The sequence below is a fragment of the Melopsittacus undulatus genome, chromosome 8 (genome assembly GCF_012275295.1).
Source record: "Melopsittacus undulatus isolate bMelUnd1 chromosome 8, bMelUnd1.mat.Z, whole genome shotgun sequence".
In the NCBI taxonomy this organism is placed as follows: Eukaryota; Metazoa; Chordata; class Aves; order Psittaciformes; family Psittaculidae; genus Melopsittacus; species Melopsittacus undulatus.
In genome coordinates, this window is record NC_047534.1 from 20,724,819 (window position 1) to 20,847,333 (window position 122,515).

Consider the following 122,515-nt stretch of genomic DNA (forward strand, 5'->3'; position numbering starts at 1 on the left):
ATGTGGGCCCCATGGTGCATGAGTAGGTCTGCAGGTCCCATAGTGCAAACGTACACAAAGCAGAAGAGTGTGTGCTGGTGCTGCCACTTTCTCTCTCTGTCTAATGCTCCTGTTACAGTCCCTTTCCTAGGGCAGGACTGAACTAAGACAAGCTTCCCAGGGTCTGAGCTTTCCCAGGGCTTGGAGCAACCTGTCCAGGTGTCCCTGTCTGTGGCAGCGGATTGGAACTGGATGAGCTTTAAGGCCTCTTCCAACCAAAACCAGACTGGGATTCTATGATTCCCCAACCACTTCAGAGGATCTGAACTGCCCACCTGTAATATGAATGCTGCAAGCAGAAAACTGTGGGGCATTTCAGTAGAGTTGCTAAAGCTTTGTCCTTCACTTTGTTGGACCTCTCTGGTTTAGGTCAGGCCACAGATTACTTCAGGTACCCAGATGTTATGTTCAGAGCTGCTGCCCTTGTTCTTTTTGTGGCTAGAGACCAAATGTGGTTCTGGGGTTAGTTTTGTTTCTTTGTTTTCTCCCTACAGATCTGTTTACCCATGAATAGTTACCTCCAATGGACCACAGAGGAACTGACCTTGGTTTTAGGGAGGAAGTCCAAATGGATCGAGCAATGTGTTTTGGCTCTATGACAGGAATTCAGGGTCTCAACAGCTGGTTGAGAGCCTAAACTAGGCTAAAACACCCACTGAAGCTGGGGGAAGCAGGGTTGGGATCCTGCCTGAGATTACATGCATGCTCTGCTCCTAGTGTTCCTAGAGTTGCCAAGCATTTAATCCTCTGTGGGCTGAGACTTGAAAAGACTGTGTTTGACTTCCTCTGAATGGGAAATGCTCCTGACAAGGTACAGAAACAAAACCAAGTTCAAAGGAATACAGGAATGTGGCTTGCTGGACTTGGGATTAGGCTGCATTGATTTATAAGGACGTATCCCACCCTGCTGTTTGATCATTACCACGTTGCAGTGAGTGGTGAAAAGCTCCTGGCTGTGGTTACCTATTCCTTCTGCAGTGCTGGTGGGTTCCCAGCAGTGTGTTGGAGGCTCTACAGACCATAGCAGAAGAGATTTCAGCCTTTTCAGCCTGGACCCACCAGGGCTTAAATGCAAATATTGCTGCTTTAAACCTTTACATTCCTTACACTTTGGGAAAGTCCAAATTCAAATGTTATTCTTCAGGTGCCTGATGGTGCTCCAGTGGTCTGAGTGAGCTTAAACAAAAGAAAAGGTTAAGGTTTGAAAGGGCAGTGGTACTGAGCACACCTGGTTGGTACACAGTGGGTGTCTTAGCCTTTTCTGTACAGACAAATGTCAGAACTGCAGGTAAAAATATTTATCTCTGTACAGTACATGAAAAGGCCATGAGGAGTCATGGATTCTCTATTTAGCAGCTCTGGGAAGGATAAGTTCCCTCCATGTGCAGATGCTCCAGCCCAGGCCATTGAGATAGAGTCAACCCTCAGAGTATTATCTCCCTGCTGCAAAATTGCATTGTTAACTAATACCAGCTGAGATCTTTCCATAGGGAAGTAAACAGACAAGGGCCTCCCCAACTCCTGACTTACTGCAGAAAACCCACCCATGATGTGAGAGGAAAAGAAAGAAACAAGCTCCCTGATGTGTGAATCCAAAGGAACTGAGAATTATGAATTTCTCCCTGCTGAGGTTTACTGCAAACAAGGGCTTTGTCTTCCAGCTTTAGAAAAGGCAGTGTCTTGCTTCAGAACCGGTATGGCTCCCAAGCAGAGGGGTTACAGCAAGGAACAACGGGTGAAAGTGAAGCAGCCTGGGGCAGGAAGTCCCCAAGCCCATTCTCCCCTGTGGGAGGGGAGGGGAGAGGAGAGGAATGCTGCTGTGGTTCAGGTGTGGTTGGGGGCTGCCAGCATACCCATGGGGTGCTGTGCCCAGGAGGGCAAGGGAGAACATCTGTGGCCACCACGACTCTCTCAGTCACGCACAGTCTTCAGTCTTGTCCTTTTGCTAATGTGCTGAGAGCAGCCCTGCAGAGAAGGACCTGGGGTGTTGATCGAGGAGAAGCTCACCATGACCCATGTCCTGGGCTGCATCACCAGCAGGTTGAGGGAGAGGATTCTCCCCCTCTACTCCTCTCTGCTGAGCCTATTCTGTAACTATGATTCTACGAGAATTCATGGTGTGAACCAGCTCCAAAGCCCTATTTCACATTTGAGCAGCCAGGTCCTGAGTGGCATCTGTGGGAAGCCCTGGAAAGACCACGCCAGCAGATGGCTCCTGTCCCCAAGAGCCATGCAGCAAAGAGGTGGATCACCCCAGAGGAGGCAAAAAAACCCCAAATCCTCTGTATTTCTAAGGATTCTCCCTGTATTTCTAAGTGGGGAAACTGATGCACAAAACAGAAGCCACTGCAAAAAAAAGTCAGAAATAAATCCTCTTCCTCTGCTGGCAAGGAGAAGGGGAGCACAGCAGGGTCAGGCTATGGGGGAGAAGCAGCACCATCACCCTATGCCTGGGTGTTGCTGCAGTTGGTTTGGATAGGCAGCAGCCAAGAGAATTTGGGTTTAGTCCTCATGCCTCAGGCCTAGATGTGTCCCAGTGGATCCCCACCATGTGTAGGGAGGTGGCAAGGGAGCCTAGACCTGATGCTAGAGCTTCGAGAGCCCACACCACATATGAATATTAGAGGACATGCTTCTCCATGTTACTCCCCACCATTGTGCTGGCATTCTCTCCGTCAGTCTTGCCAGCAAAACCTGAGAAAAGAGCAAGGCAGAAAGTACAGCTGAGCACTTATCCCCTCCAATAAGAAAACCCCAAACAATCCTTTGGACCCATCCAGGCCTGAATAAACATGTCATGTGAGGTGTTCTGATGCATCCTGATGGATCTTCAGTGAAGGCAGGAAAAGCAGCAAGGCTTTTCCTGGCAAGGAGAGCCATCTGCCTTCTTGACTGAAAGCAGGGAATCACAGACTGGTTTGGGCTGGAACGGAACTTAAAGCTCAACTAGTTCCACCCCCCTGACACAGCAGGAACACCTTTCATTAGACATAAAGGGACGCCTTCCACTGAACACAAAGTGAAGTAATAAATGCTGCTGTTCCTGCTGAGGGAGGTATGGAAATGCAGGGGTGCTAAAAGCATCTGGAAGAGCAGTGAGGTGGAACTGGCAGTGTCAGGCTGTACCAGCATTCAGAGGGTGCTGCTCTGACTGATATCAGCTGCCTCTGGTACAGTAGGTCTCTTTCCATTTCTAAAGTTGGAGTCATTAGTCACCAAACCTGAGGGTGTCTCATCGCTGACACAGATTTCCTACCCTGGCTGCTGATCCAGGCCATGATAACTTGGGTTTTTTTCCAGGCAAGAAGTAGACTGGAAATGAGTCGAGAGCTGGGGTCAAATGAGGAAGAAGCATGTTTCCCCAAGGAAAAACATTTCTCAGTTAATGAAGTGCAAACACAAATGTCAGGGAGGGGGTAAGGACCAGCAAGCCACCGACCAGTACTCATTAAACCTCTCAGTACTCTGAAATATAATGAGGGCCACAGCCATGCTGTCCAGGAGCATCAGGGTAATGCGTCTGCCCATTTCTTGTGTTCCTGTGACCCTGCTAATTTCTCCCCCACTATAAGAAGAGGTGAGTCAGGAGAGGAGGTGGCACAGATGCCTTTACCTGTGCCACTTTAGTTTGTGATAGGGTCAAGGGGGTTGAAATCCCAAAGCCATAAATCCCACTGGTGGGCAGCTTAGGAGGGGAGCTGGCAGGCAGCTCCTGCCCACTGTCTTCGTCTTTTTGGAGATGGAGCAAACCGTAAGATTAATTTCCTTCTTTTTTTTTTTTTGGATACCCTTGTCAGCAAAAAAAAGTCTATTAAATACACTGCAAGCAGAAGGCTTCACTCATGCTGCCCAAGAAAATATATTAATTTGGAGCCGCTCATGCTAGCAGATTTCAGCATCTGTGTTTACCTCTGGCTGGTTCTTCATAGGCGTAGACAGGTCACGGCCACTGGCAAATCATTTGAGATCCATGGAAAAGCTCTTTTCACATGTGAACTGCATTTTCAGGTAATTGAAGTCAGCGGGAAATTACCATCCTCCCTGAAATATGGGTATCAAGCGAGGGGCACCACTGAGGCCCCAGCAGAGCTGTTTAACTGGGGTATGGTTTTCAAATGTGACTCAACCACTGGGTACCAACCCCTAACAGGTACTTTTTGCTGTGTCCTGAGAAAGAGGCAGTGAGTCTTTCTGAATCTCAAGGGTGGACTTGGATGATGATTTTGCAGTTGCCATAAGTGTCACCTAGGGTTAGACCCATGCCTGCATTTGGACTTCCCCACTAACATGTTCAATCCAGTGAAATACCATCCTGCTTCTATCTCCTATCTAGCCTCTCTACTGCTCCAATGGCTTTTCCAGCTGTTCTGGGAGAGTAGGGTTCACCGTGTCGTGGAGTAATACTGTGAAATTCTTCTGTTCCTTGGGCGGGAGAGCCATGGTGATGCCCACAGCTTAAGGAGACTAGTAAGACAGTGATTCACCCCCTCTACTTGGCTCTGGTAAGACCCCCTGCTGGAGTCCTGCGTTCAGCTCTGGGGACAACAACACAAGAAGGATGTGGAGCTGTTGCTCCAAGGGCTGGAGCAGCTCTGCTCTGGAGACAGGCTGAGAGAGCTGGGCTTGTTCAGCCTGGAGAAGGCTCTGGGAGACCTTAGAGCAGCTTCCAGTGCCTAAAAGGGTTACAAGAAATCTGGAGAGGGGCTTTTGACAAGGTCCTGCAGTGACAGGACAAGGGGGAATGGCTTTAACCTGACAGAGGGGAGATTGAGGTATTAGGCAGCAGTTCTTCCCTGTGAGGGTGCTGAGGCACTGCCACAGGTTGCCCAGAGAAGCTGTGGCTGCCCCATCCCTGGCAGTGTTCAAGGCCAGGTTGGATGGGGCTTGGAGCAACTTGGTCTAGTAGAAGGTGTCTCTGCCCGTGGCAGAGGGTTGGAACTGTATAAGCTTTAAGGTCCTTTCCAACCCAAGCCATCCTAGGAATATGGATACAACAAGATGGAAAAATATCCATCCAGGTTCACAAACTGAAAGCCAATCTAATTTAATTCACCCTCTTCTGTCTCCTTTATTTACGCTGTGCTGCAGCAGTAGTAGTGGTATGGATCTAATACAATCACACAGCCCTCTTGCCAGAAATACCCCTTGCTGTAGGGGAGCTGCAGCAATGCTGAGCTGAACAAGGTTCACAACTCTCACAGCTGAATTCCAAAAATGGACTATTTTGACTATTTATTCCCCATAAGACAGCAGGGATACAGTCTGCTCCAGATTTCTGATCACACCACACACCTGAAGGACAAAAGGATCAGAGCAACGGAGCCTTAAGCTATATTAATGACAACTAATTTTCAGGCCTGATTAAAAATAGAAGGCAGAGGGTTTAATTAAAAGTTTGACAATGACACAGGTAGAAGTGGAGAGATTTATGACCTGCTTTCTGTTTTCCAGGGGAAGCGAGCATCTGAAGCACTTGCTAAAGCTAGCGGGATTCATGGGTGCCCAGCACCTGTGAAAACTAGGCAGATTTGTCTTGTCTGCTCAGCAGATAGGCAAGAAGCCATGGAAATATACTTTTTACACAGGAATTCATTTATTGTCTTTTTCTTTTTGTGGGATATGTCAGTTTCCTGATGTATTACTTCTCCCTCTGCTCTTATCCGTACAGGATCCAGAACTGACAGGCATGGGAAACATTTACTCTGTGTCCTTTAGGGTTGCCAATGTCTTTTGCCCTCCCCCAAACGACAGGTTGTACTGCACAGTCCTTCTGCCTGCAGGAGGCAGGGTTTAGCTTGGCAGGAGCCTCTGCTTCACTCCTGCCCAGCAAGGGTATGGTTTTTGCTGTATATATGCCTTGATAGCTCTTTGGTATCCTCCAAATTCTCCATTGCTTACTCTGGTCTTGCAGAACCACATAATCATAGAATCACAGAATGGTTTGGGTTGAAGTAACCAGACCAGCTGGTTCCATCCCCCTTGCCATGGACAAGGACACCTTGTCTTCAGCACGGCTTCATATTTCTCTCTTTTTCTTTCTCTTCTTCCTCTCGCTCTTTCTATATACGTATGTATGCAATCAACAGCTCCTTCTGCACTGCTTGGCTCCTTCATTTTTTTCTTTGCCTGTCAACACGTCCCAGACTAAAGACTCTCCCCTGACTTCTTTCCCTCCACTGCTAAGTAACCATGAGTAAAACTCTGGCCATGACTTGCTCTGTTCCCTAAGCTGTGTGTGGTCTATTTTGTATGTACCCTTTATAGTCCCCTGCATTTGCTCTAAAGCAGTTGCTGAGCAAAGAGCACAACAGCACACCCGGGACCACTGTGGCTGCACCTCAGTTTCCTGCCTGCTTTTTTGTGTATCATGGCAGGATTTCTTATTTGCATGTTCTCTGCTTCCAGGCACCCTATATATGTGTGCACAGACACACATATTCAAATGAAAGACAGTCCTGTTTAATGCATTTTCTGTGTCTTCATCCGAATCCCAGCAAAAAGAAGAATCTCAAGAGTAAATGCTCCCTTGGGATATAATGTGGCTTTTCCAGATACAGCTTTTCTTCGCCAGCTATTCCCTGTTGCTTTGTGTTGCCATTTTATATCACTGCTGTGCTTCTGTGTGCCCTTACAAATGGCACCGCATTAGGGATGGAGATACTGTTATTCATTAACATCTACTCTTTTTTTGACATTGGTAATATCTGCAGCATGGCAGGGGAAAATACATCCGATACACCCGACTTCAGCATGGAAAGGACAAAAACAATTTCCCTATAAATTTCCTGGACTCCTTCACTGTCTGTGAAACAATTAAAAAATAAATAGGCAAGGCTTCTTCTTCAGAGTCAGGCTCTGAGCCACACAAATGCTGGATGGCACAGATTACCAGAGAACACCTTCCAGGGTCAAGCCCACATGTCACACTAAATGATATGGACTAGTGCATGACAGTCCAATGTGCATAAGGCCAGGTTGATTGGGGCTTTGAGCAACCTGGTCTACTGGAAAGTGTTTAAGCATTTAAATAGTGTCTCACTGTTGAAGTGAGAGATTCGAGTGAGGTTGAATGTGATTATGTGTTGTTCAAAGGCGTCAGCTTGTCACAGTTCACGCCTTCATCCTGCATAGTGAAGTGTCAACCCATGCACAGCTGGAATTCCTGCCAACAGAAGGGCAAGAGTTGGAAGGTGAAATCCACACAGTGCTTCTTTGGGTCCTTGAAATCAGATTCTTGCAGGGCTCCAGTGTTGTGTGACCTTTTGCTATGTTGTGAGACAGAGGTGATTTTTAATTTTGTAAGAAAACAACCAAACAAAAAATCATCTGACTTTAGAGGATTCATTGTCAAAATGCCTTCCATCTGTGTAGTATTCCACTTGTTATTTGCTTTTGTCTTCTGCTCATGAAGGGTTAAGGTATGTATTCTTCCTGGGCTATTGCTTTACTATGGAGAGACTGAAAAGCCAGATTCATTTTTATCTATGACAACGTAGTCATATGTCCTGAATCGCCACTGGCAGAGCTGAAAGCAGCTTAAGAAAGCAGCCAATACCTTCTTCCTGATGCAGAGCTCTTCCCTGAAGGGCAGTCCCTGTGTTTTAATAAATATGATATATAGGAGCTTTGATTGCTTCCTTTGCCACTGCCCATTTCTCTCTTGATCACAAATACTGGAGTTATTTGGAAATCCTGGAGCTTTTGACTTTTTTATAGTTTTGGCAGTCCAAGAAGGTCTAATTATAGTGGCAATTAATGCTTACTAAGACATACAAACATACAGATTTGTTTCACAGTTTGTTTTCAGACTCTGGAAAGGCTGAGTTGTTCTGCCACAGAATGGCTGCTGATGAATGGAGGATTATATCCTGTGAGTTTTATCTCAGACAGTGAAGTTCAGCATTTCCTGATTCCATAGAAGCCAATATGCTATCTTGCAGCTTATGGAGATGCTAGGTGAGCATCTAAATATCCCTGCCTCAAGGCCCTGGTTAGAGCAAGGGCTTGTGCAATGTGTTGTATTCACTTATAGCCTCTCTCTTTAAAGAAATAAAAGTAAGAACAACAAAAACAGAAGCAAGGGGGAGGAAAAAGGGAGCAATGGAACATCTCCAGAAAGACCTGTGGGTCAGGAAAAATATAGATGGGTGAACTTACAGGCCTGATCCAGAAGACTTGAAAATTCAGTGGGTTTTGGCTCAATCACTACATGTAAAGCAAGCTGCATGGCTTATACTCCAGTGAGGAAATCAAAGCTTTTGCCTCCAGGCTAATTGGGCTGCCATAATTTGCAATACATGTACAGATTTTGTGACAGAAACACCATACTACGAGGATCCTCCAGGTGATGCCACATACAAGACCACAGAAGAGACCAGAGCCATATCCTCTGCCAGCCAGCTCCAAGTCTGGAGATCTTCCAGCAGGGTGCCATGGGTGGCAAGTTGATACAGTGCTACTTGCTTATGGCCTCTTCCTTGTGGCCCACGAGGGATTTCTCATTTTAAAAGGAGGGGCTGTACCAGGGCTAGATGTGGGCATAATTCCTTAAAAAGAGCGAAGGCGGGCTGTCATCAAGAGAGCCCAGTCCACATCGAAGTCTTAAAAAGAGACAGAGAAAAGACAATGTCACTGTAAGGATTTCTGCAGCTCCATATCCGGCCTATAAAGACCACAGGCCCTACTTTCTGGCTCAATGAGCAACATGGAAGATAAGGACATTTTATCTCCATTGAAAAGATTAATGTCAAGCGTGAGGATTAGTTCTCTGCAGCACAAGAGATTAAGTTTGGATTTTGCAAGCTTTCCCATTATCAGCTTTCTCCCCACAGGCTAGTACCACCCTCCCTGGCCAACACTGAATCTCAGTGAGTGTCTCTCATCCAGCTGTATTTCCTTGTGGTCTGACTCCACATGAAAGAAACCACTGTACTGAGACTGTGCTTCACTATGCAGATTTACTGTGCCTTTCCCATACACCTCCAGGGATAAAACTTGCTTTCTGTACTACAAAAGGAAAAGCAGTGAGTTTTCTGCTGCTGGGCAGAGGGTCGTACCACAGGTGCCAGCCAAAGGTGGTACCTCCTTCTCCAGCTATAGCCATCGCTGTTCGTCAGCTCTCCTGGCAAACTGGTTCATATGAGCACTTCTATGTGGCAAAACCAACCAGAATAACTTACAGTATTTACTTACATTGCTTAAACTCTTCCAGGTCATTTTGCCTGAAGTGGATTAAGGGGTGCTATGACTTGGAAGTCATCATAGAATCACAGACTGATTTGAGTTGGAAAGGACCTTAAAGCTCATTTAGTTCCAAACCCCTGGTATTGGAACAGGGAGACACCTTGAGCAACGAGACCAGGTTTCTCCAAGTCCTGTCCAACCTGGTCCTGAACACTGCCAGGGATGGGGCAGCCACAGCTTCTCTGGGCAACCTGTGCCAGTGCCTCACCACCCTCACAGGGAAGAACTTCTTCCTAATGTCTAATCTCAATCTCCCCTCTGTCAGTTCAAAGCCATTCCCCCTTGTCCTGTCACTACAGGCCCTTGTCAAAAGCCCCTCTCCAGATTTCTTGTTGGCCCCTTTAGGCACTGGAAGCTGCCCTAAGGTCTCCCCAGAGCCTTCTCTTCTCCAGGCTGAACAAGCCCAGCTCTCTCCACCTGTCTTCATCCTCTCTGAAACCGTTGAAGGAAAGACTTTTTCTGTATTCAGGCATCTGCACTGCCAAGAGCCAGGAGCAAGACACAGGTGTATGCCAGATGGAGAGCTAAGGGGATGTGACAGCGAAGGATGTGCTGACAGCCTTGAAATGCAAAGTGCCTATGGCCTGACTTCACCCAGGACCGTATGCTTCATCAGCTGTGTCTGTTTCAAATAACCCTGGGCTCAGGAGGTTCCTCAAGGCTGCTGCTCTTAAGATAATTTCTGACATTATTTTTTGCCTCACCAGTTTAACAGTTCCCAACTTGGGCAAGGCTGACATCAATACTGCCACTTGCAAGCCAGGCAGTAGCGGGCAGAGAGCACATTGCAGGTATCTCCCAGCACACAATCATAGAATCCTAGAATAGTTTGTGTTGTAAAGGGCCTTCAAAGGTCATTCTAGTTCTAACCCCCTGCAATGATCAGGGACATCCTCAACTAGATCAGGTTGGTCAGAACCACATCCAGCCTGGCTTTGGATGTCTCCAGGGATGGCACACATTGACACCCTACTTAGCTTGGCTCTGTCCTTTCTTCTTGACCTGTATCCCACCAGCTGTGCAAAGTCCATAGAGGAATACTTCTTACTATTTGTGTTAAATGCTTTCATTTCATGAGGCAGAGACCCTAAACTGGGTCCGCGGGCAAAGATGCAATTTAAGTAAAATCAGGACTTTGTTTCAGGAATCTTGGAGTAGCTTTGAGTTTGCCCAGTAAGGCTTCATATCATGATAGGATCAAATATGCTTTACAGGCAGTAAAACTGAGTCACAAAAGAGAAACAGATGTCTAACTTTACAGAGGAACACACACCAAGCTAGAGAACATGAATCATAGAACGGTTTGGGTTGTAACCTGAGTCTAGTCAAAGGTGTCCCCACCTGTGGCAAGGGATTGGAACTGGATGAGCTTTAAGGTCCCTTCCAATCCCAACCATTCTGTGATTTAGGCTGATGCCAGCCAGCCAGGGATATTAGCATATGCTGACCTGTACCTCTTTTCAAACGCCAGCACTCTCTCTGCATACTGAGTCTGTAGGACCCCACAGACTTGTAACCTGCCCTGGACTGTCCAGTTTATGCTCTGTCCCCATGGAACTTGTAATGAAGCAATGAAATCTGAGAGCTGTGAAAAATGCATTTCAAATTGAATAATGAAGAAAGTGTTGCAGGAAAGGTCCTGTTTAATTATGATCGATAAAATTCTAGGAAAAGGCCCCATTCATTTTCCCAAGTTTTATTAATTACTTAATTGGCTGCTGCTGAGGTAAATGTGTGTGTGTATAAGGAGAGTTTAAAAATTATTGTGGCCATACTAATGGCTCCTCACAATATTAAAAACCAGAGTGTGTGAAAATGCAAATACCTCTATATCTTTCTTGTCAGTTTTTATTCTGCACCTTGTGGGAGCCCTATTTAACCTCTGGCAATAACTAATTTCCCCTGGGTTCTTAGCATTGTCCTTCCTGTCTCTAATACCAGATTGGCAAACCCAGTCACAATTAGTTAAAAGTAATATTGTCGGGTAAATATAATCATGGCCAGTAACTGGGCAATTGCCTGCTTCATCTGATTATCAGCCTGTGACGCACTGTAACCTGTTAACCTTGATGTGACCAGCTTCCTGACACTTGTGGCACAAGTGAAGTGTGACATGATTAAATGAGACTGATCAGTTTTGCTCACAAGGACAATATGTGGCAGCTGCTGTGCTTGGAATGTACAATGCAGTGAGAGCAATGGATCCCATAATTTAGCTGTCCTGATTGCTTCCCTCTGGCTGGAGAGATGATAGTTCTCTCTAAACATGTGTAGATCTGTGTGGATGCAATGACTTTCTTGTGATGGTTCCCTGTAGAACAGGATGGGACTTTGAGCAACCTGGTCTAGTGGAAGGTGTCTGCCCATGGCAAGGGGTTGGAACAGATGAGCTTTAAGGTCCCTTCCAACCCAAACTGTTCTGTGATATGATTCTGTGATACAATTGTCCTGATCTTCTGCATAAAATCTGGAGCCTTTCCCCGGGGTGCTGGGTTGCCTGCTGTTGGTGCTGTTAACATGGTGCTCTGAGCAGCTGCAGACATGTACATGTCTGGTAAGTTAATCTGTTGATGTGCTCCTCATAAAGTGAAAACAAAAATCGCTGCTAACCTTGCAAGCACTCTATTGTTTACTGGAAAGGGCTAATAGGAAAAGGGAAGGAGATACAAAGAAACAAGGGCATTAAGATGAAAAGAAAATAATTACCTTGGATGAGATATAAAATCAAGGGCAGTATTTTTCCTCCCTGCTATGGACATTTATTTTTACTAGTAGAGTACTGAGATAAGGAGACATTGTTCTCCAAATGTAGTCAAAACAAATGTAAAATCCTCAGTCTGACACTGAAAATGACTGATGCTTGTGCAGGAGGCTGGGCTCAGACAATCCAGATCACTATCGCCATGTCTTCTCATGTACAACTTTGAATGTTTCAGTCCACATAAACAGACCCTAAATTCTTACTCAAGGATGAGGCCTTTCAATTAAACATATATCTGTGAATCAAAGCAAAATGCACACAGAATAAAAATGCCTGAAATTAGTGGTTTCATAGAACCATAGAATCATAGAGTGGTTTGGATAGGAAAGGACCTTAAAGATTCAACACCCTACCATAGAATCATAGAGTGGTTTGGATAGGAAAGGACCTTAAAGATTCAACACCCTACTATAGGCAGGGCACCTTCCTAAATTAGGTTTTTCAAAGCTGGCTGTAAATCCTTTGTGCTGCTCTTCAGGTGATCCTTTGCTGACCTGTGATCCCTCTCCAGCTCTTCTCATTGACTGGATTAATTAGTAGAGCTTTACAAGCTACACAAAAGGCTGCAGGATGGCATGGAAGAGAATCGAGACACCAGCCTCGGCGGTGGCAGGTTGAGGAAGATGCTCTCCTGCAACAATATCTCAGTCTTCAGCTTCTGGTAATTTTGAGAATGATTTAATGGCCAAACATTTGCATGTTAAGGATTACCTAGCAGAATATTATATGACTGTCAGCAAACCGAATCGTTTTGAATGAAGATGAACAAGCCACATAAGCCCAGCTAGAGAACTACAGTTAGCTAATCATTTGTCTGACCTTAACTGCTCTCTAATTACAGTGTCTAGTCCTGGGTGCCTTAGATAAATGCTTATAATAATATAATGCCTGTTATAGGAGAACTGGCAGTGCTTTGTGTGTAGACATGTCAAGCTGAGAAGGGCATTAAGTCCTGTGAGACAAAGTGCAGGCAGGACTGGTCCCTGCTGCCAGCTTCTCCTCCCTTCCCCCTGCCAGGGACGATGTTGCCATAGGGCGCAGCAAGACATGCGGGTCACCCCAGTCCCTGCTTCCCCCCATTTGCTCTTCCCCTCTCCCCAGGGTATGCCTCCTGAGAAGATGAATCCTCAGATGGACCAGGTGCAGATGAGAGCTCTCCATTTCTCCAGTGACAGGTTATTAGGCAGTGTCAGCATTGCTGTGGGCAGGCAGTGGGCCATGAGACTGTTCTGCTTGGAAGTAGCCACCCCATGTTAATGGCATGTTTAATGTATAAGGGCAGTATTACATCCAGCCAACATGTGCCAGGATGCTCAGCACGGCCAACCATAGCATGGATGGGGCAACCTGAGGGATTGGGATGGAGTTTGTAACCTGTGAAATCCAAGTCAAAGCAGGATAAATACAATCTGATGCCCCCTCCCCCAGTGTGACACGAAGTTCTGGCAAACTACCACCAGGCATCAACCCAGGTTTTTCTGCTGGAAACCCCTTTGATTGTCCAGCTTTAGGGGATGAAGCCCTAAACACATACTAAAAGCAAGTACTTAGGCTGGGCTAGCAAAACTAGAGCCGGGGGTCTTCCCAAGGCTTGTGTCTGTTAGTATTTCTTTTTCCGTAGGGAGCAACAAGTCTCTGCCATGTTTGTAGGCTTTGGCCATCTGAGACCTCACACTGAACATCACTTGGCTGCAGCAGGAAGGCAGATGTCTGCCTCCCCCAAAGCAGAGAGGTCATCTCATCACCTAAGGCAAATAACCACTGCACCACACTTGCAAGAGTATTGGTGATAGGAGCCTTGTGTAGAGGTCACAGTTGTGGGTGAGGTCTTTGGGCTGAGGACAGGGCTAGAATATTGGGAATTATCACCCAAACAGGTGTAGAATAGAGGGGAAATGATCGCAAATAAATGCTAGGATTAGTTGTTGGCTCACAAAAGGGAAGATGAATGGAAGAGGGTATCCTCTTGGTCAACTAATGTAATTCACACTGGTAATGAATGCCAGCACACCAGTACTCTGCCAAGCCAAAGACATTCTGGGCTAGTCCTACAGTGTGAAATTATTTTCCCATTCCTGTGTAAGTCCACACTATTTCTTCTGGATGTAGGTTAAACTCAAGGATGTATTGTCTATTTTTAATAGTTACTTTTTTTTTTCAGGTGCCTGCTTTTGCATTTCTCTGATATTTCCTGTAGGAGTAGTTCTCAGTGACTCCCTACAATGACATTCATGAAGACAGAATGTTAAATATGAATTACAGATGCCACAAAGAATTCCTCAATATTGCTACCAAAAGGGAGATGGAGGAGGTAAGAGTTAAGGGTGAAAAGCAGTATTCCAAATAATTTCTTGGAAGCCCTTAAGTGCCTTTGGTAAGTCTTCGCATTAAGGCCATTCATCACTGGTACAGATGTATTTAAAACTAGCTTTATACAAAGGCACCAGTTTCAGACAGCAGCCTCCAAGCACTGATTTAACTCCTTATCTTTTATTTGGGACAGATTGATGCAAGGTAACAGTCTGTAATAACATACCGGACACAAGCTGTCTTGACCTGGTGATTTTAGATTGTCTGATGCTAATAGCTGCCTCTTAACATTCTTGTTGCCTGGCTTCCTGTTTACTTACCATTTGTATCTTAACAGCCCTGATGTGGTATCAATTCATTAATTCCTTCTTCCTCTGTACGGAACAGATAAAAATTGTGTCCTCCTGCCTTATTGATGAAGACAGGAAATTTATTGTGATGGACTAATGCCATTGCTAAGATCCCTCTCATTCCCGAAAAAAATACTTGTACAACTTGTTTTGTTTTTATAATCTCCAACTCTGCTTGCCATAGGATCTTCCCCATTTTATTGTTTTTTACTCATCCATTTTCTGTGCTTTAGTCTTAACTGACTGTATAGGACAGAAATTTAGATTTAAATGTGGTCCTAAGATGGAGCTTTTGTTTCATGAAGAAATTAAGAGTATTGGCAGACGTCTTTTAATTGACACCTCTCAGCTGGACAAAGGCTAGCTTAATCTTACTTGCTACATCTCAGTGCTAGTCACAAATTAGTTATTAATAATGTCAAACTTGGAAAGAACTGACTGACTAAAAACAAAGCTTTGAAAAGAGGATTAATAAAGATAAATCTCATTTCCATGCCCTCCCAGGAAGTTCAGCCACCAGCATTTCAAACACCTCTGCTAGGGCCTGACTTCTAATGTCTGCAAGATCAGGGGAGTGCTCGCAATTTATATCACTAAATTTTTAAAGCTAACCCAAAGGAATGCTTATACAGTGCTCTAGTCAAACTCAAGAGGTTTCTAACAACACATCAAACAAATAAGCACTCAGCTGTTACCAAATAACCCAAATCAATCAAGCCAGTGGCCATGTAAGTGCAGAACAAGATCATGCCATTCATTTGTGCAACATATGGAGAGACCTGGGGCCTGTGCAACATGTTGGGGTCTCTGTGGTCCTGAATCCAGCTCTGGGAACAACAGCAGAAGAGGGACCTGGAGCTGTTGGAGCAAGCCCAGAGGAGGCCATGAAGATGCCCTGAGGGATGGAGCACCTCTCCTATGCAGACAGGCTGAGAGAGCTGGGCTTGTTCAGTCTGGAGAAGAGAATGCTCTGGGGAGACCTTAGAGCAGCTTCCAGTACCTAAAGGGGCTGACAAGATACTTGGAGAGGGGCTTTTGACAAGAGCAGGTAGGGATAGGGCAAAGGGAAATTTAGATTAGACATGAGGAGGAAGTTCTTCCCTGTGAGGGTGGTGAGGCACTGCCACAGGTTGCACAGAGAAGCTGTGGCTGCCCCATCCCTGGCGGTGTTCAAGGCCAGGTTGGATGGGGCTTGGAGCAACCTAGGCTAGTGGAAGGTGTTCCTGCCTGTGGCAGGGGTTGAAACTGAATAAGCTTTAAGGTCCCTTCCAACCCATACCAGTCTGGGAAGGTGGCTGATAGAATACCGTTATGGAGCTTGTAATGGCTTATATAGCTTTCTAACCTGCCTGTATTAACAAAAGTGTGGTAGAAGAGATGCAAGATTCTGGCTACAATCTGGAGTGTGGTAGGGAAGGGCAGGCATGCATGCAGAGGTGGAGAAGGGCTCTCTGACATCATATGTGTAATCTAATCTAGGCCATAATAATTTCCTACTGGCTCAGCATCAGTCATATCGTTAGCCTAACATTGAAATTAGATCTTGCCTGTCAGTGACATTTGCCTTCCTATCTGGACCATCTCTGTACTGCAGTACTTCCTGGCTCAATTCCTGAGGGACCAAAAATCCCAGTTATGTCGACCCAGACATAGCAGAAAGCTTTTACTGAGCACTCCCCACAGACCAGGCAAGCCATCAAAGTGAGTGTTTCAATATGGCATTGCTCTCTTGTGTAAAATAAGAATATCTCTCTGTTACTATTTGGGGTCTTATTCCCTTCCAACTCCCTGCACTGATCAGAAACAAGCAAAACGCCATATACTAAAGAGACGTGAAGTATATCCCTTATTGTGCTGCTGTCGGCTCGGGCAGAGTAACTTTTTTTCATAGTAGCTGGTATGGGGCTGTGTTTTGGATTTGTGCTGGAAACAGGGATGGTTTTGTTACTGCTGAGCAGTGCCTACACAAAGCCAAGGCCTTTTCTGTGCCGTTACACCACCTCATCAATGAGCAGGATTGGGGCCCACAAGGAGCTGGGAGGGGGCACAGCCAGGACAACTGATCCCAACTGACCTAAGGGATGCTCCATACCACAGGATGTCACGCATAGCACATAAAGCTGGGGAAAGAAGAGAGAAGGGGAGAACACTCAGGGTGATTGCATTTGTCTTCCCAAGTCACAGTTACATGTGATGGGGCCCTGCTGTCCTGGAGGTGACTGAACAAACACCTGCCTGTCCATGAGAAGTGGTGAATGAATTCCTTGTTTTGCTTTGCTTCAGTGTACATGGCTTTTGCTTTACCTGTCAAACTGTCTTTAACTCAAGCCACAAGTTTTCTCACTTTTACTCTTCCCATTCTCTCCACCATCCCCGTGAAGGGCAGTGAGCAATAATAATGAACTGTGTGGGGCTGAGTTGCCAGCTGGAGTTAAACCATGACAATACATCAGGCTGTTCTGGCTATCAGAGATACCAGTACAAAGCGCCTCCCAAACCCATTCATTCTAGGCAGGTCTTCATTTGCCAGTAGGTAAGAGATTGCTCATCATTCCTTGTAACATGAATTTCTGGGGATTTGGCTCATCCTGAAGCAGACATTTAAAAAGTCAGATCAACCCTAGAAGTACTTTTCAGAAGTACTTTATCCTGGAACAGCTTGAAGGCTATTAGTCATTGAAAAGACTGAATCTTGGACAAACTTCACATTCCAGATTACCATGTAAAAATATAACATTTTAAACATTTTAATGTAAGCAAACATTCAATTCACCCTTGTTAGCAAGCACAAAATGACTTAATTTCTATTTTTTTCAAAACCAGCTGCGTTCTAAGTTAGGATCAGCAAACATGATACAGATTATCTTCTGACATCTCGTTGCCTTGAATTTCAGGAGGACTTAGAAGAGATAGTTCAGCTCTTACCTAATCACAAAGTCATTTTGTGATCAAGATAATTTTTAAGTGTCTGATTAAGGACCTCAGGGTTCAGTCACAAAAGAATTAATTTAAGATCTGTCACTCAGAAAATTCAGTTTTAGCTTAGGTCTTATTTTCCTATAAAGGTTTTAGTATCCAGGCTACTCCTTTCCACCTTGTATTTTTAATGACTTGTCTGCTTCTTGTTACATTTCCTTTACCATGTATACAAGGCATATACCTTTACCATGTATACAAGGTGAGATAACACCAAATGTTTTGTGAAAATATATTAAAAATAAATTCCCACATATTCCCATAAAAGAGGGTTTCCATTATGTGTTTTTGTCATGACCTCAAGCAAAAGAGGGGCACCCTACTTTTAAAATAGGTGTTAAACCAGAGACATGAGTCAAACTCAGACCTTCAGGTGACATGGACACCAGAGGTTGTGGAACATTTTACTTTAGCTGCTTATTTACATGCATAATGTAGTTTTATGGCATTTTATTGAATTACAGCAGATTTTCATCATCAACACATATAATTTTCACTTTTGTTATTTATTTGTTAGATCATCTCTAAGGCATGTCTTTTAGCAGGTTCTAAACTGCTGTGGTGCTGCTTGGGGATATGTATTGATCTGGGAATTCATTTATTGACTGTCTACTATTTTACTGCCAAATAATCTGTTTGCTTGTCCTCATCTACTTTAGATTCTGGAAGCAGTGTGGAAATCTCACACGCTGCCCATTACACTGATGGAAAATACCAATATGCTAATTGTCCAGGAGGTGATCAGAAGAGCAGAGAACAGCATAACCGTCTTGCTGCTCTGCATGCTGCCTAGGATTACTTATTTCGAAATCTTTGGCTGAAAATGTTGACATGTTAGGTAATGAATAAAAGTCACTTCATAGAATCATAGAATGGTTTGGGTTAGAAGGGACCCTTAAAGATCATCATCAAAGAAACAATTTTTTTAAAAAAACTTTATGAATTAAAAAAAAAACAAAACAAAACCACAAAACCACCTGCAAATGCAGTAAATCCAGTAAGTCCCTCCAGAAAACAAAAGTATTCAGAAGGTTAAGTATAATAAACCTGTGACCTGAATGGTGAGGGGTGTGGGGTAAGGGAGCTTGCAAGTAAGAATGCTATTTGGCTTTGTAGCAAGAGAACTGTAACTACAGAACTGCCTAATTTATAGGTATATTTATGAATACATAAAATGGAAAGTATGCAATTTTTTTTGCAGGTGTTCCTACTTTGCAGTTGAATGTGCTTGTGTATCTTCCTGCTGCCCCATGGAGTAGGATGAAAAGGTAAAACAGGAGTCAGGACTTTCTACGGGCATTTCTGATTTTTGAACTTCGTCCTTTGTAACAGAGTAGCTGTAATTGGAAATTTGCTTGGCTTGAGCAAGGAATCTGGGGATCCAGTCCCTAAGTGGGTCTGACAATAAACCTGGAGAGGAACGTTTACCAAGGGCAGGTAGTGATAGGACAATGGGAAAAAAGATCATAGGCAGAAGTTCATCCCCTGTGAGGGTGGTGAGGCGCTGGCACAGGTTGCCCAGAGGAGCTGTGGCTGCCCCATCCCTGGCAGTGTTCAAGGCCAGATTGGATGGGGCTTGGAGCAACCTGGTCTAGCAGGTGCCCCTGCCCATGGCAGGGGCTTGGAACTGCATGAGTTTGAAAGTGCCTTCCAACTCAAACTGTTTTGTGATTCCGTGATTCCTGAAGCTGCAGCCTGTCTGCAGGCGTGCAGCCCCGACCCTAACTCTTCCGTGGGCCACTCAAGGCCTCCTGCCTGCTACTACACATCAAGCTCGTTGTGTGACATGCTGATGCCACCACAACCCACCACCATCCTCAAAACTGGCTGTCGGTGTCTGACGGGCAAAAGATGCAACAAAGAGGAGGCAGCTCTCCGTGGCTTTTCCCGGTGCGTGTGCGGTCAGCGAGGCCTGCAGCCCCCACAGGTTCTCCGTGCCGGCTCCCGAGGCCTGCCCCCACGCCGAACACGCAGCGGGGTCCAGGCCCAGCCTCGGGGGGAGCCCATCCGGCGCTGGGCCGGGGCGGTGGCAGCAGGCGTCCACAGCCGTGCTGCGGGGCGGGGCGGGGCGGCGGCGGGCACCGCCCTCGGTCCCTCCCCCTGCCTCCCACAGCCCACCGGCCTCAAGCTCCGTCGGGAACGAACGGGCGAAACGGAGGAGTTCCGAAGTTTGTAGAGCAGCCGGCGCGGGGGCCATGTGGCTGCTGTGGCTGTTGTTGGGCTCGGCGGGTGAGTGCGGGAGGTGGTGGCAGCCCGGGAGCAGCGGCGGGGGCGTGCTCCGCTCGGCGGAGGAGGGCTCCGGGCCTCCCTCCCTCCCTTCTCCCGCCTCCCCTCGGCGGCTCGCTGCGAGCAGGGCCGGGGGCGCCGCCGACCTCCCCTCCCCTTCCCATGGCTGCTCTCCCCTCCCATGGCGGGCTGGACGCGGGGCTCGCTGGGTGGGCCGGGCCTGGCCGTGGCGGACGGAGACCCTCTCCTCCCTCAGGGCGGTTTCGGGGCCCCCGCTATGGGGGGCAAGCGTAAGGCGAGGTACCCGGCGGGAAGGTTCTGGTGCGTCTGGGCCACGCTTGGGCATCAAAGCAGCCGAGGGGCTGCGGCCCCACTGGAACGGCCCGGGCCGGACGATGCGGGCCCCCTTGTCTTTGCCGAGGCCTTTCCGGGGTGGAGGAGGCCGGGGCGGGCTCGGACAGACGCACCGCTGGGGTCTGTGCACCGAAGGGAAGCGCTCGGGTCCTGCTTGGCTTTACTTGGCATCTTCACGGGGCATTTCCTACTTTTTATTAATACTCATCTTGTAGAAACTATTCTCCCCTCCGGACGGCATATGTCTGTCAAAGCCGTCGAGTTGATGATGTTTTGTGCAGCTTTGCTGCAGGTGTGAATTATTTCTGCAACATGATCTTAGCGGGCGCCTTTCCAGGCAGTGTAAGTAGCCTGGCTGCATGCTGCTGGGTCTGCTTCCGAATCGCGCCGTGGCGATGGAGTGTTGACATGCAGTGGGTACAGCTGATTATCAAGTTCCATTTCTTTCTTCTTTTCCGAAGAGTATTTGTTCTCATGAGGAGCTGACAAGTTTCATGGCTTCAGTGGTAAAAGTTTGTTTCGAGTGTGTAGATGGATAGGAAGGAAGAGAAGCAAAATAGAACTTGTGCTGTTTTGAAATTAACTAACTGCAAACCAAAGCAGCAACTTCGTAAGTCTTGTGTAGGTTTGTCTCTTTGCAACACTACTTCAGCAGTTCCTTCTTTCGGAAAGCTTCAGGGCCACCTCAGGTTTGTTTATCTGGATTGTATTGCCTTCTTCCTTATTAATTTGCATTTACTACTGCCAAAACTTTACCTAATTAGTCATAGCAAGGTGTAGTTTCTATGTGTTGCATATATTTGCTTGTAATATCACCCGTAGATTCACATGGAGGGTTCCATGCTGCAAGATAATGATCTTCACATGGGAAGATTTCCCAGCCACCCACACTGGTGTTCCTGCTCCACCTTGGCCTGGGGGCAGTGACCAAGAAGACCTGTTTCTCATCTGGAAGTTAGTACTTCAGTTTTTTTACTGCAAGCTGCCCTTCTTGCACAAGTTATCCTGCAGTTATTTAACAAGAGGCTCTGGCTTATTTTGGGGCAGATTCAAAGAGCTTTTCAAGCCTGTTTTTGGTTTTTTTTAATTCTGTTTTGAAGAATAAAGTATGGGATCTCTGGGGATTTCTTTTTTAAATGTTGCTTCCTTTGTGTATTTTGGCGGCCCTGCAAGCTTCCCATAGGGCAAATTAGCTTGTTTTTGCCTGGCCTGCACTCTGGTTTGAATTTTAATTCTGATAACTCCTGAAAATATTTCTGTTCCTGTTAAATCTTTTTTTGGGTACAGATGGGAAACCTTGAAACCCTAGGGATTGATTTCAGCTAAGAGAAAATAACCACTGTGTAGTGCCTCTGTGTCTAAACAGTTCTGCTGTGTGCGGAAGTCTTGTGTTGGTGAAGATTTGGAAGGCAAAGTATTGATCTTTTGTTTCCATCTTTATTCCTAGTATTATTACTGGATCAGTTAGTGATTTTGATTCGGAAATACTTTATCTGCATGGGAAAGGTTTTATCTTGTGATATATAGTGTGAAATTATAGTTCAAGGCCAGGTTGGATGGGAGATGAGCCATAATGGGGATAAATTCTAATGGATACTGAGAATGGCTTTAAGCTGACAGAGGAGAGATTTAGATTAGATACACAGAAAAAGTTCTTCCCTGTGAGGGTGATGAGGCGCTGGCACAGGGTGCCCAGAGAAGCTGTGGCTGCCCCATCCCTGGCAGTGTTCAAGGCCAGGTTGGACTGGGCTTTGAGCAACCTGATCTAGTAGAAGATGTCCCTGCCTCTGACAGGGTTGGAACAGGATGAGCTTTAAGATCCTTTCCAAACCAGAACAGTCTTTGGTTTTATAATTCTGGTTTGATTTCAGTTTGTAATTGCAACTGATAATCAGTCAGAAAGAGACTATTGATCTGAAGCTGTATCTTGAGCTCCCTGATACGTTGGCTTTCCTTTTCCAGTTCCCGCCTCATTTCAGGTCTCCTCAAGCTCTTGGGTATGTGCACACCCAGTCTCTTTCACCATCAAGTGCCCAGGCAGATGAAAACAGGTTGTGGCCATGCTGATCCACGCCTGCTGCCCTGCCTGTGCCATCTTCTGACCCAGCTCCCGGGTGGTTCCCAGTTTGTTTGGCTCAGTGTCAGCCCAGGAGTTCCTGGAGGTAGGTTAGGTCCCATGAGGATTCCAGTTACTAGCTTAGGCTGTAACAACATTATTGAGTAAGTTAATGTGGAAGAAGGTTTGTAAGTTAAAAACCAGACATCTATGTTTATCATCTTCCACAGTTTGCATTACTTCAATAATAAAAGCTGTTCTGCACACAGTTATAGTGAGTCTAGAGAAGGATTGCTTCAGAGAGCTTCAAGTACATTATAGCTGAATAAACCAATGAAATGTAAACAGTCCCTAAAAGAAAAATGGATTCTCTGTAATTCTGATTATCACTGTGCTTTATCTTCTATTCAAGGAAATCTGAATCTACTGAATATATATGAATGCAGATTTATGGTTTTTTTTTTCTTCAACCTGTATAACCTCCATTCAGGAGTGAAATGATGGCAGGAGTCACAAATATTTAGCTAAGTGAACTGCTTTTTAAAAGTATGATTGCAAAGTGAGTGGAAGAGGAAGACTACTTTCTTACAAGAAGTATAAAACTTCCTGTTTGAATTGTGGAATAGGGCTTAAAAATGGCAGCTTTCAGCTGACTGGAGAGTCAAAGTGCGTTCAGTGCAGCACTGGAGAGTGTGGTCCCCAGGATGTCACAGCTCAGTGGAAGGACCTTTCTGAGCCAAATGTGCAGTGTATCTATTATGCCTTTTAACTTGCTCTGTGTTCAGGGAAGACTTTTGTGTCTTGTTCTCTAGCCTTTTGGTCTAATAATGTTGGACTTGGGACCCTCTTCCAAAGGCAGCATAAACATGCAGGGCCACACATGCGATTTTGTCACAATTTGTCAGTGCATCTCAAATACTGTCAAAAAGAAGCATCCCCAAAATCGAGCTGGAGTAGGAGCTGCTTGAAGAGTAACATTGCCATGTTTATCTGCATTGTGTAATGTCTGCTAGCTGAAAACTTCCACATGCTACTAATGAAGTAGTATTTCCTTGCATGGGACTTCATTTGTACTAACATTCAGAGATACTACTTTTAGTGGAGGTTTTCAAGCGAAGACATTCCACATACTGCATGGAAGAGCACTGCTGAGCATTGCCCTGCTCTACTGTGCAAGCAGAGAACAAGAAAACCACTCACTACTTGGAGAACTGTGTCTGTCCTGTTTATACTCTAGGTCTATTTTGTATTTTTGGTGCAATCTTCTGAAAAACTTAAACTGGTTCTAGTGCTCTATAACCGGTGTTTATCCCTCTCGGCACACAAGCCAGCAGTGGGCTTGTGTAGTACATCAGTGTGTTGGCAACAGACAAGGATTCTTGTAGTTCCTTTGGCAAGTCAAGAAACTTCCAATGAGGCAAAGTAGTGGGAAAAATAGGTGATACACAACCAGCCGACTCTGACCTAGGCTGCATCACCAGCAGGTCAAGGGAGAAGATTCTCCCCCTCTGCTCTGGTGAGAACCCCCTTCAGTCATGCATCCAGCTCTGGGGCCCCCAACACAAGAGGGATGTGGAGCTTTTGGAGCAAGTCCAGAGGAGGCCACAAAGATGCTTCAAGGACTGGAGCACCTCTGCTATGAGAACAGTCTGAGAGAGCTGGGCTTGTTCAGCCTGGAGAAAAGAAGGCTCCAGGGAGACCTTAGGGCAGCTTCCAGTGCCTGAAGGGCCGACAGGACGTTTGGAGAGGGTCTTTTGACAAGGGTCTGTAGGGACAGGAAAAAGAGGGAATTTAAACTGACTTAAAACTGATCTAGATATTAGGAAGAGTTTCTTCCCTGTGAGGGTGCTGAGGCACTGCCACAGGTTGCACAGAGAAGCTGTGGCTGCCCCATCCCTGGCAGTGTTCAAGGCCAGGTTGGATGGGGCTTGGAGCAACCTAGGCTAGTAGAAGGTGTCCCTTCCCATGACAGGGGGTTGAAACTGAATGAGTTTTAACGTCCCTTCCACCCCAAACCAGTCTTTGGTTCTGTGGTTTGCTGAAGATGTACGTCTGCCAGCAGTCAGAATGAGAACAAATGGGAAGTACTAACCTTAGTGCAAAGCTCAACATCCATGCTGGAGGGAATGTTTGGGATTTCTCACAGGAGCCAGCACCTGCGAACAGGTTCTCTCAGGATGAATTTCTGGTTATCTGGTTTGATGTTTGATGCTGTTGTCAGACTACTCTTGCAGGGTCCTTTTTGATGCAGACTGAAATAAGCATACGGTGATTTTGTGGGTATCATGTAAACTTCAGGGATTTTGAGTAGTGTCACGGAAAGCGATGTCTCCTTGGCTAGGCTTCTATAGGTTTCTGTTGCTCCTTGGGTGTGGGAAGTTGCAGGGATTAGGAGCTTCCAGTTGTCCATCCCACTTAGGATAACTCTACCACAACAGTAATCTGCAGTTGTTGGCTGGGAGGGTGAAAAAGTGATGGCAGTGTTGCTGTCACATGTTGTGATAGGAGGTGAAGATGGCTAGCTATGAAACATGTTGTAAAAATACACCTTTTGTTCAAATGTGAAATAAAGTGTTACAAACTTACAGTCAGTCGGCATTGTCTGATGCAGTGGGAGACTAGCAAGCTCCATACATCTTTGGATGCAAAAGTGTCCTAGTGATAATATGTTTATTCTAGTCCCATTTGTATGCCGATTGTCTACCAGGTGAGGAACAAAATGGCTCCCTTTGCTGTAAAGCTGATGGACTGTAGTGTGAAATGTGCTGTGATGATTGTAGTGCTCTCTCTTTTGCTATCTTGTCCATTGGGGCAGCTAATGGTAAGATTTAGGAAGCCTTGTAGACTGTTACTGTTCAGTTGTCCCACCTGCTGCAAACTGCAGCTGTGTATGCCCTACCTTTGGTAGAAGGCACACTGTGATAATTATTTAAACTGGCATTTTCAGGGCTCGAACTTGAAAACTGTTGTGAGCAGGTGGATTTTGGAGGTGAGGTGGGAAAAAGATCTTGTTTCAATAGTTGGTTTTGGGTTTGCACATTTTTGGCTTTTCAAGTATTAAAGCAGAAGACGTCTTGCAGTCTTCTGCTCTGCGAGATCTCGTAATAGGATATGCCAAGATGCAGAATGGAGTATTTCAAGTAAAACCAGTTTTAATGATATATTTTAAGCTATCTCTAAAGTGAAATATTTAATGACAGGCTGCCTTTTGCCTGAAATGTAAGTAGATTGTGGCTGGAGGTAATTGTAGAGTCAGCCTTTAGTATAATGAGTTTATCATTAATTTACTGACTGCTGGAGAATTTTTGAGGGGGAGCTCATATGTGTTTAAAAAAAACACAACAACCCAAAACACAAACCAACAACAAAGATAAAAATTTAAATGAACAGCCTAAGAAAAACCAAATCAATAAACTTTGCCAACACCCCTGTAGAAAGCGTTTATCTAAATTAGTCTGTCTCATAATGAAATTGTTAATTTATATCATCGGCAGAAATTTACATTTGCTGTGGACTGAGTGTGTATCCAGATACTTGTTTCTCTGACACGTACAGACTTGTTAAGCTGCAGGAACTTGATTGTGTGTTTGTCTTTTTTTTATGCAGCCTCTTGTACTAGTAAAACTGCCAGAGCATAAGGCAGTTTAAGCCAACTTTACGTTGCATGCAGGGTTGTCTAGTGGGACAGAAAAGCCTTATTAAGGGAGGAGATGGTGTAATGCTAATTGGTTTTCATGTGAGTTTTAATTTGCATGTGGGAAATGTGGAGGCAGTGAGGAGGTTTCTAAATGGAGCCACTTGTCACTCTGCTCGTTCTTGTCCTTGGCTGCTTGTGCAGGTATCCCCATTTGATTGCAAAGGAGCTTGTGGAATTGGATACCTAATTTAGTTGCACTTGTAGAAATAAGTCCTCTTAGAAAAGTTGAGAGAAAAAATAAGTAGTTTCTGTTAGTGTTGAAGGGCTGGAGAATCTTGTGGCTGGGTAATCAAAGGGGCCCAGATGAAAAAAATCCAAGTGGAAGCAGTTTGTGGGAGGGTGGCTGGTGAGAACTTTCTCCTCTGTGATCATCAGGCCTTCTTCCTGCCATAGCCTGGGCAGCTGTGAACTTGGGCACAATTAAAACATATCAAGCAAAGCTGGTTTTTGGATATGACCAAATGGTTGTGTAAGTTGCTGTGCCACGGAGTATGACATGTCACAGTGAACAGAGAACTAAGGCAATGAGGGGAAGGTGATGTTGCCATGAAACTTGTATAAAATGATCTCTGTACCATGAGTCTTTATCATGTTGTGTGATCCTTTATTTGGGGGTTACAGTCATCATTTTGGGGGTTGGAACCAGCTGATCTTTAAGGTCCTGTCCAACCCAGACCATTCTGTGATTTAGCATTAGCAGCTAATGAACTTGTACCAGATCTGGGGAGTTTTGATATTGTGTCCTTTTAGCCAGGAGGTTTCAGTTATTTAAAAACTGATTTAATATCTCTCAGACAGGCTGTAAGCCTTAATTTATTAAAGGTCAGGAAGTGTGTAAGTGGAATATGGTTGAAGTGTGCTATTCTGTTATGAAATAGTTTTTTTTAATAGGACCAACAATATATTTTTTCAGTTTTCAGTGCTGTATTTTGTGGACTTGTCTCTTAGCACTGATTTATCACTTCACTTGTGAAGGAGCCAGATGACACAGCTCCAGACAGGGCACATCTGCCAGACACATCTGTGTCAACTCAGTGCTTATACTCTGATGGGCAAAGCTGCTCGGGGTCTTCGTATGCTGCAGGATATATTCCAGGATATGTTACCGATCAGCAGCGTGACTTTGGACAAGATCTCTTTCTTTCCTCGCTCTAGACATTTCCCTTTTACCTGTTTAATCAGGGTTTTTTGGACATCAACGTTCTTCCCATCTTTCTTTCACACTATTAGCACTACCCTAATTTTAGTCAAGAGCTGTATGTTACAAATAACAGGCATATCTTTCTACAATTTAAAATAGCTCTTTACTTTGAAGAAATGTTTGTGATATATTTTTTTTCCCAAGCATTCCTGTTTTTTCTTGGTTTTGTTGGTATTGCAGTAAAGTCATTAAGATTCTTCAAACAGAGGAGTTGCAGGTTTAGAAAAATGTGAAATGTGATATAGACACACCAATGGATATAATTCTGACAAGCTATGTGAACGTTACTTCCCCCCCTTTTGTAAGGCAGGGCAAGTTTTGGCACCTCGTAGTTGTCTTACCTGTGCAGGGTGCTTTTCACAGGTAACACATGCTGTATTGAACCTGCTACCTAGTGGTTGCTTCACAGGGGATGTGGCTGTTGTCCACACATGGCCTTAGAAGGTGATACTTCGCAGGTGTTTTTGAGTTTGAAGGCTGTAAAGACAGTCTTTGGCTTTGTATTCTGCTACTGTTTTCCTGATGCAAGAGTAAGTTATGTCAAGGGCTATTAAATGTTTCTGTTGGGCTTTCTATTAGTTTAGCTAAAATTCTGTGCTAAAAATAGCACTATTTCTCAGATTGTGAATCCCTTTCTTGTCACATTCAGATGTCTTTCCCTTCATTTCTCTCCCTGTATCCTTGTTCTTTTGTTCAGAAGCTGAATGCTTATGACTTGGGCTTCACGAAATTGGTCAGCATGAAGAAGAGGAGGCTCTGGGGAGCCCTTAGAGCAGCTTCAAGAGCCTAAAGGGGTTGACAAGAAAGCTGGAGAGGGACTTTTGGCAAGGACATGTAGTGGCAGGACAAGGGGGAATGGCTTTAATCTGACAGAGGGGAGATTTAGATATTAGAACTAAGTGGAATTTGTGCTAGTTTTGGAAGGTGATGTTTGGGTACAGGAGACTGCTAGGGGCTTGGTCTCCTTAGATTCTTGGTAGTTTCACAAGTGAATTGTGCATCATGAGCAAGTTACTCAGTTTCTGGGGGATCAGGTATGATGTATAGTCAATATTTTTGCTTGACACAAAATTGAAGGTGAGCATGTATGTCTAAATAATTTGTGAATGTGGGCATTGTTAGGGAATGCTATAAAATATGCTAGAGCAGTTCCTTGTGTTGTTTAATATGCAGACTAGCCCTGCTTTGCTTTGTCTGCCAAAACATGTCAGCTCTTCATGAACAGATAAATTGATAGAGTCAGTACTTAAGACCTCCAAATGAAGCACATTTAAGTCAAAGAACTCCAAAGGCAAAATAACTCTTGCTAATCAGTGTCATGTCAATGGCATAAGGTGCTCTTGTGGCTGGGGCCAAAACTGTAGTTGTAAGAGCTGGGTAGAGCTGCACACTACTAAAACACTGGGTTGCACCAGCAGGTTGAGCGAGGTGATCCTTCCCCTCTACTCTGCTCTGGTGAGAGCCCCCCTGCAGTGCTGCATCCAGCTCTGGGAACAACAGCAGAAGAGGGATGTGGACCTGTTGGAGTGAGTCCATAGGAAGCCATGAAGATGTTCCAAGGGGTGTAACATCTCTGCTGTGGAGACAGGCTTAGAGAGTTGGGCTTGTTCAGCCTGGAGAAGAGGAGGCGCTGGGGAAAACTTGGAGCATGTCTAAGGGAAGGTGTTTGGAACTAGATGAGCCTTAAGGTCCCTTTCAACCCAAACCATTCTAGCCATATAGTCTTAACTGGAACCTGAAGTGCATGTATTTTGCTTTGAGGAGAACTGTGATTCTCCAGAAGAGTTAGGGGCTCTCATGTTGATCTTTTGGATGGGAGGACTAAATCTTCCATGATCTGAACATGCCTTATCAAGGACTTGGCACATGTAAAGCAGTCTTCTGCTTTGCATGTTAGAGTCAGTGGAAAGACAGTACCGATGCTGCGATCAAGATCTGCTCTGGCTGGCAAGAATGCAGACTGCCATGGTAAAATTCTGGAGTCTGGAATAAGTGTAGTTGCTGCCCAATCAGTTTTTAAAAGACTAAGTCATTAAACTAATTACGCATAATTGAGAACTGGCTAGGGAGCAGTAGCAGTGTGTTTGTGGGGACTGTTGTCTATTCCAACTCAAAATAGACTTTTTTCTTTTTTTTTTTTTTTTTTCTTTTAACTAAGCTTTTGAAAGGTAGAAAGAATGAAGCTGGAGAGGGAAAAAATGATCCATGTGGTTGGTGCTAGTCCCATCTCTTAATAAAGTGCTGGATGAGTTTCACATACCTGATTGTGAGGGAAATAAAAGCCTACATTGAGTTAATTAGAATAATAAAAAAAAAATCAGAACAAACCAAACAAACCAAACAGCAACAAAAAAACCAAATCCCCAAACACAAAAAAACCCCAACCTATCGTGAACTTTTAAATTAACAGATCATTCACTTTGCCATGTAATCAAGGTTCTGCATGTTAAACTTGCCCTTCATTAAATGGAGTACTGTTGAATTCTAATTTACAGTTCTAGACATTTCTGTTTGCTAGCCCTTTCTTAAAAGGTGAGGCATTTTTGATCTTGTGAATGTGTTGGCTTTGAGTATCAGAAAACGTGAAGGTAAGAAAAAAGTGAAGCTGTGTAATACTTCAGCTTAAGAGCACTCAATCTACAAGCATTTGTTCTTGTACAGTTGGATGGAGGGCTTCCCCCTAAATCTGCACCCAGTATGACTTTTGGGAACCATTTTTTTTTTGCTCTCCTCCAAAAAAGGAGCCACCATGTGCAGTGAACAAATCAGGTGTGTACTTCTGACCAGAGATCAGAGTTATTGGACTAGAACTCCAACAGAGTACCTGAATGATAAAAAGGGTGTTGATAGAGTTCCTAAGAACACTAGGAAGACATTGAGGTGCTGGAAGCGAGTCTAGAGAAGGGCATTGGAGCCAGTGAAGGGTCTGGAGCACAAGTCTAATGAGGAATGGCTGAAGGAACTGGGGTGCTTAGTCTGGGGAAGATAAGGCTCAGGGGGGACCTTGTCACTCTGCAACTCCCTGAAAGGAGGATGGTGTGACATGGGGGTTGGTCTCTTCTCCCAGGTAACAAGTAATAGGACAAGAGTAAATGGCCTCAAGCTATTCCAGGGAAGGCTTAGACTGGATATTAGGAAAAATTTCTTCTCCAAAAGGGTTGTCGGGTATTGGAACAGGCTGCCCAGGGAATATGGTAGAATCACTGTCCCTGGAAGCATTCAAAGCTTGTGTAAACAAGGCCCTTAGGGACATGGCTTAGTGTGGTGGACTGGGTAGTCCTGGCATGTTGGTACGACATGATCATCCTGAAGGCCTTTTTCAACGTAGCTGATTCTGTGATTCTGCATTAGTTACAGCAGAAATGCCCAGTGTCTCTTTCTGCAGCATCTTTAGTAACTCTCAGGTTCTCAAATTTAAAGGCTCTCTACTTATTACTGACTTCTATGTGAGTTAGACTTTGGTGTGTAATCAGATTAGGTATCCTTAAAATTTCTAATGGGATCCTTGAAAATCTGCCAATGGAGTATTTAGGTTTTCTGATTAATTGTTTTAATGGAGCTCTGCCTTGCTATTTAAGTCTTCAGGGTAGCCTCAGGCTGCTTACTTTCAAATTTCCTTGTGTTATCTATAGATAAATGCCTGCCTTAGTGGAGCTTAATGGCCAGTCAGCTGAGTCATATGAAATCTGAAAATACAAAAAAACCAGTTCTTGTTGCTGGCAGGATCTTCTTGTCCTAACTAAGGCTGAATTCAGAGCTGCTGGTCTGCTGACTGCCTTGTATGTAGTCCCATGGGGACACTGTGTTTGGCTTTTAAAGCCTAGTTTAGCTAATTTTCCCTGCAGTGTTGGTGCTTCATTTGTTTGTTCATCAGTAGCTGCAAAATTAGGCAGCCCACTCTTGTGAACAGGTTATTCCATTTAAGGAGTGATAAATGTAACTTCCTTTGGGCCTGTATCAGGGAGACATTTATAAGGCCTGTTGGAGCCTGTTAAAATTAAATCAACACAACTTAGGCTTCAAAAATACCTAGTGGTTATCTCTCTTGAACAGGAAACGTCTGATATGGGGTATCTCAAAGAGTCAGTTGCTTTTGGGAAATGAGGAACTCTTTCTACTTTCACCAGTTTGGCCCTTGAAGGTGGCATGAGTTAGGTATTTACATACATAAGCCTTCCAAGCTGCTCTGCACATCTCTGTAAGAAGACACACTTGGCAAAGACTTAGTAAATATTCCAGTGTTTACTTCAGTTTGGGAGTTGTTGGCCTATTGAATAGTGTTGGCCTGTTGTTTTGGAAAAAAGTGTATTATTGAAATGCTGTAGTAAATGTTTTGGTTTGAGAACAGTTTGAGTGAGCTCAACTGTCGAAACTAAACCCTGAGAATAAGCAGCTGTACCAAGAGCTTGTAATTGCATGATTCCAGGGCACAATTGTTTCAGATACCTTGAAATCTAGAGATTCATAATTGTTTTTTAAACAAGCTTCCCAAGTTGTTTCCTGGTCCTCCCGCAGTGCTGCTCCTCCAGCCTTAAACAGAGTAAGAGATAGGTATGTATGCATACAAGAGTAGAAGAAAAGTTGACACCATAACAGGGGTTCATATTGAGACCCTGTTAGTGTAAAGAAGAGAGCAGTTAATCACTGTGTCTAAAATACCTTTCATTTTTTAGTTCCAGGTGATCACTTAACTCTATATAGAGTCACTGTGTGGTAGTTGAGCAGGCAGGAGTTTGGGAAGGTGGAGTTTCATCAGCTAGAGGGAGGGCCTAGCTGTATTTTAATTAGAATCTCTGGATTGGGTATTAGCTGCAATATATATATGGGTATTAGACGCCCCATTCCTGGCAGTGCTCGAGACCAGGTTGGACAGGCCTTAGAGCAGCCTGGTCCAGTGGAAGATGTCCATGCCTGTGGCAGGGCGTTGGAAGTGGATGAACTTTAAGGTCCCTTCCAATCCAAACCATTCTGTGATTCTATGATACCTGCTCAAAAACTTTTTATTACTCTCCATGCTTACTACTGAGGAATAAATTATTCAAAATACACCTGTGGGCTTTAATATTAATACTTTGATTTTTTTTTATTAGGCATCTTAAAAAGCAGTTTATATATTTGGAAAACTATTGGTATGTATCTTCAGGTACCCATTTTCGTGGCATCCGGGAAGCAGGGAAATATAAATTATGTATGCTTACAACATTCCCATGGGATAGGAGAGCATTAGTAATCATTAACAGATTAGGAAGACTGAAGTCAAGGAAAGCAGAGTAATATAATCATATAAGACATCTGTGGCAGGGCTGAACCCTTGTCTCTGCTCTTCTCAAATTCCACCCAGGAAGCTGCCCTTTCCTGACAGGGATCCTGTCTGCAAGGCTGGACTGTGTCATAAGTACTGACATTAATCTTCCTCCTCCTGAAGCTTGTATTGCCAGCATTCCTGTTGGGAGCAGACTAGGAGTCGGCACACTAGCATTGAACCATTGGAGTATTTAACATGTCATTGTGGTGTTTCAACAGCAGCTGGGTGATATACAGCTGCCAGTTGGTAAAGCCTCAACTCTGGCAACTGCTGTTGAGGGTGGAAGCTCCAAGAGTGTGGAGACTTTCGTTTATGTGCATGTGGGCAGCACGTAGAGCTATTTGGTAAGCCTAATGAAGAGCTAGGAAGGGGCAGGATAGGGAGCACAACGTGCAATATATGGTCATGTCCTCCTATGTCTGTTTCGTTTTTAGTAGTACAAATAGGTAGTGGCATCAGTGGAAAGCTGAGGTGGGAAGTACAATAGGAGTAGACCCTGTTCTTTTTCCTAAATTACTTTTATGTGTTGGTGGTAGGAATGTGTCTCTGTGGTACCACTCACAGCCTTCAGTGGCTGACAGGAGCGTTTTAAATCCAAGACTGAGTTCTGTGTCTTTCTGCTGAGCTTCTAGTTGAATTTATTTGCCTTGGCAAAAAAGTTGACTGACTTGAAGATTAGCTATGCACAGGCTTAAAATGTCTTGAAATAGTAGGGTTTCAATACCACCTTTGCTTTCTCAGGAGCAAATACTGCCACTGAACATGCAGATCACATTTGAAAGTGTTTTTTCCCTAGCTGCGCTTTACTTTGAGCACAGCCTTGTATTTATTTATCCCCCCCCGACAAGGTAGTAAGATGTAGTTGCTGAAATTATTTGATTTTGTGCATGAAGCACTCACTGTGCCTCTGAAGTGGGAGTATTTCACACATGGGTAGAGTGGGACACAAATCAAGGTGATGTGTGATGATGTACAAGTAGAATCAAGATAACATCCTAGAGATAATGTTGCTCCATAACACCAGGCCTATTTGCTGTCTACCTCACTTTGTGCCTTACTTGAAATGGAGATACCACTTACCTATCTCAGGTTCTTGAGTTTTGTAAAGGCTGGTAAGTGCTCAGTATGTCAGAGGGAGTCTCTTCAATAATTCATTGTCATTTAATTGCTGGAGCTGACTTCTGATTGATTTGGTAAGTAGAACACTAGGAAATGGCATGTTTCCCCAGTCAGTTCTGCTTCCCTGCTTTTGCCAGCCTCTCATGGGGGAGTTGTCCACATGCCTTTTCACTCTGCCGTGGATGCTTTGCCCTAGGGCCACAATAAAACTACAGGAGCTTGCAAAAAGAACGGGGTAGGCAGCATCAGGTGGGGTTTTGGATTTCTTTTTGCATCAGTAACGTGTCCAAGAAAGGCTGGGCCACAGAGACTGGAGTTGGAGGGTTCAGCTCTGCACGTGTGACATGCCATTGCTGTGTGTTGGTGCATCTTTTGCTTGCTCAGATCGAGAGGTTTCTCCTGGATGGCTTTCATTCCTGTTGCTTCTCAAAGTGCTTAAGGTTCTGCTTGTTCTGTCTGCTGTTGCCTGTAAGCTAGTCTGAGAAGACTGTTTCACTTGTCCCTCTTAGCTCACACGTAAAACAGATGAACACCATGTAGGACACTTGTAGCCTGCGTTGTTTACCAAGAACAAGTTTGGTGCTAGAGTCCTGGGCAAGCTTTAGCATTGCATTTTATTCTCTGTATCTTAGTTTTCCCTTGATACTTTCAGTTAGTTCACAACTATCGGTCAATGTTCGTGGTCAAATGTAATTATTATGTTTGTGTTAACTCCCTGAATCAGAAATATCCATCTACATAACTTGCAGCAAAACAGTGAGCCTGTAAATCTTTTTTCTGTGTTGTATATTGTGTTTAATTAAAAAATTAATTGCATAGGAGATTAGGAAAATTGGAAATCCATTACATTCAGGCTTTGAGTGACTGAAAAATTGAAGTTAAATGAATTGTATTTATTAATTGAGCTTCACACCTTTTTCCTTTTTAAAAGGGACTAACCACTGACTAAGGGGAACCCTGTTGCTTAAGTAGAGGACCAAGACAATCAAAGTGCTTTCAGTATAACAGGCAACTATATAGTTAATTTCTCCTGCAACTGTTCCAGTTACATGGCCATTAACAGTTAAATTATTAATAAAGTCCTGCTGAAGGAAGCTGATGTCGATTATCCTCTTTCCTCTGTGCTAGTCACCAGGGGCACAGGGGTCTCATTCCTCAAGCAGTGTGAGATACAGACAGGCTTTCTTCCAGACTTGAACGTGGCCAAGTTGTCAGTGTTCTTCACAAGGAATTTACTTTATGTTACAAGGAATGATGAGCAATCTCTTACCTACTGGCAAATGAAGGCCTGCCTAGAATGAAGGGGTTTGGGAGGCACTTGCACTGGTGTCTCTGATAGCCAGAACAGCCTGATGTATTGTCATGGTTTAACTCTAGCTGGCAACTCAGCCCCACACAGTTTGTTGTTATTGCTCACTGCACTCCATTGGGGTGGGGGGAGAATGGGAAGAGTAAAAGTGAGAAAACTTGTGGCTTGAGATAAAGACAGTTTGACAGGTAAAGCAAAAGCCATGTGCACTGAAGCAAAGCAAAACAAGGAATTCATTCACTGTCCTGGCTGTGCCCCCTCCCAGCAATTTGTGGGCCCCCATCCTGTTCACTGGTGGGATGGAGTACAGAGCAGAAAAGGCCTTGGCTCTGTGTAAGCACTGCTCAGCTATAACAAAAACACCCTGTGTGATCAACACTGTTTCCAGCACAAATCCAAAACATAGCCCCATACCAGCTACTATGAAGAAAATCAACTCTGCCTCAGCCAAAGCCAGGCCAGTTGTGTAATGTGAGTCACATGTTATCCAGTGACTTCACCTGTGTCTCATGATGGTGCTTGTCCTGTGTCCCAGGCAACATGGCTTCTTGTGTTCTGCTGATGTGGCATGTCTCCTGCTAACAGGAAAGTGGAGCTGTCCTGTGAAATTGCTGTGACAGATTGTCACTAAGCATTACAGTGCCCGTTTTTGGAAGCATCTTGAAGGGTAGTTGCTTTTTTATTTTGTTTGTTGTAAACCCATGATTTTAAAAGGTCCTGATTTCATGGTCTATGTGATCTAAATGCAGGATTCATTGTCTTTGCCAAGTATATTTGTCTTTGTAACAGTGATTTTTTTTTATTTTTATTTTTTTTTGTACTAATGTGCTGATCTCCATATACTGCAGTAATTTCTCACTATTTGGTAATATAATGGCAGGAAAAGTTTAGGGAAGATAATTGTGTTAAATTAAAACCCACTTCCACTTTTGTAGGAGGAAAGTCTTTGCTCTTTTTCATCATTTTTTTCCATTTGCTTTGCGTCTTCTCTGAAGTATATGATCTGTTTCTGAACTATTTAACTAATTTTCTAAGGCTATAGCAGGGTCCATTAACTCAAGGAGCTTTATACCTTACCTGTGAAGGCCTGTTCCTCTGATCCCAATGAAGTGGATTGAGAGAAGAGAGAAAACCTCAGTGTACGGATGACTGCAGTTAACTGGACTTTCTGACTGGGAAGGTGGGAGCTGTGACTCTGCAAGTCTATGACAGAAAATCTGAGCAGAATGTGTCATCTTGTCTTTTAAGAAAAGTAGAAGTTATTTTAGTGGCTTGGGATCAAACTTTAAGAAATGTGTCTAAGAAGAACCTTAGGTGCCTTTTTAAAGAAATAATTGCTTCCAAGTGTTTTCACTTCAGGCTTCCCCAAGAGAAAAATGACTATTGGATGTTAAGCACCTTTCCTATGAAGATGGGCTGAGAGGGCTGGGCTTGTTCAGCCTGGAGAAGAGAAGGCTCCAGGGAGCCATTAGAGCAGCTCCCAGTGCCTAAAGGGACTGACAAGAAATGTGGAGAGGGGCTTTTGTCGTGGTTTAAACCAACCAGCACAGAGCTCATGCACGCCCCCTTCCCCCCCCCCCCCCCCCCCCCCCCCTTGCTTCCCCAACTCTCGGAGAGCTGGGAAGGAGAATCCAAAGAATGTAGCCCCCACAGTTTGAGATAAGAACAGTTTAATAACTAAGGTATAACACAAATCACTACTGCTACCACTAATAATAGTAATAATGATAAAGCCAATAACAAGTGAAGAGAATACAACACCTCACCAGCCACCAGCCCATAACTCACCCCACCCTGCCGGACCGAGCACCGACCGATACCTACTCCATCCCCCCCAGAGTCCTCCAGCCCTTCCGGGTAACTCCCGGTTACATCCTGGGTGTGACGTGCTATGGTATGGAATACCTCTTTGGCTAGCCTGGGTCAGGTGTCCTGTCTCTGCTTCCTCCCAGCCTCCCCTCCTCCCTAGCAGAGCATGAGCTCAGAAAAAGCCTTGGACAAACCAAACATTTGAGCAGCAACTCAAAACATGCTCGCTATCAGCAACCGTTCCCACCCCAAAAGTCAAAACACAGCACTGCACAAGCTACCAAGAAGGAGAAAAATGACTGCTACTGCTGAACCCAGGACAGGCTTTTGACAAGGGGCTGTAGTGACAGGATGAGGGGGAATGGCTTTAATCTGATAGAGGGGAGGTTGAGATGAGCTCTTAGGCAGAAGTTCTTCCCTGTGAGGGTGCTGAGGCACTGGCACAGGTTGCCAAGAGAAGCTGTGGCTGCCCCATCCCTGGCAGTGTTCAAGGCTGGATTGGATGGGGCTTGGAGCAACCTGGTCTAGTGGGAGGTGTCCCTGCCTGTGGCAGAGGGTTGGAACTGTATGATTTTTTTAGGTTCCTTCCAACCCAATCCATTCTATGGTTTTTGGTTCCCATTCTATGAAATATGGGCCAGCATGTTCAAGGTGAGATTACATATTGCAGCACTTCTGGTCCAGTGTAAGTGTGCTTAGGTACTTTGTTAGAAAATCTAAATACGAATAAGGAGCAGCCAGTAAGGGCTGCAAGGGAGTTGAGGTGTTGTTCTGTCCAATAAGAATTGTCATAGAGTTAAGATGTATTGAAGAGTTATTGTAACAGCAGTGATGCACAGATACAACAGCTCGTGGAAGTGCAAAGGCTGGAGACTGCTGTGCTTGATTGCTGCCTGTGTTAAGTGGAATAGGAGAAACCTTGACTAATGTTCTGGTGGTCTGTTTTGATAGCACTAGCTGTTAGTTTAGTACTGTGTATTACCTGCCAGAACATCCTTTAAAATATCTATTATGTTCATTTTCTTCTGAACTTCTTGTGGTGTGTAGGAGGGACAGAAGGAAAGGTGCAAATATGTATGTGACTGATAATGGAGAGCCACAGTTAGAACCAGACAGTTGCTTATTTTTGGGGGCTATAAAAGAAATGTGAACATGCTTGTTACAGAGAAAATATGTTCTGGTTTTCCTTGTATTCCAAAGACATCTCTTACTGCTTCCCTTATCTTACCCAGATGTGATAGCTGCTTGGCAGAAGTCTTGACGTTGCATGGTGTTAGCAATTCTCTGCTCGTTGACCTGAAAGAAATAACTGTTGAAACTCAGAAATGCAGGGTTTTGAGCTGTGCTGCCTTATGCGGTCAGTCGTGTTTTTCTCCTTTATTTCTTTCAGAGATCAGGGGAAAAATTAGACAAACTACCATGAAATGTGTTATCTTCCTTTTAATTGTGATTAATCAAATGCAGTCTCAATCAGTAAAAAACCACAGTGTGTGAGACCCACTACGCTAAATTTACACCCTGCAATTTTCAGACATTAGCTGCTGCTAAACTGGCAGGGAGACTGGAGTCAAAGATACCTGCTTTGCAATTATATCTGCTGCTTCGGTAATTATGGGAATGGACAACTAGGCCAATGAGACAGAAAAATAAAATTAGTCCTTAACAGCATCATGCTGAAACTGCTGTTTCATTTGTGTATTTATTCATCAAGGCTCTCCAGAACCTCCATTATGGCCAGTCTCAGGCGCTGCTGCAAATGATAGTACTTGCTTCCCTAGATCCTTGCAAAAAAAGACTGTCAAATCTGTGAACATAGTGCATTCTAAGGTTGGGGTTTGTGTGAAAACAAATGTGTCCTGCCTTGGAACCAACCAGATACGTGCTTTGAGACTGATAAATTTGTCATGTAGAAGCCGTGTCTTTTGTCTGAGCATCTTGAGTTCTCTGGGTTACTGAGATGTTATGGACTTCTGTTTCTGCGGAAAATTTCACACAATTCCTGAGAATCTTTTCTGTTCCTCCTGGTCTCCATCTGTATAACTCTGTGGGTGATTTCCCAGCTCTGCAGTTTGGCTCTGTGCTCTGTCTGGACATGTCTGGATAGGAAGCCCCTTAGCTTCTTCAGAAAGTTCACTTCGTAGCATACATAAATGTGATAGATGCCAGGAGGAATGTGGAGCTTTTAGCATTTGCTTAGTCAGCAAAATAGTGCATGGGTTTATAGCAAGGTTTTGGAGCTCTCCTAAGTTTTGAGTGCCACAAAGTTGCTCTGTGAGCTGGAGCACCCCTCTTGTGGAGACAGGCTGAGAGCTGGGGTTGTTCAGCCTGGGGAAGAGAAGGCTTCTGGGAGACCTTAGAGCAGCTTCCAGTGCCTGAAGGGGGCAAACAAGAAATCTGGAGAGGGGCTTTTGACAGGGGCCTTTAGTGACAAGACGAGGGGAAAATGGCTTTAACCTGACAGAGAGGAGATTGAGATGGGATCTTAGGAAGAAGTTCCTCATGTCCTGTGAGGGTGCTGAGGCACTGGCACAGATTGCCCAGAGAAGCTGTGGCTACCCCATCCCTGGCAGTGTTCAAGGCCAGGTTGGATGGGCCTTGGAGCAACCTGGTCTAGTGGGAGGTGTCCCTGCCTGTGACATGGGGGTTGGAAGTGGAAGAGCTTTAAGGTCCCTTCCAACCCAAACCATTCTGAGATTCTAGGATTATTCTCATGCATGCATCCAAAGTTTTTCTGCTTTTTTGCTAAATTTTCCTCTGTCTTGATTCCTGTGTTCTTCACTCTTCACTGCACTCTTAAATGTAGCAACTGTTGAAAGAGCCGAAGTTCAAGATTGTCTATATCATAAACAGCCTCCCGATTTTACTGCTAGTTTGAAACCAGTTTATAATACATGGTTTGCGTGGATGGGATCTGGCTATGTAATATTTACTGGAAAGAACTCATCAGCAGTGTCTTGTCAAGGTTGTAGAGCCACACCACACACTGCACATTAATTTCCTGCCTGTGTTGGGGACATGGCATGTGTTCCTTTACAATGCAAAAAAGTTGTTGCTCTCAGCTCAGGCTTCTATGAGTAAGTGAAATAGATAAGGTGAAACTAAACTCCTGTGGAAAGAATGAGCCTCTCCAATATAATCCCTGCATTGTGTCTTCCTAATGGTGTGTTTCCTATTGACAAAGTGCAAATACCATTTATTTTTCTATTGTTGATTTGCTTACAGAAAGCAGCAGAAATCTGATCCATGCAGCAAATACCGAGTTGCTTTATCTTCTGTATAGGTTTCTATTATTACTGTATAAAGCACTTCAAAGAGCTCAGTTTAAATGGGACAAAAGCATGCTTCAGGTGGGTGGCTATAAAAGCTGTTATTTTTCACTTGAAGTTATTATTTTCTGGGTCTGTGGGTAGTGATTAGGTGAAATTTCCAACTTCAGGTAAATCACTAGTTGTTGTATACATCTGTCCTTCCTGAACCCCATCTTCTGCCCCCATTTAACCCTCTTTTGAGGCCTGCCTAGTGCATGACATGTCACCAGGAAAGGGCAAACGCACGTGGTCTTTTATAAAAGAAACCTCTTAATTCTGAAGTAATAGGAAAATCTCTTCAAATAGACCTAGGGCATGACATTTGAAGAGGCTCATGTCCTGTGAAGTCTCACTGTTGAATTAGACCAGTGTATTAGCAGTAGTATCCAAAGCATTGCAAGTGGGATGTGAGATCCTGGGTAGTCTAAAGGATGTTGCTGAGGATGTACCACAGCTTGTTGTGTTTTCAGTAGAGTGGAATAAAACTGGCTTATTCTAACCCAGCCTAGTGGTCCTCTGAAATTAAAGCTCTAGTATGGCTTGTGATCTTAAATTCACGTTTTCTAAAACGATTTGTTCTTTTTTTTTTTTTATCATCTATTTCCAGGCAATTCTGTTTAGGAGCACTGGCCATATGCCATCACTGGCACCTGGCACAGCCCCTCTCCTCTTAAGCTGTTGTTTTTCCTGATTGTCTTCTGCTAATTCTTCTGGTAATTTTAATGGTTGTTTCAGTGTATTGTTTGGAAAAACGTTGTTCCTCTTCCCAATATTTTTAGGAAGCCTCAGGAGAGATGTTTCTGGTCTTGTTTTCTTAGGGCAAGACTTCAAAGCAGGAGCCGAGTTGCTTTCCCAGGGGAGGGAAGTCTGCAGATCTCTCTGTGTCTAGATTAAAATCCTGGTTATCTGTCATCAGTCTCCTCACACTTGGAAATTAGCTCAGTGTTGTTGAGCAAGAGCTTATGAGGAGTTTTTCCTTATTGTTAAGGACACTGATGTTTTGTTTGTTACTCTGGCATGCATCCTGGCCTTTCTTGGCTTTGCCGCCTCCTTAGAGCCTCATGTCCCAGCTGTGTCTAGCTGGCTCTTTCCAAGGTGTGACCTTTTCATATACTCACACAGCCCCAGTTCTCTCCTCCTTACCAATATTACAGGTTGCTTTCTTTTCCTCATGCGGAGTACTGATTCTAAATGCATGTTACTCCTGCTAGCATCAGGAGTATAATATATAACATGTAGCGTTTAAAATAATAGTCCTGCATGTGTGGTGGGGCAGTCCCAAGCACAACTGCTGCTTGGGTGAGACTGGATTGAGAGCAACCATGAGGAGAAGGGCTTGGGGGTGTTGGGTGATGAGAAGCTCCCCATGACCCAACCATGTGTTCTTGCAGCCCATAAACCACCCATGTCTTGGATTGCATCACCAGCAGTGTGACCAGCAGGTCAAGGGAGGGGATTCTCCCCTTCTGCTCTTCTCTGGTGAGACCCCTCCCATCAGTGCTGTGTCCAGCTCTGGGGGCAACAACACAAGAGGGATGTGGAGCTGTTGGAGCAAGTCCAGAAGAGCCCATGAAGATGCTCCTAGGGCTGGAGCAGCTCTGCTCTGCAGACAGGCTGAGAGAGCTGGGCTTGTTCAGCCTGGAGAAAAGAAGGCTCTGGGGAGACCTTAGGGCAGCTCTAGCTGAAGGCGTTCCTGGCCATGGCAGGGGTTTGGAACTAGATAAGCTTTAAGGTCCCTTACAACACAAGCTACTTCATGTTTCCATGATTATCATAACTTATTTTTGCTTTGCTTATTCCAAAATGTTCACACAGTGAGTTAGTTTTTAGAGCCTGACTGTCTCTGGCACACCTGTCATCAAATGCTTATTCAGCAGTAAGGACTCAGCATCTGATACCAGCCTTTACCACCTACATGCTTGCTGGGACACAGCATGGCATATATGGTTCTGATGTGCAGCTTTCCTTAATGGGGAAGACTTTGAGATGCAGCTGCCAAGACAATTACTGCTTTTGAAATTTTGCCTTCACTGCTTAATGAAGGAATTGTGGCATAGTTGTTAAGGACAAGCAACTTTATCAGCTTAAGTGTTATCTGTTGGAGTTGGAAATTGAAGGAGTGTTTTTGTTTTAGAATATCTGGTTTAGATAGATTCTGTCTGAGAAAAGATTACTGTCCTTGTCTTCCTCTAAACCTCTTAAAACACATGCACAGCATCAAGAAGGTGTTCGGGCTGTGCCTCCTTCTAGGGCATGTGTATTCCTCTCTGATGAGCATTCTGGGATGGCAGATGCCCTTGAAACTGGCAGGTGGGTTGATGCACAGAGTGCTGAGAGTAAATGGCTTTAAGGTTAATTTTTTTAAAGCTTGCTGCCCACTTGTGTTTAAGTTTATGCAACTGGATAGTAAGAGGGAAGACAGGAATTTACAGCCAGGTTTGAAGGAAGGTGTGGCTGCTAATGCTGATTTGTACATTAAGCTGTTGAGGAGATAACACCTTTAGCTAATCACAGCTGTGTACAAAAAGCAGATGTGGTTAGTTTGATGTAGTGCTTCTGAAGCTGACCAATAATCATAGAATCTCAGAACAGTTTGGGTTGGGAGGGACCTTGAAGCTCATCCACTTCCAACCCCATCTACCACCACACCAGGTTGCTCCAAGCCCTATCCAACCTGGCCTTGAACACTGCCAGGGATGGGGCAGCTTCTCTGTGCACCCTGTGCCAGCGCCTCACCACCCTCACAGGGAAGAACTTCTGCCTAAGAGCTCATCTTAATCTCCCCTGTGTTGGTTTAAAGCCATTCCCCCTTTGTCCTGTCCCTACCTGCCTTGACAAAAGCCCTTCTCCACAGTTCTTGTACCTGTGTAGTGCGAAAAAAAAAAAGTATTAGTAAATTAGTCCTCGCAGAAACAAGTCTCAAAGAGCACTTAAAAACTTTGAAAGTAAATGTTCAGATTCTGTGTTGGGGAAATTGAAAGTTAGCTGTGCTAAGCAGGTTTTTATAGATACAGGGTATTGTGTGAGGAGATTTAAAGCTTGCCTCTTCCAGTTAGCAGAACAAACCAATGGCTCTCCAAGATGCTTATTGTTAAATGGAGTTTTTGTTCCTAACTTCTGTTCTAGGTTATTTCTTTAAATATGATTAAGTTTTGGACATTGGATTTTTGTTTTGGACCTGCTAGGTATTGGTTGGGCAAATATATTTTTTTTACCAGCTCAGCTCAAATCTGTGTACCTGAACAATGCTGCAAAATCCCAAATATAACTTCATTTCAGACAATGTTGTTCTTTATTTGTTTCTTGCCCTTCCTGTCATTGTTGAATGATACATTCTTCTTTCAACATGGTGCTCACTTTGTGCAAGAATTGCTGTCCAGTTCCGTTTGTCTTCACTGGTTTACACAAGCTTATGATTTATGCTGGGCAATGATGTTGGGAGTATCCTATTGCCAAAGAAGATGTTAGACAAACAGGGCTGTGTTTGAGAGAACAAGTAGCTAAAACCTTGGTATAACAGGAGAAAGTATCTGTAACTAAAGGGGGGCTGACAAAACTGGAGAGGAGCATTTCACAAGGGTATGTAGTGACAGGACAAGGGGGAGTGGCTTTAAACTGACAGAGGGGAGATTGAGGTATTAGGCAGAAGTTCTTCCTTGTGAGGGTGGTGAGGCACTGGCACAGGTCTGAGAAGCTGTGGCTGCCCCATCCCTGGCAGTTTTCAAGGCCAGGTTGGATGGGGCTTGGAGAGACCTTGGTCTGGTGGAAGGTATCCCTGCCCATGGCAGGGAGTTGGGACTGGGTGGGCGTTAAGGTCCTTTCCAATCCAAACCATTCTGTGATACACAGATCTGTATGTAGTTTGGTTTCATCTCACATGAATGTTTAAAGGCTAGATTTATGGGTGAGTGATTAGGCCCTGCATTGAGGGGCACTTTAAAATTTCATGTTCTATTGTATTTTGCAGACAGAATGTAATTTTTCAACAGTTTGTAAACTAAAGAGATAAATAGGAAGATTCTGCAGATTAATGTATGGCTACGTGACTGGTGCCATAGGCAGGGTTTTGGATTTTTCTATCATGGGCTGCTGTATGAGACACCTGGTTTGCTGGTGGCAGGTGGGATACACTAGTCCCAGGGGAAAAGGGTTTTGGGGGAGGGGTTAGCAGGGCTTATTGACAGGGCTTTAAACTAGATATGAAGGGGGGAGGGGATTTAACTGAGCCTGTTAGGGACAAGCCCAAGAGAAACATGCTAGGGCTTGAAGGATGGCGGACTAGGGAGGACTATCAATCTATTGTTTCATGTGTGGGAAAGGATAGTTTAGACCCTGTCCCACAGGTGAAAAAGGGTACTAGGACAAGAGTTAGCAGAGCTAACTCACAGAGCTTCAGGTTAGATTCAAAGTGCGAGGGGGTCGTAGCTGAACTAGTGAGGCATTGTTCTACTATTAATGAAGACCAAAAGGCCTCCCACCTCCCAAGGGTGCCATCAGCGTGCTCTGCTCGCTCCCTGAAATGCCTGTACACCAATGCATGCAGCATGGGGAATAAACAGGAGGAGTTAGAAGTCTGTGTGCGGTCTAAAGGTTGTGATCTAGTGGCAGTTACGGAGACATGGTGGGACAGCTCACATGACTGGAATGTGCTCATGGATGGCTATGTCCTTTTTAGGAAAGATAGGTCAGCAAAGCGAGGTGGTGGAGTTGCTCTTTATGTGAGAGAGCGACTAGAATATATTGAGTTCTGTCCAGGGGCAGATGAGGAGAAAGTGGAATGTCTGTGGGTATGAATTAAGAGACAGGCTGGTACAGGTGATACAGTTGTGGGAGTCTATTGTAGACCTCCTGATCAGGACAAAGGAGTTGATGAAGCTTTCTACAGGCAACTGGAAGTAGCCTCGCGACTACATGCCTTAGTCCTCATGGGAGATTTTAACTACCCTGATATTTGCTGGAAGACTCACACAGCCAATCATTCACAGTCTGGGAAGTTCCTCCAGTGCATTGATGATAACCTCTTAAGGCAAATGGTGGACAAACCAACTAGGAGAGGAGCGCTGCTAGATTTAGTACTCACCAACAAGGAGGGTCTGGTTGAAGTGGTGATGGTCAATGGCAGCCTTGGCTGCAGTGACCATGAGATGGTGGAGTTTAGGATCCTGTGTGGGGAGGAATAGAATACCTAGCAAGGCCACAGTTCTGGATTTCCAAAGGACCAACTTTGGCCTGTTCAATCAACTGCTAAGGGAAGTCCCATGGGAAAGGGTACTAGGCAGTAAAGGGGCTCATAATAGTTGGTCAGCATTCAAGGACCACTTCTTCCAAGCTCAGGATCAGAGCATCCCAAGGAGTAGGAAATCAAGTAAGGGATCTAGGAGACCAGCGTGGTTAAACAAGGAGCTGCTGGGCAAACTCAAGTGGAAAAGGAGAATCTATGGATTATGGAAAGAGGGGCTGGGCACTTGGGAGGAATATAGGACAGTTGTTAGAGGATGTAGGGAGGCAATTAGGACAGCTAAGGCTTCCTTGGAAATTAATCTTGCTAGTCGGATTAAGGACAATAGAAAGGGCTTCTTCAAATACATAGCAAATAAAACTAACACGAGAGGCAATACAGGCCCACTGCTGAACGAGGTGGGTGCCCTGGAGACAGAGGATACAAAGAAGGCAGAGGTGCTGAATGCTTTCTTTGCCTCTGTCTTTACTCCTGCAGACTCTCCCCAGGGGCCCCAGATTCCTATAGCCCCAGAAGGAGTCAGGACAAAGGAGGAGTTTGCTTTGGTAGATGAGGATTGGGTTAGGGATCAGCTGTGCAATCTGAACATCTATAAATTGATGGGTCCGGATGGAATACACCCACGGATGCTGAGGGAGCTGGCAGAGTCATTGCTAGGCCACTCTCCATCATCTTTGGTAAGTCGTGGGAAAGGGGAGAGGTGCCTGAGGATTGGAAGATGGCAAATGTCATACCAGTCTATAAGAAAGGCAAGAAGGAGGACCTGGGTAACTATAGACAAGTCAGCCTTACCTCCATCCCTGGAAAGGTGATGGAACAACTTATTCTTGACTCCATCTCTAGGCATATCAAGGATGAGGGGGTTATTAAGAACAGCCAACATGGTTTTATGAAGGGGAAGTCATGTTTGACCAACCTTATAGCCTTCTATGAGGAAGTGACTAAGTGGAGGGATGATGGTAGAGCGGTAGATGTGGTTTTGCTTGATTTCAGTAAGGCATTTGATACTATCTCCCACAGCATTCTCATAGATAAGCTAAGAAAGTGTGGGCTTGACGACCACGTAGTGAGGTGGATCAAGAACTGGTTGAAAGGAAGAAGGCAGAGAGTTGTGGTCAATGGGGCAGAATCTAGCTGGAGGTCTGTGACCAGTGGAGTCCCTCAGGGGTCTGTGCTGGGACGAGTGCTGTTTAATATTTTCATCAACGACCTGGATGAGGGAACTGAATGTACCCTCAGCAAGTTCGCTGATGACACTAAACTGGGAGGAGTGGCTGACACACCAGAAGGCTGTGCTCCCATTCAGCGAGACCTGGACAGGCTGGAGAGTTGGGCAGGGAGAAACTTGATGAAATTCAACAAGGGCAAGTGTAGAGTCTTGCATCTGGGGAAGAACAACCCCATGTACCAGTACAGGTTGGGGGTTGACCTGCTGGAAAGGAGTGAAGGGGAAAGGGACCTGGGGGTCCTGGTGGACAGGAGGATGACCATGAGCCAGCAGTGTGCCCTCGTGGCCAAGAAGACAAATGGCATCCTAGGGTGCATTAGAAAGGGTGTGGTTAGTAGGGCAAGAGAGGTTCTCCTCCCCCTCTACTCTGCCTTGGTGAGGCCGCATCTGGAATATTGCGTCCAGTTCTGGGCCCCTCAGTTCAAGAAGGACATGGAATTGCTTGAAAGAGTCCAGCGCAGAGCCACAAAGATGATGAAGGGAGTGGAACACCTCCCTTATGAGGAGAGGCTGAGGGAGCTGGGTCTCTTTAGCTTGGAGGAGACTGAGGGGTGACCTCATCAGTGTTTACAAATATGTAAAGGGTGGGTGTCAGGATGATGGAGCTAGGCTTTTTTCAGTGATATCCAGTGGTAGGACAAGGGGCAATGGGTGTAAACTGGAGCATAGGAGGTTCCACATTAACATCAGGAAGAACTTCTTTACTGTGAGAGTGACAGAGCACTGGAACAGGTTGCCCAGGGGGGTTGTGGAGTCTCCTACGTTGGGGATATTCAAGGCCCGCCTGGACAAGTTCCTGTGTGATGTACTCTAGGTTACCCTGCTCTTGCAGGGGGGTTGGACTAGATGATCTTTTGAGGTCCCTTCCAACCCTCGGGATTCTGTGATTCTGTAAAGACAATTTTGTATTGAATACCTAGGAAAGATCCTTGAGTAAAGCACAAACTGGTTTGGTTGGACAGGACCTGTCCAATGTTAAGTACAGCCTTCAAATCATTCTCTAATAAACAACTGTTTGGTTTTACCTTACAACACCATGTGCAGGAAGTGAGTCATTGGGTTTTCTGCTCTTTTGGCTAGGCCTGATCAATTTTAAATCTTGAAAATGCTAGGTATTGAATATATTGCATCTTTTGGGTCACAGTTGGAAAACTGAAAGACAGGAAATTGAACCTGAAAAGTGAGCGGTTCCTTGAATAATCACTAATTCACCCACTGCTTCTGTGAAGAAACATTTTTGAGTACTCCTATTGCAATGGGACTGTCAATCTGCCTTTACAAATAACCCTCATGACTTCCAGTGTTGCATATGCAATGTAATCATCAGGCAGTTTAAATGAGGATAGGGAAGGATAGGGATTAAAACAGTTCAAGAGGATTTAAGTTGTTGATAATCACTGGCAGGTGTCCTTTACTTGTGACAGATGGCTTAGGTGATGTCAGAGGCTTTGCGGCAGGGCGGGAGAGAGCTTGTCTTATTCTTTGCTTCCCGAAGCCAGCCTGAATGTGCACTTGGTTGCTTTTTTGCTGTTCTGGCAAGGCGCCTTTGCAGTAGTGCATAGCAAAGCAAATAAAGATGAAGACTAGCATTTATGGGAATTTGAGATTAATGAACATGCAGCTGCAAACAACTTCTTTTATTATATCAAAGGTGTTCACTGAAGAGATGGAAAGTAAACTTCATCCTCGTTAGTGTACTTTCCTACCTGTTTGGTGCTGTTAATGGGCAATCTTTTATGTACTACATGCTTGAATTCAGTATAGGACCTTCCTCTTCAGAACTAGCGCCTTCGTTTCTTTTTAACATAGGTAAAGTGTAGTAAAGAGGTTAAGTTGTTGCTACAGATTTTTTGTGTGGATTCAGGAGTCATGACTTTGCTGTTTCCTCGTAAGCACACATTGGCTCTGCCTTCTGTTTCAGTCCAGTGACCATTAAGCCAAGTGTGCCTTAATTCCACTGGTGTTACTTTGCTGACAAGACACTTTTATAGCCAGCGAAGTTCATGCATGCACATGTTAAATGCAAGTTTATAGGCCAAGCATAATGTTTGGAGTTTCTTCACACTCAGCTTTTGAATTACTCTTCTGGGTGCATCATCTGCATTAGTAGATATCTACAAAGTAGATGCAGAGCGAGTCAGATACTTCATGTCAACACAAAGAAGTATGATAAGATACATCAGTTCTTAGTGGCTAAATTTACAGGAGCAGATGGACCTGAATGTAAGCATTTGTAAATAGTTTTGCAGTCTCTGAGAAATCAAGTCTCATAATATCTTACCAGTTACTTAACACCACTTGTTTGCCCTCTTTAAGATGATGGAGGAAGATCAAAAGGTGTTTGTTGAAGTCTGCTGTTACAGCTCACCTGCCTCTAGTTGTGATGTGTTTTGCTGGTTTACAAATACTGGCAGGTATTGAAGGTTGCATCTTTTTGATGACATTTTGCTTCAAAATCCAGCTACTGATATGTTCTAGTTCCTCTCCTTTTGTTTTCACCACACATTGCAGGTTTCAGTAAAGAGGAGATTTTGGATGTGCTGAAAACAAACCTGGTGTGGAGTTACATCCAGCAAAGGGATAAGCAGGAAGAAAGAATGTTCCATACTTTAATGAATTCATGCTCTATCATGTGATAGTAAAGTATCCTGAGTACCTCATCAGCCTCACAGCTCCATATCAGCCAGGATCAAAATAATTTTCCTCACATTTGAAAAGCTTTAAGCAGTAATCCACTGAAACTATCCAGTGCAGATCCGAAGATTCCCACAGATGTGCCAAACAATTGGCAATTAAGAGTTCATGCTTTGTCATTGGCAACAGATCCGTTTTGCAAAGAGGCTGAAGTTATTGTCATTGTTCACGAGGGTGTTGAACATGTAAGTGTCTTATATTTCTTCCTCAAAACCTCCTTGTCCAGAGTGATTATCTACTCTTACTAATGATAGTTTCCGATACAGAAGCAGCAGTGTTACGATTAGTGATCTGTTCAGTAAAGGGGGACAGTTCTCTGGAGTGCCTCCAGGTAAAAAGTTGTTTTTGTTTTTGTGTGTGAAAGATATCCTTGACTTGCTTTCTTTCCGCAGTGTGAAGTGCTCAGCATGACTTACCCTTTTATTTATTTTCCCCTGATTCTTTTTTTCAGTGAGTATTAAATATTTAGATGCGAGCATTTTATAAGTGACTGCTAAAACAGATTGACTTTCCTTACTCAGACCCTTCAAAGTGAAACACAAGTCCCTTTTTTTACTCAGCCCAGATGGTATGCTTCCCAAAGTGAGCAATGTGTTGCAGTGAAAATGGACCACTTCTATCCCCTTCTTCCCTTCCTCCTTTTCTTAACTACAAGTGTCCATGTAGCTCATATTTGGGCTGAATTCAAAATTAGTCAGAGGCTTCAGGGTAAATATGTCAACTATTGGAAAGTCAGCTCTGCCAGATTGAAGGAATTTCTGCCTGTGCCTAAAGGCAGCATAATAAGTTGGCTGCACAAAACCTGACATTGGTATGGACCTTATTAGAAAAATGGAAAAGATCATAGAATCCCAGAGACACCTTCCACCAGACCAGGTTGCTCCAAGTCCTGTCCAACCTGGCCTTGAACATTGCCAGGGATGGGGCAGCCACAGCTTCTCTGGGCAACCTGTGCCAGCGCCTCACCACCCTCGCAGGGAAGAACTTCTTCCTGATACCTCATTTAAATCTCCTGTCAGGTTAAAGCCATTCCCCCTTGTCCTGTCACTACAGGCTTTTGTTGAAAAGCTCCTCTCCAGACTTCTTGTTGGCCCCTTTAGGCACTGGAATCTGCTCTAAGGTCTCCCCAGCTAAAGAAGCCCAGCTCTCTCAGCCTGTCTCCAAAGGAGACAGATCTGGTATCCATTATTAGCTAGAAAATTGCCCAAGTCTAGATGAGGGTTTTACATTAGTGTTTGCAGTGGGGTTTTTTGTTTGAATATGCACAGTTTCCCTGTGGTAGTAGAGTGGGCTGGATGGGAAATGTAGGTATGAGATGAGACAAGAAGGTAGCAAAGAGCTACAGGGAGAGATCATAGTCATAGAATAGTTTGGGTTGGGTTCAAAGGTCATCTAATCCAACCCTGCTGCAATGAGCAGCAACATCTTCAACTAGATCATGTTGCTCAAGGCCACATCCAACTTGGCCTTGAATATCCTAGAACTCAGAAATTCTTTCTAATGGAAGTAATTACAACTTACAGGAAAGTCCTACTGATTTGAAAGCTATATTTTAGGGGGAGTTTGGAGAAAAGATTTAGGTTCTGCTGTTGAAGCTCTTGGATGCTTTATGACCAATCCATATTTGGCCAATTCAGGAGTTTCTGGAAAGCCTCATGCTTACAGGCTTACTGTTTTGGCAGCTGAGTTTTCAAAAATGCCTGTACAGAGTGGGTTCCTCCCTGGGCCTGCTGGAACACACTTCCCTGAGAATGCTGATCCTGGCAGCTATGATCTGCTCCGTGCCCCATGCAGCCTTGAAGTGTGGGGCACTTGGCCTGCTGGTGTTGAACCAGGTGTTCAACATGAACCTGCTGTTAAACCATAAAAATTTGCAGACAGGTGGCGGGAGGAGGGATGTTTTAGTGACACCTCCACTCTTATGTGCGAAGGTTTGTGCTTCCCTTTTTTGTAAGATGGTCAAGTGCATGTTGTGTAGCACTAGTCTGGAGCATGATGGAGGAAGACAGAGGGAAGGATATTCTTTCTTCATCGCTGCCTTGGCTTGCAGCTTCCCTCCAGCTTGACAACAGGACATGCCATTTTGGTGCCTATTAAAACCACTGAGTGTCATCATCTTCTTTCACTGAACTCTGTGTTCTTGTGATATCGGCATTCCAGAAGCGATGCACAAAGTGGGAAATGTGGTAGAATAAAATGGCTGACTAGAGCTGTATTTAATCTTCAATCTTGATGGCAAATCTTTAGGTTTCCCCCTTGTGCTGTTTTCTTGATGTATAGCATCCTACTGCTAAATTCCCTCCACCTGGCAGACTCTTAGAATGCCAACTGCCTTACTAGCCTGGCGACAGATGTCCAGGGAACTAGATTAATACCAAAAACCTCAATTCTAAGTTAATTGAAAACTTAGTATAAGTTAGTTAGTATGTTACGTAGATCCTTCCCCTTGAGTAACAGCAGAAAAACATTCTGCAAAGCTAAGTACTGATGTTACAAAAGTCAGAGAGTATGAAGGTGGATTCCTACAGCCTCGTCTGTTTGACTTTTGGTTTAGACTGACCCTATGAAGGAAAGATCTTTCTTTGTATTTTTTGACACTTGGCTTTGACCTAAGGATATATAGAAGGCTGCATGTGTGTTCCTAGAAAGAAACCAGCAAGAAATAAATCTGTGAAGTGGGGAGTGTGAATGGAGAGCAGCTAAAATGATAATTTAAGGAAAAGAAAGTACTACTGAGTACCATTCTCAGGAGACTGATAGGATAATGAGAAAACTACCAGAGTCAGGATCCTTTTGTCTTGTCTTTATTCAATCACTGATAAACACCTTGCTTAGTGGTCGCTTTTGCTGCCTCTTTTAAAAACCCCTGTAAACTTTTCTGTTTTTTTCTTTGTCTCAGAGAGCCAGCTGTTGCCTGGGAATAACTTCACAAATGAATGCAACATTCCTGGAAACTTCATGTGCAGTAATGGGCGCTGTATCCCGGGGGCCTGGCAGTGTGATGGGCTGCCAGACTGCTTTGATGACAGTGATGAGCGAGAATGCCGTAAGTGACATTGCTATAACTTTAACGTGCTTAATATTACAAGGCTTGTCTGGGTAGTGTTACCAGTGTGCTCTGTAGTGTGTATTAGGGAAGTAGCAAAAATACTATTCGTTTTTTAATTTAGCCGTTGTTGGAAGAAGATGTGGAACCTTCCTATTATTTCAGGTCTTTAACGTTCTTCAAAGTGTCCAATTTAGATAAAGCATTTGGTAGCTGGTACCTAAACCCCTATTGACATATGGATACATTGAGACAGACTTGATTTACTTTCTTTCAGTGGAAGACTGTGGTTTTTAGGGATCATGTGTATACTCTTCCAGCACACTGGCCTAGTGCTTTAAGTTGACCTTCACTGTCATAAAGACTAGTTCATTTCAAAATCATTGACTGTATCCTATTATTTTTGATCTCTTCTCTCAAAATGTAATTTTGTACCCTTTGAAACTTAATACTAACTTTCTGTAAAATAGACCAAATGAGTTGGTTAATAATATTTACATGTTTTAATCCTTTCTACAGTACTCCTAGTTCTAGGGAGCTAAAAAAAGTCTGATCTGGTTCTCCTCTGTGATTTCATCTTTTTCTTAGCATTAATTAAGGCTCAGTTCATGTTATTCAGTCATTATTTAGCATTAAACTTTCCAGCCTGTATGTTTTACCCAGACAGCAAGATGATGCTGCAGCATAACACTAGAATTTAAAATCCAGCTGGCAGTGAAAAAAAAAAACCTTGAATTTCATGGGATTCTAGAGTGACTGAAAAATTTCTGAGAAGTTACTGCTTTTCATCTGACCAGTGTTGCTCCTTCACATATATACTTTATGGAGATTTTCATTAAACTGAAGCTGAATTGTAAGAAGCTTACCTTTCCAAGGACACTTCCAAGACATCATTAGCTTTGCTTACGGAGCAGAAGGAAGAAAGAATAGCTTCTGCCAAACTACCTGACTAGAAATACCATGTTTTGTTAAAACCTCTTGTTTCTTTAAAACTTTATACCTTCTCTTCACCACCAGTTATCTATCCCTTTTAAAATAAGGGAGCTTTAATAACTGTGCTGTGGAAATCTCCATACATAGTTCTCCTTTAAGCCAGTGAGCTTTTCTCACTTTCTAAGGCATTAAAGGTATCTGTATAAAATATCTGAAGCTTTGCAGTCTCTAATAAGTATCAGGCTTTTATTGCAACAGCAAGAAAAAAAAGTTAAGAAAATTAACCTATCTCACTTAGATTTTACCATAGAATCCCAGACTGGTTTGGGTTGAAAGGGACCTCAGAGCTCATCCAGTTCCAGCCCTCTGCCACAGGCAGGGACACCTTCCACTAGACCAGGTTGCTCCAAGCCCCATCCAACCTGGCCTTGAACACTGCCAGGGATGGGGCAGCCACAGAGTCTCTGCACAAGGGCGCTGTGTCAAACAAGTGAAAAACGGGTCAAAAGATCGGCTTACCCTTTTGAGGTAAATGGGTTATCTTTAATGCTGACCTTTATATATACCTGTTGACATATTCCTTGAGGTCACAGCATCCCATTGCTGGAAGGAGCCTCTTCTTGAAATTTAAGAATATGCTAATATTCTTAGTTAAGCTCATAATTTACTCTTGTCATCTTTGTTTCCTATTTCCTTTGCTCTTTGTACATCTCTATATTAGGTTATTACAGAAAGAACAAGGCAGACACTGCGAACAGCTTTTGTCAGCTAATGAGCAGCAGCCAGTGAGTGGTGGCATGTTGCTGCTTTCGTCAGCTAAAGAGCAGCAGATGGTGCAGATTCAGAACATGGCACGTCAGCCCTGCTAAGTGCCTGCCATGACAGCAGCCAGAATTAGAGACACACCAAATACCCAGAAGTCTAGATTTTCCTTCATTGCTCAGAGCCATTTCTTATATGCCAGCTTTGCATGTTCAGCTCTGAGCAAATAGCATCACACTGACTACAGTGACTAGCCTTGTTAAGCTAGGGGCTAAAGAGTATAGGCTGCAGGCTGAAAAAAAATCCAATGCAGGGATAGCCTGGTGTAGTGTGTTCTCATGTTAGGAACCTCTGCCTATCATGTGTTTCAGTTCCCACTTGTCACTGTGGATCACTCAACACAAAGGTAAAGCAGGTTTTTGAGTCAATTGCTAAAAGGCTGTGTGATTTGAGTGTTGAGATGTCAGCGCAACAGGGCATTATCCATGCTTTTAGGAATGTACTGCCAACACACTTCTGCACTGGCTAGCCAGAGCTGGCCTCTGGGATGGGGAGTGATGGTTTCAAACTGAAAGAGAGGAGATTCAGAGTAGATGTGAAGAAGAGTATGATCTGGGATTTAACTCTCCCTCTGAAAAGGACTAAGTCTACGTTTGTGCTACCCTCCCTTACACTATATCTCCATCTAGTGCTTTTTAAATGGCTGTGGTGAAAGCACAAGTTTGTCAGGAAACCTGTGTGTAGGTAATATTTTTATACTGAGTGCTTATCGTGGAAGTGGTAGTTTTAATATATGGAAGGACAAAAATCTAACAGCAGGACCAGAACTAAAGAAGAGAGAAGCATTCTATCAGAGCTTTCACCCTGGAAGGTTCATGACAATGAAAATGTACAGTCATAGTAGGTTTTGTGTATTTATGTTAATGGAGGAAGCATTATCATGTGCTAGCATTTCAGACTTTAAGATGTTATGCAAAAACCACCTTACAAAACTGTAAAAAACCAATCTTCACTGGTCATATTTGTATTTATAATCCAGTAAATATTTGTGTAAAAGGCTAATGAGTTCAAGACTTTTCTTTTTCTAAGTAACTTAAATATGTAGCAGAACGCTACAAATTCTTCTTCTATAAAAGTGCTTGTATGTGTTGCAGTAATTGTACATATATACATAGAAAACCTCTGGACTTCTGTTCACAATTTATGATCACTGGATGCTGCTAAGCCTCCAGTTTTTCTTGCTGCTTACTGTAATGTCCTGATGGACCTGGAATATTTGTTGCAGGTATATTCTGACAGACATCAGAATTCTTGAGTAAAGCTGAATATTATACAGTGCATGAAATGAGCATCTGCATTACTTTGGAAGACGCTGTAAGCCAGCAACTGATCTTTTTGTCACTCACATGGCTCTCAAACTTGGAATATGAAACTGGAATGAGCTCTTGTTTTCATTCATGATTAAGCATCCAAGTGCTTAGTAGTTATAATAAGATTTATAATGATATGACCATGGTGAATATTTCATTACAGAAATTTACACATGAGTAAGGGCAAGTGCAGTAACTACTTATATTTGGTAGCTTTTTTATGCAAGGGTTTGTGATCCTAATGATTTAATCCTTTTGATAGTCTTCTCTAGATGGGGTGTCAGTAAATAGACCAATTGGAGGGCAGGTTTAACAGTTAGGTGAAATCAGTGGCATAACTGAAATAAAAAAGTCAGGTAGGTAGTAGTCCAGGATGGAGTGAGGGATCGTAGCTTATCAGTACGCAGAGGTCCTCTGAGGAAGGTTGTTCCTGATACTGAGGTCCCTTAAGGGCAGCATTCTGTCCTGACTGAGCTCATCCTGAATAACTTGATACCTTTGAAGTAGTACCTAATTTTTTGGATATAACAGGTGACTTAGAATTTGTCCTTTTGTGTGATATGATAACTTCTAAAATACGTCTCCTAGTGAGAAATCACATTATTGAATGTCTGCAAAATAAGCTTTTTGTCTGTGCTCTCTTACAACATCCTGTGTGCTTTGTGATTACTTTAAAGGACTGAAACATCGACTTCTAGATTGTGAAAGAGTACTTCAAGGCCTTTCTGTCTGGCAACAAGTAAAAGCCACTGACCCACAGTAGTCCAACTCTGAAATGCTTTCTTTTTTCCCCTTTTCAAAGGAAGTAGTTTACTCTTCATGGCAGCAGACTCCATTGGCTTTTTTACTTCAGCATTGTGCTTTCTCTCAATGTAAACTACAGTGTAAATGTTGCCCATGTAAGTGAGTGATAGTTTACGATGTTGGAGGCAACTTCTCATGTTTCCTATGGGGCTAATTTTGCTACATAAAACCCAAACCAAACAAAACCAAACCCCTGCAAAAAAATTTCTGCCTTTGAAATGAAGTACTTTTTAGGTGCACTTTCTTTGAGTTTACATAAGTAATTTATGACTAGCAACTCATTCAGCTTGTGGCTAACCAGGAAGCAAAAGCAAGAGTAAGCCAAAGGCTTTAGTAGGTGAAATGAATGTTCTGCAGTTCACTGGTTTTTGGATCAAAACTCATTAAATTGTGGACCTGTTGGTGCAAGTCCAGAGGAGGCCACAAAGATGCTGGAAGGGCTGGAGAGCCTCTGCTTACAGAGGCAGGCTAAGAAAGCTGGGCTGGGCCAGCCTGAAGAAGGCTCCTTAAGGGGAGACCTTAGAGCGGCTTCCAGTGCCTAAAGGGGCTGACAAGAAATCTGGAGAGGGGTTTTCCACAAAGGCTTGTAGTGACAGGATGAGATGGAATGGCTTTAATCTGACAGAGGGGAGATTTGAGATGAGACATTAGAAAGAAGCTCTTTCCTCGGGAGGGGGTGGTAAGGCACTGACAGAGGCTGCCACAGAGAAGCTGTGGCTGCCCCATCCCTGGTAGTGTTCAGCACCAGGTTGGATGGGATTTGGAGCAACCTGATCTAGTAGAAGGTGTCCCTGCCTGTGGCAGGTCATTGGAACTGGATGAGCTTTAAGGTCACTTCTAACACAAGCCATTCTGTGATTTTACTGACTTCTGCAATAGTAGAATATTGGGAGGATTTTATACTGTGAGTAATACTCAATTGTTAGCTTTTTCTAGGTGGGAAAAAGCTAGCTGAGAAGTGAAACTTCTCCATGTCTGCAAAACAGCCCTCTTGAAGGCCCCTGTGATGCATTTCGCTTCTGTCCTGAGGCAGCTGAATGACTGTAGGTAGTGGTGGCTTTCCCACTGGGAACTGAACTGAAAATACTGTAGGGTGCAAACAGCAGTTACCTATCCCAAAATAATGTATTAACTGTGTTACGGTTTATGTCAGGTTTTGGGGTGATAAAGATTGTATCCCAGTGCCATTCTGCTGTGTTCAGTGTTACAAAATCGATCCTCTGCTCTGTGAGTTCAAGTTAAAACCTGTTCTTCAGAGTTGAAAGATTAAGATCTAACTCCTTTGTGTAGAAAGAGTTGTTAAAGATATCTCAGCTTTGCCAAGTTGAAAATAATATTTTTAATTCCATCATGTGGAGTCTTTACTGAAACACTGCGCCTTGCCACACATGCATCAAGAGAGACCAGATTTACAGCACTGCCTGATGTGGCTGTGACATTTCTCAACATCAGTTAATGACAGCAGAGAAGTTTAAAGTAGTTCGTTATCAAAGTCAGGAAAATACCTGTGGCTCTGCAATAATGCAGCATCTACACACAATGGTTTCTGTCCAGAGAGCTGCTCTTCTTGCATGCAAATAATCATTTTTTGGTTAACTGAATAAATCATCATCTATTGTTGAACTGAGTCATGTGGGTGTGAAGCAGTATGAAGTTATTTTGTGTGATTGCTACCTGAGAGAGTTCTAAGGCAATGGTTTCACTTCAGAGGTCCTGATGCTGAAATGCTGTGAAGTTCACTTGTAGCTGCAGGTTGTCACAAATGTCTGCTGCTGTGTATCTGCTACCACCCCTTTCCTTCACTCCAGATTGCAAAATAACTGATAAAAAAAAATCAAAATAGAAATGTTTGTAGAGTTTAAAGGAAATGTGTTTGTCCTAGTGGCCACATCATGTTGGGTGTTAGGCTGGAGGTGCAGATTATCTGTCAGAACAGTGATGATTCAGTAGCAAGTTTCTTCCCTAATGTTTCTATAGCAAGACTTACGGAAGAGAAACTCAGCCTGTCGCATATGTGTAGCATCTCTAAGTGTTGTATCACTGTAGTGAGGAATAGCTCTCACATTTTACTCTGATGCCTAAACAATATGTTAGTATTTAGATATGACAAGAAGCCTAGCTATGCTATCTTGTCCTGGCTATATTCCCCAATTCTGCAGTCCACAACTACACTTTACTTGCTGATAATTATAGAAGATGTTTGATGCCTGTGCTCTTATCTATGGAAAGAAAAATCACTTGCCCATCATAGATCTGCTGTAACCTTCTACTTGGGTTATAACTACTTGTAGCCAATCAAGAATGTCAGAATTGCTTTTGTGCAGTGGGGTGTATATATATGTGTATAAATATATATACACACAGCATAAAGTTTTATATAGTATATGAGAAATCTGTTTTTTTTTCCCTACTGCTGTTCATCTCTGCTAAGAAATTATAAAACAGATTACAGTTTTCTTAAAAAATAGAGCCTTTTCACACTTTGTACCCTAAAGATAGCAAAATGGTTTTCTGTTAATGCTGTAGAGCTCTGCCTGCAAACTCTCACATCTTCAGTAGAAGGTACAGCTGGTCCTGACGGGAAGTTACTATTTTTTTAGAGCCTTAAACGAAGGGGGTGGTAAGATTAGTTTCTGCATAGCATAAGGAGTGACTTCACACATTCACACTTACAACTTCCAAAATAGTTTTCTTCAAAGAGGGAAGATTTAGATCAGTTATCAGGAAGAAGTTCTTCATCCCCTGTGAGGGTGATGAGGCCCTGGCACAGGGTGCCCAGAGAAACTGTGGCTGCCCCATCCCTGGCAGTGTTCAAGGCCAGGTTGGATGGGGCTTGGAGCAACCTGGTCTAGTGGAAGGTGTCCCTGCCCATGGCAGGGGGTTGGAACTGGATGAGCTGTAAGGTCCCTTCCATCCCAAACCATTCTGTGATTGTATGACTTATGCTTGAGGCAGTGACGTTTACAACAGACTTCCATGCACAAAGGAGATAGTTGCTCTTGTTTTCTGTGAAGTATGACCCTCTTAGTAGTGTTCCTCCAATGTGCCCAGGCTAATCAATTCACATGAGTCTTTAGTTAGGAGTATCTTGCTTGCTAAATTTACACACTTGTACTCCAGAGTGTTGAGCAATTTCAGTTTGCTTTGAGAGGTTATTTTAGTAAAATTTAAGTCTGAATGTTTGAGTCATTCTGTAAATCATATAGACTAGAAAAAAAATCAACCCAAGCAAGTAAGATCTCACAAAGAAACCTTAAAACATTTGAAAGCATGCCATAGGAAGGCACCAAACATTGGTGCCACCATTGCTGCCTAGAGTATCCTGTACTGCAGCAAAAGTATCTCTAACCTTTGTAAGTGCTTTCTTTCATTCTTACCCTCTTATGTCTGTATCTTCTGCCAGCAAAAGCCAAATCCAAGTGCGGCGCTACATTCTTCCCCTGCGCCAGTGGGATCCACTGCATCATCGGCCGTTTCCGGTGCAATGGCTTTGAGGACTGTCCCGATGGCAGCGATGAAGAGAACTGCAGTAAGTGCAAGCCCACCTGCAAGCAAGAGTGCTTTTTTTCTGTCAGCTAATTAATAGAACTTAGAAGGGAAGCATTTGTTAGCCTTTAGTTTCTGAATCAAATATTCTCCTTGTTATTCATGATCTCAATGATCCTTGTGGTTTTCACCTGGTTGGTTTTGCTTTTTGTTTTTTTAAAGGTACAGTTTAGTCTTGGTGTGTATATAATGCCTATATGATACTTAAGGCCCCTTTAATTTGAAATGAGATTTGAGCTGACTGTTTGACTTTGAACAGGTTCCCTGCACTCAAATGTATCTCAAGTTGGCCAAATATTTAATGTAAAAATTTAATTTTTATTTTCTGGTTTTATATCTAACAGGGATATATCATAGCAGTGAGGAAAGGTTCTGTTCAAATCAGCAGCTCTGTTGCTATTATTAGGAGCTGGTAAAAACATAGGTCTGTAGGCAGAAACTTGCAGCAGATACTTAATGACATTTAGAGGTCAGGAGGAGGACAACGCACATCAGCTTTCAAAGATAACAAAAAGGACAATCTTTGTAGTGATATGTTACTGTCTACTTCTTGGAGTTCTTGCTTTTCTTGTTTGTGTGCTTTCCCCAATGTCATGAACATCTCAAGGTGCCATCTGTTGTTGGCCTGGTTTGGGCCCTGCCAGAACTTTGACAGTGAGATAGTGCCTCTGCAGAGCAACTGAAGCTAGAGAAATAAGATTGAAGGCTAAGGGAATGACTTTGGGCTATACTTTAAAAAGTGGACTAGAAAGAAGCTTTGACAGAAGTGCTTTGAATATCCTGGAGGTGGTGGACTGACAAGTGGCTGATCTCAATTGAAAATGCACCAGAGTTGGTTATGAATTACATAAATTCCCATGAGCTTGTAGTGTGTAGCTCCAATGGGACCTTGCAGGTGATAATAACATGCTGCTGATCTCCCCGTTTCCCTGTGCCATTTAAGCATGCATTTGGCATTTTCTGGTATATCCAAGTGTCTGCTCTCTGCTTTGGTTACTTAGAGGAACAGCACTGTAGGTCCTAAAGTGACCTGGAAAATTAATATGCTATGCAAGTGTGCAGTGGTTTCAGACCAAAGGAGACTCGGCATATTCATGATAAATGTGTTTTGGGGGAGCTGAAGAATTGGGAGTGTTATATATGTTGCAGGTTGTACGCAAGGCAGACTTTAAGGTTTGTGTTTTAAAGGACTCTTTAAAGGCAGATCTTCAAAGAATAAAAAATACGCGGTATTTGGGAACTGTAACCCCCTGTGTTATTGTGGCAGAGAAGCACTTTGAAGCAGATAAGGCATCTAAAAAGCTTTAAGATTTTCAGTTGGAAAGTTGAATTCTGTTTCAGTTGTCTTATTACCAAAAGCTGTCAGAACTTCAGATAAGAGTGCCAAAAACAATTAAGGGACAGAGAGATTGATTTATGAGGAGATACTAAAAACTGCTAAGTTATGTGTATCTCTACTAAGTGATGACTGTGTTGGAAGTTGAGGCTATATATGTGCTGTTCAAGAAGGGATTATGTATTTACGTATGCTGGGATGAAATTAGAAAAGAGAAAATGAAGATGAATATCAAGAAGACCACCTTGACAGTGAGATGCATTGATGCTGTGGTGTAATCTGCTAGGAGAAGTGTTGAAAAGTACACTGCTTGAAGCTTTAAATGGAACTGGACGTAGCATCTTAAAGCATGTTTACTACTGGGTTTGGAGTGGGTGAGAAGACTGCTCTACATAAACAAGTCTACTTTAATACTGTTCTGGTTTTGCTCTGTATGCAGCACTGGGCCTTATGTGAAAGCATTTTCTGGGTGCTACTGTAATGTGCATGCATGTTACCCTTAAGAGGGGTTGAAACTCAAACACTGGAAAATATCTACATTGCCATTCTATCAATTCAAAATAGTGAGGAGAATTGGGAAGGTGGAAAAAGAAGCAGAGGTAAATAAAGCACAGCTTAGCAGTTCTCAGCCAAGGTTGTTGGCTTGTAGTCTAAAACTTGAGCTAGACAGAGTTTGTTGCAATGGGAAGCAACAGGCAGTGTTTATGGTAGGCAGTGCTGCCCTCCATATGTCTTCAGTGTGAGCAAATGCTGAGCAGTGATTGTGACAGGGGCTCTTATGAGAGTGAACAGAAGGCTTATCACAGCTGTGGGTGGACTGAATCCCTGCTAATGGTAATGAATCCTGCATGAATTAGGAATTTCATCTCTCTCTCTTTAGAGAGACAAGGTTGCTTTGATTGCCAAGCTACTCCCACATATTCAGCAAATTGACCAACTGTTGAGTTGTGACCTTTTGTCTTTGATTGCTGAACGGCTGTTTCACTGCCTGGGTAAGGGAATCTCTAATGGAAGATTTCACTCTTTTTGCAGCAGCAAATCCCTTGCTTTGCTCTACTGCCCGATTCCACTGTAAAAACGGTCTTTGCATTGATAAGAGCTTTGTGTGCGACAGTCAAAATAATTGTCAAGACAACAGTGATGAAGAAAGCTGCGAAAGCCCCCAAGGTAGGCACTGGGGTTTGATTCTATTCTGCAATATTATCCCAACTCCAATTAATGCGGAATACAGGCTCAGTAGAAAATACAATTCTGTTGGCTCTCTCTGCGGGCTGGAGCTGTGGTTTCTGAATTCTGCAGCTAATGAGTGAGATGTGGAGTATGTGTGTGCACACGTTTCATACTTAGTGCTCAGAAGACTGGAATCTTTTTCAGATTCTTTTTCAGATGAGTATAAATGCACTTTTGCAGAAAGTATTTATAATCTATGATCCAGTGCTCACTGAAGTTGCTGGAAATCCATTTAGTGGCTTTGAGGAGATGTATTGGACCCAGTGGGGTGAGTAGTAAAACTTTGGTTTGAAGTAATTCAGTAGTCTGTCTGTTTACTAGATGAGTAAATCCATGTAGGTTTAAAGCTTTATACTGTCGCTGCTCATTTACTTCCTGAAAGGCGTGTGTGCTGCAGGACAAGTATGCAGTGAAAATATTTATTCCTACCTTGTGTTGGGTTTGTATTTAGAGAAAAGGATGAGGATGGCAAAGAAAACTTGTTTGAAAATAGTTGTGTATTAATTCTTGTGAGAATTGTGGAATACTAGAATGGTTTAGATTGGAAGTAACCTTAAAGGCCATCTAGTTCCAACTCGCTGCCACGGGCAGAGGCATCTTCCATTAGGCCAGGTTCCAAGCTCTGTCCAGCCTGGTCTTGAACACTGCCAAGGATGGGGCATGAGCTAGGGAAATAAGGAGCATCAGGCCAAAGTGGTAAAAGTTGGAAGATTCTAAATCTGCCCCCTTTTTTAATCAATAAAGGTTTGATATATCCAAGTAATTGGAGACGGATTATTTCATAGGTTAGAAATAATCATATTTGCAGAGTCCTTTCTGTGGTTTAAAGTCAATTTTGTGCATATGTTTGTGTCCGCTTTTAAACATCTCTGTCTTAAGAATCTCAAAATGCAATGTCTTTTTTTTTCTTTCTTTTTCTTTTTAACTTATAGTAGAATTCTACATGTGGTGCTCCTCCATTTGTTTTCTGTAACTTAATACTACAGTATGTTATAAAACATGAATGATTTGAGGTTAGCAAACGATTAGGCAGCCTCATAAGATTAATGTGGGTGCAAAGGTTTCTTGTTGAGTTCAGGTTTTTTTCCGTTCCTTTGGCTTCTGAAGCTTAGAGCAGCAGTGTTCTTTTCCAAGGTTGGGATGAGTGCTTCCTCTGCAGATTAATTGCCTGGCTTGCCTCCAGTTTGGTTGTTGTCATGACAGTCTGCTTTTGGAAGTGACTGTCAAGTTCATGAGAAGAAAAGAGCTGGATTTCATGGATTCATTACTTCTGTCTTTATCTTTGGTCCTTCTGGAAAGTCAGATTAGTAAGAGGCTTAAACAAAGTAATTCTGTCTGATTCTAAACCCAGGAAAGAAAGACCCCCAACAAGAAAGAAAGAACTCTCTCATTAGGTCTAGAGCTTTTTGGGTTTGTTTATTTTTGTTTTTTTTTGGTTGGTTTTTGTTTTTTTTGTGTTTTTTTTGTTGGTTTTTTTTTTTCTTATTATTAAAAGAGTCCAAGTACAGAGCTGGGAGTAAGGAGCTCTCAAAAGGAATTGCTGATTGTGAGGAGTGTGTGTAATTGCATTTGGCAGCTTTAGAGCCTCCCTGAACTACCATTTCACCATCTGTAAGTGGATGAGTCTTATGTACCTGTCTTTCACAGCAAGGATTAAACAGTATAACATGCTCTTCTTCCCATCAGAATGTAAATGACAGTTCCCTCTGGAGTTTGCAACTATGGGTATGTCTGTCCTGGCTTCCAAACACAACAATTGCTTTGTGTTAATTGGGATTTAGAGACTGCTGTGGACAGTCTTTCATTTCTTATGATTCTTTATACAGCAGATCTAATTACTGTAATTACAGTGTGCTTTGTGTTAACACAGTACCCAAGGTCATTAGCTAGAACTCAAGTGTTCTGGGTACTTAGGGACAGAGCAAAGCAAATCTGTAGGGTATTATGAAAGTAAGATAGAGGGTTTTCTTCCCACTAGATGTGTTGCCATGTTCAGTGTAATAGAGTGTAGTCTGACATATGAGATAGGAAAAATAGCACAAGGGTAATCTAAAAATGTGTTGATTTATACATCACTGAGCTTCTGAACCACTGTATGATAGTGTCATTATCACTATTTAACAGATGGAGAAGAGGGGGCATAGATCAACTAAACAAAATGGTCCCAGAGAATGACATCCTGGCTGGTAGGAGCAGAGCTTCATCTGTGCCTGTCTGCTTCAGGGGGATGTTGTGAGAGTTAATCAATGTTTGCAAACTGTTTTGAGATACTACGATAACATGTGGAATAGAAGCGTGAATTATTAATTGGTACTTTGCTCTCCTGCTCTTGGGTATACTGACAAGCTGTTTAAATTAACACCTTTTCCTACTCCTCCATGATCTTCAAAGGCCTCCTTTATCCTACTGTCATATGCTCCAATAGCATATTGGTTTGGGTTGTGTCAGATACTCCTCCATGCATAAAGATCCTTTCAGTCAAGAAGGGTCACTCTGCAGGCTAGGAAAACAGGAATATGACCTTCAGGGAAAATGTATTGACCTGGCTTTGATGTGGAACAGCTTAAAATATGCCATCCTTGCTGAATAACAGTTCTGCAAACAAACTGCAATTTGAGATGAGCCTGAAGTTGTGGGTTTATAAAGATTAACTTCAGTTGTACTTAGGGGTGGAATCACTGGAGAGATGGGGGATGGAATGGGGGGAGGGGGAAATTGTGGCCCCAGGATTTAGTTGTGAAAATGGGAGGAAGGTCAAGGTTTTGGAAACATGTTTCCACCCTGCTTTCTCCTTACCACTTGTAACTGAGTGTTGCACACCTTACAGAAGCTTTGTATGTTGTGAGAAAAGCATTGTTTTAAAAACAAGAACCGTGAAAATTTAGCAGCAACTCAAATAATTGTGCTCTTATTCTCAACAGTAATTACTTGTAGCTCTTGCCTCTGCCATGGTAAACTCCAGCATTGTAATAGTACAGTCTTAGTCTGGAATATGGTGTATTCATCTAAGTATGCACCTGAGTTTTGGGATTGGATAGAGGATATAACTACTTGGATTATCCACATGAGTCGCATATATGAATTGCGCTTTTGAGGGGTTATTCCAATTTTAACAACACTTGACTGGAGATTTCTGCTCCAGTTCTATACTTAATGGATTTTAATAATGGGAAATTCCTTTCTCCCACCTACTGGATATTTTATTTCAAACTCCTTTTCATGGCCCTTCTGTTCTAAGTTTGCTAAATACCTTTATTAGTTTTAACCACATTGCCTAGGAAAGGGGGCTTACTGCTGGCAGGGACTTGGAACCAGATGATCTTTAAGGCCCCTTCCACCCCAAACATTTTATGATTCTATGAAAAACTTAAAAGGGTGTTTGTAGATCTGAGAGATGTCCAGCCTCTTCACCTGATCTGCCTGAAGCTCAAAGCAGTTATCAGCAAGTCATTACTTGGGTAATGCAAAAATCAGTTTTGTGACCTAGGTCAAATCTTAGACAAGGTGTGGTATCACTAGGGGCTCACTATGTTTGTCAACACCTATAACAGTGGGGAAAAAGGGAAAAAAAACAGTCTGGCAGCAATCAGCAATTTCAGCCTTGCCCTGAAAGCAGTTCATTGAAGACGATAATAATAACATGGAAGTAACTTTGTGTCTTCAGCTCGTGTTAAGTCTGTTCTGTGGATAGGTGTACTTCTGGATGCTGTTGGTAGCCTTCCTGCAAGGCGCAGCTTACTCCCATGATGGAGGTGCTGTTCTTAATGGGAGTGACTTATTGGACTCTTGCTGTAATCCTTTTTTTTTAATACATATTTTTAGCCAATTCCAAACTCAGTATGTGCACGTAGTAACAGCTGCTTTCAGTCAGTGGCTGATAAGGGAAGCTGGAAATTGAGGCTGTAAATGGGATAGGGTTTTTTTCTCACCTGTGCAGAAATGAAATATGAGCTCTTAACAGTTGTGCCCAATATTTTTATCTTCACTTCATGACATTTATGTCAAATTAACAGTTCTAGAGAAGGGTGGTGACATGAGTGTGCAGTTTCTTTGTGCTTCAGAACTTTGAAACTAGGTGATAAAATGTCACGCTAGAGGAACACAAGTGTAAAATAAAGGACATTCTTGAGGCTTGTTCTTGAGGCTAATTAAATTCTCTCAAGCTGTCATTAGTAAAAGAATTCCTTTCAAATACATTTTCCAGAAGTTTTTAACAGCATGTAGGTGTTTGAAATACACTGTATATGTTGGCATGTAATGCTGTGTCCAGGCTACTGAATTGCATTAACTTTTCTTGGATATCAGTTTCATTTAATTAACTGTTCAGATGCTTTCTCCTGCTGGACTGTTGGTGCCAGCCCCCAGTCTTTTTGCTGTCAATGCAGGGAATTCAAATAAAAGGCACAAATAACCATAGAATCATAGAATGGTTTGGTTTGGAAGGTACCTTAAAGCTCATCCAGTTCCACCCCCCTGCCATGGGCAAGGACACCTTCCACTAGACCAGGTTATTGAAAGCTCCATTCATTAAATCTTCCCTCTGACAGTCCACAGCCATCCCCCCTTGTCCTGTCACTACCTGCCCTAGTCAGAAGTCCCTCTCCAGATTTCCTGTACCCCCTTTAGGTATTAGATCCAAGCACCTTGTATGAAAGTGTTTCTATCCAGATATTGTAGCAGCTTAATACACAATCAGTGCTGTAATTCACCTAAAGCAGCACATTTTCAGTGGAGGCAATTCCCTAGAGCAGGGTCACCAAAGGTCTGTTGAAAAGTTTTACTGACATCTGCTCGAGGAATAAATGCAACGATCCAGGTCAGCCAGATGTCTCTGTAGCTAGTAACTGGGATGATGAAATGCACTTGACTCATGTCAATGGGGAGGAGAGCAGCTAGAAGTGCAGAACTGAGATATAGGCACCCCCATGTGTGTGGGACCTCAATAGGTCTGGGCAGTTGCATCTGTTTGAGGAATCCTTGATTGGAGTAATTCTGTTTTTTCTCAGTTGTTCCGCTGTGCTGGCATTGCTAAAGTTTTACTCAGCCTTACAGAAAATATGATTCTGTATCATCTTACAGGAGAAATAGCGGTATGGAAAACTGAATTTTGGAGGATAGGGGGATGTGTTGCAACTGAGGTGGTATTTACATTAAAGTGAGTATACCAGACCTCCCTAGGTCTTCATGCTCGCTCCTGCCAAATGCTGGTCCCAGCCAGGTCATCGAAAGCATTAGCTTTCTGCAGCTGAAGCAAGTGGCAGTTGTTTCCTTATTGCAGGTCATCCTGCAGTGGCCTTACCAATGTGCTGTATTCACAGCAGAGAGTGAATTGCTTTAGGGTGATTTTTTAATACCTGAGCAAGACACCAGCCAGGGTTCCTGAGAGAAGCCTGACAAGAAACCTCAAGAGGGGCTTTTGACAAGGGCGTGTAGTGACAGGACAAGGGGGAATGAATGGCTTTGAATTGACAGAGGAGAGAATTACATGAGATACTAGGAAGAAGTTCTTCCCTGTGAGGGTGGTGAGGCTGTGGCACAGGTTGCCAGGAGAGTCTCCTTCCAGACTTCGGATTAAGCTGGGATTCATCTTCAGCCAAGCATTTCTGTACCTGTAAATCTGTGAAGGATGAGGCTGTTGAGTTCTAGCTTTCACTTCTTTGCTGCTCTTGCATTAAAACTTGTGTCCCACAGTCTGATCAAACTTCCTTGGAGGGCTGGGCACCACAGTGGATTTTCTTCCACCTGCGGAGAATAGTGGTGAGGCACATTGTGCCAGTCTGTGGTGTGTGCTGTTCCCTGAGCTTGCCAAACTAACTCATCCTCCTATCTGACATTACCAAATATTCTGTGCTAATATTCTATAAAAGATCATACTAAAAATCCATATTTATGAGGGGTGCTAAAAATGTAAAGCAATTATATGGTTTTCAATTACATAAACATCAACATGCAATGGAAATTATATGCTGAAAATAATTAATTTTCTGTTTATTTTTATTATAGAGTCTATGCAAACAGTAAAACCTGGAGAACAAGCAGAGGGAGGAGTGTAGAGGGTATAGTGAAATAAAGTGCTTTTAGAATCTCTCTTCAAATTCACTTGTCAAAGTAGGTTTTGGCTGTTAAAGGAGGTAGCAGCCTGATTGAGTGGGAAGCATTGTGTGTGGATGTCCTCTTCCTATCTATGTCCTGTTAAGTAGTGTTTCCACTAACATGTCCAAAGGTTGGGACAATGAGGGTGACTTTTTATGAGTCCTGAACACAGAGGTAGCAGCAGCCAGAGCCTGCTGTTCATTAGCTGCTGTTGGCATGATAAATGAACTTTGGCATTTTGGGTTAACATCAGCTGTATACCTGGTCTTTATTTTAGAGGTGCCGCATACAAAACTTGTAACTTCTAAGAGCTTTGTAAAAGTTTTTCTCAGGGCTGCCCAGAGAAGCTGTGGCTGCCCCATCCCTGGCAGTGCTCAAGGCCAGGTTGGATGGAGCTTGGAGCAACCTGGTCTAGTGGAAGGTGTTCCTGCCCATGGCAGGGGGTTACAACCGGATGACCTTTAAGATCCCTTCTAACCTAAGCCAGTTTGTGATTCTAAGTTTTTAATCTCATCTGAAGAAAACAGATATCATTAATCATTTCTGAATGTTATTTGTCTCCTGAAGTGCACCAGCAAGTCACTGTGGGTTCTGGGCACTGGTACTGAAATACATCCTTCAGGGCTTCAAAGCAAAAGCTTTCAAGTCTTTATTTATTCTAATAGCATTATTGCATCACTGTGAATACAGTGACTACCAATTAGTTGTTAAGTGGAAGCAATTCTGAGGATCTTGTGTTTTTGCTAAGAGGTTAGAAAACTTGTTAACTGCACAAAAGCCTGTGGGAATTAAAAACTAGCTTTTTCAATTTGTTCAACTGTTTGTTCTTAAGTCACCATTTCCCTTTGACTCCAATATGCTGAACAGCTGGCAAACACCAACCGTATTTTAGTGATGAGTGTTCAGGAAAATACTTTTAAGATTTCTTTAGACAGGTTTTTCCATGGTAAATGATGCTTGTGATTTACAGAAGACTCAGTGCCGTCCTTCTACAGAACACAGTCGAGAGTTAAGAGTTTTCTTCAAGAAAGGTTTTCTGAACTAACACTTGAGCTATTTTGTCAGTTAACTTTGGAGTCCATGGTGGCTGGAGCCTTGCTGGCTGGTTTGCATGGAGGTGATTTGGACATGGCTTGAGGGAAAGGGATCATTCTATGCAATTAAATGGAAACTCTGCAAGCTATTTAGCACTGATGCATCTACAAACCCATAGCTGCAGGAATACTGTATGAGAAAGAGAGTATCCTTATGGGAAGTGACTGACTTGCTGTCAAATTTGTTTTCCTTTTTTCCCACTCTAGAAGCAGAAAGCAATAAGCACATGATTTCACAAATACAGTGCTGGGTGGGAATTTTATCTTTGCTTAATAACTATATGGTTGTGATCAACCAGAAGAAGGCAGATGATAAGACCTCCTATTCTGCTCAAAAGCTAAAAAATTCCAGGCTGATTTTTTTTCCCCTGTTGTTTTTGCTTGCTTTTAAAGCTAAATTTGTCTGACCAGATTGGAACAGGTGTGTTGGTGATTGGTTTGATATTCTTGAGAGATGTCTGAGACAGCAAGGTGGCTCCAGCAGGTATGATGCCAGGTTGCATGGGGCTTTGAGCAACCTGGTATAGTGAAAGGTGTCTCTGTCCATGGCAGGGGTTGGAACTGAATGAATTTTAAGGTCCCTTACAAATTAAACCATTCTGTGATTCTTTGAAAGGACTGAATCAGTTGTGATAAAAATAAGACATTATGGCAGTGAGCAGAGCCTGGCTTTCTAATAGCTGGAGATCATCATAGGCAGGGGCTTAAGCTGTGCACCCACTTTTTTGTTTGTTTTGTTTGGGTTTTTGTTTTGTTTTGTGAAAGCATCACTTGGCTGTAATCTTGTCATTATCTACTGTGAGCCTGCTTTTAGAATTAGGCTGAGATGGTGGAAACCTGCTCACACACAATCAGTTCTGTGGTATGTCACCTGCCAAAGTTTACATTCCTGAGCCTGAATTCTTGCTCTTTCCATTCAGTTCATAGCACAAGTATGACAAAATCAGTGAGTGTTTGCAGAAGCCAGTTCTGGTCCCTTCTTTGCTTTCCAGACTGCCTTTTCCACCACCTCTTGATAGATAAATCCCAGAGAGCCGATGATTACTTGGCAGCCATATCAGATCAGGTTCTAGTCATGACTGATAATTGCAAGAAAATATTCAGAGAGTACCTTCTTGGCCAAGCTGGATGTAATTCAAGACTCTGTGTGAAGGACTGCTGGCTGGAGGTGCTTAGGGACATGTGTAGAAATGGTATCATGTGCTTGTATATGGGAGAGAGATCATAGCACTGTGCCTTTGCAAGTTCAGGTCTGAGGTTGAAACCAAGCAAAATGGAAAAACACTGTGCAATGAGTTAGCCCTTGACTAATGAATTTTCCAGGAAGGTACAGGGCTGCTTTTGGTGTGTGCCTTTCTTGTCTGCACATCAATTATGTGGTGAGTCTTTCCAGAAATCCTAGTGCAGGTACGGAGTAGAGAAAACATACTGAACCTGTTCCTGTGCTCCTTCATTTATTGTGTGACTGTCACTGTGTTTTCTACTATCTCTTGTTAGAAAAAAACTTTTCAAGCAGTTTATTGATGTTTTGTTTGTAAATTTCATTTGGTTGGGTTTTTTGTTGTTATTTAGTTTTTTTTTAATTGCCTTCTTTCTTGTAGGGCAGCAGGGGCTTTTTCTCACTTGTTTGTGTTGTTTGCTTTCTGGTTTCTTTCTCTCCTCAGTTTTTGTATCACACTCTTCATACGTTCTGTCTCATCCTTGGCGGTGTTCAAGGCCAGGTTGGAAGGGGCTTTGAGCAACATGGTCTAGTGGAAGGTGTCCCTGCCTGAGGCAGGGAGGTGGGAACTGGATGAGCTTTAAGGTCACTTCCAACCCAAACCATTCTGTGATTCTGTGTTTGGTTTTGGCTTTTCTGGAGATATCAAACAAAAGGAACTATACATTAAGCCACATACAGATGTTAATCCACAACCTACGGTTAAAATACTACAAAATTTTATTCCCTGTTCAGGTAAATCTTTCCTACTCAATCATTGTTTCATATTTTATTGTCACCCTGGAATGGCATGAGGTGATTTATACTTAAACACAAACCTCAAACCCCCTGTGTGGGAGAAATTGTACACCTGCCTGACTGGATATACATTTCTTTTTGTTCAGCCCAGCTCTCTGAGGTACCACATCCCTGTCCTCTCCAATACAAGTGCCAGACAGTGGGCCTGTATGGGAGCATTGCCAGTTGGCAGTACAGTATACATAGCAAATGTGTGTTTTACAGAATCACAGACTGATTTGGTTTGGAAGGGACCTTGAAGCTCATCTAATTCCAGCCTCCCTGCCATGAGCATGGACACCTTCTACTATATCAGGTTGCTCCAAACTCCATCCAGGCTGGCCTTGAACACTGCCAGGGATGGGGCAGCCACAAAATCCACAAAGCTATTGGTGTTGATGAAAATACTTCTTGATTATAATTTCATCAGTTTTAATATTAAAAGTTTAATGGTGTCCACAAGTCACAATCAGGTGTGAAAAGGAGTCTGCTTCTTCTGCTCCAGTCGTGCTGAAGCTGTTAGAACAGGAATTTGCTTTCTGCCTATTTTATCACATGATCTATACTGCTTATATTTTATAGCCTTGATTTATAACATATGTTGGGAGTTTCTCGGACATGGCAGCAAATGTGGTGTTGTGGCAGTGGGTGTGCAGAGCAGGAGCTGCACTAGTAAACCAGCCCACTCGTGTATATTAAAGGTGAGGAGGGAGAGTAAGCCCTTTGCAGCTGGTTTGAGTGCAGGCTGCTGCCAGCAGTTGTTGAGAAGTATTCCTCAGTGACACCGGGGAATAGTGCTTTGGAGTAAAATCTCCCTGGGTTTTTGATGCTTTTCAACCACAAGTCTTTGTCTTTTGCAAAGGGTGGAGCTGTTCTCACAGTGCTTTTCCCCAAGCTTTGCGGTTGTGGGAGCTGACTGAGGGGAAAGGGGAAGGAGAACAAAAAACTAATTGGGCTTTTTCAACTCCTTCCTTTCCCGGGGCTACAGTACCGCCTCTCCAAAACTGTTACATTAACGCCTGATGGCAGTTGCCTCTGGCATAGCAATTACAACATACTCTGTCTCCTCCTGATAGTTAGAAACCTAGAATCACAGGCTGGTTTGTGTCGGAAGAGACCTTAAAGCTCATCCAGTTCCAACCCCTGCCATGGGCTTGGGCACCTTCCACTAGACCAGGTTGCTCCAAGCCCTGTCCAACCTGGTCTGAATCAAACTTTTAACTTTCTTTTCTCTTTTGCATATAGAACAAACTCTCTGGTTCTTTAATTTCCTAAATAGAGGAGCAGACTTCTCACAGGTGTTGAAGGTGGTGACTGATGTTCTGATTAGAGAGCTCTGTCCTGCACTGGGCTGCTTCTGCCCCTTCTGTGAACTGTATAGTGAATGTGTCCCCTGCCTTTAATGAACGTGCCATCTCATCTGTGTTTGTGTGTTTTTGTTTTTTTTTTATGAAGATCTCATAGACCAGTTGCTGAGTCTTTTTAAATAATTCTCTTGCAAGAAGGTTCTGCTCTTCCTGAGGTAGGATTTATGTAGTGCTGAGCTTGTCTTCTGGCTTGTTACTATTTCAGTGATTAGATCAAGCTGAATTCAGGCCATTCTGTCATTAGGAACTTCTCAAACTACTGCTCTGTGGCTTTACCTTTAAATGTTGCCTTTCTGTTGACATTTTGTGTGTGGTTCAACGTGTCCTGATCTTCTGTCCTCTGTGTTTTATCTGTTGCGGGATTTTATTCCCCCCAAGTCTTTTATGTTTGTATAGGTGCTTCATTTCGGAAGAATACAGGAGGCATGCAGATGTTATGACTTCATTTTTTATATTATTTATTTTACTGTTTGGGCTTTTTTGATCTCTGGAATTCAAAGCGATCAAATAAGAATTCTCTTTCGTTTTTCTTGGCACTAGTTTCTCTCTCCATGGATGGAAGTGGCTGAGGTTGGTTCTCACAGAGTCAGTGACTGGTAAATCACATGAATCCCTCCTCTGTCCAGCTGAATTTATTACCTATTTATTACCTATTTCTGGTTTTGCTGGATCTCAATTTTTAAACCTTTCTTCCGTTCTGCATAGTTGACATTTAGCTGTTGCGGGTGAAAGGCAGCTGTGCCACAGCCTCAGCAAGTATTTGACAGCATCTTAGGCACTTTCAAGCAGCATGAAAATTATTTCAGGAATCAGAAACATGTTTTTACTTGTCAGGTATTGTGTGAAATGTCCAGAAAAATGATCTGGTTAGGAGGAGGCCTTCCTTGGTAGGGGAGGGAGGAGGAGATGAGAAAGATAACAGCTGTGTAGTTTTTACTGCTTTGAAGCAGCACCTCTTGCAGCTTACAATGTACTTAAACTTGTCTGCTTACTGACTGTTCCGTTTCAAACTTGGATATGATTAACATACCTTTATAAACATGAATGTTTAGAAAAAGTGTATCCTGGGCTGCATCAAAAGGAGCGTGACCAGCAGGTCAAAGGAGGTGATCCTGACCCTCTACTCTGCTCTCGTGAGACCTCACTTGGAGTATTGTGTGCAGTTCTGGTGTCCTCAACATAAAAAGGACATGGTACTGTTAGAACAAGTCCAGAGGAGGGCCATGAGGATGATCAGGGGACTGGAGCACCTCCCATATGAAGACAGGCTGAGAAAGTTGGGGCTGTTCAGCCTGGAGAAGAGAAGGCTGCGTGGAGACCTCATAGCAGCCTTCCAGTATCTGAAGGGGGCCTACAGGGATGCTGGGGAGGGACTGTTCATTAGGGACTGTAGTGATAGGACAAGGGGTAACGGGTTGAAACTTAAACAGCAGAGGTTTAGATAGGATATAAGGAAGAAATTCTTTCCTGTTAGGGTGATGAGGCACTGGAATGGGTTGCCCAGGGAGGTAGTGAATGCTCCATCCCTGGCAGTGTTCAAGACCAGGTTGGATGAAGCCTTGGGTGATATGGTTTAGTGTGAGGTGTCCCTGCCCGTGGCAGGGGGGTTGGAACTAGATGATCTTAAGGTCCTTTCCAATCCTAACTATTCTATGATTCTATGACCTTGTTCTTCAGGGTGTTATATATATGGCTTTCTCTGGAAGTTTCTTTTGCAGAGTAGTTTATGTGCAGCTTCAGAGTATTTCTCCTGTTTAAGAACAATGTGAAGTATCTTAATTAGATAGTTCTGGGCTTCTTTTTTTATATACATTTTAAAGACATTTTCCATGGTGAGACTTAAAAGTAATGTTTCTACAGTTCCTTTAACTGTGTCATCAGGTTGTCATATTCTCCTGAACTGTATAAGTTACTTGCTGACATTATTTTGCTTTCAGAATATCTGATCATATGAGATGAGGATTATACAGGTAGATCCACAAGCCAGGTCTGAAATTGTTGAGAAGTGTTGGTGCCACACTGCCATGTCTTTTACAGGAAGAGGAAGGGAGAGGGCTTGAGGGACAGTGTTTGTCATCGAATCATGGAATAGTTTGGATTGGAAGGGATCTTAAAGCTTGTCCAGTTCCAGATCCCTGCTACAGGCAGGGACACCTTCCACTAGACCAGTTTGCTCCAAGTCTCATTCAACCTGGCCTTGAACATTGCCAAGGATGGGGCAGCCACAGCTTCTCGGGGCACCCTGTGCCAGGGCCTCACCACCCTCACAGGGAAGAACTTCTTCCTGATATCTAAATCTTCCCTCTGTCACTTTAAAGCCATCCCCCCTTGAAACTCTTATCTGTTGTCATCTAAAAGTATTTACTATTACAGATCCTAATGCCACTTCTGGTCTGCTCATGAAGTGTGGGTTTGGTTCACTGAGGTAGACCTGTTGCCATAGCGCAGGAGTCTTTAGTGCTAAAGTAGCACTCATCTGTCCAGGTCAGAGTGAAGTTCCCGCTCTACAGACCATACAACCAATCACTGCATCTTTTGCCGTGTTGCATATAAATACACATTTTAAAAATGCTTTATATAGGTTTCCAGAGCTCTGGTCATTCACTCCATGCTCTATTAAGTGCATCCTACCTCTGTTTTTTCTTTGCAAAATGACAAAAGCCAAATGAATGACAACAGCTTGCTCAGAAGAGGCATGTTCAGTAAGTTCAGAAGGCAAAGCAGGAGTCCTAAGAGCTTACACAGAGAAACTGCTTTGTCCTCCATGAATGCTTAGTTTTTCTCATTTGAGTACCTTTCCTGAGGGCAGTGGGGTGCAGACTAAGGTAAATTGTAATTTGTGTCCTGTGAAAAGTGCCATGTAACCTGCAACTCAGGTATTGAAATTGAAATAAAGGGCTATATTTCAGTCAGTACCATGTGTTTTAATCTGAGATGAAGCCTTGAGTATTGCAGACTCTACTAGCATGCTGGTGCAGCAGTGTTATCAATAAAAGCAGGCACTTAACTTGCTGAATTCGTATTTCTGCTGTTTGCAGTAGCATTTTTCTTCCCTGTCCTCTTCACACTGTCACAGGCATCTCTGGAAACTCATTTACCCTAATCCTGTGTTTGACTCATGAGACCCAATGAGCTAATAGCTTGAGAATAAATTGCTGTAGCAATTGCATTCATAAATATCATGAACAGCTTCCTGAAAATGGTGTTTAATTACTTGAGACAAAGCTTTCAAAACATTAAAACAGCTTAAAAATAATTACTTGGCTAAAGCAATGAAGTTCTGTGAATGCGTTTCATTTTTCATAACCCTCTGTTTTTTTTCCCTTTTCAGAAAATGGTCAAGAAGCCTGTATTAAAAACTAATTAAATCTGCAGCCCAAGACACAGAAAATTCAGAATTTAATGCTAATGGATTTTTTTTTTTCATTTTGCAGATGATTGCTGCCCACTCACATGCACATGAGTACGCACATCACTGACATTTACAAAGAGCTGACTTTAAACTTTGGTGTTCTTGATTTCCAGGAGTTTATCTCACAATCACATTATGTAAATGCGTTTTGTAGTGGTTTGTTGTTTTGTTGGATTTTTTTAAACCTGAGCAGTTTAAAGTGAGAGTAAGTGTCTGTCTGGAGCACTGCATGGGATGCATCCTGCATAAACATGGTGGAACTGTTTGTTCTGTTGAAAGAGTCATGTTGCTTGAATTTCATTTTAAAGGCTCTAAAGCATCTTGACAGGATAAGACAAACGCATCTGACTGTCTGGCAGTGGTGTTTGCCAGGTGAGGCAGTGTTCCACATGGCATTGTATGCATTGAGCTGAGGTGTGGAGGATTACTGCTGGGTAATTGCTGCCTTTCCTAAAGAAAGGCTGGCAGAGAATGGGTGGAGAGCAGCCCTGAGGAGAAGGACTTGGGGTGTTGGGTGAGGAGAAGCTCACCATGACCTGCAAACCATACTCTGATTCTCAGTGATAACACGTGTGTGTTTGGTGAGGCTGTGCTCTTGTTGAAAATGTGTAGAAAGGAGTATGCTTGAAGAATAAGCTCTTCTAGCTATCTGCTTTAAAAAAACAAAACAAAACCCCAAAAACCCCAACAACAAACAAACCAAAATCAGTGTTGGATCCCAAATTTTGGCTATCACATCACAGGATATGTCTGTTGAGGGGATGATATTTGACAAAACCTTCTTACCATTGCTTCTGGAGGCCTGATGCATTTGTTGTTGGTTGCCTGTCTAATTCAGTATGAGGAGAAGATCCTGTGAAGCACCCCAGGGCCCATAGCTCTGCTGGCTGGAGGGGAGCTCTGGGGAGTTCCCATGCCAGGTAGTTCACCTACCAAAGAAGTAGAAGAGAAGCCTCATTAAAGTCTAGTTTGTGGATGGTAGTCATGTACAGGCAGTAGCTGGTGGGGACAGGTGGTGGATGTGGGAGGAATTTAGTTTTACTGGGAGAACAGTGTACTTCTGTGAAGCTGCAGTGTATAGTACATGGTGCCAAAATGATTTTTTGTGAATGTTGTCAAATGCTTTTGGAAATAACATACACAGACTTGTCCTGTTCTTCTCTGAACGCAAATCCCTTCTAGCTTTTCATTGGGGGAAGAGGGGATTGAATAGGCAGAGATGGTTCAAGATCATTCTTCAAGGCACATTCATGTGTCTTTAACCTTTAAAGGTCATTAGTCCATGAATACTGATTTCAAAGCTTGCAGTGGGGGCTATTTACCAATCTTGTCCTTTTTAAAACAAAACAACGCACCCTTAGGTGGGATTGATGCTCAGGTTTGAGGGGAAGTTCACCTGTCAAATAGAGAATTCTGTTTGGCAAAGAACTTTTCTCTGCAGGTCTATGTTATGCCAAGAACATGGATGGGGCTTCTTATCACTATTAGACTCATAGTTTGATTGTCACATAATATTTAATGAGTGACATGTGTAGCTAGAGTTGAGTGTCATGTTTTTAAGTTTGGAAGTCTGTTTACTTTCATGTGGCTTTAAGCTTAGAGTGAAATGCAATAACTTGGTGCTGTATATGCCAGCCCCCAGTCTTTTTGCTGTCAATGGAGAGAATCCAAATAAAAAGCACAGATAATCATACTACCATAGAATGGTTTGTGTTGGAAGGGACCTTAAAGCCACAGGCAGGGACACCTTCCATTAGACCAGGTTGCTCCAAGCCCTGTTCAACCTGGCCTTGGACACTGCCAGGGTGAGGGCAGCCACAGCTTCTTGGGGCACTCTGTGCCAGTGCCTCAGCAGACAGTCTTGCTGTCAGGACAGTCTTGCTAGCTACAGCATCAGTGTTGAGTAACACCTCCCATCTTCTGCAGTGAGCACAAATGTGTGTTTTAGGGGTCAGCAAACCCAGAGCATCTTTGCTGGTGGTAGTTTCATCTCCTGTGAATGCAGTTCATGCATATGCAACTCACTGCTGTGCATTTTAATATCCAAGATTTTTTTTTTCCTTCTGGTCCGATACAGAAGTTGCTTTGAAAGGTGAACTGATGTTTGGAATACTTCCCATATTTTGCCCAAGAGCTGCAGATATGTCTGTTTTGTCATATTTTTATGACTTGAAAATGGGCCACTTCAGTCATTCCCCTGTATAAAAAATGAGGTAGATTTTTATCCAAATTACCCTTTAAAATTAGAAACTTCACACTGAGTGTCAGAGTTGTATATAATTTGCTATGATGATAACCACCTGCCCTCTGTAATGGAGGAGTGAAATGTCTTAAGCTGTTACTGAGTAAGTCTGTGCCTGTTTCAACAGCTTCTGTTCCCTTAGAACAATAAAGAAAGCTCTGGGCTGTGTTGCTGCTTAGCTTTTCTGTTGTGTTGCAGCCACTCTGTGGGGAATTATCAGCCTTTCATGTATTTATGCCATGCCATAATTATGTTAGTTATATTTATAGTTTCTGTTTTGCAATTAATGCTGTGTTTGGCTTGTGTTTAAAATTGTTAGAGCAGAGGGATGATATTCTTCTCTGGGCTACATATAGAAAGCTCTGGAAATAGCATGTTTGATTTTCAGTCACAAGAACTTGTCATTGCCCGTGTCACACCAGAGGATAATGTTTTCCTTTCTGGTTCTCATTATTATAATAGATGCATTCAAAGCATCCTGTTTCTGTCCATTAACATGTAATCATGTGATTGATTCTTGCATGTGAATTAGATACTTTTTCCAAAGGAAATACGTATTTTACATGAGTTTTCAGTTCAAAGCACTGGGTATTTGACTTGCCAAGAGGAGATGTTTCTGTATCATGTGGATATTTTTATTGATCAAGATTTAGTGGGAGGCTGACTTGCCTTTCTGAATGGATCTCTTGTGTCAAGGAAAGCTGCTGACCAAGGGTATTTTTAGACATTGTTAATGATTCAGAGAGTGTCCTGTCAAATAGTTTCTTTTCAGTTTTTTTTCTTTTTCAGCATCACATCAGGTTAACATTCAGCTTGTTGTGTCTGCATCCTTTGGCACTATGAATTCTTTGCATACTTTGGGATAAGGATCCATGCAAATCCCGTGGCTCTTGCTATTTCCGTACCTCTGTTTCTTTTGTTCCCTGATGGAAGGGGATAATACTGCCTCTGAACTGATTTTTAGAAGTGTAGCCAGCAGCTGTAAAAATAAAGAAACCTAAAGCAACCTAAATATGAACAACCCCCTTTTTCAGCCCCAAAGAATTATATGGTATGCTCATAGATGATCAATACTGACTTCCCTCAAACTGCCTTGTGCAAGGGTATAGGATTGATTTGAGACCATGACTCCAGAATCATTAATTCTGGGGCTGTGTGCTGTTTAATCAGCCAGTGCAGATTTGACAAATATTTTTTGCTTTAGCCACAACACTGCATGTGGGTCAATTGGAGGAGGACAGATGATACCTGTCAAGCTCAGCCATCATAGTCATTTGCTTTTAATACATTTCTTATCCTAAACTAGCACTTTGCATCATGTGAAACTGAGAATACCTGGGACACATTACAGTCTGTGGCCTCAGGACTTGTGCTGGGGAGGCAGTGGTTCAGCAGAAGGCACCTAGTGTAGGAAAGGTATCGAAGCCCCCTGGGTGAGTAGGTACTCATTGCATGCTTTGTTTGCTGCTATCCTAAGCTGAAGTAGGCCTCTGCTTAAGAGAGTTGCTGCTTTTATCTTCAGAGATGCAGAGAAGGATGTTTAAACATAATTTCTTTATCCTGAATGCTTTAGTCCATTATGGCTTCAGAATTTATTGTGGTTTGTGGTATAGGCCAATTGCTAAATAAATGAGAATATCCCAGCTGTTTCTGCCCATCGTTGCATTGACAGACTTGGGAGCAGGGTGTCAGTGATAAAGTCTTGTGATCTTATTCTGCTGTTGTACTGATGTAATGTTTCCTCTGTAAATAGAGCCTCTTCCTAGAGCTAGGAGTATTCATGGAGCCTTAGCTTCATGAATACATCCTCCGAGGAAAGAGAGAGCCTTCTAGAGGGAGTTTGATGTTTAGTCACACATTTGACAATGTGACTCTTGCTCAATATGCGGAGGTATTCCTTGCTGTTGAACTCCTTGATGTTAATGAGATGATCTGCACTGTTGGCAACTGATTTGACAAGTCAAAGATGTTGTTTTTATGTTTAAAAATATTTCTCTGCTATTGTAGCTAGAGTATAAATATAGGGACAATTTGTCTGTAGGCTTCCTGGCATACTGTAATTGTCACCGGAGATCATAAAGGTACAGATCAAAGAAAGCATCCTTGCCACTTGGGCCATCCTAATCAAAGAACTGAGAGATTGAAGTTCCTTGAACATCCGTGATTCTACTCTGTGACTTGCAGCAAGATTCTGTCTCTATTCCCCCTCCCCTCCCCCCCCCCCAACTTTTAAAATAGTCATGCTTCCTCATCTCCCAAGGATGTAGTTGGAGATTATATCAATCATTTGTTGATCTATTGCTTAATCATAGAATCACGGAATAGTTTAGTTTGGTTTGGAAGAGACCTTAAAGCCTTAGTTATTTTTTACAGCATACACCTAAAAGTAAGTTGTTTTCTCTTTTAAAAGACAGGAATCATTTATGTCATTTTAAGCTTGACAGAGTAGCTGTAATTTCAGGTGATTAAAAAAGAAAAAAAAAACAACATCAAACAACCAGAACACAGCACCACATCAGCAAAGCAAAGCTCTGTTGCAGGTAGTTAGTTTTATGGTGACAGAGGCCAAATCTCCATGTCAGAGTGTTTGGGTAAGGTTGTTTGCATCTTAATGTGATACCTAGAACTTGCAGTAGGTTACCTACTTGCTGAAAGATTGTCTCCCTGTCTGCTTTTAGCAGGGTGTTTTGTATGATCTACACAAGCTGCAAAGCACAAAATTTCTATCTAAACAGAGCAAAGCTTCTGGGAAATGAAAAATATACTTCTTTTTTTTTTTTTCTTAAGTGAGTGGGGTAATAGCTTGTATTGAGATATGAATGGGTTTGTGCAGTTTGATTTGAATTTGGCTGCTCCTAGTAGGTCACTTCCCTGGGAAAGGGTGCTTGTGTATGTGGGATTTCCCTAAAGAAACCAAAACTTCATTATGTAAAATGCCACCAGAACTGCTGTTTGACCTCTGTACTGCGTCTGTCTGTCTGTGTGTGGGAAATGCTTGTACCACTCAGCAATTTGAAGTGCAGTAAAAAACCTTAATTGCCCTTCTGATCAATACAATCCAATTCTATCCTTTTTATGTTTGTTTTATCTCTTATTAATCCTGTTAAGAGTTAGAAGACAGTTAAATACAGAAGGCCCATTTAATCTCTGAATTCCTGGAAGTGAATAGTTTAGAGTTGTATGGAAAAGAAAGAAAAATAGGTCAAAAGGTTATTTCCAAGATAAGCATTTACATCTCTGTATCAAATATTGTTTTATATTTCATATTTATACACTTTCATTTGAAATCAGTCCAGCAGTTCATAAATATAAATCCCAGAACATCAGAGCGTAATTAAGTCACTTGATATGCAAGTAAATAATGATGAAGGGGATCACAGAAACAGACTGGTTTGGGTTGGAAGAGACCTTAAAGCTCATCCAGTTCCAACCCCCTGCCACGCTCAGGGACACCTTCTACTAGACCAGGCTGCTCTAAGCCCTGTCCAACCTGGCCTTGAAAATTTTATCAGTTGTCTCTTATTGGAGAGGTTTGGGTTTTTTTGCTTACACGGGTAAGAAATTTATCAATATTTCTCTTGTGAGGATAAAGGGCTTAGGTGCCTTTTCCTAGTCTTGAAATGACTTCTCATTACTTCTAACATGTCTAGGTACTTGGCTTCCAATGAAGCCTTTCTGATGTATTAATTATTTTTTTTAATTAAGCCTGGTGTGTATTAGGCAGATTTTAGTTCTTTGAAAGGCTGTCCTTATTAATCAAATCCAATACCCATCAAGAAGAGAAAAATGCCTTTTTGCTAAAACAATGCAATTAAAGAGTGTTTCCACAGTGTTATTCTTCAAAACCTAAACTTACATACATTCAAGGCAGCTTTTCTGGGAAGTCAGTGATACAGAGAGGAGTTTTTTAGCTGTAAATCACTGATGAAGGCCAAAACATGAAGTAAATGTAGGGTAGAGAAGACACTACTATTTTTCATTTGATAAAACAGCTTCTGTTTTACTATAGGGGCACGAGAGATTTTCACTGTTGTTAATTAACAGCAGGGGAAGCATCTGGTTCTCTGCAGAGGGTTTTTACATGGACAGTAATTTCTTTGTTAGCATCTTTGTAATGATTGTGTTCAAATGGTTTTGAACCTTTACTCCCCTAAAGCTGCAACATACAACCCCGTGGAGTTTGGGGGGATGATGTAAATGCTGTGGAGGTACTAGGAGTAAGAGACTCATTGCTCCTTGATTTTCTGATGATCAAAAGGTTGCACATATATAAAGATGCTCCTGTGCCTCCTCAGCTCAAAAAAGAACAGTTCTTGTTTGTTAGTTTTTTCTGTGCCCCATCCCTGGCAGTGTTCAAAGCCAGGTTGGACAGGGCTTTGAGCAACCTGGTCTGGTGGAAGGTGTCCCTGCCCATGGCAGGGGGTTGGAACTGGATGAAGGTCCCTTCTAAACCAAACCATTCTGGAATTCATTCTGTGATTCTATGATGTTATGTGAGGTGAAAAAAAAACATTACCATGAGGAGAGGCTGAGGGAGCTGGGTCTCTTTAGCTTGGCGGAGACTGAGGGGTGACCTCATCAGTGTTTACAAATATGTAAAGGGTGGGTGTCAGGATGATGGAGCTAGGCTTTTTTCAGTGATATCCAGTGATAGAACAAGGGGCAATGGGTGTAAACTGGAGCATAGGAGGTTCCACGTTAACATCAGGAAGAACTTCTTTACTGTAAGAGTGACAGAGCACTGGAACAGGTTGCCCAGGGGGGTTGTGGAGTCTCCTACATTGGAGATATTCAAGGCCCGCCTGGTCAAGTTCCTGTGTGATGTACTCTAGGTTACCCTGCTCTTGCAGAGGGTTGGACTAGATGATCTTTTGAGGTCCCTTCCAACCCTTGGGATTCTATGATTCTGTGGTTCTGTGAACAAGTGAAAGGACTAGAGGCTGAACCAATCACTAAAATTTATAGTAGCTAATGAACAGTAAAGCAACTGTTTTTTACTGTGTTTCTTAATGGTGGACACACTTTCAAATTAATAGGCTTTGCCAAAACGTATAGCTCTGTAATGCCAACTGATGTGTAATTGCTCCAATTACTCTGTGGAGTAATCGACTCTGAGGAGAAAAACTGATGCTGATGGTGACAGCGGGTTTGACTTTCCCTGGTTTGGTGCTGGTGGATGCTCTCCTGAATGACTCTACGTAGTGGGGTCTTAGAATTAACCATTTGCTTAAAAAAAAGGTATATTATTTTTTACCAAGAGTAGTTTTTGACTTGCATAAATTAGATTGGCTTCATGTCTGTAGAGGTGTTGGGGGTCGGAAGGAGGAACCTGCAAGAAAAAAATATTTAAAATTTCAAGATTGTCAGATCTTGAGTCCCTTTCTTTCTAAGCAGACCTGCAGTACATGTCATTATCCACTGAGTGATTAGAAGAAACACATATTCTAACAGTCCTTGTGATGGAGGGGAAATGTACTAAGAGAAAGGATGTTGATGTTACCTCTCATGCAGTCGCTCCTCTCAGGCCAGGCAAATTTTGTATATAGTATAGAAAAGAACTGGTCTAGTTTCTTCCTTATTTCAAAGTATTGGGCATTGCAAAATGGAGCCCAGAGGTAAAGGAAATTGGAGTTTTGTTGGCTTGCGTGTGAAGACATGGCCAGTAATGGATTGCTGTTGGCATGGTAAGTTAAATTCAGCTACACCTATATATACTTCATCTTAAATATTCAGTTGACAGCTCTTGGATCACATCTTCTCAGCTGCAGGGAAAGAAACTGTTTCACTTCCGTCATTTAGATTAATTTCTGTCAAAGGATATCTATTCTCATCCCATTGTCCTAACCAGAAGCTATTAGCTAACCTATAGTTTACAAGATACACATTAAGATGGAGGCTGTCTTACTTCAGTGGCACTGCATGTTAATAAGCTTAGATTTACATCAGTCTGAAAAATTAAATGTCTCTGTCATTTCAAGCTTCAGCAAGTGCTTGAAGTTCAGTGCTAATACTGGAGGATGGAACCGTTACCAAGTACTGATCAGGGTGACAGTATTTGTTGTGAGAACTTGTCAACCAGTCTTGAGATTTCTTTTGTTGTTGTTTTAAAAATAAAAAAGAAAAAGGAATGCCTAAGTAGTTTAAATTGCTTTGTACGTGTTACTGAGATGAACTCTCCAAGACTGGTTGCCCTAGGGGAATCAATATTAGGATCATCAAAATGTTAAGGACCTGATGTCAATATAGTATGCTCCATTTGAAATGGGTACTAAGTTATCTGATATTGGAGTAATTATTCTGGTGTAAATGAGATTGAAATCAGTATCAGATTAGTGGCTAATTGGAGGCCTCTGACTGGTGTGGGTATGTCTTCAGGGGCTGGAGAGAAATTCCCACTGCCGGTTCTGCTGGGCAAACTTTTTCTTTGTTCTTTCCCACATTTGCTGCCATGCTTTTCCTCCATGTCCGAATTTGCAAGCTTTCGTTAATCTAGAGCTTTGTATAGCACAATTGAGGAGCTCTCCTTGAAGGACAGTATTTCAGAATTGTCTGCTAGGAAAGATAAACCTGTGAAACCAGAGCAGATAGAGAAAATTTATATTTATTAAGAAGTAGATGTTACAAGTCTCAAATCTTCCTGCCTAATGTTGGTGGAATTGGCTTGTAGTCTTCCTGCTCTTTGTCAAGTTCCAATTCTGTCTGATTTTCTCACAGGCTTGCGGTATTGTTCTGTGTTCTTGTATTCAGGTTGCAGTACAGCTGGCTGACAGATGAGGGGGAATTGCATTTGTTTTGCTTTGAGCAAACTGTATTAATTAAAATACCTCCCACTGGACATGCAGTTTGCTTTAAGTAGCACATATCATTAGCTTTTAAAAACCAACAGCATCATAAACTTAATATTATTTTAGCTTAAATGCTCTATAATTTAAGATGCACAGTATAACCCTCAGGCAGAACAGCAAAGCTGGATGCATAACCCTGGATGTCCCACAGAGTAATGTGGGGTTTTTGTAGATTGAAAAGAGCCTGTATTAATTAGAAGGGGGGAGATTTTTTTTTTTGTTTTAATCAGCAAAGCATGTTAATTGTTTGACCAGAGCAATCAAACGTGGAAATTAACAGTCTTGACAGGTATGTTCTTATTTTATATATATATATGTGCATGTGTTACTGGGGAATAGGGTGCTTGGCATGTTTTAATCTTGCCAAAATGATTTTTGTAATGAATAGCAGACTATGGACAAGTTGTGGCTTGGAACTCTATCTTTGATTTCCTGCTTTTCAGCCAGGGTCAGAATATTCTAGGCAGGTAAAAGCATTTGCTGGCATCTTTTTTAAGACATTTTAATGATTGGGGCCTTCTCAGAGTTAAACTTGGAGCATGAGAAACTTTGGATCCAATAGGAAGAAACAAATTAATTACTCTGTGGAGCAGGAAGGGGTGAAAGGAGACTTCCATGGCACCCGGTTTGCTGTAAGATACAAGAACAAACTTATAGTGTGTGTTTTAGTAGGAAGTGTCATTAGTTACAGGAGAAAGTCAGAGCCTTGGACTATTCCTATGCAATTCAGTCTGGGTTAGGGTTTATTGAGGTGACCCCTTGAACTGTTAAAAATGCATAGTAAACAATGGATGAATGAATGGGAGCTTTCCTCTGCTGGAAAAGACGAATTTGCACATAGTGTTTAAAATGTTTATCACACACCAGAAGCCTCAGTGCAGAGTGTATTGCCATGGTAAATGCTTATGTGTTGTGGCATGCATTCACTGAGTATAAGTAAATAGAACAGACGAAATTGGTCTGTTGGGCTTTAGATTAAGGGAAATTTCTCATATTTAAGACAGGATTGGCCTTGGGTCATGCACTGTAGTATATTTTTTTTCATCTAGCACATTATTAAAAATGCAGTGCAGTATGAAGGATCATTAAGGATGTGCATTTCATTAAATGAATGTTTTATATCATTATCAGTGAAAGTAGTAAGCAAATGAATAGAGTTTCAGCAAAGAAACCGTGCCAACGACCAAGTCAGAAAGAAGCTTGTTGCTCATCTGTCACCTGTCATTTAGAACTACACTGATAATAATGGTGAAGACATCAGAATGAGAAGGATGCATGTTTGGAAGATCTGTGCCGTTGAGGCTTGGTGAAAGTAGTTGGTCAAAAAGATAGACCTAGATGTATCTAGATATGCAGCAGAAATGTTCTGTCACTGCTTCCATCTGGGGAGGGCAAAGTAATCTGGCTTTAGTGTCACACCTGTATCTGATTGGGATGCTCTCAGCAGAAGGTCATTACCAAAAGCTGCCAAGGTGGAGAACTTGAATGCATAACCAGGATTAAGTCCCATCAAAAATATAATTTGCATGCACTGGCATGCAAAACCAGCATAAGCTGGTTTTCCTTTTCATACACTAAAATAAGTAAAATTTGTCCAAGGGTATGGAACACTTTGCTGCCCTCATTCTAAGAGAGCCTTTAACTGCAGTGCTTCAGGCTGTTTGGGTGAGAACACTCTTTTCCTTCTGGTTTTTGTTGTTTGTTTCATGGTTTGTGGGGTTATTTTTGTTTGTGTGTGGTGGTTTGTTTGGTTTTTGTTTTGTTTTGGGTTGTTTGTTTTTCAGGGAGAGGATATGAGAACCCTTGGGTTAGCAAGAGGGTGAAAGAGGAAGTATACTGCAAAAATTGCATGGCAGGAGGCAGCTCTGTATTCCATTTTCTTAAATATGGCCTACATATTTATATGTTGCATCAAGTAAAAAAAAAGCATGAGCAGTCCTTGGACAAGAGATTGGAATTGCCATCTCTAGTTTCATAGTTGCTGGGCCATGACCTGCAGCCTAGGGAGGTTCAGTAACTTTGGGGAGGTAAAAGAACATGGATTTGAACTCCGTTGACTAGGTAAGATCATACAACCTGTATTTCCTGTGCTGTCAGATGCTAGAGAAGAAGAGAATAATACTGGTTTTGTGTTAAATATCACAAAATGTCTGTTATGGAATTAGCATGCAATGAAAAACATACATAATATTTGTTTGTACAATGGGTGTCAAATTTGGGGTCTTTGTGTAAGATACAGCACTGAAAACAGGGTTTGGAGCACAGAAATGGTCATTGCCTTCTCCTTCATCTCTACAGGTCCTGTTACTTCAATACTGGTCTAATTATTTTCTTGGGTATGGTTTCTTGCTACTCATCCTTAAAACAGCATGGTTTCATTCCCAAGGGCAGAAAACCTTTCCTTTACCGAAATTTGGCAAGTCACTTTCAAAAGGATGCAGTTTTTCTGAGTCTGCAAACCTGATTTATTGGTTAATCCCCACAGAGGATATAGAAAGTGTCGTATATGTTCTATGAGTTTTTTTTTGTCTAGACAGAGTATTAGAGTAAGGTTAGAAAGATACTCAGGAACATCTGCAATTTTTAAATGTAAAAGGACCTATTACTAAGTAACTTCTCAGCTGCCAGTTGCTTTATGCTGAATACTTACGGTTTTTTAATAAATCCACATGCCTGCACTTGCTTTCTGCTTAACAGCTTTGGCCTGTGCTTGGATCCAGTTTTATTCAACTTGTTTATCAATGACCTGGATGAAGGGATGAAGTGTACCCTCTGCCAGTTTGCTGCCGATAACGAATCGGGGAAGAGTGGCTGATAACACCTGAAGGACATGCTGCCATTCAGTAGGACCTTGATAGGCTGGAGAACTGGGCAGAGAGAAACCTCATGAGGTTCAGCAAGGGCAAGTATAGACTGCTGCACCTGGGAAAGAACCCCCAAGTACCAGCATAGGCTGGGGGCTGACCAACTTGAGAGCAGTTCTGCTGAGAAGGACCTGGGAGTATTGGTAGAAGAGAAGGCTCTAGGGACACCTTAAAGCAGCTTCCAGTACCTGAAGGGGGAAACAAGAAATCTGGGGAGGGGCTTTCAACAAGGGCTTGTAGTGACAGGACAAAGGGGAATGGCTTTGAACTGGCAGATGGGAGATATAGACGTTAGGCGGAAGTTCTTCCCTGTGACGGTGTTGAGGCGCTGGCACAGGTTGTCCAGAGAAGCTGTGGCTGCCCCATCCCTGGCAGTGTTCAAGGCCAGGTTGGACAGGGCTTGGAGCAACCTGGTCTAGTGAAGGAAGTAGATGAGCTTTAAAGTCCCTTCCAACCCATATCATTCTATGATTCTTTTATCAAAGACTCTTCTCTCTTCCAGTCATTTTCACTTGTACTTTTAGCTCAAACTTGTTTCCTAGGTTTCCTCTTTTCTTTCCCTTTATCTGTGCTGCCCATCATCCCCTATGAGAGCTCTGACTGTTTTGCTTGAAATCTCCTGACCACTGCCTTCTGTACCAAGGTGACTGAGTGAAATGGTAAGAATAGTGAGTTAGAAGATTAAAATGTCACTCAAACCTGAAGATGTTTAGGGGCTTTTGCCATGACGTTCACTGTCACTGAGCTAACAAAGTTAGGGCTGAACAGACCATTTCTGTAGAATCATAGAATGGTTAGGGTTTGAAAGGACCTGAAAGGTCATCTGGCTCTGTCAAATGAGCTGCTGTCATAGACCATGGGTACATTTGGATCAAACTTGTTAAACCACTACTTTTTTTGTGAGCATTGTATTACTGAGAATGGTATTTAAAGCATGCTGTAATGGACAAACTCCTGTGTCCGCTGTCTTGCCAGACTAAGGATTTTCCATCAAACTGAGGTCATCCTGCTAACCTTCACTGATTTTAAGGAGAAACCAGCTCATTACTGCAGCAGTAATTAAATCTGCAAGCCTACTTGAGCTATCTGATATTTAATTAAAGTAGAAGTATTATGGTGGGGTAGTTGCGATAAATGACAGTTCAACGTTTGCAAGACTGACATAATCTGTTTTTTTTGTTGTTTTTCTGTTTGTTTTCTTTCATTCCTTAAAAATGTTTCTTAGTGTATAGGTATGCATGGAGGAAGCCTCAGGAAATATGCACTAGCCTGGAATGTTTCTAGCACATATTTTCCAAGTTTTGAAGAAGAGCATAGAAGACTTCTGTCAGATGAAAGATGCAGAGTACATAAAAAAAACAAACTTGAAGAATTTCACTTTAAATCATTAGCTGCATTTTAGTGTATGTGTCTGTGTAACACTGTTGTTGCTGGCTGCTAGCAGAATGAAGAAAAACAAAATTTCTTTGGTTAAGAAAATTTTTGACTTATTTACAGAGCTTTGCAATTTTATGTGATTAGAAGTATTTAACAGTAGTCTGTGAGAGTACGTAACTGAATTAATGTTTTGTTTCACTTTTTAAAGTGGATGTGATAAACAAGTAGGGATTCTTCCGCATTGAATTGCAAATTATCTGTAAAAAAGAAATCTTTGCTTTCTGACAGTGTACTGGTCTAGTTTGTTCTAAACCTCCTAGTTAATACTACACATGTGGCTCACAGGTTCAACAGCCTTTAGACTACTGAGACAGAACAAATACTGTAGTCATTTGCTTTACTGGTAAGGGATCACAAATCATAGGTCTTTATGACACTTACTGAAAGTGCTTTTCTGGCATTCTTGGGCTTTTGACTTTCACTGCTTTTTCTTTTTAATTACCTTTCTAATTACTTGCCATCCACCCAGGGAACTCACAATTGACTCTTCACAGAGGACTTTCAAAATGAGGATTCCTCTTGGCTATTAAGCTTCCGCCTTCTTTATAATAGCTACTCTGCTAATTATGATGTAAACTTCCTACTGACTTGATAAAAGTCCCCATCCATCTCTTACTTTAGATGTGGTCCAACACAGCTTTAACCCTGTGTCCTGTTGTACAGCTTTGTAATGCTCAAGCCTTTAGCACTCTTGTCATGGGCTCTGAAAAGCAGCTTCCAACACCGGTGATGGGATTAAGTGTCTGGGATCTGACTTTTGTTGCAACAGTATTTTGAAATGTTTTGGACATATTTGGAATGTAGTTGCTCCTACCACTCTTTTTGAAGCTCTTGTTTATTGTCATTGTACCATATCTGCTGACAGAGGGGAGATTTAGATCAGTTATCAGGAAGTTTTTCCCTGTGAGGGTGGTAAGGCCCTGGCACAGGTTACCCACAGAAGCAGCGGCTGCCCCATCCCTGGCAGTGTTCAAGGCCAGGTTGGATGGGGCTTAGAGCAACCTGGTCTGGTGGAAGGTGTCCCTGCCTGTGGTGGGGGTTTGGAACTGGGTGAGGTTTAGGATCCCTTCCAACCGAAACCATTCTGTGATTCTATGATTTGAGGTGTTCCTGTTAAGCCAAATGATACCAGTCTTGGCTCCAGATAACTAGAAGAAAAGTTAGTGGTAATGCTTCCCTTCCTGCTTTCCTTTCTGACAATCTGCTGGCTGATAAAACATTGGCAAGGTTTCTTAACAGGTGAAAAAACTTATATTTGTTTAAACCCAGAAAGGTAGAGGCTGTGGAGTTGAGGTGGAAAAGGTGTTTGAAATACAGATGAGTTGACCTTTTTGTTGTTTTGGTTTAAACACAATGGGTCGGTTTAATGGGCTAAAGAGGTAGTATTGCCATTATTGTAATATACTAAGGACACGGGGTTAACGTGATTACATGGGTTTCTGCAGTGTAGGTCTCTGAGTTGTCCGCTGGTTTGCCAAGAAGTGTTACTGGTTATGTTTGAGTACCAGTTACATTCTGGAAATTGCTGCCCCCCACCCCATGCAGTGCTTCTGCTGCCACAGCATGGAATTTAGATGCTTTTTACTAAAAGGCAAGATTTTATATGGTATGGTGTCCTTTGAAAAAGCATATCCCAAATCAATAAAACACCATGTGTACAGTTGAAATAGACTACCCTAGAAAATAAGAAGACTGTTAAATGCTTGCGTATAGTTTTGAAAGACTTCGACATGTTGATTTAAAAATTTACCATGCACAGCGTGTGCTCCTGGCTAATGATTTTTCTAGGCCAATTAAAAATCTGCCTTTCCTACTTGATTATTCCCCTCCACACACCTTGGACAGGACCTTAAAGCTCATCCAGTTCTAACCCCCTGCCACAGGTATGGACTTCCACCAGACCAGGTTGCTCCAAGCCTTGAACACTGCCAGGGATGGGGCAGCCACAACTTCTCTGGGCAACCTGTGCCAGTGCCTCAGCACCCTCACAAGGAAGAACTTCTGCCTAACGTCTAATCTAAATCTCCCCTCTGCCAGTTCAAAGCCTTTCCCCCTTGTCCTGTCACTACAGACCCTTGTCAGAATCCCCTCTCCAGATTTCTTGTCAGCCCCTTTAGGCACTGGAAGCTGCTCTAAGGTCTCCCCAGAATCTTCTCCAGGCTGAACAAGCCCAGCTCTCTCCGCCTGTTTGTTACTTAAAAAAAAAGTCCATTGCAGCCCTGGACATCCAAAATCATTAGTTGCCCTCAAAATATTACGCACTGTGATCGAATGACAAGGAAAGAAAATTCCAGGTTCGAGGTTGTTCTAAGCTGACGGGCAGAAATGGAGTAGCCCATGTCTCGGGGGATGATGTGCTTATGTACTGCATGAGAAGCCAGCTGGCAGCAGGCAGCTTTAATATTTTTTTGAAGAACATACAACTGACAAGCGTATAGCAAATATGTATTAGGGCAGCACTCACGTTAAATGGTAAAATTTGCAGTACTCCTCTATGCTATATTACCAGTACTCTCTGCCTTGTTACTAAAAGCAATTAAAAGAACATTTTGGTGTATGGCACCAGTGGAGGTAAAAGCACTGTGCTTTCAAGAATGACTTGGTTAGAAAAATTTTAATTTTCAATTATGCTCGAAAGGACAAAGTGCAAAATTAACAAACTTGCAATTAATTTCAGTAGTAATTATGTAAGAATTCCAAGCATATAGAAGATGAGAAGCATGGAATAATTAGTTGTGGATTTTTTACTGCTGTAATTACGGTGATGAATATGCATGAGGATGTTTGGGGAAGGGAAGCACAGCAAGCAATTGTATTTAATTAAACTTTTAGCTGGCTTAGTTGTGGAGGCTGCTCTTTTTTCTCTAATCCTTTCAAAAATGCTGTGAAACTCCCTAGGCAGAGTAGTTCTACTCGAGTGTGAAAATTACTCTTTAGGATCTGTTTTCCCTATGTAGAGGTCTCCTAGGTCATCTTTGTGGAAAGCTGCTCAGCAGGAAAGGACCTGGGGGTGCTGACTGATGGCTGTTGAGCATAAGTCAGCTTGTGCCCAGGCGGCCAAGAAGGTCAACAGCATCTTGGCCTGCTATCAGAAATAGCATGGCCAGCAGGGCCAGGGAAGTGACCATCCTTCTGTACTGGGCACTGGTGAAGCTGCACCTCAAGTCCTGTGTTCAGTTCTGGGTCCCTCACTACAAGACAGACATTGAGGTGCTGGAGTTGGTTCAAAAAAGGGCAACGGAGCTGGTGAAGGGTCTGGATCACAAGTCTTATGAGAAACAGCTGAGGGAACTGGGTTTGTTTAGTCTGCAGAAGAGAAGGCTTAAGGGGGACCCTATCACTCTGCAACTACCTGAAAGGAGGATGGAGCCAGGAGGTGGCTGGTCTCTTCTCCCAAGTAACAGGTGATAGGACAAGAGGAAATGACCTCAAGCTGCACCAGGGAAGGCTTGGATTGGATATTAGGAAGGCTTTTTTCCCCAAAAAGGTGGTTAGGCATTGGAACAGGCTGCCCAGGGAAGTGGTGGAATTACTGTCCCTGGAAGTGTTTAAAAACACTTGGTGGACTTGGCAGTCATGGGGTAACAGCTGGTCTTGGTGGTCTTGAAGGTCTTTATCAGCTTGGTTGCTTTATTATTTTGTAAGTCATAGATTACCATTATGTTCTGATTTTCTGGCTCTTGAAACTCCTGTGGAAAGCCCAATGAAAATGAATTGCAGCTTCTATTGTTTGTGCATTTAAAAGGTTTAAAGAGATAGATGTAGAGTGATACACAGGTGAGTTTGAGGTGGAGAAACCATCCTGATCTTCAGTAGCATGAGGCAAAAGTGATGGCTGTACACAGTGATGCTGAGACTGGCCTTTAGCTTCCAAAGGTCTATATTTTGGGTTCCTTACCTACAGAAACAGAAGGTAGCTGAAAAATTAAAGAAAAATTGTTTGCAAAGGAAGCAAGGAGCCACGAGGGGCGAGTGCATGGGATTTTTTTTTGTGGTTTTACTCAGTGTTTCTAGATATTTGATATGTTCAACTTAGCCTAGAATTCAGTGTGGGTTTTGTGTGGTTTGTTTCTTTAGTTTTTGTTTGGTTTGGTTGGTTGGTTTTTGGTTGGGGATTTTTTGTTTGGTTTGTTTTTGTGGAGTTATTATTGCTTTTTCTTTCATAATTGTGTTTAGTCAGGCTTTTTAGCTGTTATGTAGGCATGTTAAATCCATCTCCGTCTTGAATGCATGAACACTGTGGATGGCTTGTTAAAATATCACACTGTACTAGGGAGGACAGAACAGAGTTGCTCCAGGATAACTAAATGCACCTTAACAGTAAAGTAATAGAGCATCCTCCTTTACAGTAGTAAAGAAAAAGTAAATTAATCCATTCAGTTGTGTGTGTGGAGAGAAAGGTAAGGTGATGGATGCGGAGAACTCCTGCCTGATCCTGGCTGACATTTTTTAGCTCTACAGGTTTAGGTGGATCATCGTATTAATTTAGGCCTTAGTCTTTAGAAAAGGAAGATGTTCACCTGTCTTGTTGGATTGCTGTAATGTTTCTGTGATTTGTCTATATATGCTTGAGGGAAACATACTATGGAAGTAATAGTAGAGTTAGTGATTTCCATCTGTACTAAAAAGGAGCAGTAGTAAATGTGTTTGTTTCTTCCTGTTTGAAATGAGGTATACTCTGAAACTTGTTAAGAATGATTTTTAAAATTGCTGCAGATGCTGTTACACAGGTGTGTATATGGGAACGTGTTTCAGCTATTACAAAAGAAGCTCCCTACTACCTTTGGCCACATGATGTGGTTATTCCCAAGTACATATTCTATACTGTCACACAGCTTTTGTCTAAATATATTCTGAAACATCATTTCTCTTTCTCTTCTTTCTCTGAAGTGTGTCATTAGATTTGCCCTGCATCTATTCCCTTTTACCCTTGTCATCTTTAGTTCTAATCTGCATGACAATCTTAACAAAATGAGTCACTGAGCTTAATTTTTATAACCCATGGCTATTATAAATACTTCTATCATGTCCCCTTTTAATCATCTTCTCTCAAGACTAAATAAATCGTACTGTTTTCGCTATTGATATTTAAGCCCTGTTTCCCCATTCATCATTGTTGTGTCTCGTGCTGTACTCTCACCAACCTAATTCTGTCTATCTTCAAATAAGCTGGCCAAAATAGGATGCTGTCATTCAAGTGTGGTTTCATTAGTGTTTGGTAGAATCACACAACAATATGCTTAATATCCTTTCCTTGTGATAAGCCAGTTTTCTATTAACCTTCTTTACCACTGCAATGCATTAGACCAAGATTCTGTCACTAAAGGTTCATTTTCATGTGACACATTAGCTAATTCCATGCCTTTTAAACTATGCTTAGCTGTGCTAATCTTTATTATTTGCCTTCTGTCTTTTCATGCAGAATGTGAACTATAAGTATACTACTAAAAATCTCTTCATTTGTCCTTGCATACAGTAATTATCTTGACACAGTGATTAATAATTATGATTCTTGTCTCTTCATACAAATCTGAAAATGCATTTTGCTTTCTTGCATTGAACACATGCTTTTCATATCAAGAATTGCACAATTCAGCATGATTAGCACAGTCAGCCAGGGTCAAAGGGAAAATAAATGTTTCCACGATCTCTTTGGAAACAAAAAGCAAGACTGCATCTTCAGCGAGAATAAAACCTGGCACTCTCACATTCATTAGGCTGCATTTGTCAGTGCTGAATAAACAACCTTTCATCAAGTGCAGCAATTTAATTACTTCTGTAATTAAAGATATTTTTGCTTAATTTATTTATTTGAAAACCTGCTGAAGTGAGACCAAAATTCTTATAATTCATATTTCAAGAAGAGGAATGAGGCATCTGGATAAAGTCCCAGGTACTATAATACCTTGATTTACTGTCTGAGATGTTACACTGTGTCCATCCACAGAGGAAAGCTATCCAAGTTTCCTCTATACATGAAATGGAGAGATGAGTTCCTTCCTTGCCCCTGGGTTAGGGCAATCCCAAGCACAACTGCAGGCTAGGGGAGACTGTATGGAGAGCAGCCCTGAGGAGAAGGACTTGGGGGTGTTTCATGACGAGAAGCTCCCCATGACCCAGCTGTGTGTGCTTGCAGCTCAGAAACCACTCGTGTGTGGGGCTGCATCATCAGCAGGTCAAGAGAGGGGATTCTTCCTCTCTACCTTGCTCTGGTGAGACCCCCTAAGTCTTATAGAATATATAGAATTGTCAATGAAGTATGAACTTGTATTGAACTGGGCAGTAGGATAGGATCATACAACAAGCAAGAGAAAATTCTTTAAAATAGAAGATCCATCCTCATTGCAATGAGGGTGTTTTCAGTCTTTTTTATTGTGTATCTGAGGACAAGCTTGGTGAAACTAATGCAGGTTTGTCAGCTCACTCAGAGATATAAACTAAGTATGGATTTTATGGGGTGCCTTGGGTTATCTGATTGTAAGGTGTGAAGGTATTAATGGAGTTCTTTGGATTTACAGGCCAGCATATAAATTCAGAGATCTCTGATTGCTTGTCATTTTCTTTCCCATCTGTTTCTCTGGCATCACAGAGTCTGTGTTTTGTGATCAGGAAGGCCAAATAGGGCTGTGCTATAGCTGCTTTCACAACCAGTTATTATCATCTTTGCATGGTGTTCTATGGTTTGATTTGCAACCAAGTATGATGTTTGTTAACACCTTCCTGAAGATACAACCTGAACATAGCTGCTGAGGCCATAATTTGGCAAAACTCTGTTGCTGTTTACAAGGAGTTAACAGGAGTTGGTAGCTGGAAGCAAACATTAGTATGTACTTCAAATGATTGTAGTGTAGTCAGAATGACTTTAAGAAACAAAGTATCTCTTGGTGTAACTTCACACAGGTGCTTTCTCTGGTGGAACCAAGCACCAGTCACCACCTTGCTTTGAACTGTGTGTCTACACAAATCCACTTGGTCATCATGGACTTGCTTTCCTTTCCTTTTGCTTTCTGGATGGAGGTAGCTTGTGGGGCTTTTGCTGGAATGGATTTGCTGCCCATTCCTCTGCTGCATCCTAGAAGAAGTCATTGAAGGGGCATTAGGTGGGTATGAATGGATGATGTGAAATGGGACTGTAGGAAGGGGTTTAGGTGATCTAGAAGGTCTTGTCAGCCTCTGCTGTCTGGTTTGGTCTTTTTTTTTTTTTTTCACTTAAGATCACAGCCTGCTAATGGTTTCTGAATAGTTAGGACACTGTCTTGAACGAGTCCACACCTGTGTAGACATCATGTCTGGCAACATCTAAGTCACAATTCTGTTAAAAATAGAATTGATCATAGTAATATATAAGACAGGGCATGGACTTTGTGCTAACACCTTTTCAAAAAACAAAGCCATTAAAATACTCCTTAAGTGATTAGAGTGAATTTAAAAGCTGATTACAGTATATCTAAATCACACTTAAGCAGTATTTCTTGCCACGTACAGCTGACTCTGCAGGGTTTGTAAACCATGCACTAGATCTCTTCAAACCTTATTATCATTCTTGTGCACCCTACCACTAATGCAGCATCTTAGAAAAAGCTAATGTCCCCATTCTAGTTGAACAGGATGTCTCTTCTTACCAACCTCCAGAATAAACACTATAAAAGTGCAATTCATCTGCCTGTCCTGTACAGCATGCCACATTGAGCTTTTTCCAGACATCCTATTGAAATAACATGCATTTTTGCAGGCATGTAAATTATCCAAGATAAATAGGTAACAGTTTTGTAACATGGTGTAATTTAGTTTCAGGGTTGATAGATGATAAAAACACAAACATTACATTCACTGATCTTTCATTTTAATTGTTTACTTTTTGTTTTGAATTGTATGGAGTTTTGGTTGTTTAAGGTTTTTTGTTTCTTGTAGGTATTCAAGTGATTCCAAAGAATGTTAGCAGAGCATGTCATGGAAACTTGGATTCTAGACTCTCAGGGCCAGACAGGAATAGGAAAGGCAAAGCCACCCATGGCTTTTGACAAGTTTATTTTCCTTCATACTTTTGACTTGAAACTGCTTAAGACCGTTCAAAATTAATCAACATAGAGAGTGCTTCTGCAGGGAGCAGGGGCTTGATACAACATCCAGGTTCTTACCTACCTCAGAGCTCTGCAATTCCAATTAGCCTTTCCAAAAGACAGGATGGTGCACATGCACATAAATTTGCCAGTGTTGCCAAGGGTATTTGGTAGGAAATATACTTGTTATGCTGTTAGTTCAAGAAGTGAAGATGAAGCCGATGTTGGAGACTAACTGTGAGTCTGCTTGGGTCTTCCTGGTTAATTACACAGTTCTGTTAAGTTTTGCATTGAAGCTTTCTTTTGTTTTAACTTTCAAGACTATACAGTACTACTCATTAAGTGTACACAATGGATTACACAGCAACCAGAAACCCAAAATCTGGATTTTCCCTGCAGTTGGGAAATGTTTGTGACTTGAACACCTCTTGGGATATGAGGGGGAAGGAGCAGACTACTGTACAAAATCGGTGGCTGTTATCTTCAGCTTGGCATGCTGCTAGTTGTCATAGGTCTTGGCAAGAGCACCAAAAGCATGTTTATGCTGTGAAGACAGTACAGCTTTTCTTTCTTTGAAGCATGTTCTCTGCTTTATTTTATAAGTTCCGTCCACCAAAGAGCCTTCTAGTACTGCTGCTATTTGAGATTTTCAGTTTTAACTTGGTGCCTGAGGGGAGGTGATAATAGTGGAAGGCCCTAGAACTGTCAGTGCACCAGGCTCTTGCTGGGTGTCATAAAATATTACAAGAAGTGTACAGTAGCAAACTTCTTGGCAGCCTCCTTGATAGTGACCCTCCATTTTCAAAGCAGGTAGAGCAGACAAGCAGAAGTAACTGAACCCCTCTTTAGAGAAGAGGACTTTATTAGGAGAAAGTTCATCCTTTTTATGGTCTGTCCCTCCTTTCTGGCATAGTTTCTATACTGGTTGTGAATTAATCAAATTACACCACTAACCTTTTGGGCTATCACATGTTCAGGAAGTGCTGCTTGGATCAGCGTCAGACTGATCCTGAATTGCATTTGAGTAACACTTTAATTTCCTCCTTGGCCTCCATCCAGCTGCCAAGCCTGGACCTTTTGTTTTCTGTGCTTGATGGCACATTTTGGCTTTACAGGTTTTTTTACATTGCTGCCAAGTTAATTTTAGAACTTCAGTTGCCATGGCTACTGCTAAGTATTTCTTGGTTCTCTACTTATTTGTTCAGTTTGCTGCTTTCCTTTTTAAATTTTTTTCCTTTTCTTTTTGTGTGTGTGAAGTTCGTGGAGTAATTATCCTACCCTGCAGAAGACAAAAAGGAGGGCATGCGAGAGGTGAGGCTCCTGCCCTCCAGGCTGACTTAGCCGCTCTTTCAGTAGCAGCAAAGACCTAAAAGCACTGCTTTTGTAATGTGTGGTCAGGGTGAGGGGTTTAAATCCGGGAAGGAAGGCATGGGTAATGCACTCACCTGGATGTACTGAATGAGATGTCCTGAGACCACTGTTACTTCTGCTGACTGTCTTGAGGTTTATCTGTGTCTTGCAGGCTAATTGTATAGGCTTATACAACTAAGTGTAGTTCCAAGTCATCGAATCCTAGAATGGTTTGGGTTGGAAGAGACATTAAAGCTCATCTAGTTCCACCTTTGGGTTTCATCCTGCTGCTTTCCCAGAAATTTTACCTACTTACTGAGTCCCTGTTAAGAAAAGATGTAAACATGTTGTATTACTTTTGGCAGTTCCTATCTGTAAGTTCCGTTTAGTATGTGAAACACCTCTGTTAACAAATCTCTATTCTGTGACTGAAACAGAGAAAGCCAAAGCAGGGCAGAAACACGCTTTGAAAGCAGTTGAAAACAATTCCTTGTCGTAGGTGTCCAAGGGAAACATGAGGCTGCTTGGGGAGGGGAGCAAATGCTAACTAAGCATGAAACTCCATGAAGTCTGGATGAGAAATTTAAGAGCTTTGGGGGACTTAGCTAGATGCACTGGGAACTCCTTGCACAAAAAGTAAATAGCGCCAGAGGCTCTCCCTGTCTGTATTTGATTTTTGTCATCTTTAACCTTCCAAGCTGCAGCTCTGCTCTTTAGCCAGTTGGAATTTAAATGCGTTGCTACAGTAGCATCTTTGTTGGAGATGGACCGTGACTCGTGCTCATTAAGGCTACAGATGTCTGCTCAGATTATGCATTTCAGAAGCTTTTTCTGTGATGAACTGTGAAATGCCAGGCTTGAGCAGAAGATTGAGAAAGATAAAATAATAGCCCCTCATCCCTGTGTCTGGCAGACTTAATACAGTTGCTCTCAGCTCTCTTTAACAACTTTGAGCAGCAAATTTGTTCGCAGTCAATAAGATAGCCCTCTGAGCACAACGCGTTGTGTTTCCTTTATCAGTCTTTTCCTAAATTATTCCCAAAGCTTTTTACACTGCAGAAATCTCTAATCCGCGGATTCAGCATTTCCCAGCTAACTAGAGTTTAATAGGCATAAGTGGCAGTGATAAACTGTTTATATATGACATGATGAAGAAACTTGTATCTTCATAAGGGGAGTGGGGGGAAGCATGAAGAATAAGTACTCAATGAATTTAAACCTGAAATTGGTGAATTTGCATTTAATAGCAGAACAGGCAGAACTATTTCAACCTGACTGGATAATACCTGCTGCTTCTGGGGAAGATGACTGAATTATCTAGGAATTCAGTTCAGTGACTTCTGTGATGTGTAAACATTTGCTGAAAGTTACTAGAGCAGAGCTGAAGAGTTTTGTGTCTCTTTCTTCCTAAAATAGTGGTGCATGTCCAGCTAAGATATTTCAGGTGTTCTCATATCTCCCTCCCCCCTATTGCAGTGTGCTCAAAATGTGTAGAGGTTCATTAGGCAGTCCTATCTAGTATTGTGGTTTAACCCCAGCTGGCAACTGTGCCCCACACAGTCCCCCTGGTGGGATAAGGTGAGAATTTAAAGTGTAAAAGTAAGAAAGTTCATGGATTGAGATGAAGACAGTTTAATGGGTAAAGCAAAAGCTGTGCATGCAAGTAAACCAAGACAAGGAATTCATTCACTATTTCCCATCAAGGCAGGTGTTCAGCCATCTCCAGGAAAGCAGGGCTCCATGATGCATGATGGTGACTTGGGAAGACAAATGCCATCACTCCAAATGTCTGTCTCACTGTCTGTCTCCCTGCCTCTCTCCCTCTACATGCTGAGCATGACATAGTGTGGAACATCCCTTGGATCAGTTTGGGCCAGCTGTCTCCTCCCAACTCTTTGTGTGTTCCCAAGCCTACTCACTGATGGGGTGAGGACAGGAAAGGGCTTTGGCTCTTTGTAAGTGCTGCTGAGCAGTAACAGAGGCATCCCTGAGTTATCAACACTTTTCCCAGCACAGCCCCATACCAGCTACTATGAAGAAAATTAACTCTGTCCTAGGCAAAATGAGCATAGCTAGGTACCCATCGTTCCCATCCGCGTATCTGTAAACTCACCTGGCTTTGTTACCAAGGAATTACCAAGAAGTTGCTCATTTCAACATGATCAGATATATAGTAAGGCAAAGGAAAAACTTGTATGCAAAACTCATAGTTCTGCTACTTTTGTTTTAGCTTTGGCAGTTTTCTTGCACGTAACATTTTGGAAGACTGTTAAGAGCAGTTAATTTCTTCTCCTTGAATGGGAAGTGCCTTCTCTAGGGCTACAAGCCAAGGTAATGTTACTTTCATCTCTTGTAGCTTTAAAGCCTTTGCTAGAAAAGGTACGTTAGATGCAGGTGTGTCTTTCTTGGTTTAAACTACACCACAGCAGAAGTGAAATGTCACTGGACTTCACTTGTAAGCATGTTTTGCTTAGGGACCTTAAGATTGTATCGCCTTGGCCCAGAAGGCAAGAATAAGGTTGTTACGGTGGTGGAAGAAGACTTTGTTTAAATGAAAGCTGAATCTTCCTAGGCAGAACTCCATCTCGGAGATATGGTGCACTCTATGTTCCTGTAAAGGCATAAAGACTAAGCATGTTTAGGGAGCTGGCTTTTTAGCATGGGAAGGGAGAGTGTTTCCATGCAGAGTGTTCAGCACTGCCCAGGGCACAGGAAGGAGCACTTGATTGGTAAAACGGGTTTATTTCATCTTCACAGGATCATAAAGTCACAGCATAGTTTGGGTTTGAAGGGATGCTAAAGCTCATCCAGTTCCAACCCCTCTGCTATGGGCACGGACACCTTCCACTAGACCAGGTTGCTCCAAGCCCCATTCAACCTGGCCTTGAACACTGCCAGGGATGGGGCAGACACAGCTTCTCTGGGCAACCTGTGCCAGCACCTCACCACCCTCACAGGGAAGAATTGTTTACTTATATATATATATATATATATATATATATATATGATATATCTGTACCCCTCAGTGTAGCTCCATGTTGGACTCACAGAGGCTGGAACTAGCTGAATGGATGGAGATGCTTATTTAGATCCCAAAAGCAGCATTATTATGTTGGCAGGTTCAAAGGCTGCACAAGATCACATTATTCAGAACAGCACCTTCATGAGACTCCACTGGTTTGGAGATCTCTACGCAGACCTGTAGTCCCTAGTGTAGGCATGCCTTTTAGGTTGCTCTTGTTCTCAGAGATACATTGAACTATGTGGGAATGCAAGCAGCAGATCTAAAAACCTGAGAAGGGATAGAGTTATATTGGCAAAGAAATGATGTTTCATTGGTTGCAGTAATCCCAAAGCTCCAAATCAACATGTTAGTTTCAAATTTACCCAAAATCTTTGCAAGATATGTGGGTTGTTGCATGAAAAGAAACAGATAAAATAGACATTTTGTTTCAGACTGTCCTAAAGCTGGTCATCAGAACCCATCTGACTTTCGATCAGGTATTTTCCTCTTCAGCAGTCTGGTTAATCTGTTTAGATTTATTTAAGTTTTTTTGCAGGACCTCAAAGGTACTTTTCTAAACAGATGGATAACCTTAAAAGTTTTGGAAGTATGTTGACATATATTCTCACTCTTCTCATTTTTCTTCCCTTTTAATAAAAAGTAGTTTATAAAGAGGAGAGATGGTGCTGCTGTGGAATGATCCCATGGTATCTAATTAAGTCTCATCAGGTGTGCAAAGGCATCCTGTTCTCAGTCTTATGCCAGTGCGCTGTAACCAGTGAGCTAAGATGAATGAAAGTCCTGGGGTATTTTATTGGCATGTCATAATATATTTACCTTCCTTGCAATGAAGAATTGCAGGTATTGCATGGATCAGTTCTTGCAAATAAACTTGTTGATATTCACATAAAAGTGATCTGATTGTCACTATATTCCTTAGGCTAGCCTTTGTCCATGATATGAATTAGTTTCTCAGGTGGTAAATTCAGGGTGTGTATTAAAGAAGCCACTGCAATATGTGATGGCTGTAATTAAAATTACTAATGCATGTAAATTCCTTTTCTCCTTTCTGCTTTGATTTGCATTCTTCATGCAGACTTTGCTCACTTTGAGTGAGCCAGAGACCTCGGGTTGGCAGGTAAACAATGATTTTTGCCATCTCTCCAGCACAGTTGCACAGGGAAATAAATTTAGTAAGGATCCTTGCTGAGATATGTGACCTTACGTATCAAGAAATCTGCATGTCCTACTGACCTGCACAGCTCTGGTCTGTGGTTGTAATGGCATCATCAGTAAAACAGAACTATTAAAGAGTGGTGGGTTTCATAGTTAGTACCAGGGCCAATAACCATAGAATCCCAGACTGGTTTGGGTTAGAAGGGACCTTAAAGCTCACCCAATTCCAACCCCTCTGCCATGGGCACGGACACCTTCCACTAGATCAGGTTGCTCCAAGCCCCATCCAACCTGGCCTTGAACACTGCCAGGGATGGGGCAACCACAGCTTCTCTAGGCAGCCTTTGCCAGCACCTCACTACCCTCACAGGGAAGAACTCGTGTTCCTTTAGTTATTTTCCTTACAAAGTACAGTCTTTCTTTCCTGTCTCATTCCTTCTTACTGAAGTACCTATGACTTAAATAGAGGTGTTTAAAGGATTAGCTATTGTGTTTTCTGTTATCTTACCTAACTAATACATAAATTATTTTTAAGGTCGCTGGAAAATATGGTTTGGTGTTTAACCATGCAAGTGAACTACCAAAATAAAATACTGAGAAAAATACCCAGAGCATCTCTTAATGCAGTACAATGGGTGCTTGTGGAAAGCTCTTCTATTATGCTGGATACAACCAGTATATATTTCATTATTTTGTTGCTAGAGGAATTCGTAAGTGGCTCAGTGGCAATACTGAGTGATCAAAAAGTGGGTTTAGTTGATAGGTGAAAGAAAGGAAAATAACATGTTAAGAGTTAGTGTCCCAGCCTTCTGCAGTAGGAAAAGAGAATTTGGATGGATAGTCCTCTTGTAATTGTATTGATGTTGGAGGTCCAGAGGTTGGGTTTTTTTTGTTGTTTTTGACTCCGCTTCTCCTTTATTCTGAGGGTAGATGAATGTCTTGTCAGAAAAGTACTTTTCTTTTTGAGCTGACAAGGAGTTACAGCCTGCAGAGAAATAAAAATTCTCCCTCAAAAAAAGAAGATGGTACTCAAAGGCTGTATGATCTTGTGAACATGGGGCTGGAATGGGAGAACATGGTTCTGTGGTGCTGGCTCTCACCTTAAATGCGGAAGATTCACATCAGTGTGTTTATGCCATTTTGCTTCTCTGAGCCTCTTTCTTCCTTTGCGTTTGTTGCCTTTTACTGTGTTTTCTTCTAAAATTTGTGTGTAATTTAAGATCCATTCAGATGTTTTCCAATCATTATTCCAATTACCTTTTGCTTCTCTGGGCCCAAAACCCAGGCAGGAATTCCTTCTCCTATATGATGACTGAAAAAATCCAACTTCTCCAGCTTGGATTCTAGGGTGCTGTGCCAGGTGCAGCTAGCTTATGTGCTTATGCCTCAGACCTGGGTGTCTTACCTCTGGAAACCAGAAGGTTATGACTGACAGGTAAGGGTGGGGGAGATATTCCCATGATATAGTGCACATGCTTCCTACTACAGCATGTGATTTTTCTCTTTCTTGGATGGTCTCACACTAGTAGTTTATACGCTGGCATTGACTGTGAATGAGGATGGACTGAGTGATAGCCAATGCTGATTTGCATGCATATGCTTTTTATAAGATAATTTTCCACAATACAAAGAAAACCTGAACTTGTTTTCTCTCACTGCACAGTAGCAGAAAACAGTGTAGGCTAAAAGGAATTTTAATATAAAACACATCTCAGACTTCCTTTTCCTTTTGTCTTGCAGAGGCAGGCAGTGGCCAAGATTATGTGACCTCAGAAAACCAGCTGCTCTACTACCCTAGCATTACCTATGCTATCATCGGCAGCTCTGTCATTTTCGTCCTTGTGGTGGCCTTTCTTGCCTTGGTCCTTCATCACCAACGGAAACGCAACAATCTTATGACCTTGCCAGTGCATCGACTGCAGCATCCTGTCCTGCTGTCTCGGCTGGTGGTCCTTGATCACCCGCACCACTGCAGTGTCACCTACAACGTTAACAATGGAATCCAGTACATGTCTAGCCAGGCTTACCACAGGCCAGTGGACCTGGACTCTCCACCATCCTATTCAGAGGCTGTGCTCGACCAAAGGTATGTGCAGGAGCTAATTGTGTGCTCACCAAAGTTTTACACTACTGGATGTAGCTCTGTTAATCTGTGCTTTCACTCCCCATTTATTGAGAGCAGCCCTGAGGAGAAGGACTTGAGGGTTTTACTTGATGAGAAGCTCACCATGACCAAGCAGTGTGCACTTCACTTGTAGTCCAGAAAGCAACCGTGTCCTGGGCTGTGTCACCAGGAGCATGACCAACAGGTTGAGGGAGGAGATTATCCCCCTCTACCGCACTCTGGCGAGAACCACCCTGTAGTCTTGTGTCCAGCTCTGAGGGCAACAACACAAGAAGGATGTGGAGTTGTTGGAGCTAGTCCAGAAGAGTCCAAGGGCTGGAGCACTTCTGCTATGGAGACAGCTGAAAAGTGGCTTGTTCAGCCTGGACAAGAGAAAGGCTCTAACTAGACCTTAGAGCAGCTTTCAGTGCCTAAAGGGGTCACAAGAAATCTGGAGAGAGGCTTTTGACAAGGGCATGTAGTGATAGAAAAAGGGGGAATGGCTTTGAGCTGACAGAGGGGAGAATATGAGGGTGGTGAGCCCCTGGCACAGATTGTTCAGAGAAGCTGTGGCTGCCCCATGCCTGGCAATGTTCAAGGCCAGGCTGGATGTTATGGGTATTAAAGGGTTTTGAGGCAAACTTAAGTTTGCCTCTAAAGAGATTTTGAGGAATGCACATGGAATGTATCACTTGTCTGGTAGTGTCTTGTGCTAGTCTGGAACGAAAACATGAAAATTAACTTTGGAGTTTTGCCAAAAAAAACCAAAACAACTGAACAGTTAGATTGTGTCTTTAAAAAAATTACTCTGATCATATGTGATAAGTATATAAAGGTGAGTGGTCTTCAGTTCTTGCATAAAGAAATTGTAGAGTGCATCTGCCCTTCACTGCTTTACCAATAGAAAAAGAGGACAGGACTCTGAACTGGAAAAAACTGTTCTCATTTTAAATAGCTGAAAGTGCTTTGAGCTTTTGTGAGTGAGTGCAGTTTGGGTTAGGATATTTTTCAGTTTGACACTGGTTTTATTTGTACAATTAACCTTCATTTTAACCTCTGTCTGTAGAGTTGTTCCAAACAAAACTCCTAGACTGACATCCTCTGTAAATAAAAAGAGCATGGTATGAACTTTAATGATCCAGATTGTTGACTGCCACCCTGTTCATACTTTTTTAGTATGAACTCTGGGATCTGAAAATAATAGTATGGTCCTATTCTCTGCATTTGGCAGCAGCTTCCATGTCTTGATGTTGGTATTCATAATAATGCTATCTTTTTATAAGTAAGGATAACTAAATGAGCAACTGTCCAGATTGTTGTCACTTCTCACCTGGGCTGATACAAGTCAGCCATTTAATAGCTAATTGCTCCCAGTTCAGTTTTCAGTCTATTAAACCCTTTAAACCCTCCACTTCTTTCCTATCAGAACCAAAAAGAAACCAGTTTTCATGAATCCAGTACTCATCTTACCTACGCCTACTTAGCAGTTGCTCTGCATGTGATATCATGACAGCAAAAGTGATCTGTCATTTGGAGAATTCAGCTCATTGTTTATTTGTAGGCCATAAGCCATTAATCTCTGTCACTCAATGGAGGTTTCCTCAGAGCTTTCTTGTGTTCACATCATTACAGGTGTGAATGCACTACTTGCTCTATTTCTTTTGAAGCACTTTCTCTGGTTGTGTAAATGTTTATAGGGAAAATTCTTGCTTCTTGCAGCAGTCTTTGAGGGTAAGATGAGATTTGTTGGAAGGGCATAGCCATGAAACTTGGAGCGTAGAGTGTTAGGCAGAATGTAATTAGCTGTGTTGCATCTTGGCCAGAAACCTTGGTGCCCAGTGGTGGTGTGAATGTTTCTTAATGACATGTATGAATTAGGCAGGTCTGTTTGAGGTTTCCTGATGAGAGTCATCATGGAAAAGCTAAGAAATACTGTTTCTTTTCATAATTGAAAAACTATGTACTGCCATCCATACCACTGTTTTCAGTAACCTCTTACTGTGTTGTGTGTCTTGCAGCAGACCACCTTGGTTTGACCTTCCTCCACCACCTTATTGTTCCGAATCTGAATCCCCTAATCAGCCAGATCTTCCTCCTTACCGATCTCGGACAGGAAGCTTGGTTAGCACAGACACCCCCATGGCAGGAAGCCCTCTGGGAACAGCTGGCAATTGGACAAGAGGCATCCATGACAATATGGATGGCCACAGAACTCTTCTTGAGAGGACAGCAGATCAAAATGATTCTCTGATCAACCACACTGCTGAAAGAGAAGTGTAAATGCTCCAGTATTTGTGATGGGCAGGAAGGCATTTATTTTTTCAAGTCTGTATGGGTTAATCTGCTGTGGCTAATAGGTTTAAGGGGGACATCTGCCTGAATGATGACCTGATTTGAATCCACACTAAGTTAATTTTTTAATTGAGCATTTTGGGCTCATCAGAGACAGGGCTGCAAGAGCTAAACATCACGTCAACTCTCCACAATATTCCAGCAAGCAAGCTTTGGTTCCGACTAGTAAGAGAAACATCAATTCTGTTTCAAAGAACTGATGTGATGTCTGTCTTGGACTATTAACTGTGTATGAATGTATATACGTGCTTGTATAATATATAGAGATGTTGCACACACAAACTTTGCCAGAAGGACTCTTGTTTTCAGACTGCCTCCCATCCTATCAGCATGTGAACTGTTTCTTCTCATTGCCTGGTGCCAGCTGGGGGTCCTTGAAGCACATGAGATGCAGTCTGGAGTGCCTAATGCTAGCCCACTAGCAGTACTCACAATGCAGAAAACGTCCTACTTGACCCTTGTCTTCATGACCTGGAACATTCTTATTGTGAATGTAATTTTCAGAGTTTAAACTCATGAGGATACAACAAATCTCTAACTGAGCAGGTTGGGTTTTTTCCCAGATGCTAATACCTAGGCTGAATTTACGTAGGTTTTCTTAGGAACACCACAAAGGTTGGCTTATCTGTCAGACTTCAAGGTTGAGTACAGTGGCACTGAAGCTTCTCAACAAAGCAGCACAAGACTTCTTTTCAAGAGTAAAAAAAGCAACATTACTTCTTGTGTTCCATCTTAAAAAAAGAAACAAAACCAACAAGCAACCCAAACAAAGCCAACCAAAAAAATCCCCCACACCAAACAAAACCTCCCAGAAAGCTAACCAACCCTGCACACCCCCCCCCCCCCCAGCTCTCGCAGTTAAATCTTGAACACCAAAAGCAGCCCGAGGCAAAAAGTCATTATGGAAAGCTTTAACGTGAATGACTAGCGTGTTGTATTTGTAAAATAACTGAAAGCAGGTCATGTGGTATTGGGCTTGTCAGCCCTGTCTACAGCATGTATACATGTTTCATACCATCTGTATGTAAGTAGTGTATTACACAGATTTAGTTCTACTGCACCACTAGAACTCTAAAATGTCAAAATTTCACCAATATTCATGTTCATTTGGTTGAAAACCAGAATTATTTGTGCCTGTTTTGTCCTAACTCTTGAAATGGTCTCCTGTGAAGTGTGTTTTAGTGCACAGTGTTGAATTACCTGAGTGAAAGCGTCTGAGGTGAAGGTGGCAAGAAGGTAGGTAAGTTGTGCATTTAAATACCACTGCAGTGCTGTGTACAGAAAACTATGCTTAATTTACAGAAAACAGTGCAACGTCTTCCTCTTGTCCAGAGGGAAATTGGCCTTGAAAGATTATTTATATTTACATATCAGACACATTGCCCACTTCTCCTTCAATGTAATGAACAGTGCCATTAAACAGACTTTGTTGTCTATTGGAAATGAAGGAAGCTGACTGCCCACACCTCCTGCTTTCTTCCTTACCGTCTTTCTTAGATAACTTCTTTTGCCCAAAGGTTATATGCTCAGAACACAAGAATTTTTGAGCTTGAGTGTACGTAGGGGAACAACTCGAGTCTCAGTTCCCACAAGTGGACCTGAATTTATTTTCTGTGGAGTGTTTTGGGTTTGTTTTTTCTTTTTTTTTATAATTTCCAGCTCTGAAGTCTACTGCTATGGTATGGAAGAGGCAGGGGCCAGGCATATCTACAAGCAATAGGTCATGCCATGGCTGAGATGACATGGTGAAGAATTCTAATGCTGATGGGCTTCACTGCCTTTGGAAGCAGATTAATGGCAGCCTTTCATTACAGGCTTGCTGGGAACTCAAGCAATATAATTACAATGCCCTTCACAAACCAGGACTTGGCTAATTAAGGACTCCAACTTAATAGGCCGACTGTTGTCATTGTTACATAGTTATTCTGTATTACACAGGTATGTTAAACTTGGGTACATAGCTGAGTTCTTTTATTAAGGTGGGTAGAGGGGTGTCTGCTGTGAGCACTGGGCCCTGCTGTCCCCTCATGCTTTTGTTAAAGTTCTGCTCAAGCCTCTGTAAGAGAGCTATGTAATGCTGCATCAGAATTAGCCTTCATGTTTTTCTGTTGCAGTTTTAAAAACATTATATTGGGCTGTAAAACATACTGTTGAAGAATTTGGAGTAGCTGCACTGGAATTAACCACCTTTTTAAAGTTACCTCAGGCTGCATTAGTGAAACTAAATCATTGTGTCCTGTGAAACTTACATGGCACGTATCCCTCGTGCAGGCCTTACATGGGGGACTGCATTTCACCATGTGCATTCCAAGACACCAGGGTGTGTGAAAACCAAATATTGTTTGCCTACGGGATCTGAAAAACATTGCCTTGCTTTACTAAGAAGTAGGAAAAGAGTGGACATAACCTGCTTCTTCTGCCTTCTGTGTTAGGCACTGTTATATATGTACATATATATAGAGAGAGATATATATATAAAAATAATACTCTTTCAGGTTGTATATATTCACGTAATTTTGCATTAAGATAATCCATTTGGACCTTACAAAAAAAGAAAAAGAAGGAAAAAACATTCTAAATGGTGTTATGTTTTCCCTTCCAGTTAAGGGTATATTTATCTTTGTATAGGAATTGTCTAGTTTTTGAGAACAGAAGTTACAAAAGGAAAGTGTGCCTTTCTGATTGAATGTTGATATAGGAGGCTGTTAACCACATTTCTGGCTGTTACATTTCATTGTCTAGAGACCCAAAAAGAAAAATAAGTCGTGTCTTCCTCTGTTATTACTTATGAGGACCACTGACCTTTGAGGAGCAGAGAGCTTCAGTATCTTGTTCCTAAAAGGCATGCTAAAACTTTTAAGGAGGATTTTCATCTTTCTCCCATTTGCTGGTTTCTAGAACAGATTTGGTAGCTGGTTTCTTCAGAAATTGCTGTAATATCACACAGAAATTGTTTATAACATGTCACTTCTAGTAGTGTTAATACAGCGTTATACTGCATTATTCAGTGGCATCTTTGGGAAGGTGTGATAGCAACAACCATACTGGTGAAGTGAAATATTTCATTGAAAATCCACAGCTTGTAAAGCTGAAGTTAAATGTTCATGAAATACCATGTGGTAGAATTTCATTTCCATAGCTGGTAAAATTGGAATTGATCATTCTATTGTTTGCAATTCCTCTTAGCCATTTAGTTTGAGATCAGTCCTCCAGGAGCCTTCCTTTATACATAATATTTAAACAAATGGATGCTATTTCAAAGACCTATTCTCACAAAAGTAAAGCTGATTAAAGTTTTCTTCCACATTCAAATTCTCTTTCCACATGTGTATTGAACGGTGATGACTACAATGAGTAACTCTCTTCAGCACAGGTATTAATATAATTGATTCCAAAAAAAAGCAGATCACAGGCTGGATTGGGTTGGAAGGGACCGTAAAGCTCATCCAGTTCCAGCCCCCTACCATGGGCAGGGACACCTTCTGCTAGACCAGGTAGCTCAAAGCCCCATCCAACCTGGCCTTGAACATCACCAAGGATGTGTAATAAACCAGTAAGATTTGGGTTATGTAAAAATAAACAAATTTCAGGAGTTTTGAGTGTCTGTAACCTCTGCTGACGTCAGTGCTGTGCATTTAAAATTAGGCCATTAGTGAATCTGCTTGATAACAGTCTAAAGTTACTTGTAAGGCAAATTACAGTTTACCTTTCTGGTACAGTGCTAATGGAAAACTGGCAGTAATGCTTTTTAAAGAGAGCCTGTGAATAATTTTCTCAACTCTTGTCTACAGCGACATACCTGACAACACTGACTGCATGGTAATTTTTAAGTAACTCTGCATGTATTCTTCCTCTCCTTTTAAGTCAAATCAGTTTTATTTACACCACTTCACTTTGATACAGCTAATATGGCCCTTGTGATAGATTTAGAAGCTAGGAGGAAAGAGATGATGACTCTAATTTTAATTAATGCTGCAGCTTGTTAATCTTGTGTGCTTTACTTTTTAGACATCTTAGGAAAGACAAATGTTTTTAGTAGATAAGAAAAACTATTAACGATGAAAAGGATAGTGGGACACTGATTCTTAATTTCATTTTTAATGAATATTTAAAATCATATAAATGAAGAATTTAATGCTGTATTTGCGATGTGGTGACCGGATGACAAATACTGTTTTTAACTGTGTCTCATTGGAAGCTTCTTTGCATATGCCTGGAACTAAAATAGTAAGACAAGTGCTCTTCTTGCGGTTCATATTAGGTGTGACGTATTTTTCATTAACACAAGGCTATACTGCACTTGTGGACTAAAATATGGAGTGCAGAAAGAATGTCAGAGCTGTGCTGGATTCTGCCTGAATATATCCCAGAACAGGGCTGTGGCCTTCGTTGTCTTTTTTATTTTTTTTGTCCTTTTTTTTTTTTAATCCCTGATTTTGGAGGGGTTTTGTCAATTTGAAATGGACACGTTGGAACCCAACCCCCAACCTTTTCTTAAACTTTTGTAAACTGGAAATTTTCAAAAATGTATTCTGTATTCCTGAATAAAGTTGGTGTTTTAATACTGTTCACAAGTGAGGGTGTCCCCTTGTCTCATGAAGTCTTGGTTGTTATTGCCTCCTATATGAAGCTTCTTCCAATTTCTTTTTGCATTCAATATTAAGTTTTGTTAAATCTTACGTGTGTTTTTAAAAGTATTTTTAAAAGGAAGTGAATTTGGAAACCCACATTTACCTGTGTGTATAAAAATATCCTGATATATGCTTACATATTTATACCAATGAAATTGCATAATTTTATACTGTCTCGTTCTCATTTTGCCATTCTGTTTGTCCTATCAAAGACAAGGCTCCTGAAAGGAGTCGTGTTTTGTTGTCTGCTTTGTTGCAAAGCTCTATAGGCTTCAGCAGAGATTCATAGAATCACAGACTGATTTGGGTTAGAAGGGCCCTTTGAGATCACCCAGTTCAAACTCCCTGCCATGGGCAGGGACACCTTCCACTAGACCAGGTTGCTTCTTAAAAATCAAGTAAGTTTATATTTCAGCAGTGATTTCTGACGGCAGCAACTTTTCTTGCTGGTTTGCAAGCAATCTCCTAATCATTCAGCCTCAGTTACCTATTGGTAAGATAAATAGGGAGCTTTTCACTTTTGGGGGAGCTCTAGTCCAAAATGATGTGCTGTTACTAATTGAAGTAAAAGCACCTCTATGTGGAAATGCACAGCTCTCTGCTTTTCAAAGCAACCCTGAGGGTATGCATATTGCATAAAGCTGGGTTGATTTCTCTAGGTAATTAACTTCTGTTTATCTGCTAAACATACTGTGAATAGACAAACCAGAACATGATCCTCTACTTCCCAAAATCCCAACAGCATTCCCAGTAGCTTTTACTGAGAGGACCACTGCAGATGAAAAGGTTGAGCAGTATTGTGACTGATCCAACCCTTGGTATTTCTTTGGGGAATGGGCACAATGTAGTTCCATGGTGCTGTTGCTTTGGTGGTAGATACCATGCAGAAGACTCCTTTTCACTGGGACTGATTTGAGACCATCACTTCCTATCTGCTGCCCAACAGCCACTAAAGCAGTAAGTACTCTTTTATTATTTTATTTTTTGTGCTCTCACCTAAACTTAATTCTTACCAGTTACCCTGAGGTAAAAATTTTACGTCTCATTACTTGATACCACAACCTAAAACTCCTTCAGATTTAAACTATGGTCATTTGTCAGCAGGAAAAATATTGTGTAAGCACAATAGGAGCAATAACTCTTCCTGACCCGAACCAGCTCAGTTCTAGAGGAGCATCCTTGTAGCTTCAGTTTGATTGAATGAATCAATCACAGAATGATCATAGAATGATTTGGGTTGGAAGGATTCATCTAGTTCCAACCCCCTGACACGGGCAGGAACAGTGGTCTATTGTATTTTTTTGGAGTGCTATTTCCTTGACAAATGCAAGTTATGTTGCAGCCCACTGATGAAGTAGTATGATTTTCCAAGATCCAGCCTCCTGACCACTGGGTAGTGCTGTCTTTTCCATCTATTTGTAATCTGTTAAATCCATTCAATTTAACAAAAGATTTTTTTTTTTTGTAGATTTAAGAAGAAAAAATGAAGAGGTAAGTCTGGACCTGCAGGGAAGTGTTTCAAGTTCTCTTTGCAAAAATTAGGGCAGTGATTGAAACACAGAAACAATTCTAACCTCTAGGTACTTTTTTTGCCTTATTTGTATTTGCAGACTTCTGTCTGTTTTGAGTTGAGTTGAGTTGAGTACCTCTGTCTAGAGGAAGTTTCTAGGCTGGGACTTAACCTAAGAGTAGGTATTTCTGTAGGTTTCTTCAGGTTAACAAATAGGTGGAGTCTGAATGTCTCCCAGAAGGGAGCGAGGGTGTATTGGAAGCGGGTTGCTGTAAATAATGCTGGTTTAAAGATACAAACAGCAGTTGCAGTGGGTGGAGGGTAGGGGCACAGGTTCCTATAGGAACACCCTGTCAGGTGGCCAGCTCCAGTATTTTTTGCTTTATGCAACTGGGAAAGAAGTGGGAGGGGAAAAAAGTAATTTTGACCCTGAGTGTGTAGGTAGCACAAAGTAATACAGGGAACTACAGAGAGGAGAGAGAGACCTGGGAGCCTTTTACGCTGCTGTTTGAAAAATGAGCTCAAGATAGAGCTTTGAAGGGTGGTTTGGTACTATTATTTGTAAAAAAACAGTTCCCACTTTCTTGTCTCTGTGTCAGTATCATGGGCGAGATGAGGAAAGTGTGGGGGAGAGCGTGGCTTGACGTTATTTTTGGACTTTTATTTTCCTTTGAAAATCTAGGTGAAGTTAATTATGGAATGACAGTAGTGTCTGATCTGAAGCCGGTGCTTTCATCTCACCCCCTGCTTTTAAAATAGCTGTGCTCTTATCTCTGCTCTGAGGAAAAGGGTGCAGGGGGAGGGCACCCCGGTGCTCTCTCAGCCTGCTGTCACCAGATGAATGAAATGCCTTGTGAGTTCCAAGGCAGGTACAGACTGCCAGCAAAGATGTTAAGAGCCTGACACTGTGCTGATAGCGGTTTTATATATTATTATTAATCTGCTAAAGTGAGCAAAGGAGCTCTATTTCCAGCGTAGCCTAGGTGCAGCATAGAGAAGCACCTAGTGTGTGCAGCAAGGTGGGCTTTGGGTGGGTGCTTCAGCTCTGGGGCCCCCAACACAAGAGACACGTGGAGCTGTTGGAGGGAGTCCAGTGGGGGCCACAGAGATGCTCTGGGGGATGGAGTAGCTCTGCTGTGGAGACAGGCTGAGAGAGCTGGTGGTGAGGCCCTGGCACAAGTTGCCCAGAGAAGCTGTGGCTGCCCCATCCCTGGCAGTGTTCAAGGTCAGGTTGGATGGGGCTTGGAGCAACCTGGTCTAGTGGAAGGTGTCCCTGCCAATGACATGGAGTTGGAACTGGATGAGCATTAAGGTCCCATTCCACTCAAGCTGTTCTGTGATTCTTTGAGTTTTATTTTTCAGGTCACTGAGGCTAGATCCACGTGAGGGGATACCTTGGATTGCTAGATATGCTCAAAATGAGGGCTTGAGGCTCTAGCCCTCTTCCAGTGACTGAAGATGGTAGCTGAGCCTGCGTGGCATCCCCTGGAGTAAGTCTGTCGTGATGTGGTTTAAGGGCTTTCAGAGATCCAAGCATCTCCTTAAACAGAGGCAGCATAGTTGTTCTTTACCAAATGTGACAAGTCCAAAGACAAAGTAGGGGCTGGGGGGGGTGGAATAAGGGGAAGGGAGGGAAGGTGAAATGCAGTGTCATCTGGAAATGAGCTTGTGGTGTACTCTTTCGAGAGTGTCTGACTTCACATCATCAGCCAAGCAGTGGCCTACGAATCATCCCTGAGGCTGTGTGGGGGCTTTCCCCCACCACTCTCAGCTGGTAGGAAAATGCCAGCAGGTTGATCTGCCTTTATCTTTGTTCAGTGTGAGAGTTTATTAAGAGTTTATTTGTGCCCATGGTTAGATCTCTGTTACATGTTACATTATGTTACATGTCCCTTTAGGGAAGGTGCTGGTGCTTCTGTGCGTGTTCAGTCTGTGGACTTCCTTCTGCCCTTGCTTTCTTCTCAGTTTATGTGACTGCTTTACCATGCACTGCTGGTAGAAGGTAATTCACACAATTAAAGGCCATCTCTGAACGTTTCTGGGGTATTTTGATAGCTCAACTTCTGCCAATGTGTTTTATCGCAATTCAGGATAAGGCTGTCTTGTACAGGCTTTGTACCCCCTATTATGATGGTTTTTAGAATGATAGAATCATTTAGTTTGGAAAAGACCCTTAAAATCATTACCCAACCATTAATCTAAAACTGCCAACTCCATCACTAAACCATGTCTCTAAGAGCCACGTTTTCAAGTCTTTTAAATGAATCCAGGGATGGTGATTCCACCACTTCATGGGCAGCCTGTTGCAATGCTTGACAACCTTTTTGGTAAAGAATTTTTTCCTAATATCTAGTCTAAACCTCTCCTGGCACAGCTTGAGATTGTTTCCTCATTTTTCAGTCATATTTTCAGTCAGCAGCCCATGCAGATGCAATTGCCATTGTGTCCCAACAACCTTGCACTCCCTGGTAGATAGGTGAAAAATGTCTTCCATGTGGCACCGGCACTCTGGGTGGCAAACACTCCCCATTTTATTCCTGTTTATTTTAAGGTGTTGTGCATTTTTCTAGATAAGCAGAGTGGCAGCCCTTTAGTTAATCTCGTGTGTTGCTGGCCCATGACCTGCTAAGCCTAGAACCATTTCTGTTAGATTTAACCCTCTTGAAGGCAGAGTAGAAGGGGTTGGTGGCTCTGGGGGGACTGGGGTTGTGTCTTATCATGTCACATTTCTGCTGAGAGCCATGCACTTGGATAAATAAGTGAACCCATGGAGCATTAGCTTGATCATTTAACAGCCTCTCTTTGAAATGCATGAAGCATTTAGTTCTTGTTAGTCTGCAATTAAACCAGTGATTCACAGTTAAAGGTAAAAAAGAAGAAAGTATCAAGAAAGCTTTCAGACAAGCTTCTGAAAATTGCCAAAGAGCAGCCCTTTATCATTTTCCAATTGCATAATGTTAGTTCCAAGGCTTTTCATTTTTGAGTGTTGAAAGCCCTCTTAAATACACCCTGCCCCCCAAGTGAGTCTGCTAATGAAACAAACAGATGGTGATTTGAATAGAATAAAAGGACATCATAAAGATGTGCTTTGAAATAGCCAGACAGAGCAAATTAAACAGAAGACTGGGGGAAAGAAAGTGATGGAGAACTGGGAAAAAGCCACCACAGTATTCACTTCAGTCACCAAATGGCCCAGCATATGAGTGGAAAGCTGTTTAATGATCTTGCACAATCTGATAGCAAAAGAACCCCAAAATTTTCTATGCTGAAAGTGCTGGGGTGATAAATACATAACTGTAGCCTTGATGGAGCACCAGGGCCAGTTGCATGGATCTGTCTTTGCATCTTGCTGCTGTCCCTGGGGCCGTGTGTGTCAGCAATTACATTGGTTTGCTTTCTGTTTTAAGCAGTGCTTGCAGAAAAAATATAACTTGTTGTCGGTGTTTGTCACTTTCCCAAACTAATGCAATTTCAAGTGCTGTGCCAGAGAGTTTGGAAGTCTTGAGGCAAAAGTCAAAACTGACCCTCTCAATATCAGATTATTATGGCAAGCTTGAGTATCTTCTCCCTGGGTGGGGAACGGGGCTGGGGAAGGATGGCCTTGGGTGGCTGCCTCGTTACTCCCCTCTTTTAACTCCCACTGCACTGTGTCTGGGCTGCCCTGTGCTCTCTGATGCTGGCTGATGCTGCTGGTTGGCCTTTCAGTGGTTCTTTCTCTCTGGGGATCTCAGACTGATTTACAAACACTGACTTAAGCTTTATGAAATACTGTGAGGAAAAAGAATGACAAAACAACAGATGATTTACTTATTTCAAGTCCAAAGTAAAAATAAGTAGTGAAATCTGGCCCAAGACTGCAGCTGAGGAAAAACCTGATTTGATTTAAAAAAACCCAAACAACAACAAAAAACTCAACTGACTTACTCTTTTTTTAAATACAGTTCTTCCCTGTGAGGGTGATGAGGCCCTGGCGGAGGTCGCCCAGAGAAGCTGTGGCTGCCCCATCCTTGGCAGTGTTCAAAGCCAGGTTGGACGGGGCTTGAACAAACCTGGTCTGGTGGAAGGTGTCCCTTCCTAGGTGGCAGGAGGTTGTAACTACACGAGCTTTAAGGTCTCTTCCAACCCAAACCATTCTATTCTATACAGGCAGCAGTTTGCGTATGAGAGAAAGAATGCAGACGTGGTAAGGGGGCAGCCATTGACCCTTGCAAAGTGTTGCAAAAAACTGGTGATGAGGAAGGATAAGAAAAAAACATCAAAGGATCTTTTCATCAAAAGCAGAGAGAGCAGCTGCAATTAACCTGGTCAGATGTGGAAAATTTGGTATGGGAGAGAACCAGTACCAGAATTTGCACTGGTGTCCTCCTGTCCAGACCCTATCAATCTTGCCAGGGAATCTGACATGTGAGAAAAGTCAAAGAGCTGCCAAGGGATTTTGAAATCAAAGGGTTTTGAAAGCTGGATCAGAGAATGCAGCTCAGTTTTCCCATCTGCTTTGAATTTATTGTTGCTAATGAGGAAGCAGTCTCTGGTCTGAGTGAACATGCTGGACCAGAGGGGTCACTTGAGATTTCCCTCACATTCAGAGAGGGTTATCAAGAGGCTTTCTCCAAGTTAACTCTTTCACTGTCAAGCATGTACAAATGAGCAATTCAGAGTGAGATGGCACGAGGAGGGAAATATTAGCTCCTTTCAGACAGGTGGAACCTTAGAGACCTTAGAGCAGCTTCTAGTGCCTGAAGGGGCTGACAGGAAATCTAGAGAGGGGCTCTTGACAAAGGCCTGTAGGGACCGGACAAGGGGAATGCCTTTAAGCTGACAGAGGGGAGGTTTACATGAAATACAAGGAAGAAGCTTTTCCTTGTGAGGGTAGTGAGGCCCTGGCACAGGTTGCCCAGAGAAGCTGTGGCTGCCCCATCCCTGGCAGTGTTCAAGGCCAGGTTGGATGAGGCTTGGAGCAATGTGATCTAGTGGAAGGTGTCCCTGATTGTGGCAGGGGCTTGGAACTGGATGAGGTTTAAGGTCCCTTCCAACCCAAACCACTCTGTGATTCTATAAACCTCTTTGTGGACCAGCCCTAATAAAGGACACACCTGAGCCTAGCTAGTTAGTGCAGACATTTCTCTGTCAGGTGTGGGATGTCCAAACATCACAAAAAAAAAAACCAACAAAAAACCATATTCATATTTCACTCTAGGATGCCTTATTAGGCCCTTCCCCTGTTCTCTGCATCTGTTTCATCTCAGTTTTATTTCAGGGATACATCACTCCACCCCTGAGACATTGCTGATACCTGCAGGCTCTGCAGACCTTCCTAAAGACCTGCTGAGGTTGTACTGCCCTCCAGGCCGTATTTATTCTGTAGCAAATCCTACAGCAAATGCCTGTATACCTGGCAATCCTGACAAAAAACCCCAAACCATGTGTAATAGGGAGCTGGCTGTGAAAATGAAATTCATGTCAGTGAATCGATCAGAACCATCCGGGCTTGACTCATTCAGAAGTGCCACAATCTCTTCCTCACTCCGCAGGAGTATGTGCATCACACAGACAGTGGGGAGTGTAAATACTTGACATTTCTTTCCTGTGCCCAGCAAATTTAACCCACAGCTATATGAAAGGAAGGGAAAGGCTGCTGGAGCAATGGAGAAGGAAAGGGAGCATACCACGGGGAATCACCTCAGAAAGTTGCTGGTTTACATGGAAAGTCTTAAATTGAGACAAAGCAAAGAAGGTTCTTCCAAAAGAAAGAGATGAGCTGATTTTTCACTGGAGCTTCCATACAGTTTCTTTCCAAAGCCTTTCATATGAATGAGGCAGAAGGACACACTTACAAGTGGGTCAGGGAGAGGTGAAGACTTGTTCTCAGCTATAAACCCCAGCAGGACGTGACTCCTTTGAAGAGCATTGTAATAGTGATTCAGGTTTTAGTTCAGGAGTATGTTGTATTCTTAAAGCTCTGCAGTACTGTGTTCCCGAGAAATGGGAGAGAGTGATAAATTCCACAAAAGACTGTTTTCTTTGTAGACAGCAGAGAATCATTTCAGCCTGCACTGTCTTAGGGAACACAATACTCTAGCATTGACCTCTTTTTCTTAGCAGTATGCTCAATACATTTGTAAGTTCCTTCGCCTACACACTTCAAGAGGCTTAACACCAAGAGGATCAGGTTAATTATCCTGTCTCCCCCCAAATAAATGTAATGTAGCTTTCTACCTGCTGGGCAGAAGACAGAGGTAAAGTGAGATGCTCAAGAGTCCTGGCTGTGTCCCCCTTTCTAGAGAATTGCCAATGGATTGAATTTCACTACCTGAAAGTTGACTTCATTTTCAGTGACTCACAGACTTCATGGCTCTCTTCACTGCTTCAACAGAAGCATTAAGAAAGTCTGTGTATTTACTTTTTTTATTATTTATTGGTACTTTTCATTTATTATTATAATTGAATTCTTGAAATAGGATGGTGTTCTTTCACTGCCAGAGTGCAGTCTGCTCTGGAGTGGAGGATCATAGAATCACACAATGGTTTGGGTTGGAAGAGACCTTAAAGCTGGTGAGTTCCAACCCCCTGCCACAGGCAGGGACACCTTCCTCTAGACCAGGTTGCTCCAAGCCCTGTCCAACCTGGCCTTGGATGCTGCCAGGGTGATACAGAATGATTTAAGAAAAGGGAAATGTAGGGGAAGAAGAAATTTTAATCAAAAATGCCACAAAAAACCTGTTTTTCTTGTGGACTGTTGCCCTAGGATCCCTCCTGATACTGCATATTGGATGGACCGAGAGGGACGGTTATCAGAAGTATATCAGAAGTATCTGAAGCCTGAAATCTGATCCTGAAATAACTGAATGAAGATGCAGGATCCTTGTTGGTATGGATGAGAGTAGCAGTGTCAGTCCCCTGTGCTGAAGACAAGGACTCTGCCTTGGAGAACAGTCTAGAGATGTCATGTGCAGACTAGGGCAGAAGAGGGAATGATGGGTACACCTTGGTTAGATTTCTTGCTTAGCAGTTTTTATTTTGGGGTTTTGGTTTTTTTTGTGTTTTTCTGTTTGTATTTTTTGTTGTTGTTGGTTTTGTTGGGGGGTGTTTTGTTTGTTTTTTTTTTTTGTGGTTTTTTTTTGTTTCTTTGCAAGCATATGAAAGGTTTTTAATTTGTTTCTTGCCTGAGGACAAGGTCCAGATTTCATTTCATTTCCAAGGGTTGTTGCTTTATTGAAAACTGTGTTACCACACCCACAAGGGGAGCTTTGAACGTGTCTATTCTAGTGCCTTTAATATTAGCCAGATCTTCTAAGATAGTACCAAAGGGAGAAATGAGGTCACTGGAAAGCAGTGGATAGAAATTGTAAATAAGATTTCTCACAGGGTTGATGTGGTAGATGAGACTAACAGTGATGTTTGAAGTTTACCATCTGTGCCCAGAAAAAGTAAAATATCCTGAGACACAGATGGCCACATACACTTTCATGCTGCCCTTTTGAGGGAACTAAAAGAGAAGTTGTCTCTAAATCCACTTCTCAAAGCTGACAATTATGCAGTGCACTCCAGTCATGCTTTTGTGTTTCTTTGATTTTATTCTTCTGATTCTTTATTTGTCACCAGACATGGCTTTACAGAGCATATCAACTGTGTAGACAGCCAGTTCAAACTTTCTAGATTATCCATGATGCTCTGCTGTTCTGGTTTGGTACATCCTGCAATAATACTGACTGTAGTTAGTGGATTAAGAAAAATAATATTCAAAATAAGGGTCATGTCTCAATGTGGGCATATAAATGAGATAAATACAGAAACAGGCTTGGGCATGAGGCAGCAATGCCTAAATGCCATAAAGCACTAAGGAACCAAATAATCTTGGACAGTGCATAATTTACTGGTTCTGGTCACAGATACACAGTGAATTTTCTGTAGGCTGAGCCCTGCCATGGTGTGGAGCAGAGACACAGCCCAGGGAGCTGTGCTGGCTTGTGTAGCACTTTGTTGGGAAGTGATGATGAGATTTGCCTCAAGGCTTACTGATGCAGACAGTTAGGACACCCCTGGACCTGCAGTCACTGATACAGCTGTGAAGATGTCAGCATTTCCCATTAGCCTAGTTCCCTGTCAGTGCAAAGGCCAGGCACTGGTATGCTGCAGTGTTCTCATTTAGGTTTTCTTATCTCTTCCTTACAGCATGCTGCAGTGTCAAAGCAAACTTGGGTTGTGGTGGGGGTTTTTTGGGTTTGGTGGGTTTTGGTTTTGGGTTTTTTTTTTTTTTGAGAAACTAGAAATCCCACTGCAAAGTCCAGATTTTCAGTGTAAAGTTCCTCCTCCATCTTATTTGCATGGCTGAGTTATAACCTTCTAAATCACAAACAAAAGCCCTGACTGACTCAAGCTAACAGCTGTAATGGATGCTGTTATATTTCTGCTGCTAGTTGGCAGTCAACCTTCACTACCTCCTCAGCATAAAAGGATGCTGTCAACATGAAAAACTGTCTTCTTTGGAGGGGAGGGGGGGAGCCATACCTACTCTTGTTCCAAACCAGCCTTTTACAACAGCAGTAACTCCAAGAGAGTAAGGATGCGAGTGGGATGCTATTTAATGGTCTCTGTCTGGTGTGTTTATTTTGCATGTTTGACAGCACTCTGTGCTGTGCGAGTGTTGCTGGGATGCATTAGCATTTCCTCTCTTAGACTGGCAAGAGAACACCTGCTTGGAGCTGGGGGTGCAGAGGGTCAGTGAAG

The 122,515-nt window shown here is 42.6% G+C and overlaps 1 protein-coding gene across 3 annotated transcripts; it reads left to right on the forward strand.

The window, feature by feature from the left end:
* The first annotated feature begins 19,802 nt into the window (after positions 1 to 19,802).
* Positions 19,803 to 112,221, forward strand: LDLRAD3 (low density lipoprotein receptor class A domain containing 3). 3 transcript variants are annotated; one of them, XM_034065612.1, is made up of 6 exons: positions 19,803 to 19,908; positions 52,124 to 52,270; positions 59,543 to 59,668; positions 62,054 to 62,188; positions 104,932 to 105,277; positions 107,314 to 112,221. In XM_034065612.1, the coding sequence occupies exons 1-6, from the start codon at positions 19,875 to 19,877 to the stop codon at positions 107,573 to 107,575; spliced, it is 1,050 nt and encodes a 349-aa protein (XP_033921503.1). In that variant the 5' UTR covers positions 19,803 to 19,874; the 3' UTR covers positions 107,576 to 112,221. The 3 variants fall into 3 exon arrangements, with proteins under 3 accessions (XP_033921503.1, XP_033921504.1, XP_012984901.1); XM_034065613.1 differs by having other exon boundaries at positions 62,057 to 62,188; XM_013129447.3 differs by lacking the exon at positions 19,803 to 19,908 and adding an exon at positions 20,571 to 20,948.
* The last annotated feature ends 10,294 nt before the right edge of the window (positions 112,222 to 122,515 follow it).

Coding starts and splice junctions, on each gene's coding strand:
- LDLRAD3 (XM_034065612.1), top strand. CDS start 19,875: ATGTGGCTGCTGTGGCTGTTGTTGGGCTCGGCGG. Junction 59,669..62,053: donor CAGCGATGAAGAGAACTGCA/GTAAGTGCAAGC, acceptor CTCTTTTTGCAG/CAGCAAATCCCTTGCTTTGC. Junction 62,189..104,931: donor AAGCTGCGAAAGCCCCCAAG/GTAGGCACTGGG, acceptor TTTGTCTTGCAG/AGGCAGGCAGTGGCCAAGAT.